The sequence below is a fragment of the Pan paniscus genome, chromosome 4 (assembly GCF_029289425.2).
Source record: "Pan paniscus chromosome 4, NHGRI_mPanPan1-v2.0_pri, whole genome shotgun sequence".
Lineage (NCBI taxonomy): Eukaryota > Metazoa > Chordata > Mammalia > Primates > Hominidae > Pan > Pan paniscus.
The window spans coordinates 104,490,781-104,634,959 of NC_073253.2; the positions used below are offsets into that span (position 1 = coordinate 104,490,781).

Sequence of the window (144,179 nt, forward strand, 5' to 3'; positions counted from 1 at the left end):
GTGTACACTGCTTGGGTGATGGGTGCACCAAAATCTCAGAAATCACCACTAAAGAGCTTATTTCATGTAAGCAAACACTACCTGTTGCCCAAAAAACTATTGAAATAAACATTTGTTTAAAAAGCATGTGGCACCTCTCTCTCCCAACTCTCTCTTGCTCCTGCTTTCACCATGATCACCATGACCATGCCTGCTCCCACTTTGTCTTCCGCCATGAGTAAAAGCTCCCTGAGGCTTCCCCAGAAGCCGAACGGGGTCAGTGCCATGCTTGTACTGCCTGCATAACCATGAACCAATCAAACCTCTTTTATTTATAAATTACCCAGTCTCAGGTATTTCTTTATAGCAATGCAAAAACAGCCTAACATACTGGCCGTGGCCTGGAATGATCTTATTCCTTTGTATGCTTGTTTATAGTCTGTCTCCACAGTTGGAATGCAAAACCCACCTCATCTGCTTTGTTCACCATTGTCCTCTAAAATAGCGTGGTAGACAGAATTCTAAAGTGGTCCTCCCAGATACCCAGCACCCGATGCACACATACCACCTCCCAGTTATTCAAGAAAACACCCATCTGGGTGCTGCTGTGAAGGAATTTTGCAGATTTAATTAAGGTCCCAAACTAATTGACCCTAAAACAGGGGCCTGACCTAATTGCAGGAGCCCTTTAGGACAGACAGCTTTCTCCAGATGGTTGCAGATGAGGAAGAAGAGGGTCAAAGCTTGAAAATGAAGGCAGCCACAGGGCAAGGCATGGGAGCAGCTTCTAGGCTCTGAGAGTGACTTCTGGATGGTGGCCAGCAAGGAAATGGGGACCTCAGTCCTACAACCACAAGGATCTGAATTGTGCCAATGAGTGTGGAAGCATATTCTTTCCCAGAGCCTCCAGACAAAAGACTCGTCCCAGTTGCTCAACACCTTGATTTAAGCCTTGTGACACCCTGAGCAGAGAACCCAGCCACACCGTGCTAGACATCAGACCAACAGAACTGTGAACTGGCAAAAGAGTGTTGTTTTCAGCTGTTAAAGTGTGGTCAACCTTATGTGGCAATAGAAAACTATTACAACTGGTCATTCCAGTATCCGGCATTTACAAGGGACTCATTATATATTGCTTGAATTACAGGAATTATCAAATGACTTGGAATGTTTGTGTCTTGTTTGATATTGTCTGTAAATAGGAACAATAACCCTTTCTGAATGACAATGTTAGGATTAAATGAGATAATATATTGTAGCATGTATAAAATTTAGTCCACAGACAATTTTTATTTCAAGCCCTCATTTTGCCAGTTTGCAGAAACTTAAACTCAGCCAATTTTGGGGGAGGCGGGTAAGAGTGGTTATGGAGAAGCACCTTTGTGTTGGGGTAGACACAGGAGCACTTGGCCCTCCCCTGCCACATTGGTGCCCGCTGCGCCATACATTGCCTGGCTGTGCCTGCTGGCCAGGCCACACTGGAATGTTACCACATTCCTCTTGTTCCTGTCTGAAAGGCACCTGCAGGCCTAGAGATGTGGGTACTACATGTCCTTCACAGCCTACTCCCCCTGTGCACCCCTAGCTCATCCTCTGATATGGTTTGGCTGTGTCCCCACCCCAAATCTTATATTGAATTATAGTTCCTATAATCCCTACATGTGGTGGGAAGGAGCTGGTGGGAGGTAATGTAATCATGGGAGCATTTACCCTCATGCTGTTCTCGTGATAGTGAGTTCTCATGAGATCTGATGGTTTTATAAGGGGCTTTTCCTCCTTTTGCTTGGCACTTCTTGCTGCCACCGTGTGAAGAAAGACCTGTTTGCTTCCACTTCCACCATGATGTAACTTTCCTGAGGCCTCCCAAGCCATTCTGAACTGTGAGTCAATTCAACTTCTTTCCTTTATAAATTACCCAGTCTCAGGTATGTCTTAATAGTGTGAGAACAGACTAATACATGTGGGCCATACAAGTCTGTTACTGCTGCCTCGGGGGCAAGAGGCCTTCGTTCTCAAATACCTCTAGTTTATGTAGGTATCTGTTCTGGTGGATCTTGGAGAGGATGGGGGTATAGTTGTGGGGCTCCCCCCAGCACCCACAAACCCCTTTTCTTCTTGCTTCCTTTCACCACTCAGGCTCAAAGTTGGGAAGCTCTGCCCTTGTTCTTCACACTTTTTCCCGATTGCCTTCAGGGACTGGATTTTTGAAACAGAAGTTTTGTTTTTGGTGTGTCAACTCTCCTCTGGGGCAGACTTCTGAGTGGAGAGAGAGGAAAAACATCGGCAATGTCTTGAAGATATTTATCCCACTACAATTGCCAACCTGTAGGGCACAACGCTAGCATCCAGCTGGTGCTGGTGACTTGAGGCTCCTGCTTCTCCCCGGTCCCCTTCCCATCTGAATTTCTTTCTAGATCTAACATTGTTTGTTTCTCCCCATCAGTTTGTCTTTCCCTCCTAGGTTCCTCTTCCGGCGGGCTTCCCCTCCCTCCTTCCTGTCCTGCCTGGTGGCTCCCACATGAACTCTGCACAGGATTCACACAAGAATACAGGTCAGCTGGGAAATTCTTCTCTCCACTGGGACCCAGTGCCATTGCCATCTTTTTTGACTTAACCATCCATCTTGTATAATTACTGCTGAACCCTGGGCTCAAGTTCTCTTGTGGGTCCCTGAATAAATCTGAACAAAGCCCCAAGGAAGAATACTAATCTCAAGATGAGTCGAACCCAATTGCCTTTGCAGAGGGCATCAGCCTGTTAATGTCATTTGGCTTCTCTTAGAATGAATGATCCCAGTTACAATCCAATTGTTCAGCTGAGAACAAAACTGTTCTCAGCCCTTGCAGTTTTGTTCTGTGGGAAGCCATGGGCTTCCCTGGCTGGGTACCACTTCTTCAAGACTTCATTTGTGACTCTAATCTTTCCTCTTCAGAATTCTGAAATACTGAGACCTGAATTTTATACATAGCACAGGTTAAATTTGAAAGACTAAATTAATTTCTTTGAAGATTATTCTTCAAGGATTGCTCTATACTCAGCAAACCTTCCAACTTGGTCTTCAAGCCTAGTATGGGTTTCCTAGCTAATGAAGTGGACAGGCACCCAAGCAGCAGCATTTCAAGCAGCAGGAGTGGGAGGGTAGCACAAGTAATGGGTCTGAACACTTATCTCCACAGAAGAAAGCCCATGTCACCACCATGAGACACTGAAGTGGATTAGAAACAAGTATACAAAGAGCTTTATTGTTTATAAGGGGGTGGTCCCTATATGCTGTTTTGCGTGTTTACTCTGGCATTTGTACAGTTTCTACAAAGCTCTAGAAAGAATTATGAGACAGGGCCAGGGCCTGAGCTCTTAGCTCTGCCACTGTTAAGTTCCTAATGGGAGTTGAGAGCTTGGGTCTTGATCCCAAGATAATGACGAACCTGTCCTTCTCCTGTCAGGACGCACCTGGGAGAAGGTGGTAGTTGCTGGGTCATGCCCCTCTGTACAGCCTTGAAATCTTTTGATGTTCCTTTCAGGCCCCCTTATGTTCTCCAGAGATGACCAGTCATCTGGCAAAAGCATGAGGGCCAGGAGCCTGGCCTGAGTGACCCCCCTGACCCGCCTGCCCTCAGGAAACCACCATTGACGATGTCATATCTCCCTCCGCACAGTTCACCCTGGCCACATGCTATGAGTCAGCAATGGAAGAAACAGGATAAAGAAGCCAGGATTCTTTCTAACAGCTGTAGGATGGTCTCACCCAGCAGCAGGTCTGACCCTCCTGCTTCGGCTCCTGCAGCCAAGGGACACATTCCAGGAACACAATGGGGTGGAGATAAATGTGCTCAAAGGCTCCTGAGGCTACGGAGGGAGCTGGCCAAGCTCACCAGAGTGCATTCATCACAATCCTCTTCTGCCTGCCCTCACTCCCAGCAGAATCTCCTCAGCGGCCACCTCTTCCACGGCAGCTTTCAGGAATGGTGGCTGGAGCCGTGGGCCTCCAACCAAGGGTGTAAGTGAATCCTGGCCCAGACAGATTTGGAAACCCTAATTGCACCCCTACCATACCATGACTGAGTAGCTCCATTGGCTGAGGCCTTGCACAGATGCTGGTATTGGCATTCCAGCACCCCAAAATGATTTGTTCAGGAGGCACCCTGAGTCAGCTGGTGTCAGCCAGAAACTGAAGTCCTCTTCAGTCTGCTTGACCCAGAGGGGAAAAACAACTCAGCTCAACCTGGCCATTTTCTTTCTTATTCAAACCTTTCTCCTTCCTCTCAGATGCCTCTACAGGTATAGAAACCCAAGTGTTACTACAGCTTTTTGGTTTATTAGCTTTGAGTTTGATGCTTCTACCTCCCAATTAGACGTTAACATCTTCCTTGACAATTTGATTTTTCCTTGCTGGTTATATTGTTCTAAGGTGCTTTACTTACCCCTAGAACAGTGTATTCATATCTAGTTTTCTGTGTAAAACTTCTCCAACAGCATGAGGCTTCACACTTACGCTGCCCTCAAATGTTCCTGCCCATTCCCGTTGTTTTGGGGGTGGATGGCTGCTGTTAAAGAGTCTTTTGGAATTGTTGAGCTGCCTTAATGTTACCACTGCCTTCTTACCCAAAGTGATCTCAAAACATTCATGGGAGATTGTTGATTCTCCTCCTTTTGGTTCTCTGAGAAATGGCAATGTGACAGTCTCAGCCCATAAAGGCATCAGGTATTTGTGTGGCTGCAGACCCCTGCCTCACCCAAGCAGACAGTGATTCCAGGAAAGGGAGACTCACTTGCATTACTTCCCAGGGGTGTGAAAGCCATGGGAACAGCCTGCCATGAGAAGGGGCCTGCAGCAGAGCTGGAAACAGGCGTTAGATCCAAGGGGGAACATAGACACTCAAGTTGCTCTGCCAGGACCCTGGATGGTCCCATTCATCACAGGAGATAGATTTTTAATATCTATTGCTCAGCTCCCACAAGAACCTTGTCTGAGACAGTGCACTCACTATTAGCAGAAAATAAAGCAGCAGCGAATGGAAAAACGTTTTGCTCCGTAAGAGCCACTGTTCAGGATATGCACAAATAATCCAAGCTTGTTTGAAGCAATAATTTCAAGGGCTTCTCCTACTTTTGACTGTACAAACAGATGAGGGAAAGGACAGAGGTCATAAAAACCAAGAGCACTGAGAATATTAGGTCTTAGTCATCCATTTGGGAGAGACTAGGAGTCAGGAAGTGATCTGCAAAATGCCTGGAAATGGCTGCAGACAGTTAAGCAGTAAGATGGCATATGAACTCCTGGAGGAGTGGAGGGAATGAAACTTTGGGCTTGCAGAACACCTGGCCTTCTTTGAACACCTCCCGGCTCTGAAACTCAGGATGTACCACTGATTCTACTCTGGTCCCCAAAATAACTACAACCTGAGCCAATGAGATTATCCCCCAGGCATGCTATAAAGAGTCTGTGGGTAAACACTGAAGACATGAGAGCCAACCAGTACCTCTTGACTTTTGCAGGGTGAATGACCCCACACATAGCTTAGTTTCCCTTCATTTCTCCTTCTCCTCCCCTCTACTCCTCCATTTCCCTTGCAGTGCTGCTATTGATGGTACAGTTCGCCATCAGTTGGTAAGGTTGATTTGCAAACTCAGCCCTCAGGAGATTCATCTCCTCACACCCATGGCCTGTCTCCCCCCGATGCTCTGTTTCAGCATAGAATGCCTTGGGATGATGTGTTTTTGCTTCAGGTGCCCACGAATGCAGAATGCATCCTAACTCAAAATGCATTGAGTGTCTTAAGCACTAACTTCAGTGGAGACTCTCTTCCCCACCCCCCACCCCCGTATCCCCTGCCAGGGACTGACACTAGTCCCCAAACCACATAGTCTCAGTGTCATTTTTCTGTCTGTGGTCTTGGGAAAAAGTCTATGCTGCTATTTCTCATTTGTTTTGTAAAGCAACCTTTCTTGGGGGTTCTAAGAGTGAATTTGACATTGGGCAGACCATCATCACTCTGAAGCAGTACAGTGAAACCACCTTGCACTGCCGCCTCCCTGGTGTGACTAGGACGTGGTTTCAGAAACTGCAAATGTGGTGGCATAAACAAGGTAGAAGTTTACTTTCTCACATACAAGTCTGGAATTAGGTAAGCCAGAGTTTGTGTGGGGGTCTCAGCCAAGTAGGGCCCAAGGCTCATTCTGTTTTGCCACTCTGCTACGTGTGGCTTCCATCCCCAAGGCCACCAATCAAGCTGTCATGTTCACATTTCAGTCCCAAGGAAGAAACGTGGGGATCGGGAATGCCCTCTCCTGTGAAGATGCTTCTCAGAAATGATGTGCACCTCATGCCTCTGCCCACATCTCTGTGGGGGAACTTTGTCACAAGGCCACAGCAGCTTCAAGAGGGTGGGAAATACAGTCTTTTCTTCTGGGGAATCCTCTGCCTAGCTTAAAAAAAGTATGGAGGGAATTCTATTATAGAATAAGGATGAGTGGATATTTTTTAGAACATTCAGTAGTGTCTGCAACACACCATTTCTTCCATTCCCCACAACATAGATGTTTTTATATTATCACATTAAATTATCTTTAATCATTATTGTGCGCAAATCCAATCCATCCCAGAGGCTGCATACAGACTCCAAAACTTCTAAATTGGATCAGAATCTCTTGAAATTTCCCCCAGTGTCTAGCATTGTGTTTCCCACTGAAACCCACTAGCTTTTCTTAATCAGATAACAGTACTAGCAGTCTAGTTCATAATATCTTGACTCAGATAGCAGATACACACACACAGCCTTCTGAATTTCTTTTCATTCATCCAAGAAAAAAGAAAGATATAACCAAAGATGTGGTTTGTTGCTAGAATGCCTGTGGTTTTCTTTTTTAACCAGAAGGTAGTCATTTTCCAATCTCCTGTTTAAGAAGAGACAGAGGGCCTTCCTCTAAACAAGAATTACCAGAGCTGTGTGCCTTGTGACACATTTGGGCTGTCTAAAAACAGTACTGACTTATTCTTTTTAAGGGAAACTGCTTTTTAATCATAAAAGTAACAGTATAGATAGAACATGGGGAAAATGGTTAAAAGAAAAATATGAACTACGTATTATCTATAAGCCCATTAGTCTGATACAGGTACTCATGTCACTAGGAAAATCTTTTCAAATGGGAATAATTTTATAAAACATACATATATCTTTGACATTATTTCTTAACATTTTTTATATTTCTACATTAGTTTTCAGTGAGGCCATTATTTAATAACACCATAATGGAGCCAGTATATCATAATTGATGTAACTGTTCTCTGTTACTGGATGCAACGTAGGTTGCATCCAGTTCTCTTCCTTTGAGATAACAATAGGCATCTTTATAAAGATTCATTGTATATTTTGAATTATAGGGATTCAGAGTTTTGTTTTTTAAACAGGTATTTTTAAACTAATCTGTTTTTATTATATAATACATTGACAAGTTTAAAAACCACTAATTATAGAGTAGGGCATAAGATGATCTCTTCCCAGTGTTATCTTTCTGTTCTTATTCCTCTATTGACCTTTCATCATAACTTTAAACAATGTTTATATGACTTTAAATACCTACAGCTGATGGCTCCTGAATTTACATCATCCTCTTGAAGATTCTGTGTGCATAAGGCCCAGTGGATTTGTTTTGATTTCCTGCTCTAGTTTTCTTCACGTGCCTTGCCTCATATTCCACTCTCTCCATCTAGTTTCCAATGCCATTAATCTTCTAGACTCCTTGTGTTTTTTGTGAGGGAGGGATACCACCTCAAATAGTTTTTTCAAATTACTGCATGGGGGAAGGGGTAGACTTCACAAGTGCTTTCATGTTAAAACATGCACACCTTCCCATCCAGCTCATATACACACACTCTTGATTGATACTTTGGCTGGGCATAAAACTCTAGGACTAAATTCATTTTTCCTCAGGACTCTAAAGACAGTCTTGTAAAGACACATCTAACATTGGTGCTGAAAACTGACCTAACACTCTGACTCTTTTTTCTTAAGATCCAAGAGACTCACTTGACAGCAGAGTTTCTTATGCTTAGCATTATTGACATTTTGGGCCCAATGGTTCTTTGTTGTGGGGGTCTGTCCCACACATTGTGGGATGTTTACCACCACCCTGTCCTCAGCCCACTAGAGGCCAGGAGCACCTCTTCCACTGTGACAACCAAAATGTCTCCAGACATTGTCAGATGATCCCTGGGGGGTAAAATTGCCCTCAGTTGAGAACCACTGCTGTATAGCAAAGGGAAACCAGCTGGGGCTATGGTAGGCTCAATAATGGTCCCCCAAACATGGCCACACCCTAATCCCTGGGGCCTGTAATATGTTACCTTAAGTTAAGGATTATGAGATGGGAAGATTATTCTGGATTATGCAGTGGGCCCAGTGTAACTACAGGGCTCCTTATAAGAGGGATGGCAATGGGATGATGAAAGCAGAGGACAGAGAGAAACAGTCCTGCAGATGCTATGTTGCCAGCTTTGGAGAGGGAGGAACAGCACAAGCCAAGTAAGGCAGGCAGCTCCTGCAGGCTGGAAAGAGCAAGGATTCTCCCCTGGAACCTCCAGAAGGGACAATAGCCATGAGGAGTCATTGTAGACTTCTGACTTCCAGAACTGTAAGGTAATAAATTCGTGTTGTTTTAAGCCATTGTGTTTGTGTTAATTCATTATGATGGCAATAGAAAAATTCACATAGGGTCTACAACCAAAACAGCTACTGGTTGTATCAACATGCTACCTGCCCAAGATACCTGCTTAAAGGCAATATTCTGCAGAATGCAGTACTATCCAGCCAGCATGAAGTATGTGAATTGAACCAAAGATTTTATATGGTTCTCTGCCCCCAACAGGAAGACTATATAGGTTGAGGAACCAAGAGGTAGAAATAGGAATGTTCCCACCAACCATCATCCCTCATAACTTGGAAATTTGTACTTCTCCTTCCTGCAACTCTGGGTTCTGCAGGGTAGTAATTTCTAGTCCCCAAAGGGGCATGCTTTGTCTGAAGAGCATGAAAAGAGTCCCATCAGAATATTAACTACAGCTGCCACTTGGGTATTTTGTATTCCTTGTATGCAGGGGCCAGCAAGCACACACACACAAAAAAGAGTCACTGTCTAGGCAGGGATAATTGACCCTATTATCAGTGGAGAGCAGGGTTCCTGTAATATATGGCAGGAGAGAGAAATTCCTGTGGATCCCACGTGATTCTCTCAGGCACCTCTTTGTACTGTATTCAATTGTGAGTTCAAATGGACAAGTAGAGCAGCCCTCCCCTGAGAAGAGCAGGGTTTCCAGCATGAAGATTGGAATTGTCCCAACTGTAAGCCCTGAGGCCAGTGGAGGTGGTGTATACATCTGAGATTGTGAAGAACTCTGAACAGAAGAGGGTATTGGTGAGTATACATTGTGTCCCCAAGACCAACTGCAGCAGTGAGGGTACATCTGTTCAGCTAACCTGTTTTCCCTCAGGAAAAGAGGCCCACTAGGGTCCTGCTGTCTGGATTTATATAGAGTGAACCCAGGTGGCCCAAGGAGTAGCCTGTGGCAGACACTGAGATGAGCCAACCAGAGTTCCCATCAGGAAAGGACCTGCTGCCAAGCTGTGGGGGCTGTAGTAGGCAGACAGCTCCAGCTGTCTGTGTCTTCCAGATCTACTGCAGCTACAGAGGGGGCCACCTCTCCAGAGGTTACATCCTCCTCCTCCTGTGTAGCTCTTAGCCAGTAACTGAATGAGGCAAGGGTACTGAGGCCTGCCTACAGCCCAGCATGGATAGTCTGATAGATGACACAGTGGGGCCAGGGAGTAGGATGAGAGGCCCAAGTGCATCACGTGGGTTCTACATGCATTCCTTCCTAATCCACTGGGAGTTCAACTTCTTCCTCAGCCCAATCGTGCTCCTGATCCCTTTCCTTTTCTTCAGATATTGATGCTTAATAAACATCTCGTATCTCAAACTCCAATTGCATCTGCTTCCAGAGAACCCAGCCTGTAACAAAAACATGGGTCCACAACAAGAAAGTTCATGGCAACCTATTCTTAACATTCAAAATCTGAAAACAACTCCAATATCCATGAACAAGTCATGATAAACCAATTGTGGCATATTCATAAAACTGAATACTACTCAGCAATAAAGTGAAACAACTGCTGATATGTGCAGCAGCATGGATGAATTTCAAAAACATTTTCAACATGAAAATGAGCAAAACGTGCAAGATACAAAAAGTACATACTGCATAAATTCATTTATATGAAGTCAGATGACAGGAAAAATTAATCTATGGGGATAGAAGCTATAAAGTGGTTGCCTGTGTATGTGCCAGAGGGGGTGGGGTAGGAACTGACTAGAACAAGAGGCCCCAGAAAACTTTCTAATGGGTTCTAGATCTCATTTTACATGGTGGTTACATGGCTATATACTGTTTCCAAAACTCATTGAAAAGTTAGTATCTGTGGATCTTACTGTATGTAATTTGTGCCTCAAGTATAAGTACATTAAGTAGACCTGGGAATAATGAATTACAAATATACACTTAACATATGGCTGTAAAAGAAACAGATCAATGGAATTTAAGAAATTATGATTTAATAACAGAGATAGTCATGATGGTGTTATAGCACAGATGAGGGTCTTTATTTAATCCGTGGTGATAGCAGAGAGTTACGGAGCTGCAAGGTGACATTTGAGCTGGGTATGAAAGGAGAAGAAGGAGATAGCCAGGCAGAAACTGGGAGACCATGTTTCTGAGAGGAGGAACACAGCAAAAAACACAGAGTGCTGAAATCAAATATCACACCCAGGAGACTGAGCAGAGTGTGTGATGGGGGCCTGATGGGGCGGAGGCCATGAAATGAGATGGACAAGGAGAAAGGGCCAAATCTCAGAGAGGGTCCTGCAATCTAGGACAAGGAAACTTAGAATTTGTCCTATCAGTTCTAGGGAATATGTTCATTAGCACTTTGTGGTTGCAGATAACAGCAAAATCATCACCCGCTTTCTCTCCTTCTTTCTTCTCCCTCAGCCCACATTTCCTTGGTCTTGGGGTCTTTCTCAGATAGTTGATCCTCAAGGGAGGGATCACTCGTAGCTCCAGTGAAAATCCCAGAAGAAAAACTGGATTCACCCTGGTGGGGTTGGCAGGGCATCCCTGACCCAGCCAGTGGGGATGGAGTAAACTGGGACAGGCCTGGTCACGATGCCCACCCCTTGAGTTGGGAAGAGGGTGGCAGATAATTCCTCAAAGTGAAACTGAGGGGCAAAAAACATATTTACTCTATAGGGAACTACTGAAGGGATGTATTACTGATGGTTTTAGAAGGATGGTCACTGTCAAGAGTGTAGAAAGTGGATGGGATGGGGGAAATGGCAGCTAGAAAGATGGGTTTGAGTCTTGTGAAGTCCAGGTATGAACTGGAGAGGGCTGTGAGGCTAGAGGAGAGATGTCACACTGAAGAGGTGTGTAGGAAGAAGAACAAGCATGCTGCAAAAGCTACTTGTGCATGGGGAGGAGGAGAGGGACATCTAAGTGGACTGGCTGATTCTAGATTTGGGGAGGGTGGCCCGTTGCCACGGTACTGCAGCCAGAATGTCACCCAGCTTTCTGCAGCATTTTAAAGTAATAAAACACAAGGAGCAGAGAGAAAACACATCTGATAGAACAAAGAGAAGAGGATCAGAAGAGCCTGAGTTTTATTCCCTTCTCACATTCTTGTCAATGTTATAATATAAATGTAAATTTTTTTAGCAAGAATAGTAGGGGGGACTCTAATTGAATCAGCATGTATTAATTATGCATTAGTGAAGATTATTCCACAATTCGTTGCAGTCCCCACAATCAGTTTTCAAGCAGGAGGCAAGTGTGGAATATGATGTTTCATGATAATATCTATTAAAGAAAGAGTCCTCAGCACCACTCTTATTAGAAATCTAATCAGGAGTAAAGTACTTGACAAACTGTTAGGGGGCTGACAAACAGCCAGTTGCTGTGGCCAAACAGCATCATGGGCAGAGACTGACTCCAGGCCACAGTGGGCCATACAGCACCTGCAGCCTTGCCAAGGTCTGGAATGGAAAACTGGACATTTTTCCAGAAACACCTTCAACTTCTCTGTAACTCAGGTTTCTTATCTACAAGATGAGGTTAGTGATACCAGCCTTGCATGGTGGCCATATGCATTAAATAAGAGGGTGCATGTAAATAGCTGGCCCTTGGGGATTCCCAGAAATGGGGTATTGCTTTTGGTTTTCTATTTTGGTGAAAGAGGGACTATTCCAAGGGCTTCCATTCTCCTTACCTAAAAATAAATCCTGCTGCACAGGACAGACAGCCAATAGAGAGATTCTGCCTGCTGCTGATTGTGTCTTTTCTTACTACACACTCAAGAGCCTTGATCAAAACAAGAACTTGGACCAAAACATCATTGTTTGTTGATCCCCACCTTTTGACTGGTAGACCACAGTGACCTTCTAAGAGTCAAAGACCAGTAATTCACTGAATGGCTGTGCATTTCCTTCTTCCAGTGCATGGTTCTCTTGGTGAGTGGCTACAGGCCCTTGAGGAAAAGGCTGGGGGTGGGAAGGAAACCTACAGGATCCTTTTGTCATTGGGTCCTTGCTCAGGAGTATGTCACACCTCTCTGCTCAGGAAGCTCTGGATCTGTGACCCATCTGAGCCCTGGGCACTGGTGGGGGACCTTGATCTATAAGCTTGGCTACTGTTTGTGAGGCACAGAGCTTTTCCAGCTTCACAACCCACGCAGCACCTCCACGGGCTTCCCATCCATCTTAGTCCTAGGGATACTGGGACCTATCAGCTGCCAACAAAGGTCCCTGAAGGTCAAACATTCTATATGCCACCTGGCCACATACTCATGAGAGACCTCACCAGCTTTGCATCTAGCAGATAATTGCTGCTCCTTGGCCTCTACCACTCAGGAATCTAAATATCCACATTGAAACCATTAAATAGGCTCTTTCAATGGCAGCATCTCCCTTCTTTGTCCTGGCCCTCAGAGGACAGCCATCTCTATGCTTTTCCAAGATGTGGGCTATCAGAGTTCAGGTTCCCTGGAAATGGAGCCAGAACAGGGTTTATCTGTGAAAATCACTTACTGGGACCTGCTCATGGGAGAAGGGGAGTGAGGGTAGCAGGACAGTGCAGGGGGGAGCTGGACACTCATTCCTGCCTGGTCCCCAGAGTGCTGGAATGTGAATTGTGCCACAGAGCTGGTACCACTTTGAGGCGAGGGGGCCAGGTTAGAGACCTTGGGACAGTCTTTGGCCTCTGGTTGCCTAGGAACATGATTGGAGTGGCATGATCTCTGGTGAATGGCTCCTGTTTGGTAGAAGGGGATTCTATGGAGAAGGCAATAGCACTCAAAACAGCTGGGCAATAGAAGCTCCCGCCTCATGAGGGGAATCTTGGCACAGCACCAGCAGTATCCACCATGGGAACATTCCCTTACCCATGCTGCATGCTGTGGAAAAAAAAGCTGCATCCCTTACTCATGCTCCATGCTGTGGTGAAGGAGTGGACTCTGGTTCCTTCAAGGGACACAGAAGCACGTGAGCTGGGAGCATGTGATAATGTGACTCCAATATTCTTTCCCATATCCTAAGTCTTTGGAGTCTCCCCCTGCATTACACCAAGGCATATGTATCATCTCATTGTTGCTTACCGTAGACCACTATGCCCAAAGAAGAGGAGAGGAGGAAGTGTTCCAGAAAGAGGAAACCAGGACTGTACAAAGACTCACATCCAACACCGCATGGCAAGTTCAAGGACCTGGAAGACATTCGGCATGACCAGCTTGAAGAGAGGGACAGGGGAATGGGCAAAGATAAGGCTCGAGAAGTGGAGGCCATATCATACAGGGGCTGGAGGATAGTAAGGGGGTCAGACTTTATACAGAAGCACAGGGAGCCAGTCAAGGGTTCCAACCATGGAAACAGCATGATTATACCTCATCTTCAGTAGTTTCATTCACTGCGAGTCAAGATTGGGAGTGAATTGAAGGAGAGCAAGAATGATCAAGGGGAAAGCAGTCTGGAGGCTGTCAGGGTCACCCAGACAGGAGATGATGGGTATTGACACAGGGAGCTGTCAGTGGAGATGGAGAGAAGGCATTAGATCCAAGAGACTGAAAGGATGATCTTTTTCAAACTGTGAGTCTTGCCACATTAGTAGGCATGAAGTTTACTCAGTTGTGACTAGAATTTTAGTGAAATAGAATGAAATAAAACCTGAGAAGGCACCACAAGTGGGAAGGGTAAGTATTGCTCCATACAGTATTTGTTTCAGGTATGTGTGTATCTGCACGTGTTTTATGGTATAAAGGGTCACAACATCAAACTTCTCCCTGTGGGTCACGGAAGGATTTCAAAGCTGCTGATGCGGAGGGAGCTCTATTGCACCTGATGGCTGATGGGATGTGAGGACTGAAGGAAGTCCAGGAGTGGCTCCCAGATCTCAGGGTCCCCCAACGTGGTGGCTGCATTCACTGAGGTAGGCACAGAAACTACTGGATAGGGAGGGGGGGATTAAGATCCCTTTATAATTGTGGATAGGCTAATAGGCAGAGGTTATATGTGGTATGGGGATAGAGGGTCCTTGGGAAACATGGTGCTTCCCCAAGGGGTCTCTCTGCAGCCTGGCTCCTCTGTGGTATCTCCTGTCTTTCAAAAACAGGGTTGACTGCTTCTAGGCATTGAGCAAGGCCTCGGGACTGGCCTTTGACCCAGTTCCCTCCTGGGTCGTCCCCTAGTCTGGGGTGCTGACTGGCCCACACATGCATCACCCACTCTGCAAAGGTGGCTGTCGGCAGGATCAGTGCTGGAATTTCAGCCTCATATCTCATAGCCTGCTCCCGGGGTGATGGATGGCTTCTGCGCGGCTGGCCATTGATCCCAGTCATAGCCGAAGAGTAAAACAACCCTTGCCGCCGCATTTACATTGCGGGCTGACATGTGTCTGCAATGCGGCGCCGAGGCCCCCAGGGACTGTGCCTAGCCACCGTCTGCCGTGTCAGCGCACGGCTCAATTCCTCCTCCTCTAGCCTCTTTGTAAATGGCCTTTGTCAGCGTCGCCTAAAAGAAGCTACTCTCTTCATCAATCAGAATAATGGTCTGTTGGAATGAAAGATTCCCCTTCCCAGCCAGCTGAAGAAAAAGGTTTCAGGCCTGAGCACTCCCTATTCATTCTGGGGCAGCCACCAGCATGCTCCCAGGCCCGGCGCTGGGCTGTCTGCCCTTCAGAGCCCCACCCTTTCCCCTCCCACACACCAACCTGTTCCTGGTCTGGTGCCGCCTGCGGCCAAGGACTCATCTCCACCAGATGGCATTTGGTCACTGAGCAGAATTCACATTTGGGTTTATTGTAGAGGGGTCACAACTGCCCAATTTCTAGTCATAATAAAAATGAAATCTCCATATGTGTTTAGTACTTTATGTATTCATTTAGTCTTCGATTCTTTATGCAATGTGCTGAACACCTCCTTTCTGGAGGCAGGAGATTTCCAAGACAGTTTCATATCTATTGTGTTGGAGAAGATGCAGTGTGAGGCGGGGAGCATAGCCCTGGGGCCAGGCTGCCCAGGATTCAGTTTTGCCTCTGTCACCGCTGGCCAGCTGTTCAGCCTCAGGCAAGTAAGTTGCTATCCTCAGTTTTTTCTTCTATAAAACAAGGATTGTATGGGTAACTATCTCATAGAATTGGTAAGAGGATTAAATGAATAGATATGGTGTACCTGAAACATGGGAGCACTGTGTAAGTGATACAAATCATCAGCATCAACAACAGCATCATTATCATTATTTGATTAAACCTGTTAAGAGAGGAAGATTAGGCCTGATTATGCCCATCTTATAGATGGAAGGACTGAGGCCCAAAGGCTTAAAGATGTGAAGTCTTTAACTCAGGGACCCAAAGTCGGCAATTAACACAGCCAGAAGTTAAACACAGGTGTCCTGACTCCAAGCCTAAGGCGTTTTCCACCCCAGTTATATTTCTATAGAAGGAAGAAGGTTCTTTTATCTGCATTATTTAAATTATAAAAAATCATACAGAATGTGCCGCCTCCCAGATAATTTAACCAGCCTCCTCTATGGACCATCTCCTCCTCATGGGCAGGATAAGTCATCCCCATCCCGAAATGAAAATTCCCTAGGGATCATTTCCAATGAAATTGCTTTCAAAGTCAGGGGAATGAGGGGCAGAGGATGGGTCACTGGCCTGAGGGCCACCACCCAGCCATTCCTGCAGCTCTGCTAGGCCACCTGAACAAGCATGCCCTGGAGAAGATAGGCTCCTAAAGTTGAGAATAGGTTCCCAGGTTGCTGGTGATACACAGCAAAGCACCGGTCCTTGTTTTCCTGCAACTTGTGCTGGTGCTGACTTCTAGCACTTCCATAAAGCAGGCTGCACTGCTCCACAGCCAGGGATACAAGTGGCTTGGATTCTGCCTTCTGTTCTGCTGGGGGTGGGAGGGCAGTGTGGAGCCAGGCGACTCATTTGAATAGAGGGAACAGTTGAGCCAGGTTCACATAGGCATGAGGCGCCCATGCCCTCCCCACAAGGGATCTTCTCCCAGGTCTCATCATCCTGAACTTGGCCATTGTCACAGCCAGCCCAGCTCTGCCTTGCTGCACACCCTCACCCAGGCACCTGTGGCTGCCTCCCTTCCTCGCTAGACTCTGACACAGTTCCCCATATCCCAGCAGCCAGACCCAGCTCTCCAAGGGCTCTCGTTGGTTAGTACTTTTTGTTCTAAGCCTTGACCTGATGGCCCACCAGAGACAAGGAGACTGAGCCTCCCTTCACCCCACAGCCCTGGGCCAAATGGGCTTCCTCAACCCTCCAAGAAGAACAAGCCCCCTTCCTCAGGCCAGTTCCTATCCACATATGTGGCTCACAGAGCCAGTTTCTGCCTAAGGCCTTCCCCTGCTACCATCGGCCATCCAATTCCCTTCCTGCCGCCCCAAGTGACAGAGCTGACCAGTCTCTCCTAGCCCACCTCAGAGCATAATGTAGTTGATTGCCTTCTGAGATAGCTAGCAGAAATTCCTGGGCCTCTTTTTCTGGGGAGAGGGGAATGTCTGTGCAAACAGGGGAATGTTTGTGCCAAAATGTTAGCCTAAGGAGAGGAACGGCAGGAAGTATTGGGAGCTGGGGTGAAAGTGCTTGTGCATACCAGTCATCATCCTCCTGCCTTCCAAACCATTTTCACATAGCATTTCCTGAAAACATTTTCCTAGGAAATTTTATGTGCCATGCTTCTAGAATACTGAATACATAAAAAGCAAAACCACCACCACCAAAGAAAGGAAAAAGTCATTTGCTTCCATTTATTGTCAATGCTGGGACATTCTTATTAAATACCTTATGGTGTGAAGGCCAGACCCATAGAGAGCAAGGGTTCCTTCCTGAGGCACTAAACACCCCAACATATCTCAGGAGCTAATGTCCAAGCTGTTCAAGGTGAAAGGTGATGACCGTGAAGAGTACCACTGCAGTTTTGGAGGTGGCGTCGGTGGTGGCTGTGATAAGCAGAAGTAGGGGCATGGCTGCTGTCACAGAATTGTGCAACCACACACTCTGGAGAGGGCTGGATACTGAGAACATCTCCCTAAGTGCTGGCAAAATCACCACGTTGTGAGATTAAAAAAAAAAAAAATTGGACAAATGATGGTGTGGGGAAGGAAAACAGTAAGTACTGACTCAAGATTCATGAGCACCCAGAACGTTTTGGTCTAGGAATTTTATAGGTTCTCTCCCCTCTCCTGCCTTCTCTCCCAGCTGCATTCAAATAAGAAAGTCCTTTGTGGAGCCAATTATTATCCTTGCAATATGTTTTGTTGTGGTTGGCAACAAAACAACTTAGTCATGTTCCCCCAGATTTACCTTCTTTTTATTACTTTTCTTCCACTTTCTCCATCTCAACTCTCCCATTAGAATAAAATGTTATTGTTTTGGGTTTTATCAGACTCAGAGCCTCTGCTCTCAGTCAAACCAATTCTGTTTTCATGCGATGAGATAGAAGTCACAAAGACAGATGTGGGCAGAGAGCTCACCACGCTCTTCATTCGCTGTCAAATACAATTTAATGCCCAGGGAGCACCCACACTGCTCTTGCTCCCTGCCAAGAGGGGGGTTCTTTACTCATCGAATCAGCACTGGCCCTGATGGTGTTGCTTCTACAGCAGTGGGTGGTGGGAGGGAGAGACCAGAGGCTCACGGGGCCCAGACACCTCCTCCTAGTTTCCTCAAGTCCCAAGCTGCAGGCTGGGTTCCATATCCAGTTTCAAAACTCTAACTTCTTTGGGACATCTAAGGGCAGGTTTTTCCTATTGTTTACTAGAAACCTAAGAAGTCAGTACTTGTAATTTCCAACCCGGAGGCACTGAGTGGGGAATCTGCAGAGCCTATCTGTTCTTCTCCCATTCTGCAGACAGGGAGCCTCATCTGGGAAGAGGGCTCACGGACCTGGGTGTGTTTTGCTTCAGGACGAGAGAGAATTCCCAGTACATACATCAATCCCATTTGCTTTCCAGAGAAGGAAAAGCCATGACTTGGTGTCTCAGGTCCCCATGCAGGGATTGTTCTGAGAGTCCCTGGAGGGATACAGTTGTGTAAGAGGTTTTTTGTGAGAGAAATATTTCTCTTTCTTGACACATTTGCCTCCAGCAAAAATCACTTTAGAGCTGAATGTGGAGCCACAAGTCTAATGCTGTAGCCTTCAGTGTAAAACTTGGTTGAATTCTGTTTTATGCCATTGAAGGGATTGAAAAGCCTCTTCCTGAGACAGATACTCTATCTGTTCCTTTTCCATTACCAGTTTTCTCCAAACATCAGTGGAAGCTCCTTATTTAGAAACACTTTAACTTTCTCCACAGCCCCTCCCTGGGCTATTTTTGGCCCCTTACTGAAGAATGGAAGCAAAATTACATTTTAAAACCAACCATTAGTTTATTGACACAGAGAAGGTTTATTAATCAAGTCAGACTTTTTCCTTTCTTGATCAATATATATCTGGCTTGTCCTGCTAACAGACACTTACCCAATTACCTGCTTTCTAATCGCAGTCTCCACAACCTTTAAAAATTCAGCTTGTTTCATTGATTCAGGTAACAGCTAAATTGGCATCCAGTCTCTTGCAGAATACATTTAATCTGGCCTGCGTTTGCTTAAAATGCCTCACCAAAACCAATGCCAGATGTAATTTTCTCACTCTTCACATTGCCCTCGGAAGTTACACAGAGCCCAACATGTGCCAAGGCCCAGCATGGGAGATATTTAAGTCGGATCTCCATTCATCAGTTCTCAGAGACTTCTAAGTGGACAGTGGGATACACTTGCCCCATAAACGTCTAATTCCAGGTTCCTACCTCCTTGAGATGAATTCTTAGAAATGGAAATCCTGGAGCAAAGGGGCAGTTCCTTAACACGTATAACAATTCCATTTGTTGCAGAACAAAATAGATGAGAACATAAATATCACCAAAATATAACTATGGGAAATAATGCTCCCGTTGTAAATTTAATAAATTTCCTGAGAATCAGTGTGATAGGGTAATAATCTTATAGAAATCTTAAAAACAATTTGTCCTCAAGCACTCATGTTGTTGATATTTGACAAACCATATTGAGAAAAAAAATTTAATTGAAATGGAACTGTAGACTGCAACTCATTCATACAGCGGAATCACTTACCCTGTCCTTGGGGATTAAATAATGAAGCTAAAACCTTTCTAATCACCAAGGGAAAAAAAATCTATTATCTACGTCATTAGTTTTCACCTGAGCCTTGCAAAAGGAGAAAATGCAAGTTAATTCATTTACAATAACAATTCTGAAATTGTAAGTAGAAAACTTAGAGGGTCTGATATTTTATAATGTAGAAGTGTGACATAAATATAAACTATAAATAAGTTACATTATATATGCAACAGAGGACCAAACTCCTTGTCCAGTGTAATGCAAACAAGGAACAAGGTAACTCACTGTAAGATGCCTCAGAGGCCATGGGAGTCGGGGTTCCTGCCTGGACTCCACATAAATCATCCAAGGCAGCTGTACAAAGGGAGCCCAAGCCCAAAATCTGTGCTTGAAAGTATGGAAGAGGAGAGAATAAAGCCCATATGGAAACCATGCTTTATAGTCTTGTTTAAACCTTGCTTATAATCTTTATACTATTGTTTAATATAGCGATATTAGAGTTATAGTTAGATGAAATGCCTTAGCTTCCCCATCTGAAAGTGGAAACAATAACTATAAGATAAATGCAACCATAATAAAGGGCTATTTACAAAAAAAAAAATCAGATGGCTATTTCCTTGCTGTAAAAGTCTGCATTATACCACAAAATAGAGGCAAATATGAGGACAACAGATAAAAGAACTGTATGTCGTGGAATTTTCAGATTTTACCTTTTTAAATCAGTCCTACTGACCTGAGAAGATGACCCTAAAAAACAGCTGACATTGGTGCCTGGAGTTTCATGAAACTGGAAGAGAAGTAGGAAATTCTGGCTAAATCCCAGATACCAAAACCCAACTCCATCCTGCTGGGTTCAGTGGGATCCAGAGGGCTTGTAATTTTGTAGGTCACAGCGTGAAGTTCCTTATTGGGTGGAACTGCCCAACTGAAGCACTGGATACCACTTCAGGGTCCCAGAGGGAGCTCTAGAAATATATTCTTCTTAAGAAAAAAGACTGCAGTGATAGCTAATGCAGAGCATGTGTTTATTGCCTCATTTGATCCTCCCAGCAACCCAGTGAGGTTAGTAATACTGTCTTTATCTTATGGGTGAGATAAAGCACAGGAAGTGTAGGAAACTAGAAACTGCCTGAGCTAGGAATCAGACCCTGGGAATCCAGAGTCAAGTTGATGTTCTTTTGACTCCATGGAAAAAGTAGCAGGATCTTTTTTTGGGGGTGGGGTGCAGGGATAATGTGTATTTTTTAAGGTGGAAATTTATAAAGACTATTTACATATAAAATTCACCTATTTGAGTGTACAGTCTGATGAATTTTGGTCATTGTATACAATCATGTAGCCAGACAATCAAGATATAGGACAGTTCACTCCTGAAAAGTTGCCTTTGGACCCAAACCCCCATCCTCTACCCCAGGCAAACACTGATCTGATTCTGTCATAATAGTAATGCCTTATCTAAAATTCCACATAAGTGGACTCATAAGTATGTAGCTGTGTTTGACTTCTTTCACTTAGCATGTTTGAGATGCATTCATGTTGTTACATGTATTAATATTTTGCACCTTTTTATGGCTGTGTAGGGTTTCATAGTATCAGTATGTCACACAGTGTCTCTATTTACCATTTGATGGTATCTAGATTCCTTCCAGTTTGGAATATTGTGAATGATGCTTTTATGAATATGCTCTTGTCTTTGTACGGATATATGTTGTTTCTCTTAAAAAATTACCCAGAGTGGACTTGCTGAGTTGTATGTTAAGTGTATGTCTAACTTTATAAATATACTGCCATCCTGTTTTCCAAAGTGGTTTACCATCATACATTCATACCAGCAGGGGGTAAGAGTTCTAGTCGTTTACATCCCTGTCAACATTTTGTGTTGTCAGTCTTTTTAACCTTAGCCATTCTAGTAGGTATATAAAACCATCTCATTACGGTTTTAATTTCTATTTATTAGCGATGATTTTACTAGTGATATGTTTACTAATTTTGACTAGAGATATGGAATACTTTCATGTATGTATTGGCCATTTGTGTATTTTCTTTAGTGAGGTACCTGTTCAAATCTTTGGTTCATTTTTAAACAATGAGTTGTCTTCTTACAATTGAGTTTTCTAATTGAGTGTATAAGTCTGGATATGTGACTCTGTCCTCTACACTTTGTCTGCTTCTGTTCACCCTGCATGACCTTTACATGCTTGCTTAATATGTCCAGGTTTTATTGCTGTTTTCTGTAGCATGTTTTGTTTAGTAATATCTTTTCTATCATACCTGGAAGCAAAAGCCATTTCTGTTTTAATACAACAAAACAGAGAATAAATATAAGTCAGTCCACACCGAGGCACATCCTCAAACTGTTGAAAGCCAAAGATGAAGAGCAAATCTCAAAGGGGCAAGAAAAAAATGATAACTATATGTGGAGGAACAATGAACAGATGAATGGCTGACTTCTTGTAGGAAAATATAGAGGCCAGAAGGAAGTAGAAAAACACGTTTAAATGATAAAAGAAATTTAAAAATCATATGGTCAGCCTATAATTCTATGTCCAGTGGATTTTAAAACACATGCTACCCATACACTTGGAGTAAGGTCAATATGTCAACACAGACAATGTGGAGGTTTTCCAAGTTTCTGATGAGGTGAGTCGAGGTGGAGAATTGGAATCTATGGTCCCTGAATCTGCAGGAATTAAGCAGCAGCAGATAGTGACACTGCCTGTCATGGCTTTACCCTCCAATCCCTTGTGGTGTTGGCTGTGCTAGAGCCAGGCCAGCTGGTCACTGTGTTTTGAAAACATCTCCTACAGCAGCTGCCAATCCTACTGCCTCTGTGTGCTCAGACATGGGAGGACCTGTGTTTCCTGTTGAACATATGACTTCTTTGGTGACTTAAAAATGATTGGTCTTGCTGTGCTGCTGACAATTTTTTACCCAATAGATTAAGTTTCAGAGGTCATGAGGCAAACACCACGATTCTGATTTCAACTGTAAAAATGTCTTAAGCATCATCTTTCCGTCTTCTAAATCACTTTTACCAAACAGTTCAATAGGACCTGCAGTGTCTTCATGGCATAACAGAGGCTTTAGCCTAAGGCTCAAACTGAAATTCAGACACATCTGGTATATTGCACGGAGACCCAGAAGAAATGGATGGCATGCTCATATGGGATGCTTTGAGAAGAGTTTAATAAGGAACTATTTACAAATGTGTGGGCTGAGTGTAGAAAACTCTTAAGGATGGTGTGGTTCCCCAGAGATTATAAGAGCAGAAGCTATTACCGCCTTTTGGCATGAAGGAAAATGGGGAGGGAGCGGTTTGTGGAACCTGGAGATCAAGACCAGAGCTGTGGGAGCTGGCATTCAGCATCTGTTAGAGGATGGTCACAGAGTTCTTGGAAAAAAACCTCACTGAATGGAAAGCCAAAGGAAACTCAAAAGGCTTGTTGATCTTGTCATAAGCACATGACTGATTCCCTTAGGAGTCTCCCAGAAATAACTAGAGGAGTGAGAAGGAACAGGGATCATGCCCATGTGTGAAGGTGAAGCCACGGCCTATGAAATGTGAGTTTTTGTTAATATGACCTAAGCTGAGACTGGGCAACCTAGAGAGCTGGGGTCCCATTTTCCTGAAATCCTTGAGCCATGAGCAGTGGAGGCTTACATAAGAGCATCTGCCAGAACGTCAGCCAGCCCAGGGTAGTTCATGTTTTTGTAATTTGAGTTTTAATTCCACAAGTAAAATATTTCTCTTTAAGAAATAAGAATGGTGTCTCATTTTATTTTTGAGTAGTGACTTTCCAAACAATCAGATATCTAAGCAGCTCCTTTTCCTTCTTCCTCCAGGCTGTCCACCATCGCCTTTCCCTTAGCTTCCATCTTTCCTTGTGACATGAGGAATTGCTGAGGATTTAGATCACTACAAACCCAGCACTCCAACTTTCCTCATGGGACAATTTGGCAGGTTGAGCCCTTTTTGACTCATTTTTAGCCACTGATTTCTGATGCATCTTTTCTTCTTGTCATAACTGGGGAAATGTCAGAACCTTTGTTTTGAAATCTAAATGGCACTATCTTTCAAGGTTGATAATATCTTCAAGGTGGAATTGGGAACATTGCGTGCTTGCCTTAATTGTACCCAGACTCCCAGGTTGGCATATAACCTGGAGGCTCTTTCTTGGAAAGAACACTTTTTGTGGAAATGATGCCAAGGAAGAATAAAAGTAGTTTATCAGAGGGAAGTGTTTCATGCTAATGAAGAATTAGAATCAACTTCTCCCAAGTTTATCACAGCAGCATCAACCCAGGCTGACACAGAGTAGGTGCTGGCTGAGTGTTACCTGAACAAGTCTAACCCGCAGGAAAGTTGGGCTCTTATTACCACTGACACGAATTGTCCAGTGCTGGACCAGAGCACCCAGGAGTCAGGACCATAGACATAGGCTATTCTATTTGAAGACATCTGGAACAATCTATGCATTCACAAGGTGTTTTGTGGAGTTTAGAAGTTTCTTTGTTGTCATTCTTCCACCTATGCCATGACCGCTTCCTTTTTTTCTATCTCTGTGTCACTCCAGTTCACTTCTCTTCCCAATTTTGGCTTGTTTAGCCTTCATTCCTCAAACATGGCCAAAAAAACCACAGACTTTAAGAGAATGAAGATGTACTAGCAACTTTGTATTCCAATGCCCTCATTTTACAGATGAGGAAATTGAAGATTAATCATGTTACATGATTGGCTTAAGGTCATATAACTGGTAATATTTATAATTAAATGAGTGTAATTACAATTATGATTCTGTAAATAAGTGAAAAATTATTTATTATGTGCCAGACACTGCTAAAGTGATTTACAAATATTAAAATCCTTTCAGTGACTAAAAAGGTAGGTATATGTGATGGTTGTTTTGATATGTCAACTTGGCCAGTCCAGTCTCCAATTATTCAATCAAGTTGCTATTCTGGGAGGACTGGCATCAGGAAGATGGCAGAATAGGACTCTTTCGTGCTTGTCCCCCACAATTCGAACAACTACTCATGCACAAACATGCCTTCACAAGAACTAAGGAATCAGGAGAGAGATTACAGCATCTGGGGGTAACACAGAAATAAGAGAAGATGCATTAAAGAGTGCAGGAAGAACAGTTTTACATTACCCTCACCACGTTCCTCCCAACCCCAGGCAGCACAACATGTAGACAGAAACCTCCTGTGTTGGGGAAGAAGAGGGAGGTAAGCACTGGACTTTGCCATTGACTCCAACACCAGGCCCACCCCAGTAAAAACCAACATGGGGACATGGCAGGTCCCCACGGCCCCAGGCTTCAGACTGGCACCCATGGACTGAGCTTCCAAGTTCACCCCAGTTGCCATGGGGGATCCCACAGTTTCAGGCCTGCCCTGTGATTTTCATCTCCAGGCCTTTCCCACCTTCAGGCTGACCTTGGCAGCCTCAGGTTCCAAACCAACCTCAGCATTGGGTCAACCTCAGCATCCCTGAACTTCAAAAGCCTACCCTAGTTCCAGGCCAAGCCCCACAAACTCAGGCTCCAGGCCACCCTAAAAGCCACAGGCTGACCCCCACAGCCCCAGACTCTCGGCCAGTATCTGTGGACTGAGCCTCCAGGATTACCCTGGTGCCAGATCTGATCCTGCATCGCCAGGCCTGCCTGGTAGATGCAGTCTCTGGGCCTGTCCCACTGCCAGGCTGACCCCAGTGACCCTAGGCCCCAGCACCAGGCCAGTCCCAGCAGTTCCAGACTTTAGGCCTTCCCTAGTGCCAAGCCAGCCCCCCATGGACTCAGACTGTAGGGCCACCTCAGGGCCAAGCTGGCCCCAGTGACCCCAGACTTTGGACTACCACCAGAACCAGGCTGGCCCACCTCAGCACCAAGCCAGCCCCTGAAGTCCTAGTCATCAGACCACCACCTGCAGACCCAGCCTCTAGGTTGGCTCCCTGTGGATACAGGTTCCAGGCTTACCTAGCACCAGGCCAACCCCTAGAGCCCCAGGCTCCAGCCCAGCTCATTTCCAGACTATCCTTGAGTCAAGTTAGCCACTAGAGCCCCCATACCAAGTCTGTGCTCCTGGTCTTAGGCATCAGGCTGGCACCCATGGACACAGACTCCAGGCCTGCCCAATGCCAGGCCAGTCCCTGGAGCCTCAAACTCTAGCAGCCCAGGGTCCAGGTCTCCAGCGGACTGAGTTTAGGTCCACCACAGTAGACCATAGTCCCAGGCCAGCCACCACAGACTAAGGCTCCAGGCCCATTCCTACAGAGCCAGCACCTATACCCACCCCCTCAAACTCAGGCCTGTCCCAGTGCCAGGATAGCCCCCATGGGCTCAGGCTCCAGGCCCAATCCAGTGAGCCCAGGTGTGAGGTCCGTCCCAGTACCTGGCTGGCTCCTATAGACTTAGGTTCAAGGCCCACCCCAGCACTAGGTCAGATATTATGGACCCAGGATCCAGGTCAGCTCCCCCAGACATAGGATACAGGCTCATACTTGTTGACCCAGCCTCAAGGCCTACTCCTTTAAACCCAATTAGCAGATATACCCCCATGGTTCTAGGCTTCAGGCCCACCCACCTGCTGACCAAGGACCAGGACAGCTGACCTAAGGACTCCAACAGCATGGTGGGACTGTAAACTAGTTCAACCATTGCAGAAGACAGTGTTGCGATTCCTCAAGGATCTAGAACTAGAAATACCATTTGACCCAGCAATCCCATTACTGGGTATATACCCAAAGGATTATAAATCACGCTGCTATAAAGACACATGCACACGTTATGTTTATTGCGGCACTATTCACAATAGCAAAGACTTGGAACAACCCAAATGTCCATCAATGATAGACTGGATTAAGAAAATGTGGCACATATACACCATGGAATACTATGTAGCCATAAAAAAGGATGAGTTCATGTCCTCTGTAGGCACATGGATGAAGCTGGAAACCATCATTCTCAGCAAACTATTGCAAGAATAAAAAACCAAACACCACATGTTCTCACCCATAGGTGGGAATTGAACAATGAGAACACTTGGACACAGGAAGGGGAACATCACACACCGGGGACTGTTGTGGGATGGGGGGAGTGGGGAGGGATAGCATTAGGAGATATACCTAATGTAAATGATGAGTTAATGGGTACAGCACACCAACATGGCACATGTATACATACGTAACAAACCTGCACATTGTGCACATGTACCCTACAACTTAAAATTAAAAAAAAAAAAAAAAAAGGACTCCAACAGCAAACCAGCCTGTGGACCATGCCACATAGCCTACCTAGAATCTCTGCATGGGCTGAGTGGTAAAGAGCTTTCTTAAACAAAGCCATTCTGCAAAGACTGCAGTAAGTTCTTATTTCTTCAATTGTGTGGACACCAATTTAGGCAACAAGAAACATGAAAAACCAAGAAAATATACCACCACCAAAAGAGTAGAACAATCTCCCAATGGCTGACCCAAAAGAAATGGAGATTTATAAGTTGCCTGGCAACTAATTCAAAATAATTTTAAGAAAGTTAGCGAATAGGGGAGGAGCCAAGATGGCCGAATAGGAACAGCTCCGGTCTACAGCTCCCAGCCTGAGCGACGCAGAAGATGGATGATTTCTGCATTTCCATCTGAGCTTTGAAGAGAGCAGTGGTTCTCCCAGTACGCAGCTGGAGATCTGAGAACGGGCAGACTGCCTCCTCAAGTGGGTCCCTGACCCCTGACCCCCGAGCAGCCTAACTGGGAGGCACCCTCCAGCAGGGGCACACTGACACCTCACATTGCAGCGTACTCCAACACACCTGCAGCTGAGGGTCCTGTCTGTTAGAAGGAAAATTAACAAACAGAAAGGACATCCACACCAAAAACCCATCTGTACATCACCATCATCAAACACCAAAAGTAGATAAAACCACAAAGATGGGGAAAAAACAGAACAGAAAAACTGGAAACTCTAAAAATCAGAGCGCCTCTCCTCCTCCAAAGGAACGCAGCTCCTCACCAGCAATGGAACAAAGCTGGACGGAGAATGACTTTGATGAGCTGAGAGAAGAAGGCTTCAGATGATCAAATTACTCTGAGCTATGGGAGGACATTCAAACCAAAGTCAAAGAAGTTGAAAACTTTGAAAAAAATTTAGAAGAATGTATAACTAGAATAACCAATACAGAGAAGTGCTTAAAGGAGGTGATGGAGCTGAAAATCAAGGCTCGAGAACTACATGAAGAATGCAGAAGCCTCAGGAGCTGATGCGATCAACTGGAAGAAAGGGTATCAGCGATGGAAGATGAAATGAATGAAATGAAGTGAGAAGGGAAGTTTAGAGAAAAAAGAATAAAAAGAAATGAGCAAAACCTCCAAGAAACATGGGACTATGTGAAAAGACCAAATCTACGTCTGATTGGTGTACCAGAAAGTGATGGGGAGAATGGAACCAAGTTGGAAAACACTCTGCAGGATATTATCCAGGAGAATTTCCCCAATCTAGCAAGGCAGGCCAACGTTCAGATTCAGGAAATACAGAGAACAGCACAAAGATACTCCTCGAGAAGAGCAACTCCAAGACACATAATTGTCAGATTCACCAAAGTTGAAATGAAGGAAAAAATGTTAAGGGCAGCCAGAGAGAAAGGTTGGGTTACCCTCAAAGGGAAGCCCATCAGACTAACAGCGGATCTCTCGGCAGAAACCCTACAAGCCAGAAGAGAGTGGGGGCCAATATTCAACATTCTTAAAGAAAAGTATTTTCAACCCAGAATTTCATATCCAGCCAAACTAAGCTTCTTCATAAGTGAAGGAGAAATAAAATACTTTACAGACAAGCAAATGCTGAGAGATTTTGTCACCACCAGGCCTGCCCTAAAAGACCTCCTGAAGGAAGTGCTAAATATGGAAAGGAACAACCGGTACCAGCCGCTGCAAAATCATGCCAAAATGTAAAGACCATCGAGACTAGGAAGAAACTGCATCAAATAACGAGCAAAATAACCAGCTAACATCATAATGACAGGGCCAAATTCACACATAACACTATTAACTTTAAATGTAAATGGACTAAATGCTCCAATTAAAAGACACAGACTGGCAAACTGGATAAAGAGTCAAGACCCATCAGTGTGCTGTATTCAGGAAACCCATCTCACATGCAGAGACACACATAGGCTCAAAATAAAAGGATGGAGGAAGATCTACCAAGCAAATGGAAAACAAAAAAAGGCAGGGGTTGCAATCCTAGTCTCTGATAAAACAGACTTTAAACCAACAAAGATCAAAAGAGACAAAGAAGGCCATTACATAATGGTAAAGGGATCAATTCAACAAGAACAGCTAACTATCCTAAATATATATGCACCCAATACAGGAGCACCCAGATTCATAAAGCAAGTCCTGAGTGACCTAAAAAGAGACTTAGACTCCCACACATTAATAATGGGAGACTTTAACACCCCACTGTCAACATTAGACAGATCAATGAGACAGAAAGTCAACAAGGATACCCAGGAATTGAACTCAGCTCTGCACCAAGTGGACCTAATAGACATCTACAGAACTCTCCACCCCAAACCAACAGAATATACATTTTTTTCAGCACCGCACCACACCTATTCCAAAATTGACCACATACTTGGAAGTAAAGCTCTCCTCAGCAAATGTAAAAGAACAGAAATTATAACAAACTATCTCTCAGACCACAGTGCAATCAAACTAGAACTCAGGATTAAGAATCTCACTCAAAACCACTCAACTACATGGAAACTGAACAACCTGCTCCTGAATGACTACTGGGTACATAACGAAATGAAGGCAGAAATAAAGATGTTCTTTGAAACCAACGAGAACAAAGACACAACATACCAGAATCTCTGGGACGCATTCAAAGCAGTGTGTAGAGGGAAATTTATAGCACTAAATGCCCACAAGAGAAAGCAGGAAAGATCCAAAATTGACACCCTGACATCACAATTAAAAGAACTAGAAAAGCAAGAGCAAACATATTCAAAAGCTAGCAGAAGGCAAGAAATAACTAAAATCAGAGCAGAACTGAAGGAAATAGAGACCAAAAAAACCCTTCAAAAAATTAATGAATCCAGGAGCTGGTTTTTTGAAAGGATCAACAAAATTGATAGACCGCTAGCAAGATTAATAAAGAAAAAAAGAGAGAAGAATCAAATAGACGCAATAAAAAATGATAAAGGGGATATCACCACCAATCCCACAGAAATACAAACTACCATCAGAGAATACTACAAACACCTCTACGCAAATAAACTAGAAAATCTAGAAGAAATGGATATATTCCTTGACACATACACTCTCCCAAGACTAAACCAGGAAGAAGTTGAATCTCTGAATAGACCAATAACAGGATCTGAAATTGTGGCAAAAATCAATAGCTTACCAACCAAAAAGAGTCCAGGACCAGATGGATTCACAGCCGAATTCTACCAGAGGTACAAGGAGGAACTGGTACCATTCCTTCTGAAACTATTCCAATCAATAGAAAAAGAGGGAATCCTCCCTAACTCATTTTATGAGGCCAGCATCATTCTGATACCAAAGCCGGGCAGAGACACAACCAAAAAAGAGAATTTTAGAGCAATATCCTTGATGAACATTGATGCAAAAATCCTCAATAAAATACTGGCAAACCGAATCCAGCAGCACATCAAAAAGATTATCCATCATGATCAAGTGGGCTTCGTCCCTGGGATGCAAGGCTGGTTCAATATATGCAAATCAATAAATGTAATCCAGCATATAAACAGAGCCAAAGACAAAAACCACATGATTATCTCAATAGATGCAGAAAAGGCCTTTGACAAAATTCAACAACCGCTCATGCTAAAAACTCTCAATAAATTAGGTATTGATGGGACATATTTCAAAATGATAAGAGCTATCTATGACAAACCCACAGCCAATATCATACTGAATGGACAAAAACTGGAAGCATTCCCTTTGAAAACTGGCACAAGACAGGGATGCCCTCTCTCACCACTCCTATTCAACATAGTGTTGGAAGTTCTGGCCAGGGCAATCAGGCAGGAGAAGGAAATAAAGGGTATTCAATTAGGAAAGGAGGAAGTCAAATTGTCCCTGTTTGCAGATGACATGATTGTATATCTAGAAAACCCCATTGTCTCAGCCCCAAATCTCCTTAAGCTGATAAGCAACTTCAGCAAAGTCTCAGGATACAAAATCAATGTGCAAAAATCACAAGCATTCCTATACACCAACAACAGACAGACAGCCAAATCATGAGTGAACTCCCATTCACAATTGCTTCAAAGAGAATAAAATACCTAGGAATCCAACTTACAAGGGATGTGAAGGACCTCTTCAAGGAGAACTACAAACCACTGCTCAAGGAAATAAAAGAGGATACAAACAAATGGAAGAACATTCCATGCTCATGGGTAGGAAGAATCAATATCATGAAAATGGCCATACTGCCCAAGGTAATTTACAGATTCAATGCCATCCCCATCAAGCTACCAATGCCTTTCTTCACAGAATTGGAAAAAACTACTTTAAAGTTCATATGGAACCAAAAAAGAGCCCGCATTGCCAAGTCAATCCTAAGCCAAAAGAACAAAGCTGGAGGCATCACACTACCTGACTTCAAACTATACTACAAGGCTACAGTAATCAAAACAGCATGGTACTGGTACCAAAACAGAGATATAGATCAATGGAACAGCACAGAGCCCTCAGAAATAACGCCGCATATTTACAACTATCTGATCTTTGACAAACCTGAGAAAAACAAGCAATGGGGAAAGGATTCCCTATTTCATAAATGGTGCTGGGAAAACTGGCTAGCCATATGTAGAAAGCTGAAACTGGATCCCTTCCTTACACCTTATACAAAAATCAATTCAAGATGGATTAAAGACTTAAACGTTAGACCTAAAACCATAAAAACCCTAGAAGAAAACCTAGGCATTACCATTCAGGACATAGGCATGGGCAAGGACTTCATGTCTAAAACACCAAAAGCAATGGCAACAAAAGCCAAAATTGACAAATGGGATCTAATTAAACTAAAGAGCTTCTGCACAGCAAAAGAAACTACCATCAGAGTGAACAGGCAACCTACAAAATGGGAGAAAATTTTCACAACCTACTCATCTGACAAAGGGCTAATATCCAGAATCTACAATGAACTCAAACAAATTTACAAGAAAAAAACAAACAACCCCATCAAAAAGTGGGCGAAGGATATGAACAGACACTTCTCAAAAGAAGACATTTATGCAGCCAAAAGACACATGAAAAAATGCTCACCATCACTGGCCATCAGAGAAATGCAAGTCAAAACCACAATGAGATACCATCTCACACCAGTTAGAATGGCAATCATTAAAAAGTCAGGAAACAACAGGTGCTGGAGAGGATGTGGAGAAATAGGAACACTTTTACACTGTTGATGGGACTGTAAACTAGTTCAACCATTGTGGAAGTCAGTGTGGCGATTCCTCAGGGATCTAGAACTAGAAATACCATTTGACCCAGCCATCCCATTACTGGGTATATACCCAAAGGACTATAAATCATGCTGCTATAAAGACACATGCACACGTATGTTTATTGCGGCACTATTCACAATAGCAAAGACTTGGAACCAACCCAAATGTCCAACATTGATAGACTGGATTAAGAAAATGTGGCACATATACACCATGGAATACTATGCAGCCATAAAAAATGATGAGTTCATGTCCTTTGTAGGCACATGGATGAAATTGGAAACCATCATTCTCAGTAAACTATTGCAAGAACAAAAAACCAAACACCGCATATTCTCACTCATAGGTGGGAATTGAACAATGAGATCACATGGACACAGGAAGGGGAACATCACACTCTGGGGACTGTTGTGGGGTGGGGGGAGGGGGGAGGGATAGCATTGGGAGATATACCTAATGCTAGATGATGAGTTAATGGGTGCAGCACACCAGCATGGCACATGTATATGTATGTAACTAACCTGCACAATGTGCACATGTACCCTAAAACTTAAAGTATAATAAAAAAAAATAAATTAAAAAAAAAAAGAAAGCACACTTGAAAATATACAGAAACAATTCAATGAAATAAAATAAACCAAAATTATCTATTTAACTGTAAGATTATGTTTTAAAAAAACACACTCTAGAACTGAAAAATATAGTGAATGAAATTTAAAATCAAATAGAGAGCATCAACCACAGAATTGATCAACGTAAGAAAGAATCTGAACTCTAAGACAGCCTATTTGAAAATATACAGCCAGAGAAGAAAGAAAATGAAAAGGAATGAAGAAAGTTTAAGGAATTTATGAACACCATCAAAAAAGCTAATATTCAACTTGTAGGTGGTCAAAAAGAAGAAGAAAGAGGTTGAAAGATTTAAAAAAAAAAAAGCAGAAAATGTAAATATCCAGGTACAGGGAGGCCAAAGATCTCTAAGAAGATTCAATCCAAACAAGATTACACTAAGACATATTATAAAACACAAAAGTGCAACAAAGTTGTCCTTCAGAAATGAAAGAGAGATAAGGACTTTCCCAGATGAACAAGGTGAAGGAATTTATCATCACCAGACATGTCTTACAAGAAATGCTAAAAGGAATTCAAGCTAAAAGGACACTAGTAACATGAAAATGTGTTAAAGTATTAAACTTACTGGTAAAAGTACATAGTCAAATTCTTGGTACTCTAATACTGTAATGATAATGTGTAAATCAATAATATCTTTAGTATGAAGATGAAAAGAAAACCATTAAAAATAATAGATACAATAATTTGGTATGGGATGCACAATACAAGATGTAAATTGTGACAGCAAAATGTGGAGCGAGAGGAAGTAAAAGTGTAGAGTTTTTTTATGCAATCAAAGTTAAGTTGTTATCAGCTTAAAATAGCCTGTTATAACCATAAGATGTTTTATGTAAGCCTCATGGTAACTAGAAAGCAACAATCTATAGTGGATACACAAAAGGTAAAAAGTAAGGAATCAAAGCATACTGCTAGAGAAAAATCACCTGAACACAAAAGAAGACAGCAAAAGACGCAGTTAAAAAAAAAAAAAATATATATATATATATATATATATATATAAAACAACCAGTAGTAAGTTCTTACCTATCAATTACCTTGACTGTAAATGGATTACATTCTCCAATTGAAAGAGTGGATGAATGGAATAAAAAACAAGACCCAACTATATGCTGCCTACAAGTATATGTATGTCACACTTAAGGATATACATATACTAAAAGTGAAGGGATGAAAAAAGATGTTCCATGCAAATAGAAACCAAGAGATCAAGGGTAGACATAGTTACATCAGATTAAATAGACTAAAGTTAAAAGCTATAAAGCAATACAAAGAAGGTCATTCTATGGTGATTAGGAGTCAATTCAGAGGATATAACAATTTTAAATATATATGCATCTAACATTAGAGTACCTATATATAAAACAAATATTAATAGCTATTAAGGGAAACAGACTATAATCCAACTGTAGGGGACTTCAGTACTCCACTTTCAGCAATGGACAGGTTATCCAAATGAAATAAAAAAATCAAACTTTAGAAAAAATGGAACTAACAGACATGAACTAGATCATTCCATCCAACACATTCTTCTCAGGTGCAAATGATACATTCTCTAGGATAGATCGTGTTAGGCCACAAAACAAGTCTTAAAGAAGATTGAAATATCAAGTATTTTTCCAATCACAATGGTATAAAACTAGAAATCAATATCAGGAAAATTTTTGGAAAACTCACAAATACATGGAAATTAAACTCCAACCAACCAATGTGTCAATGAAGAAATTAAAATATCTTGAGACAAACAAAAATGGAAACACAATATACCAAAACTTATAGGATGCAGCAATAGAAATTTCAAGAGGAAAGTTTATAGCAATAAACATCTACATCAAAAAAGATTTTATGTGAACAATCTAAAGTTGCACCTCAAGAAATTAGACAAAGAACAAGCTAAGCCCAAAGTTGGTATAAGGAAATGAAGATCAGAGAAGAAATAAATAGATCCTAGAAAAACAATAAAAAGACTAGTGAAACTAAGTTGGTTTTATGAAAACAAAATTAACAAACTAGAAATGAAAGGAGAAATTACAATACTACAGAAATAGGAATAAGGGAATACTAACACACATCAGTAAATTAAATAATCTAATTTACACTCCCACCAACTGTGTAAAAGCGTTCGTATTTCTGCACATCCTCTCCAGCATCTGTTGTTTCCTGACTTTTTAATGATCGCCATTCTAACTGGTGTGAGATGGCATCTCATTGTGGTTTTGATGTGCATTTCTCTAACGACGAGTGATGGCTTTTTTTCATGTTTTTTGGCCACATAAAGGTCTTCTTTGGAGAAGTGTCTGTTTATATCTTTCACCCACTTTTTGATGGGGTTGTTTTTTTCTTGTAAATTTGTTTAAGTTCCTTTAGATTCTGGATATTAGCCCTTTGTCAGATGGATAGATTGCAAAAGTTTTCTCCCTTTCTGTAGAGATTGCCTGTTCACTCTGATGATAGTTTCTTTTGCTGTAAAGAAGCTCTTTAATTAGATCCCATTTGCCAATTTTGGCTTCTGTTGCCATTGCTTTTGGTGTTTTAGTCATGAAGTCTTTGCCGATGCCTATGTCCTGAATGGTACTGCCTATGTTTTCTTCTAGGGTTTTTATGGTTTTAGGTCTTATGTTTAAGTCTTGAATCCATCTTGAGTTAATTTTTGTATAAGGTGTAAGGAAGGGGTCCAGTTTCAGTTTTCTGCATATGGCTAGCCAGTTGTCCCAACACCATTTATTAAATAGGGAATCCTTTCCCCATTTCTTGTTTTTGTCAGGTTTGGCAAAGATCAGATGGTTGTAGATGTGTGGCATTATTTCTGAGTCCTCTGTTCTGTTTCATTGGTCTATATAACTGTTTTGGTACCAGTACCATGCTGTTTTGGTTACTGTAGCCTTGTAGTATAGTTTGAAGTCAGGCAGTGTGATGCCTCCAGCTTTGTTCTTTCTGCTTAGGATTGTCTTGGCTATATGGGCTCTTTTTTCGTTCCATATGAAATTTAAAGGAGTTTTTTTCTAATTCTGTGAAGCAAGTCATTGGTAGCTTGATGGGGATAGCATTGAATCTATAAATTGCCTTGGGCAGTATGGCCATTTTCACAATATTGATTCTTCTTATCCATGAGCATGGAATATTTTTCCAACTGTCTGTGTCCTTATTCCCTTGAGCAGTGGTTTGCAGTTCTCCTTGAAGAGGTCCTTCACATCCCTTGTAAGTTGGATTCCTAGGTATTTTATTATTTTTGTAGCAATTGTGAATGGGAGTTCACTCACGACTTGGCTGTTTGTCTATTATTGGTGTATAGGAATGCTTGTGATTTTTGCGCATTGATTTTGTATCCTGAGACTTTGCCGAAGTTGCTTTTCAGGTTAAGGAGATTTTAGGCTGAGACGATGGGGTTTTCTAAATATACAATCATGTCATCTGCAAACAGAGACAATTTGACTTCCTCTCTTCCTATTTGAATACCCTTTATTTATTTCTCCTGCCTGATTGCCCTGGCCAGAACTTCCAACACTATGTTGAATAGGAGTGGTGAGAGAGGGCATCCTTGTCTTGTGCCGGTTTTCAAAGGGAATGCTTCCAGTTTTTGCCCATTTAGTATGATATTGGCTGTAGGTTTGTCACAAATAGCTGTTATTTTGAGACATGTTCTATCAATACCTAGTTTACTGAGAGTTTTTAGCATGAAGGAAGACAGTGTGGATTCCTCAAGGATCTAGATCCAGAAATATCATTTGACCCAGCAAGCCCATTACTGGGTATATACCCAAAGGATTATAAATCATTCTACTATAAAGACACACGCACATATGTGTTTATTGCAGCAGTATTCACAATAGCAAAGACTTGAAACCAACCAAAATGCCCATCAATGATAGACTGCATAAAGAAAATGTGGCACATATACACCATGGAATACTATGCAGCCATAAAAAAGAATGAGTTCATGTCCTTTGCAGAGACATAGATGAAGCTGGAAATCCTCATTCTCAGAAAACTAACACAGGAACAGAAAACCAAACACCGCATGTTCTCACTCATAAGTGGGACTTGAACAATGAGAACACATGGACACAGGGAGAGAAACATCACACACTGGGGCCTTTCGGGGTGTAGCGGGCTAGGGGAGGGATAGCATGAGGAGAAATACCTAATGTAGATGACGGGTTGATGGGTGCAGCAAACCACATGGCATGTGTATACCTATGTAACAAACCTGTACGTTCTGCACATGTATCCCAGAACTTAAAATTAAATAATCTAGAAGAAACGTGTACATTCCTAGACACATAAAACCTTACAGGACTGAATTATAAAGAAACAGAACATGTGAACAGATCAATAATAAGAAGACTGAATCAGTAATGAAAAGTATCCCATCAAAGAAAAGCTCAGAATCTGATGGCTTCACTTTTCATTTCCAAACATTTAAAGAACAAAAACAAATCCTCCTCTAACTCTTCCAAAGAATCAAAGGAAATACTTCTGTATTTTATGAGGGCAGCATTATGTGGGTACCAAAACCAGACAAGAACATTACAAAAAAAACTTAAGAAAAAACAAGTTAGACTGTCCCTGTTTATAGATGACATCATCTTACATATAGAAAACCCTAACTCCACCAAAAAACTTTTAGAACAAATTCAGTGAAGTTTCAGGATACAAAGTCAACATATAAAAATCAGTAGCTTTTTTATACAGTAACAACTATTCAAAAATTAAATCAAGAAACTAACCCAATATACAACATCTACAAAAAAAAAAAAAACACTTAGGAATAAATTTAGTCGAGAAAGTAAAACATCTCTCATTGAACACTATAAAATGTTGATGAAAGAAATTGAAAAAGAAATAGATATGTGTTCATGGGTTGGAAGATTATTAAAATGTCCATACTACCTAAAGTGAAATACAGGTTCAATACCATCGCTATCAGAATTCCAATGACATTTCTCACAGAAGTAGAAAAAAATACCCTAAAATTTGTATGGAACCACAAAAGACCCTGAATAGCCAGCCAAGGCAATCTTGAGCAAAAAGAACAAAGCTGGAGGCATCACACTCTCCAACTTCAAAATATTCTGTAGACATACAGTGATCAAAACAGCATGATACTGGCATAAAAATAGGTACATACACCAACAGAACAGAATAGAGAACCCAGAAATAAACCCACACATTTATAGTCAATTTTTTAAAACAAAGTTGCCAAGAACAGATAATAGGGAAAGGACAGTCTCTGCAATAAATAGTGTTGGGAAAACTAGATGTCCATGTGCAGAAGAAAACTAGACCTCATCTCATAGCATATAAAAAAATCTGCAAATGAATTAAAGACTTAAACATAAGGCCTAGAAACTATAGAAAACTATGAGAAAACAGAGGAAAAGCTCTATGAGATTGGCCTGGGCATTGAGTCTTTTGGATACAACCCCAAAATCATAGGCAATTAAAGCAAAAGTAGACAAATGGGATTATGCCAAACTAAAAACCTCCTGTAGATCAAAGGAAATAAAAGTGAAGAGACAAGCTAAAGAATGGAAGAAAATATTCACAAACTACACATCTGATAAGGAGTAAATATCCAAAATATATCAGGAATAAAAAATACCCTCAATTGTAAGAGAATAACCCTATTAAAAATGTACAAAGGACCTAAATAGACGTTTGTCAAAGACAGACATACAAATGACCAATGGTTATGTGAGAAATCACTCAGCATCACTAATCATCAGAAAATGCATTTTAAAACCACAAAGATTACCTCACACCTGTTAGAACTGCTATTATCAAGAAAACAAAAGTGCTGGTGAGGCTGTGAAGAAAAGCGAACTCGTGTATACTGTTGGTGGGAATGTAAATTAGCACAGCCATTATGGAAAACAGTATGGAGGTTTCTCCAAATATTAAAACAAGAACTGCTCTATGAAGTAGCAATCCCACTGCTGGGTATATATCTAAAGGGAATAAAATCAGTATGTCAAAGAAATATCTGCACTCCCATGTTTATTGCACCATGATTCACAATAGCCAAGATATAGACCCAACCTAAGTGCCCATCGACAGATGAAAGGATAAAGAAAATATGGTATATATACAAGATAGAACACTATTCCACCTTTAAAAAGAAAAAAATCCTTTAATTTGCAACAATATGAATGAAACTAGAAGACAAACTAAAATAATCCAGGCACAGAAAGACAAATATCACATGATCTCACATGTGGATTCTAAAAACATTGAACTCATCTATGTAGAAGAATAAAGTGGTGGTCATCAGAGGCTGGGGACAGGGAGAGAGTTTGCGAGTGTTGGTCAAAGGATAGTTTCAAAAGAAAAGTAAGTTAAAGAGATCTATTGTACAGCATGGTGACTACAGTTAATAGCAATGCATTCTTTAAAAATCGATCAGAGTAGATTTTAAGTGTTCTCACCACAAAAACAATAAATAATGTGAGGTAATACATATGTCAATTAGCTCAGCTGAGCCATCCCACAATGTGTACATATTTCAGAACATGTTGTTCCTAATATATTTGTATTGGTAAATTTTAAAAAGAAAAAGGAATATAATAGTAATCTGTTGCCTTGAAAGTATTTTTTTAAGATGTAATTAAAGTTCATAGTTAGTTGACCTTAAGTAATGGAAATATCCTAGATTATCTGGATAGATCTTAAGGGCAAGGCTCAGGCTTCAGAGAGAGACATGGGGGTTAGGGGCAGAATTCCAACCACGGACAGGACAGCAACTATGGATTTTGCACTTTCTTGGCCAGCCACAATGGCATAAGCCAGTTCTGATTAATACATGTTTTAAAAACTATATTTGCTACTGGTTCTGCTTTTCTAGTGGGACCCAATGGCTATAGTACTATTGTTATTAGGCCCATTCCACAGATGGGAAAACTGAGGATGTGGAGAAATTAGTTAATATGTCCAAGATCACATAGCTAAATTGTAGTCAGGATTCAAAGCTAAGCACCCTAATTCCAAAATCTTGGGTCTTATCCACCACTGCCTCTCCAGGCTACAAAGTGACATAAATCATTGTCTTGCTCCTAGTTTGTTTGTTTGTTTGTTTGTTTTTCATTAAAAAGTGCTTAATTACTTATACATTAGCAACAGCAAGCCAGGAAGCTATGATGAACTGAGCTTGGCAGCTGAGGTGAGATGAGTAGAATAGCTCTAGGAGGGGAGACAGAAACCAACCATTATCCCCTCTGCTTTCTACTTGGAGCTGACCCAAGCTTGGCACTGGGGGATGCCTCAATTTTAAATGAAGTTCATAGTTTTGATTACAGGGTACTGGGCTTATAATTTATAAATAAAGACTGTGCTGAAACTTAGAATAACTGCAAGATTTGTCACATAAGTGTAACCAGGAAATTTATGGGATACTCAGCTTCTTCTCCAAGGAAGGATCTCTACCAAATACACACAAATGGAATGTGGAAACAAAAATAGACTATTACAGTCTATCGTTGTTGGACATTTGGGTTGGTTCCAAGTCTTTGCTATTGTGAATAGTGCCACAATAAACATACATGTGCATGTGTCTTTATAGCAGTGTGATTTATAATCCTTTGGGTATATACCAGGTAATGGGATTGCTGGATCAAATGGTATTTCTAGTTCCAGATCCCTGAGGAATCGCCACACTGACTTCCACAATGGTTGAATTAGTTTACAGTCCCACCAACACTGTAAAAGTGTTCCTATTTCTCCGCATCCAAAAATGTGGCACATATATACCATGGAATACTATGCAGTCATAAAAAAGGATGAGTTCATGTCCTTTGTAGGGACATGGATGAAGCTGGAAACCATCATTCTCAGCAAACTATTGCAAGGACAAAAAACCAAACACCACATGTTCTCACTCAGAGGTGGGAACTGAACAATGAGAACACATGGACACAGGAAGGGGAACATCACACACTGGGGCCTGTTGTGGGGTGGCGGGAGAGGGGAGGGATACCATTTGGAGATATACCTAATGTTAAATGACAAGTTACTGGGTGCAGCACACCAACATGGCACATGTATACATATGTAACAAACCTGCACATTGTGCACATGTACCCTAAAGCTTAAAATATAATTTAAAAAATGACAATTACAAAGAAAAAAGATGCAATGACACAATTGTATGAGACAAGCCTGTTGTATATAAAACTTAGCACCCTCAATGCCCTAGAAGTTGGAAGCTTTGTTCGGAGAACATAGAACTGTTTTATCTTCTTCAAGGATTCTTTACAGTTTTAGGTGCTTGGAGCTGTAGGCTCAGAGATACCTGTTTCTTTGAAGTTACTCATGGAGTGAGTGACTATTGATTGTCAATATGAGAAGAACAAAATGCAAGCAAACAATTTCTTTTTTCCTCAACTTCTAGAAATAAAAACTTCACAAAACGTATAACATAAAATTTACTATCTTAATCATTTTAAAGTGTATGGTTCAGCAGCATTAAGTATATTCACATTATTGTTAAAATAGATCTCCAGAACTTTTTAATCTTGCAAATAAACTCTCTACTCATTACAAAACAAGTCTCCAGCAGTCACCATTCTACTTCTTGTCTCTATGAATTCAACTAATTTATATACCTCTTATAAATGGAATAATACAGTATTTGCCTTTTTGTAACTGGCTTATTGCACTTAGCATATGTCCTCAAGATTTATCCATGTTGTAGCATGTATCAAAACTTAATTCCTTTTTAAGGCTGAATAATATTCAGTTGTGTGTGTACACTACATTTTGTTTATCTGTTCATCTGTCGATAAACATGGGATTGTTTCCACCTCTTGGCTATTATGAATAATGCCACAATAAACATGGAGGATATGTATATTTCTTCTTTTAGTTCTTTTGGATATATACTAGAAGTGGGATTGCTGGGTCACATGGTAGTTCTATTTTTTATTTTTTGAGAGACTGCCATACTCTTTTCCATAGTGGCTGCACCATTTTACGTTCCTAACAGCTCAGAAGGGTTCCAATTTCTCTACATCCTCTTCTTTCCTTACCATTTAAAGCAAGCCTCTGTTTTAATATGAGAAGTTATGCATCTTTTCCTTTCCACTATGGCAAGAACACTTCTGCTTCTGTGACAAAGTGCCTCTTTCACTAATGGAAGTTTCACTGAACCACTTGCTGAGAAGGATGTGCTTTCTCTAATCCATAAAGGGAGATAACTGTCAAATGTGTAAAACGCAGAGAATCAGGCAGAGCTGCTGCTAGACTGGTAATCTTGGGTCTTGAATGTGCACCATTTAAAATTTCTTGGCTTCCTTCATGAAAGACAAAGTAAAAGAAAGCAAAATCAACCCCAAGTTCCATAGAAAGCAAAATAAGTTTCCATTAACCTGAGTGGTAAAAGAAAGCAATTGCATAGGGTTATATTTGGAAAAGCCTCTTTGCATTTCAGTAGTGTGCTACCTACAAATATAACCAGCAAATGGAATTCAGGTTGAACAGATAAGATGCAGCATCTAACTGAAGGATTGCAGTACATGAAAAACATGTATTTATTAGGAGATTACAGTTATGCTCCCTGTTTCTGGGAGATGGCACAAAGGTGCAAATGAGAAATGCAACATTGGAGCCATATGTGCATTTACACCCAATCATTCTGTCAGAATTCCACTAAGTTCCCCCAAATTGCCTTCTTTGAGAAAATCGTGTCACTATTTACATGGGTTCTTTTCTCTTGACATTTCCCTGTTGGTGCTCACTGTCACAGAATGTTATATTTTCCTCCCTTGATTCAAGACCAGGTCAGAGGCAGGTTAGAAATGAGTGACATATCCATGCAAAACTGACATTTCTAGCTGAGTTTTCTAGATGACAGCAACCTGAAAATCATCGTGATCCTCTACTCTTGACCAGAGACCCCTTCTCTCCATTCATTTTAAGTTTTCCAGGTTTTCCTGAGACATAAACAACCATGAGTAGATAGAAATCACTACAAAGAAACCAAAGCAAGCTAATCCTCACTGTGTCCACAGCCAGCCTAGGATCACCTTTGAAGAGCCTAACCTCACGCCATCTGGTCCAAGCGATGAGCACATTGTCATAGGACACAGGCTATGGGGATAAAGGGACTGGCAACTGTGTGGCAGCACTGCCTCCCCAGCCGGCTCAGCCTGACCATCAGAGCCTTGTGAATGCACCTCAGCCTCAGGAGTGTTGTGAGCACTTGCCACTGTCGAAGTCTCTGGTAAGGTGGGGAAATAGCTGGAAGTATGAGAGGGGAATATTTGAGTGTCCTAGTCAGTTTTCCCATATCTTTTCATGTGCTCATTTGCCACCCATAAATCTTTTTTTGTGAAGTATCTGTTCAAATCTTTTGTGCCTTTGTTACCAAAGGAAACAAAGAGGTAACCCACAGAATGGGAGAAAATATTTGCAAACTATTCACCTCACAAGGGATTAATAACCAGAATGTATAAGGAGAGCTCAAACAATGCTATAGGAAAAAGTCTAAATATCCAATTTAAAAATGGGCAAAAAATCTGAATAAACATTTACTCAAAAGAAGACATAAATGACAAACAGGTGTGTAAAAAGGTTCTCAACATCACTGAACATCAGAGAAATGCAAATCAAAACTACAATGAGATATCATCTCACTTCAGTTAAAATGGCTTTCATCCAAAAGACAGGCAATAAGAAACGCTGGTGAAGTTGTGGAGAAAAGAGAACCCTTCTACCCTGTTGGTGGGAACATAAAGTAGTACAATTACCATGGGGAACAGTTTGGATATTCTTAAAAAAACTAAAAACACATTGCTACCATATGATCCAGCAGTCCCACAGCTGGGTAAATACTGAAAAGAAGAGAAATTAGTGTATCAATACAATATCTGCACCCCTATGTTTGTTGCAGCACTGTTCACAATAGCCAAGATTTGGAAGCAACCTAAGTATCCATCAACAGATGAATAACGTGGGATTCATTTACTAAAACAATTTTAAAGATGGCAGATTAGAGGTAGTGTTAGCATGCCTTTCCCATTTGGAAAGATAAAATAGTGAGCAGAGATTCACACTCTGAACTTTTTTCCAAGAAGAAATGCAGAAACTTAGGAAAAATAAATGAAACCAGAATCTTTGAAAGCAGCAGCAAGCTGCAGCCTACACCATGAGCCAAGTGAAAAACTAAGTTCCTAGAGTGTGAGAGGGAGAGAGACTGCCTCCAGGTTATACACCCCCACCAGGGAACCTGGAAATCCAGTCCATGGGGGAAGCCTTAACCCTATCCAGTGCTGGAATTGATACAGGGAACAGTCAGGAATACAAAAGTAGGAGCAATGAGAATGGTCTTGTGCACATTCCCAGTCTCCAGGATGGACCAAGGGAAGCCATTCCTGATTCTGCATCACAGGGGACCTCACAGAAGTCTGCCAACTAACGCAGGCAGCGGTTGCAGGTTGAAAGAAGCTCCCAACTGAAATTCACAATATAATCTCAAGTGGGGATGAACTCCCTTGGCCAGAACTGGCAAGTGAGTGGGAAGTAGTGTGCTGTAACCATGGGCACAGGAGCTGGGCACCCCAGCTCTGTAGGCAGCTGAGGAGGGGCATGGCCTGAAAGCCACAGTTGCTGTCTCTAATGGGAAGGCTTACGTTACGGCCTTGTCCATTTCAGTTCTGAGCATAGATGGCCTGGAAATTTAGCAAGCTGCTGCTAGCAAACACTGTTGGTGAGAGACCTGCCTTGTCAAGTGTGTGGGAGCTGGGTGAGGCTTGCTGCCACCTGCTATACCCCACTCCCTGCGTGAACTCTTCTGTCCAGCAGAAGCAGCTACACTCCTTCCTGGAACATTACCCCAGTGGCCAGAGAACCTCCTGCCTTCTCAACCCCCACAGGGGCCTCTGCTTGCCCTGCATGTGGAGAGCCAGCAGACCTGCCTGACCCAGCCCCCACCTGGCTATGCCCCTTTACCCACCCTGGTAGCTTAACACAAAGAACAGAAACTTTTGGGAGCCCTGTAGCCCCACCCATCACCTGAGAAACCAGGATACCTCCCCTGGGTAACATAAGGCAAGCACAAATCCTACCACTTCTACCACAGCTGGTGCTCTTTTGCAAACACCACCTCCTGGCTGGAGGCCGAGTGACAGATCCATTACAGCCTCTACAGGTAGCGCAACACTGCACCCAAGAACGGGAAAACTTGTACATGACCTCAGCTATCACCATTGTCTGCACCACCCTGGCTAACTAGGAGGTCTGAGTCTGTCCATGTAACCAGTTTATTACCAATACAACCAGCATTTGAGAAAGCCAACACACTAAGGCTATTTACAACCAAGGAATCTCATCGAGTCTACATCACTCCCCTACTGCCCCTATCAGAGAAGGTGCTGGTACCCACTGCTGGGAGAGTTAAGGACTGGTCACGTCACTGGTTCCTTTTCAGATACACCCCAGCCTGGAGTGTGGCAGCCCTACTGGGTGGCTAGACCCAGAGGAACAGCAGCATTCATATTGTCTGGCCTTCAGGGACTCCTACTCCTGGAGGAAGAGAGGGAAACATATCGAGGGAATACCCTTTGAGACAAAGGAATCTGGATGGCAGGTTTTGAGTCCCAGATCTTTCCACTGGTGAAAAGTTTCTTTCAGTAGAGGCACAGGTGCAGTGCTGGGCTCAGCAGGGAAAGTCTGCAGCTCTCTGCTAATGGCAGCCCTGCTGCTCAAGAAGCATCTTGAGGAGACTTATTTTCCACCTCAACCACTACAGCAGAAACAAATGGGGCTTCTCTCATGGGAGCTCAGCATGGGCACACCTATAGACAACCCTTTTGGAACACTTCAGGGTGACTGCATTCTCCACAGGTGGAGTGCCCTCCAGGTTCAGGCTTGAATAAGATGTACAGTCACAGTTTCTCTCTACTTGGAATATCAACATTTCTGCATATGAAAAGAGGTGCCTGTCTGATCTGAATAGCTGGAACACTGGGTCAGGAGTGTGTCTGAGAGGTAGATTGCTTTTCTGCTGGCCTGGCAGGGGAACTTAGGTGGCTCCCACCCTTCCCTCTGAAAAGGCCCCAGTGTGTTTCACTGAGAGCTCCTCCAGCCACTAGTGACCTCGACCCACCATTGGGTATTGCATTTGCCAAACTGCTTTAGCCACAACTAACTGGTTTCTACCCAGGGACACCTCCTCTTACTGGGAGGTGAATTATTCAAGCCTGGACTATTCAGCCCAGTAAATTAAATACTGGAGAAAAAATTAAAAGTTCACACCATGGGGGAATGAGGTAAGCTTCAAGAGACCTCTGTCATTCTGATCCCATAGGAAACAGTGAGCCTGCTCACACAGTGAGCCTGCTCACACAGTGAGCACATTGCTACTGCAACAATTACCTGAGAAAGCCATCATACAGAGACTCTCTATAACCAAGGAACTCATAAAATACAGAGTCTTCATCCTTCTCCCCTGAAAGCACCAAGAGCTGAATTCAGTGACAAAAAAACTATAAACATTAAAGCCATATATTTAAGGGGGGGAAAGGAATATTTTTTAAAAAATCAAAAACAAATTCAAGAATCATTAGGAGAAATAGTTTACCCAAATAAAGAACCAGAAAAATAATTCTGGAAATATGACAAAACAGGATTCTATAACATCCCTAAGAGATCGCAGTAACTCTCTAGCAATGAATCCAAACCAAGATGCAATCCTTGAAATACCAGATAAATTCAAAAGGTTTATTATAAAGCTACTCAAGGAGATACCAGAGAAAAGTGAAAACCAACATAAAGAAATTTAAAAACAATTCAGGATCTGAATGAAAAATTTTCTAAAGAGATAGATATTTTAAAGAAAAACCAATCAGAACTTCTGGAAATGAAAGGCACATTTAAGGAATTACAAAATGCAGTGGAAAGTTAACAACAGACTAGAATAAGTATTCAGAAAGAATTTCAGAGTTTGAAGACAAGGCTTTCAAATTTACCCAAGCAGACAAAAATAAATAATCAAAAGAAATAAAATATCTAAGAAATATGGGATTATGTAAAGTGACCAAATCTAAGAATAACTGGTGTTCCTGAGAGAGAAGTCTAAAGGTTTGAAAAACTTATTTGAGGGAATAATTGAGAAAAACTTCCCTGGCCTTGCTAGAGATTTAGATATCCAAATACGAGAAGCTCATCTCTGTATTAGGGCTCTCTAGAGGGACAGAGCTAATAGGATATATGTACATATGAAAGGGAGTTTATTAAGGAGAATTGACTCACATGGTCACAAGGTCAAGTCCCATGATAGGCCATCTGCAAGTTGAGGAGCAAGGAAGCCAGTAGTGGATCAGTCCAAGTCCCAAAACCTCAGAAGTAGGGAAGCCAACAGTGCAGCCTCAGTGCAGCCTACACCAGTCCAAAAGCTGAGGAACTTGGAGTCTGATATTTGAGGGCAGGAAGCATCCAGCACAAGAGAAAGATGAAGGCCAGAAGACTCAGCAAGTCTGCTCTTCCATCTTCTCCTGCCTGCTTTATTCTAGCCATGCTGGCAGCTGATTAGATGGTGCCCACCCAGATTGAGGGTGGGTTTTCCTCTCCCAGTTCACTGACTCAAATGTTAATCCTCTATGGCAACACCCAGGAACAATACTTTGCATCCTTCAATCCAATCAAGTTGACACTCAATATTAACCATCACACTGGCCTTGCTAGAGATTTAGATATCCAAATACAAGACACTCAAAGAATTCCTGGGAGATTCATTACAAAAAGGACTTCACTAAGGCATATAGTCATCAAGCCATTTAAGTCAACATGAAGGAAAGAATTCTGAGAGCAGTAAGATAAAAGCACCAGGTAACCTAAAATGGAAAACTTATCAGACTTACAGCAGACTTTTCACTAGAAACCTTAAAAGCCAGAAGAGATTGGGGTCCCATCATTAGCCCCCTAAAACAGAATAACTGTCAGCCAAGAATTTTTTAAATCAAGTAAATATAAGTTTCATAAATGAAAGAGAAATAAAGACATTTTCAGACAAACAAATGCTGAGGGAATTGTCACTACCAGGCCAGCCCTAAAAGAAATGCTAAAAGGAGTTCTAAACCCTGAAACAGAAGGTCAATACACACCAGAATAACATCTCATGAAAGCATAAAACTCACAGGGCCTATAAAACAACACAATGAAGAAAACAAAGTATCTAGCTAACAACTAACATGATGACTAGAACAGTATCTCACAGCAATATTAACACTGAATGTAAATGGCCCAAATTCTCCACTTACAAGACACACATTAGCAGAATTAAAAAAAAAATCACAAACCAAATATCTGTGGGCTTCCAGAGACTTACCTAACATGTAAGAATTCATATAAACTCAAGGTAAAGGGGTAGAAAAACATTTCATGCAAATGGAAACCAAAAGCAAATGAGAGTAGTTATTTTTTATCAGATAAAACAGACTTCAACAGTTTAAAAAAAAGACAAAGATGGTAATTATAATAAAATCAATCCAACAAGAAGATATTACAATCCTAAATTTATATGCACCTAACACTGGATCTCCTAGATTCATAAAACATTTACTACTAGAAATGAGATACATAGCAACACAATAGTGGAGGACTTTAACACTCCACTGACATCACTAGATGATCAGAGACAGAAAGTCAAAGAAACAATGGAATTAAACTACACTCTAGAACAAATGGACCTAACAGTTATTACAGAACATTCTACCCAACAACTTCAGAATATACAGTCTTCTCAACAGCACATCTATCTCCAAGACAGACCATAGGACAGGCCACAAAACAAGTCTCAATAAATTTAAAAAATAATTGTATCAAGTATCTTCTCAGACCACAGTGGAATAAATGAAATCAACTAGAAAAGGCATCATCAAAATGATACAAATATATGGAAATTAAACAATCTGCTCCTGCATGATTTTTGGGTTAACAATGATAAAGGTGGAAATTTAAAAACTCCTTGAAATGAATGATACTAGTGACACAAGTTATCAAAACCCCTGAGATACAGCAAAAAGCAGTGCTAGAAGGAAAGTTTACACCACTAAATGCCTACATCAAAAAGTCTGAAAGATCACAAGTTGAAAATCTAATGTCACACACCTCAAGGAACTAGAGCAACAAGACCTAAATCCAAAGCTAGTGGAAGGAAAGAAATAAAGATCAGAGTAGAACTGAGTAAAATTAAAACAAAAAAATACAAAGGATCAATGAAACAAAAAGTTGGTTCTTTGGTTGAGAAGATAAATTTAATAGATCATTAGCTAGATTAACCAATAAAAGAAGGGAGAAGATTCAAATAAACTCAATGAGAAATAAAACTGGAGACATTACAACTGACACCACAGAAGTACAAAAGATGATTTGAGACTAGTATGAACACCTCTATGCACATAAACTCAAAAATCTATAAAAAAAAATGGATAAACTCCTGGAAACATACAACCCTCCTAGATTAAACCAGGAAGAAATAGAAACCCTGAACAGACAAATAGCAAGGAGTGAGACTGAGTCAGTAATTTTTTTAAAGTGCCAACAAAAAAAAAAGCCAAGAGCCATATGGATTAACAGCTGACTTCTACCGGACATTTGAAGAATTAGTGCCAATCCTATCAAAACTATAACAAAAGATTGCAAAAGAGGGCATTCTCCCTAACTCATTGTATGAAGCCAGTATCATCCTGATACTGAAAACAGGAAAGGACACATCAAAAAAGAAAATTACAAATATCCCTGATGAGCATAGATGCAAAAATCCTCAACAAAATAACTGAATCCAACAGCATATCAAGAAGACAATACACCATGATCAAGTGGGTTTCATCCCAGGAATGCAGAGACGGTTTAACATGCGAGTCAAAAATAATTGTGATACATCACAAACAGGATTAAAAACAAAAACTGTAAACCCATTTCAATATATGCAGAAAAAGGATTGATAAAATCCAGCATCCATTTTTGATAAAAACACTCAACAAACTAGACATAGAAGGGACTTACCTCAAAATAAGAAAAGTCATATGACAAACCCACAGCTAACATCATACTGAATGGGAAAGAGTTGAAACCATTCCCCAAGAAGTGGAACAAGACAAGGATGCCTACTTTCACTACTTTCCTTCAATATAGTACTAAAAGTCCTACCCAGAGCAATAGAGCAAGAGAAAGATATAAAGGGCATCCAAATTGGCAAAGAGGAAGTCAAACTATTGCTGTTCACCAGTGATATAACACTATACCTAGAAAACCCTAAAGACTCCTCTCAAAAGACTCCTAGATTTGACAAATGAATTCTATCGAAGGAACCCACCCCCAATATTTCAATGTAAGTTCTTTCTATTTTCCATAAGTGTCAGCCGGCTGAGAAATAAAGAGAGTACAAAGAGAGGAATTTTACAGCTGGGCCTCCAGGGGTGACATCACGTATCAGTAGGACTGTGATGCCCACCTGAGCTGCAAAACCAGTAGGTTTTTATTAAGGATTTCAAAAGGGGAGGGGGTGTAAGAACAGGGAGTAGGTCACAAAGATCACATGCTTCAAAGGGCAAAAAGGAGAACAAAGATCACGTGTTTCTGAGGAAACAGGACCAGGGCAAAATCAGAAACTCCTGACGGGGTCTATGTTCAGCAGTGCATGTATTGTCTTGATTAACATCTTAACAGAAAACAGGGTTTGAAAGCAGAGAACTGGTCTGACTTCAAATTTACCAGGGTAGAGTTTCCCAATCCTAGTAAGCCTGAGGGTACTGCAGGAGACCAGGGTGTATTTCAGTCCTTATCTCAACCACATAAGACAGACACTCCCAGAGCAGCTGTTTATAGACCTCCCCCTAGGAATGCATTCCTTCCCCAGGGTATTAATTATTAAATTCCTTGCTAGGAAAAGAATTTAGCGATATCTTCCCTACTTGTACGTCCATTTATAGGCTCTCTGCAAGAAGAAAAATATGGCTCTTTTTGCCTGACCCCGCAGGCAGTCAGACCTTATGGTTGTCTTCCCTTGTTCCCTAAAATCACTGTTATTCTGTTCTTTTTCAAGGTGCACTGATTTCATATTGTTCAAACACACATGTTTTACAATCAATTTGTACAGTTAACACGATTATCATAGTGGCCCTGAGGTGACATACATCCTCAGCTTATGAGGATAACAGGATTAAGAGATTAAAGTAAGACAGGCATAAGAAATTATGAAAGTATTTGGGAACTGGTAAATGTCCATGAAATCTTCACAATTTATGTTCCTCTGCTGTGGCTCCAGCTGGTCCCTCTGTTTGGGATCCCTGACTTCCCACAACAGAATTCAGGTTATGAAGTCAATCTACACAAATCAGTAGCACTGCTATACACCAACAACCAAGCTGAGAATCAAATTAGGAATGCAATCCCAGCCAGGTGTGATGGCTCACACCTGTAATCCTAGCACTTTGGGAGGCCGAGGTGGGCGGATCAGAAGGTCAGGAGTTCAAGACCAGCATGACCAACATGGCAAAACCCCGTCTCTACTAAAATATAAAAAATTAGCTGGGCGTGGTGGTGTATACCTGTAATCCCAGCTACTCAGGAGCCTGAGGCAGAAGAATCGCTTGAACCCAGGAGGAAGAGGTTGCAGTGAGCCAATATCGCGCCATTGCCCTCCCACCTGGGTGACAGAGCAAGACTCTATCTCAAAAATTTAAAAAAAAAAAATGCAATCCCTTTAACAGCTGCAAAAAATTAAAAATACCTAGAGATATATTTAACCAAGGAGGTGAAAGATCTATACAAGAAGAATTACAAAACATTGCTGAAAGAAATCCTAGGTGACACAAACAAATGGAAATACATCCCATGCTCATGAATTGGGGAAAAAAATCAATATCTTTAAAGTGACCATACTGCCTAAAGCAATCTACAGATTTAATGCAATTCCTATTAAAATACCAACATTTTTCACAGAATTAGAAAAAACAATTGTAACATTCATATGGAACCTAAAAACACAAACAGCCAAAGCCAATTATAAGCATAAAGAACAAATCTGGAGGCAACACATCACTGGACTTCAAATTATACTACAAGGCTATAGTTACCAAAACAGCATGGTACTGGTATAAAAGCAGACACATAGACCAATGCAACAGAATACAGAATCTAAAAATAAAGCCAAATATCTACAGCCTTCTGACCTTTGACAAAGCATAACCAAAATATAAATTGAGGAAAGGACACCCTATTTCATAAATACTGGGAAAACTGGCTAGCCATATTTAGAAAAATAAAATTGGATCCCCATCTTTCATATTATTAAAAAAATCAACTCAAGATGGATCCAAGATTTAAATCTAAGACCTGAAGCCATAGAAATTTTAGAAGATAACCTAGGAAAAATTCTTCTGCACCTTGGCCTAGGCAAAGAATTTGTAAGACCCGAAAAGCAAATGCAACAAAAACAAAAAATGGGACCCAATTAAAGTAAAAAGCTTCTGTACAGCAGAAGAAATAATCAGAGTAAACAGAAACCCACAGATTGGGAAAAAATATTTGCAAATTATCCATCTGACAAAGGACTAATATTCAGAATCTACAAGGAACTCAAACCAGCAAGAAAATAATCCCATCAAAAAGTGGGCAAATGACAAACAGACATTTCTCAAAAGTAGATATACAAATGACCAAACATATGAAAAGGTGTTCAATGTCACTAATCATCAGGGAAATGCAAATTAAAACCACAATGAGATACCACCTTACTCCTACAAGAATGGCCATTACTAAAAGTCAAAAAAACAATAGATGTTGGCATGGAAGTGGTGAAAACAGAATACTTATACACTGCTGGTGAGAATGTAAATTAGTTCAACGTCTTATGGAAGACAATATGGAGATTTCTTAAAGAACTAAAAGATCTGCCATTCAATCGAGCAATCCCACTACTGGCTATCTACCAAAGGAAAATAAGTCAGTATATCAAAAAAACACCTGCACACATGTTTATTGCAGCACAATTCAAAATTGCAAAGATATGAAACCAAGTGCCTGGCGACCAGCGAGTGGATAAAGAAAATGCAGTCGCTCTTGCTGTTCTGTCAGAGAGGCCCAGTAGCAGTATCTCACTTCAGCCTTAATTTTTTTTCTAGTTTGCCAGAGCCAGCCTCATCATTCCACCTTATAGGTACCAGCAGCAGCTAGGCAGTGCCCACACATCAGAGCTACTCACATTGGGAATAACGAAGGAAACAACTCGACCCACAGAGAATGGAGAAAAGCAAGGCTAGACAACAGCCTATCCAGGAGCAACAGAGCCAAGGGTACCTCCCCCACCCAGGAAAGTGATGATTGAATGGGCGACTCTGAGAACCCAGGCTTCTCCCACGGATCTTTGCAACCTTCTGGTCAGGAGATACCTTCGTGAATCCATTCCACAGGGCCTTCTGTCTGACACACAGTGATGTGGAGTCTTGGTAGAGCAGCTGCTCGGGCACACCTGGAGATGTAGGAGCCTTAGATACTCAGGTTCAGGGCTTCCCAGCAAAAGTAACCACAAGGGTCTAGCAAAGCAGGAGGTTAGACCCCTGTACATACCACTAGGAAAGAGGCTGAATACAGGGGGCCAAGCAGTGACAGTCTGCAGGGCCCCACTTTCATGGCATCTTACAGGATAATACCACTAGCTTGGAATTCCAGTCAGCTACTGGTGGCAGCCTTGTGCTTTCTTGGGTGGGAGTTTCTGGGGAGAGGGGCAGGCTACCATCTTTGCTGTTTGGGCAAATTGGCATTCCAGCCTTCTGGCTTTACAGAGTCCAAGCCAACCAGGGGCAGAAGGGATCCCCCAGCACAGCACAGCAGAGCAGCACAGCTATCCATTCCTCTTCACTGGGCAAGACCTCCTAACTGGGGTCTCCAGTGACTTCCTACAGCTGCGTTCGGGCTAGCAACAGGTCTGTATCTCCCTGGGAGGGAGCTCTCAGAGGTCAAGGCAGGCTGCCATCTTTACTGTTTCACCGCCTTCACTGGTGATACCTCCAGGTACTGGAAAATCCAAGGCAACTATAGTGGGACTGGAGTGGATGTTCAGCATATCACAGCAGCCCTATGGAAAAGTGTCCAGGCTCTTACATGGGTACCTGTTCCCATATCTCCTCACTGGGGAGGTCCTCCAGGCCTGAGCCTCCAGGCACCCTCTGCCAGAGCTACTAGGCCAGTAGCAACTTGGAAATTCCCTGGACAGAGCCTCCAGGGGCAACCGAAAGCCTCTCTGCCACTGCCTCTGCAGTGGAACCATCCTTGCAACCCTTGGACTAATAAGGAGCAAATACCTTAAGTGCCTTATCCACACCTTCAACAAGCTGCAGTTGGCCCAAGCAGAGGGGGCCAGTCCATCTCCTATGGGTCCCACACACCCCCTACTGCTTGTCATCAGATAGGGAACCCCTGGCTTGGGCCCACAGCACAGACCCTCCATCCCGGGTCGATAGTCCCGAGTGGTTGCTGACCCACATCTCTCTGGGGTAGAGCCCCCAGGAGGCAAGCAAAGTGGTAAAGCAGCAAGCCAGCTGATGTGGAGCCCAAAGGGTTTGGTGCAGGAGCATCTGTAGTGGAGCATGGCCAGGGACAGTCATCAATTTAGGCTCAACTTGCTCTCATAAGAAACTTTGACCCTAGGGGAATGGTTGAGCCTGATCTCTGCAGGGCGGTCTTGGTCATCAGTCTGGGCTGGTATGACCTGAGCACTCCTTGGTCTGCTGGCCTCTCCTGGGGCCCCAGCCTGACCATGCCTGCTTACAGGGTAGTCTTGGGTGTCCAGGGGGCCCACACTGAGGTTTCTGTGTCAGTGGACCATGCCTGACCAGTGGAGAGCTCCAGTGAGGTGGTTCCTGTTGCCATGCAGCAGCCCTCACATTCCCTCCCCATACTCTAGCTTCCCACAAGCCCACAGTAAGTCCCCACATCACTTTGCTGGTGTGTGTCTGCATAGGTGGATTTTGCTTCACTTGCCCTGCCAGCATGTAAGAGTGCTGTATGTCGCTACCCCCAGCAACCACCATTGCAGATGAAGCCTTGGTGGGCACAGTCAGCAAGCCCCACCTCTGCCAGCACCCTGCCCTTGTGCTGATGTTGCACAGAAAATGGGATCCTCCCACACCCTGAGTGATCACTCCTGCTTGAGGGGCATAGATAAGGCAGCCAGACCTATGCTGGCCAGTCCCATGCCCGAAGCCAACACCACCTCCAGTGCAACAGTAAACAGTCTCCAGCAGGGGCCCCCTGCTCCCTGCCTCTGCCACCACTATGGTGAATGCCTGCAGGGAGGCAAGCACCCTCGCATGTGCTAGCACTCTGCTAAAGCCGCCACACTTCGCACCCCCTGCCCAGTGCAGTGGACTCCAAACCTTGAGCCAGAGAACAAAGTTGGGGCCCAACACTAGTCCGCCAAAGTTAGAGCATGCTGTCCAGAGTTGGGAGCTGAGCATTGGCCTCCTAAAATCTCCCAGAAACAAAGCCAGTTGGCTGAATCCACCCTATACCACAATCAAACCCTCAAGGTCAAATAGGATAAAAGATAAACCCATCCAAATGTCAGCAACCTCAAAGACTGAAGGTAGATAGCCCACAAAGATGAGAAAGAGTCAGCATAAGAACACAGAAAACTCAAAAAGCCAGAGTACCTTCTTTTCTTTAAATGACTGTATCACCTCTCTGGCAAGTGTTCAGAACCAGGCTGAGGCTGAGATGGCTGAAATGACAGAAGTAGAATTCAGAATATGGATAGGTACAAAGTTCATTGAGCAAGAGGAGTATGTTATAACCCAATCCAAGGAAGCTAAAAATCACGATAAAACATTGCAGAAGCTGGCAGACGAAATAGCCAGTATAGAGAAGAACATACCTGACCTGATAGAGCTGAAAAACACATAAGGATTTCATAATGCAATCACAAGTATTAATAGCAGAATAGACCAAGTGGAGGAAAGAATCTCAGAGCCTGGAGAATGGCTTTCTGAAATAAGACAGGCAGACAAGAATAAATAAAAAAAGAATGAAAAGGAACAAAACTTCTGGGAAATATGGGATTATGTAAAGAGACCAAGCCTACAACTGATTGGTGTACCTGAAAGAGATGGGGAGAATGATAACCACTTGGAAAACATTTCAGGATATCATCCATGAGAACTTCCCCAACCTAGATAGAGAGGCCAACATTCAAATTCAGGAAATGCAGAGAACCCCAGTAAGATACTTCACAAGAAGATCACCCCCACGACACATAATCAAATTATCCAAGGTTGAAATGAAAGAAATTCTGTTAAAGGTAGTTAGAGAGAAAGGTCAGGTCACATACAAAGGGCAGCCCATCAGACTAATGCAGACCTCTCAGATGAAACTCTATAAGCCAGAAGAGATTGGCGGCCAACATTCAAAGAAATTCCAACCCAGAATTTCATATCCAGCCAAACAAAGCTTCACAAGCAAAGGAGAAATAGGATCCTTTTCAGACAACCAAATGCTGAGGGAATTTGTAAGGCACCAGACTTGCCTTATTAGAGCTCTTTTTTTCTATTAGAAGGAAGCACTAAATATGGAAAGACTTTTACCAGCCACTACAAAAACACACTGAAGTACACAGACCAGTGACACTGTGAAGAAACCACATAAACAAGTCTGCAAAATAACCAGCGAACATGATGACAGGATCAAATCCACACATATTAATACTAATCTTAAATGTAAATGGGCTAAATGCCCTGATTGAAAGACACAGAGCGGCAGGCTTGGTAAAGAAACAACACCCATTGCTATGCTGGCTTCAAGTGACCCATCTCACATGCAATGACATACATAGGCTCAAAATAAAGGGATGAAGGAAAATCTACCAAGAAAATGGAAAACAAAAGAGCGTGGGTTACAATCCTAGTTTCTGACAAAATAGACTTTATACCAACAAAGATCAAAAAAAGACAAAGAAGGGCATTATATAGTGATAAAGGGTTTTACGTACCCAACACAGGAGCACCCAGATTCATAAAGCAAGTTCTTAGAGACCTTCAAAGAGACTTAAAGTCTCCCACTATTACCATGTGGGAGTCTAACACTTCACTGACAATATTAGACAGATCAACACAGAAAATTAACAAAGATATTCAGGACCTGAACTCAGCACTAGATCAAATGGACCTGATAGAAGATATCTACAGAATTCTTCACCCCAAAACAACAGAATATGCATTCTTCTCATTGCCACATGGCACATACCCTAAAGGTGATTACATAATCAGAAGTAAAACACTCCTCACCAAATGCAAAAGGACTGAAATCCTAAGTCTCTCAGATCACAGCACACTCAAATTAGAAATCAGGACTAAGAAATTTACTGAAAACCATACGATTACATGAAAAGTGAATAACTTGCTCCCAAATGACTTTTAGGTAAATAATGAAATTAAGGCAGAAGTCAAGAAGTTCTTTGAAACTAATAAGAATAAAAATACAACATACCGGAATCTCTGGGACACAGCTAAAGCAATACTAAGAGGGAAACTTATAGCACTAAGTGCCCACATCAAAAAGTAGAAAGATCAAGTTAACAACCTAACATCACATCTAAAAGAACTAGAGAACCAAGAGCAATCAAATCCCAAAGCTAGCAGAGGACAAGAAATAACCAAAATCAGAGCTGAACTGAATAAGAGATAGGAAAAGCCATTCAAAAAAGAAAAATCAGTGAATCCAGGAGCTGGTTTTTGGAAAAAAATAAAATAGACCACTAGCTAGACTAATAAAGGAGCAAAGCAAAAAGATTCAAATAAACATGATCAGAAATGACAAGCAGGATGTGTCCACTGACCCCACAGAAATACAACCATCAGAGAATAATATAAACACCTCTACACACATAAACTAGAAAAACTAGAAGAAATACATAAATTCCTGGACGTATACATCCTCCCAAAACCAAACCAGGAAGAAGCTGAATCCATGAACAGATCAGTAATGAGCTCTGAAATTGAGGCAGTAATAAATAGCCTACCAAAAAAAAAAAAAAAAAAAAAAAAGCCTGGGACCAGGCAGATTCACAGCTGAATTCTACCAGAGGTACAAAGAGCTGGTACCATTCCTAAAGAAAGTTTTGCAAAAAATTGAGGAAGAAGGACTCCTCCTGAACTCATCCTATGAGGCCAGCATCATCCTGTTACCAAAACCTGGCAAAGATACAACAAAAAAAGCTTCAGGCCAATATTCATGATGAACATTGATGCAAAAATCCTCAACAAAATACTGGCAAGCCAAATCCAGCAGCACATCAAAAAGCTTATCCACCATGATCAAGTAGGCTTTATCCCTGGAATGCAAGGTGATTCAACATTCACAATTCAATAAATGTGACATCATGTAAAGACAGGACAAAAAACACATGATTATCTCAATAGATGCAGAAAAGGCTTTCAATAAAATTCAACATCCCTACATGTTAAAAATTCTCAATAAACTAGGTACTAAAGGAACGTGCCTCAAAATAATAACAGCCATATATGACAAACCCACAGTGAACATCTTACTGAATGGACAAAAGCTGGAAGCATTCCCCTTAAAAACTGGCACAAGACAGGAATGCCCTCTCTCACCACTCCTATTCAACACAGTATTAGAAGTCAACATAGTATTGGAAGTCCCGGCCAGGGCAATCAGGCAAGAGAAAAAGACACAGGGCATCCAAATAGGAAGAGAGGAAGTCAAACTATCCCTGTTTGCAAATGACATGATCCGGTATCTAGAAAACCCCATAGGCTCAGCCCTCAAAACCTAAAGCTGATAACTTCAACCAAGTCTCAGGATACAAAAGTCAATGTGCAAAAGTCACTAGCATTCCTATACACCAACAACAGGCAAGCCAAGAGCCAAGTCAGGAACAAACTCCTATTCACAACTGCCACAAAAGAATAAATTACCTAGGAATATAGCTAACTAGGGAGGTGAAAAGATAACTACAAAGAGAACTACAAACCACTGCTCAAAAAAGCAGTGACACAAACAAATGGAAAAACATTCCATGCTCATGAATAGGAAGAATCAATGTCGTAAAAATGGTCATACTGACCAAAGTAATTTATAGAGTCAATGCTATTCCCATTAAACTACCATTGACATTCTTCACAGAATTAGAAAAAACTATTTTAAAATTCATATGGAGCCAAAAAGGAACCCCAATAGTCAAGGAAATCCTAAGCAAAAAGAACAAAGCTGGAGGCATCAAACTACCTGACTTCAAACTATACCACAGAGCTACCATAACCAAAATAGTATGGTACTGGTACAAAAACAGACACATAGGCCAATGGAATAAAGAATCCAGAAATAAGACCACACACCTACAACCATCTGATCTTTGATAAGCCTGACAAAAACAAGCAATGGGAAAAGGATTGCCTATTCAATAAGTGGTGCTGAGATAACTGGCTAGTCATATGAAGATTGAAACTAGACCCAATCCTTATACCATACACAAAAATTAACTCAAGATAGATTGAAAACTTAAATGTAAAACCCAGAACTATAAAAACCCTGGAAGACAACCTAGGCAATACCACTCAGGACACAAGTACAGTCAAATATTTCATGATGAAGATGCCGAGGTCAGGAAATCGAGACCATCCTGGCTAACACAGTGAAACCCTGTCTCTACTAAAAGTACAAAAAATTAGCTGGGCAATGTGGCACATGCCTGTAGTCCCAGCTACTTGGGAGGCTGAGGCAGGAGAATCGCTTGAACCTGGGAGGCGGAGGTTGCAGTGAGCCAAGATCACGCCACTGCACTCCAGCTTCGGTGACACAGCGAGACTCTCCGTCTAAAATAAATAAAATAAAATAAAAAATAAAAAAATGCAATTGCAACAAAAGCAAAAACTGACAAATGGGATCTAATTAAACTAAAGGATTTCTAGCACAGCAAAATAAACTATGAGAGGAAATACACAACATACAGAGTGGGAGAAAATTTTTGCACACTATGCATCTGACAAAGGTCTAATATCCAGCATCTAAAAGGAACTTAAATTGACAAGAAAAAAAAAAAAACCCTAACAATCCCATTAAAAAGTGGGCAAAGAGCATGAACAGACATTTTCCAAAACATGACATACATGCAACCAACAATCCTTTTAAAAAGCTCAATATTTCTGATCATTAGGGAAATGCAAATCAAAACCACAATGAGGTACCATCTCATATCAGTCAGAATGATTATTAAAAAGTCAAAAATAACAGATGCTGGTAAGATGGTGGAGAAAAAGGAATGCTCATACACTACTGGTGAAAGTGTAAGTTAGTTCAACCATTGTGGAAGACAGCATGGCAATTCTTCAAAGACCTAAAGATAGAACTACCATTCAACCCAGCAATCCCATTGCTAGGTATATGCCCAAAAGAATATAAATAATATTATAAAAACACATGCACATGTATGTTCATTGCAGCATTATTCAGAGTAGCAAATATGTGGAACAAACCTAAATGCCCATCAATGATAGACTGGATAATGTGTTACATATACATCCTGGAATACTACACAGCCATAAAAAATCAATGAGATCATGTCCTTTGCAGGGACATGGATGGAGCTGGAGGCCCTCATCCTTAGCAAATACAGAACAGAAAACCAAATACTGCATGTTCTCACTTGTAAGTGGGAGCTAAATGATGAGAACACAGAGACACACAGAGGAGAACAGACACTGGGGATCCTTGGAGGGTGGGAGGAGGGAGAGGATCAGGAAAAACAACTAATGAATACTATGCTTAATACCTGGATGATGAAATAATCTGTAAACAAACCGCAAAGACACAAATGTACCTATGTAACAAACCTGCACATGTACCACTGAACTTAAAAAAGAAAATGTATATATACACTATGTAACACTACTCAGTCATAAAAAAGAATGGAATAATGTCTTTTGCAGGAACTTGGTTGGAGCTGGAAGCCATTATTCTAAGTGAAGTAACTAAGGAATGGAACATCAAATACTGCACATTCTCACTTACAAGGGGGAGGTAAGCTATGGGTACACAAAGCCTAGAGTGATATAATGAAATATGGAGACTCAGAAGGGGGAGATAGGAGGGGGAGTAAGGAATAAAAACCTACATATTGGGTGCAACATACACCACTCGAGTGATGGATGCACTAAAATGTTGAACTTCACCACTATACAATTCATCTATGTAACCAAAAACCACTTGTACCCCCAAAGCACTGAAATTTTAAAAAATTAAGGAAAAAGAAAATGTGGTACATATACACAATGGAGTACTATTCAGCATAAAGAATGAGATCCTGTCATTTGCAACAATGGATGGAACTGGAGATCATTATGTTAAGTGAAATAAGCCAGGCACAGAAAGACAAGCATCACATGGTCTCACTTATTTGTGAGATGCAAAAATCAAAATGATTGAACACATCGAGATATAGAGTAGAAGGATGGTTACCAGAGGCTGGAAAGGGTAGTGGCGGGGCGGGGGTGGGGGTGGGGGTGAGGGGGATGCTAATGGGTAAAAAAAAAATAGTAAGAATGAATAATACCTAATAATACCTAGTATTTGATAGCACAACGGCGTAGCTATAGTCAAAATATTTTAATTGTACATTTCAAAATAACTAAAAGAGCATAACTGGTTTGTAACACAAAGGATAAACTCTTGAGGGGATAAATACCCCATTTTTCATCATGTGATTACTACGAATCAAATGCCTATATCAAATTCTCTCATGTACCCCACAAATATATACACCTATGTACCCACAAAAATTAAAACAAAAACAAATCTTTTGTGCCTTTTCTCTCTCTCTCTCTTTTGTGCCTTTTTACTGGGTGGCTAATTTTGTTATTGAGTTGCCACAGTTTTCTCTTGAAGCACCCTGGGACTCAAGGTCTGCTGGAGGCAAGAGGCAGAGTGTGAAACCACTGGTTCCGGAGAGTAGCGTCGCAGCTCCGTGCAGGGTTCATGATGCTTCTGACACTTTCTGGTCCATGAAGCCCTGGCCCCGGTTTGAGCTTTCCGTCCTTTGCCCTCTTCCTCAGAGCACAGTCTGTAGGACCGGCTGGCAGCCTCCCTGATGGCAATCCCCTGCCCCCTGCACCTGGGCAGTAGCCTGGACGGTTTTCACATGGCCCTTACCCTCACTGACATGGATGGGCCAGTGCATTTACTTTGGGGTTTTGACTTAGTTCTGAATGTGTATCTTGGCTGCCCATTCTATGTCTCACCCTGTCGCAGCCAGCACCTCAGTTTTGATACAGCCACACACATCAGCAACAAGACCAAAGGATGTCAGGAGAATATTGAACGTTGTCTGGAGGCAGAGATCCCACTATTTCATTTGTTTCATGGTATGTCTTTTTTGGTGGTTAATCCTCCAAAAAATGTCAATTTATTTCTTATATCGGAAAAACTCATCCCCCCCGCCCCACCACCACCACCACTCTGCTGTGATGCCCCTCTCCCTCATCTAAATCCCACTGTCACTTCAGGCCCAAATTTAAACCTCATTTTCTCTGTGAAGCCCACCCTTACCTCCCTCCATCCCCTGACCCATTCCAAAGGCCACTGGGCACACTTTCTAGAGCTTGTGCTCACTCTCTCTCACTGGCTGTCTTTTCTCTGCAATCTTTAGAAAACACTGATTTCTTAACATGCACCACTACCTCTAATAGAGAACTTGGGCATCTTGAAAAGTTGTTTTTAATGTTTTATCTCTCCTGCTTAATGTCCAGCTCCTTGAGAGAAGGGGAAAATGTTTTCTTATTGTAACAGTGCCCTGCATATAAGTGCTCAATAATTGTTTATATTTTGTCTAATCAAATTTTGTGTTTAAAGATTTTCCCCTTCATTGTGCTGGTGCCATGGAGAATGCGCCAGCAACTATGCATATGTGTGTGAGTTAGGTGGGAGGGGAAGAGGGAGAGGGGGAGAGAGAGAAAGAGAGAGAGAAGGAAAAGAGATTACCATTTCCTTAGCTTTTTCCAGGTGAGGCAGGTTCCCCCCAGCACCATCTCTGCACATCAAGGCTGCTTACTGCCAATGCCTGCCACTCTGCCTAAACATTTTCCTTGCTGCAAGAGCCTGTGCACCAACTAAGTGGCAAGTGCCAATGAGTTAATGCTCATGGAGGCAGCCCATCGTTTGTTGACAAACGATGGATGGGGAGTTGGTGGATCAGTATCTCTGCCTTTTAGACAACTCCCTCTCAAGGGTGTGCTAACTCTGAGGTGCGTTCTACATCATCTCCCAGAGATCTCTGGCGGTACTGAGCCCCAATTTCTCACAGCAGTAACAGGCTGTACAGGCCCCTTATTGTCTTCCTTCTCCCTTTCTTACTCTTCTGCTTCCTTATCAGGGCTTTCTGGGATCAGCCTCCAAATAAACTACTTGTACTTAAATACTTATCTCAGGGTTGGTTCCTGGAAGAACCCACATCAAGACAATTTGCTTTGCATTCTTTTGGATGGTCTTTCCCTGTGTCTAAAACAAAAGCCAAATCCTGAACACTTTTCTGAGAAAGCTCTGGTCGGTGCCAACAGAGGCAGGAGGACTTGTTGTGGCACCTGGTGTCAGGCTTTGTTGGAATCATGTCAGCCATCCTCTCAGGGCACTCTGGGCTGCTCTCCACAGGGCGCTTCCACAGTCGGTTCCAAGTCTGGTTGTTTCTAAAATTCAAAGCCAAATGTAGCAGCACCCAAGGGAATTCACTGGGTCTGGCACGACAGCTTCGCACAAAGCCAAGCAGCATCTGAGTCTGCCGTGAGTGGCTATAGCACACTACACGTTGGACAAAATTTTCAGGGACCTTCACCAAAGTGCAAACCAAAGCAATTGTTCACATATGCAACATTCACCCAGGTACTCTCCCAAGTAAAATAGACAAGAATATTTATCTAACAGACTGGCAGAATGCCTTGAGAAAGTCAGACAAGATTCTCACAGCAAGGGTCAGTCTAGTATCAAACAAATTCTGACATATACACTTCATGAGTCTCAGTCCACTTTTAATACAGTAAAATTTCCTTCTTTACTGGCCTGTATCAAGTTGAATCCATAATGCAACATGACCCAGCTTTGACATTATTTGTAGATATAAAAACATGGTGCTCTGGAAAGAATTATAAATGCTTCACTGAGCTTTAGTAGGAAAGTCTTCTCTTGAAAAACGGAAATCAATGTCTAGCATAGCATGTAGCACTCTTAGAAATAAGGCAAATTCTATACAAAACAGAGTCTTGCCTGAAACAAGCTTGAGTACATTCAATCCAGCAATTGCTATTACTAATAGCTGAAGAAGATTCTTACTAGAAGAAAGAAACAGGAATGCTGGATCCACATTGAAATGAGAACCATATGTGACATGCATTAGCATCAATAACTGTCCTCGCCATTCATATATTAGCATCTCATACATTATCACTGAGGAATTATTGAGAACATTGGGTCCACTGTGACTGGGGACTCACACCTCTTCCGGGTGGGACCAGGAGTCTCTTGTTGTCAAGCTCTGTGGATGTCCCACAGCTGTCAAATGTGCTCATTATCCCTGTTCATTCTGAGGCTCCTCATTCACTTGCAGAAAATTCTCAGCTTCTTCAGTTCAGTGTTCATGATGACAGAATCTCTGCTAGACTGTGAAGAGTACTCTGCTTTCCATCACTGTGCCCTACAACTCACTGGCTGCTGGTTACAGCCGGGAACAGCGTATCTACTGCACTGTGGGACAGATTGGCCCTACGTCTGTGTCCTCATGAAGCCACCCATGCTGCCATCATGAGACAGTTTTATTTTAAAATTATCCATACTCGCTTTCAGGTGAGAGGTGAGTAGTATTCAAAGCTCACAAATTAAAAACAAAAAGCTACTGGAATATGAAATCTGGGACTAATTACAGTCTCAATTTTGGATGGCTCAGTGATTCTTTTCTATCGCACTATCTGCGGGATTCTCGTTGGCAATGAAATCATTAATGTTGAGATAACTAAATAACAGTGCTGACCAGTGTCTCTTTGGCCCAGGTCTTTGTCAGGGCTGAGCCCTCTTGAAATCTTGAGTTCTGAGTTTGGGTCAAACTAATTTGTGCCTCTGTAAAGACCTTGCTTTGAGATGATGCTTGTTTTTAAAACAATTAAAGGCAGAGCTAATGTAATAGATCTTCAAAAAAAAAATTTCCCAGGGTAATGAAAATCAATTGGATAATATTAGCATGTGGAAATGGCTTTCAGAAATGGTTTGAGTGGTTTATCATGATACAAATCAGACCTCAGAGGACATTAAGCAAATGTTACACATGTATTAGAGTACAGGGAGTCTTTTCTTGACCATATAACTTTAGATGCAGATGACCTGTCATTTCCCTTAGACTTATTAAGTGGCTCCAATACTCAGGATCCTATTTAATGGTGGTGCTTGAGCTTCTTAAATGTAATGGAATAGCTAGAAATGATTCCCTGGACTTCTTTGCTGGATCTCAGCAACAGGTCAAAAGGCCAGGCCAAAATCACTTCTCATCGTGTACTAAAATCCCAGCCATGCCAAGGACCTCATGCTGTTTATTGCCACCTGCCCCACATCATCAACCTGCTCCTTGCAAATAGCTCATTTCCATTAACTTTAAACATTTAAACATGCCATGCTCAAGGCTCTTCTGTCTTTTCACAGTTGGATTCAACAATCGCTGGCTTTAATTCCTCACTTCTCATTCATTCTTTAACCCAGATGCAGCCTGACCTGCCACTCCATGAAAACCGCTCTTGCGCAGATCACAAACAGTCTCTTTGTTTTTGAATCCAACAGACACCTTTCAGTCTGAATCTCACTCGACCTCTTGGCAACTCTGGGTGTTTTTGATCAACCTGGGATTTCACTAGGATGAGGCAGAAGCTGGCAGGTCAAGGCAGCAGCTCCCTCTGACTGAGGGAGATTATACAAGGTGGGTCCTAGGAGGCTATAAGGATTTAGAGTCATGAAATACACATCACCCTCTCACAATTCTGCCCATGCTGGTGCTAGAAATCCCATTGGGACACCCTATGCTGTGTGTTGAGGGAAGGAAAAACCAAAACTAGCTTTGCAGCATGTATTTTTTATCCCCTTTCTCCTTTTTAAAATTCTCCCGTTGGAGTAAGGATAGGACAACAGTTTCCAGGCAACAGGCAAAAATAAGGGCATCATCCTTCCAGATGAGTTTATGGTAAGTGTATCAAACATAACATGCTAAATTGTTAGCAAACATTTTAGCTGATGGAACTAGGCAGGATTAGCTATCATTTGTTTCCCCCTCTTTATCTTCAGTCAAATATCCTTCCTCCACATCATACCCCTGGCCAGCCTAATGCATATCTTTAATTAGCCATAACTTCTGATTTATAGACTTTGCCTTTACCCTTGCCAACGTATTTGTCTGCACCATGCTATAGCCATGGCCTCTAATCCAGCTAGCATTCTGTGGCACCTATAGAATTGCAGTCATCAATTTGCTCGCTTTACAGTGTGCTTTGTTTCCCTAGACAGCTTCTGGCATGTAGTTATATGAGACCATGAGCATCATTCTGTGTGACCTTCTCATTTTCTCCTAAGCACCTAGGTAGTCATTTTTGCAATTTGCCTTCTTTCCTAATGCCTATTCTCCTTCTGCTGTGTAGCCCACTGTTATCGAACAGTCTTCTCTGCTAGAAAGCCCTTCTTGTACACTGTGGTGCTTAGTAAATATTTTAGTTGTATCCCAAACCTGTCCCCACTCCAATAACTTGCATTTTTTCCCCCGAGTCTGCTTTCTAGGATTACCAAAAAAATACCTGTGCATTCTGTGAGAGCATGGTATGTTTTACATGGCACTCTCTAGAGTGAGTGAAGACTGATTCCATGTCTCCATTTAGGGCAGCCACCTCAAAACACCCCTTTCTTTCTCCTTTCCATTGTTCTTATTTTAAAAAGACAAACCCTGGAGTCTTTACGACTGCTTATAAGGCCCTATTCCTGTTATTGTTCTGCACAAACCTCCTATACTGTTCTCCCGCTCTTAGGCTAGGGAGCCACCCCAGCCTGCCTACTGTTCTCAGACACGCCAAAATCCCTGTCCCTCTGCCTGCACTGCTCTTCCTCTCCCTTCCCCCGGGCTCATTCTGCACCTCCGTCAAGTTGGCTTAAACTTCCCCTCTGCCCCAGCAACCTGTACATTCTGCCCCAGAATTCCCCATGGCCCAGATTCTGACTCTATCCTTTCGCCCATAGCAAATTATATAACTTATTTACTAAGTTTATTTGCTTAGTGTCTATCTCCAATGCCTCACCATGAGGACGGGAATCTGCATCTCTCCAATATTTATCCCAAGTGCTGAGCAAATGTCAGGTACACGGCAGGTATTCAATTTATTCATTATTGCATGCATAAATGAATAAAAGGGAGGTAGATATAAGGAAGTAAAAATGCATTAAAAAGTAAATTTTGACAGGTTGTCTTTTCCTAATAAAACACCTCCAGCTCTACCTACACTCTTCGTGTGTTTTCGCATCTCAGCGAAAAATTGACCCTTGCACGAAGTGACCAAAGAGGTTCAATTTCCAGAAACCATAATTTTGACAGATCACATGATGGAGTAGGGTGGGTTTGGAAAGGAGGAGTTGGAAGCCCAGCTGGAAAAATCAGTTGGATGGGGATAGATTCAGGAGATAATGGTGAAGGGGAAGAAGCAGAATTGCACACAGATCTACTGAACAGCTGGACACAAGGCAGTAACTAATTCAGAATGCTTGACAGAGTTCCAAGCAGGGAAGGTGGTTGTTGCTGCGGATGCATTTAGTTTGAGTTGTGTTGGACTTCAATTGTGCTGAGAGAGCCAGAGCAAGAAGACCAGGATACCTTGTAAACTGTCTAGGTCCAGAGACCAGATGACCTTAGGGAAGATGAAACTAAGAAAAATGGCAGGAACCTGTGATTGCATCAAGGTTGCGTGACTGGCGACACTGTGGTGCCTGCAGGAGATGAGCTTACATTATAGTATTGACAATGGATGTATCCAAGGTTGTCCTTTCCCCTTAGCATTCTCTGGGTTAGAACTCCTCACTCTCAACTTTCTAAAATAGGTATCAGGGGCAGCAGATTGAGCCAAGCTTCTTGGAGCAGCTTCTCTGTGTTACAGGATGTGAGATGTCAGAACAGTTGACATGGTGATCCATCCACAAGGAGCTTCTGGTTTAGGGAGAAGACAGGTGTGTATGCAGACAGCCAATACAACTTCCAGTAAAGACAGTAATTCTATTTGGAGGTGGTGGAGGTTAAGCCAATATAGGAGACTAGGCAGGATCTTAGTGGGATGTGGGAAATTAATTCCTGGCAGGGGGCAGCAGGGGCAAAGACTTAGAGATACTGGGAAAGAAAAATATGGTGGATTTTCCATTCAGTAAAACACATGACACACTTCAGGAGCAGCAGAGGGAGATAAAGACAAAGGAAAGTCAGGTTCAGTAGGGGAGAACCCTGAAGGCCAGTCTCAGGGCTCTGGGCAGCTTTTCTCTAGCAGCTATGGTAAGTCATTGGATGTTTATGAGCAAGCATATAAATGGCTCAGTACAGTTGTCCCTTAGATATTGAGAACTGAGGAGTAAGAGGAGCCCATTTATGGAAGGAGGGTGCACAGATCTGAATGCCCCTCAGGTCCAGCTACCATGAGAGACTGAAAACAGAAGGTGAAGTTGACTGTTTACCAAAGCCCAGGAGGCTGCTCCCTCAGCTCCAAGTTCCGGGTCATGCCTGGCCTCTCTGGACTTCTGAGGCTGGTGGCTACAGGCCATAGAGATGAAGAAAGTACATCACAGCCCAGGAGAAATAGCAGTCGTGTATCTGAAATTTATGTTCCTTCATGAGATTTTCTACCTCATATTTTTTCTGCCAGCTTCCAAAATATTTTTTCTGGTTTTGTGTTTAGTCAAATTAAAAAAAAATCTTTAAAAGGAAAGCTAATAGACACAATGAGTGAAAAATAAGCAGAAGGGAGCTGTAAATCATAAATCAAAGTGTTGAGATGAAACACGTCTACTTGAGAATTGTGGTCATAAAGGCATTATCTAATATCTGATTGGATGGTCCACTTCAAAAAATAAATATAGATGATGACAACTTCTTTGCTGTCTGTGTATGTCCTCATAAGCCTGACTTCTTCAGAAGTTACAGGGCATGAATAGAGAAATTGCTTTAAAAATAATCCTCTGTCATTTTTCAATTTCCAAATAAAATTGGTTATTTGGCTCAGAAAGTACTTCGTGAAAGATAAATCATTTTTAAGAAACACTGAACTGCTATTAAGTTTTTTTCCTTATGTGGTAGACATCCCTGCCTTTAAAACAAATACGTACTTTACAAAATGAAGTACAGCAAGAGCATTTGTTCTATCAAAGTTGACAAGAAAACATGTTTGAATGAAGATGCCATCTGTTTCCTGGCCTTAACACCAACATTTCCCTGTTCCTTCCATGCACCTACATACCTCAATGTACATCATGTATTAATAACAGACAGGGTGGCAGATGCTCCCATTTCTGCTGCCTTTGGAAACATGTAGCAGATTGTATTTAGATATTCCATGATTATATTGCCTCATATTGAACAACTATTGGAGACTTATGCTCCTCTAAGTAGCCAAAGCCTAGTACCAGCCCACGGCTTTTTATGTTACCTGAAGGGACTGGCTGTGGAGCTGTATTTAAAACCAAGAGGGTATAGCAGCCCTGCCTGGCTTCCTCAGACTTCTTTGTTCTCTCTTCTGTAATAGGCAACTCTGGCCTTAAACATTCTATTTTTGAGACACCCTCTGTCACCCACACCGGAGTGAGTGGTGCAATCATAGCACATTGCAGCCTCAAACTCTTGGGCTCAAGCCATCCTCCCACCTCAGCCTCCTGAGGAGCCGGGACTACAGGCATGTGCCACCATGCCCAGCTAATTTTTACTTTTATAGAGACAGGGTCTTGCTATGTTGCCCAGGCTGATCTCAAATGCCCAGGGGCTCAAGTGATCCCCCTGCCTTGGCCTCCCAAAGTGCTGGGATTACAAGCATGAGCCACTGTACTCAGCCTTAACAGACATTTTATGTGTTTTTAAAATGTATGTTTTGGTAAACTGCCATGTATCCAGAAATACTTCATTCTTAACTCAAAATATCATGTGTAGATGTGCACATGTGTGCACACACACAACCAACAGGATGTTGAAATTGTATTTTTCCTTAAAGATTTTTAACTAAAGTACAGAACCATCCCAGTACTTGAAGTAAATCCAATTTGAGTTTGACAGCAATCAATCTCTACATTTGTTTCAGTAACTCCACTTAATCCACTCACACACATCTCTGTCTTTTTGTACTCTTTGGAGTGTTTATACTTCAAAAGCAATGCTAATAAGCTTTATCATTTCAATACAGTTAGCAGCACAGTATGTGTCTATTGGTGAGAATATTGGTGTCTGTTTATAGACCTGTTTTGACAACTCTGCTCTTCCACAATGTATAGCATATATTTTCTATCACATTATTGGATTCGGGTTTAAAATGCAGCATTAGTGTATTTATTAGCTTACATTGAAGGCCCTCTGTTTACGTGTAATCATACTTTTTAGCATAAACACCTTTGGTGACCGTAATGTGTCCTGCAGTTACATGTGACAGTTCTCCTGCTTCTCCTTCACGTTGTCCGATCTTTTATACATTTGCTGAATACCTTTCTGCAACAGGACTTGAATGGCCACTCCTGTGGCACAATAACTCTAATCAAAGGTGTGCTCTGGAGAAGATGGAAATATTAATGTTGATATTCAAGGAGAAACAGGGGCTTGGGGCACTGGAGAAGAGGACCTAAGGAGCATGGGCTGTTCTGAATTGTGGGTGTTACTAGGAATACTATCCAAATAGTATCTAAGTTACCCCACAAACATGGCTTCATAGAGCATATTTCAAACACTCATTACCATTCTGGACAATGTCCAGAAACACTGCCAATGAGGAAAGAGCTGAGGGGCCTTTCCTCCTGCCCACCCTAGCTGCAAAACAAAAACGATTTTTAAAAAGAGGGGGAAAAAACTGATCCCATATTGTTCCTGGGCACAGAGTTAGTATTAAAGTGGAGAGGTACAAAGGGATTGATTTTAGCATTATAATAGGATGCAATTTGTACCTGGAGTTGCCCACTAGTGGGACGAATGACCTTGGGAACTCCATGGCACTGATGTTTCCGTGGGGTGTCGCAGATGTTCTTCTGTATTGGAGGATGAAATTGGCCCAGAGCAATGGTTCTTGAAGCTGGCTGTACTTCGGAATCACTTGAATTTCTATGAACTGAAGATTTCTGGGCCCCACATCAGACTTCATAATCAGAATATCCAAGATGGGAGCTCTAAATATATGTCATTTATAAACTCCCCAGGCAATTCAGATGGGCAACCAGCATTGGGAACCACCCATAGCACTGAACTCTAAGCTCTCATTCCAGACAGAATTTCTGCTCCAGATGCCTACGACAGTAACAGTAATACCTTCATCGTCAGATCTGTTTCTTTTTCCGTGCCTGAGCTTTGCTTTCCTTGGTCTTGGCTTTACTTTCAGCCAGACTCTCTCCAAGGGGTGGTAAACTGACAACTAACAGCTCCAGGCTAGTCCCTTCCAAGTAATACTCATTTGCCAAAATCTTATGTTTTGCATAATATAGATGCATGAAACTAGGAAGAAATTTAGGGGATTATGTGCTATTAACCCACAATTATATGAAAGTTTGCTTCCTTATAGAAAGGGAGCAGCTGGTCTCATTTCCTCCTGAGAACAGCACAAGATAAAATGAGTTGGGTTTAGACACAAAGACAAGTACCTCGTCACTGAAGGTCATCTAACTTCAACTATGTTACTGAGGACAGACACAAATATTCCCTTCCAGGAATCTCTGGAAACTATATGGGTTTCTCCATGCTGAAGAGGGCTAATTCCTGCCTACAGGTCAGATGCTCCGACGGCACTAGATTCTATATTAACTTTCGGCCCCCAAATGCATCTGCAATTTAGACTGCTTCCTCAGGTCTGACTTCAGTGTCTCTCTAGGATAGGGTGTGGCTGTGTCTGGCAGCAGAGATTGTTGTAGTGGTGGCCAAGGGCCTGGCTTTAATTTTCACATATAAAAAATTGTTTTTGTCTTTCTTTGAAATCAGGGAACAGGGAGGTGATTGGACTTCATAGTTGTTCTGTTCATTTATTACCTAACTCCCCTGCCTGGAATGAGACAGAACTAATTTGATTGGGTCAAGGATATATTCCCCAATGCCTAGAACTTTCATCAAATAAATAGAAAATAACTGGCTTTAAAGCTGGGAAGAGAAGGGAAATATGTGACTAGCCTGTGGCTGCTTCTCACAAGACTTGGAATGTGGAGTGAATGCAGCACCTGACCCAGCATAAGGTCCCCTCCCCTCCCCACCAGAGCAATGAGCACCAAGAAGAGTTGGTGGTCTGTGAGCTGTGCTCGCCTTGTGGAGAGGTCACTTGGGTCAGCCTCAAACTGAGTCACAGGCAACTGCGTATCATCCATATGAGGAAGCTGGGAAGGTGGTAGGGAAGAGCGGATGGTGGGCCAGTGCCAGGTGGGGTAGGGCTCTTCACTACACAGCAAGTAGGTACTCCATGCAGTGTCCAGAGCTCCGTGCTGTCAAGTCAGGGAACCAAAGAGAGATATTTATTAAGCCGGTGTCAGTGCAATGTGACTTCCTGGGCTAATTGATCAAAAGCCTGCTTGTCTTCTCTTCCTCCTTTTGCTTCTCATTGATCTCTAATAACACTCTCATCTTCTGACAGATCAATGTTACAAATGAAAAGCAGCTATTTTCCCTGTAGAAATCCAAATTCACTGGACCTTCCTTGGCCCTTTCTAAGACTGTATTTGACAGAGAATGCCCTGTCTTCATGGCAATCAGTTGCAAGAGTGATCGAGGTAGAGACTTGAGTGCCAGGATGGGGATGGTTTGAAGATCTATTCCACAGGTAACCTGTCCTCCCTTGGGAGTGGTCAGCTAGTCTCGACCATGCCCAGCAAAAAAGTTTTTGTAAACAATCTTTTACAATTTACACTTAGGAGACAATGGAGTGGGTATCTTGGTTTTTTTTTTTTTAACTTAGAATTTTTTGCCACCCACTGTCTAAACATGACAGACCAAATCTTCTAAAGTGTTTAACACCCACAGCCTGGCAACTTGGAGTAGAAAAACTCACGCACAATATACGCTTTCAAGAGTATTTTTAGTTTATTCCATGAAGTGACTTATTTTATTCTTGTAAAAACCATTTAACTGTCAGCAATGGTTCATGTCTGCTAAGTTCTGCAATTCCCACGAACAACTCAGTTCAAGACAATGAACAGCTTCATCTGAATTTGTTTGTCTCAGTCATAGCAGGCTCACAGACACCTGGTGGGTGTCCCTTGGTTTACCAAGGGAAGCAGTGGCATCTGTTCTCCTAGAATAAAAGTCCAAATCCTCCTCTAGACTAGAATACATTTAGTTCTACCTGGTGTGGTATATTTGCCTGACATAATGTGTGGGATGTATCATTTTCTTTGTGGGGGGGAAAAGATGGCAGAGCTAAGCTGGGTAATTTGAAGAGTTTTAAAAACTACTCACAGTGATGTGGGCATGGTGTTAGGAACTAGAAGGAAATTCCCAGGGCTAGCAACAGCAGGGAGTCACTACTCTTGGTCAGAGGGGGGATGGAACAGTTACAGCACCCCAGGAAGAACGGCTGCAAGTGGAGCTGGCCTAGCCCAGAGCTCGCCCTCTGCCCACTCTCCAGTCTCCTGCCAGCAGCTCCTGTCAGCCAAACCCCATCAGAAGCCAGAAGGCAAGGGAGCCCGCTGAGGTAGCCTCCAGGGGCACAGAGCAGGTTGGCCACAGGATCCCAAGGCAAGTGGAAGATATGCAGCAAGTGACAAGGATGGAGGGAGACAGGGGTGATCCACTGAATGCTCCCATTCATCTGTGTTCATTCCTTCATTCAGACATGTTACTTGCTAAACACCTTCTATAAGTGAAAGCACCTTGGAAGACACAGGTGAAGCATGGTAAATGGTCCCTTCTTTCAGGGTGCCCTTAATTGAATGGGAAGACTAGGGATCACCACACAGAATGCCAAAATAAGCGCTAAGCTGCCAGGCAGAGCACTGCAGAGCTCATCGGTGGGACAGGAGTTCACAGGCGGGAGAAGGCAGCGTGGGCTCTGGAGGAAGGTGGGTGCAGGTGGGAGCGTAAGAGGATTTTAACAGGTCCCAGGCGGGGTGGCAGGAGAGTCCTGAACTCTTCAGTTCCTGCCTCAGCACCTCTGTGGAGTGAGGGACTGGCCTCATGATTTTTTAATGAGTTCTAAGACTGTAGAAAAACTTTAACTACATATACCTTTTTACTGAGTATTTACAATGTGCCAGGCGATTTACTATAATCTTTTGTCAAGGCCTTACAGCACTGCCTTGATGGATGTTATTTCCCACATTTTATGGATGAGGACAAGTGAAACTCTCAGAGGCAGGGTGTTTTATCTAAGGTCACATCTAGTGGTACAGCAGCTTGGATTCAAAGCCAGTTGAATCTGACATCAAATTCCAAGCTACTAACCTCCTTAAGGATAAAGGACAATTAGCAACAGTATCAGCCCTGGGTTGAAACATTTTTCTGATATCCTCATGTGCTCTCAGATGCCTGGCACCTAGAACCTGGTCCCCATTTTAAGAAGCTGTCCGACTTGTAAAATTGGTTTCCACATGAGCTGCCTGCACTTAGGTGTATGTAGTATTCACATCTGAGGAAGTCTGCATGGGCTGCTGTCTCTGTATTATCTCTGTTTAAAGTCCCCTAATGATTTCTCATTTGCCTGGAATCCATGAACTGTGTAGACAGACAATGGCCCCCTTCTTCCTCTGATAAGATTTTCTACTATCCACCATGTTCTCACTCAGCCCCAGCCACACTGGCTTTTTCTTTGACAAGTTACATTCTTTCCCCCATAGGTTCTTTGCCCTAGGTCTTCCATCTGGAATCTTCTCCCTGTAGATCTTTACGGATTGGTTCCTGTTATTCACTCAACAGAAATGTCTGAGTCCTTTTTCTGATTATGCCCCATCATGGTTCCCCATTCAATCTCTGAATCACCACCTTGTCTTATTGTCACTGTAAGATTCATCACTGTCTGATATTTGTTATTGGTTTACTCTGTCCACATGAGGGCTGGAAACTTTTGCTATCTTAGGCAATGCTAGATAACTGTGCCTCAAGTAGTATCTGGATCCTTAAATGTTTTCCAAATGAATGAATTCATGGAGATGAAACCTGGCTCTGAAAAGTAGTAACAGTAGGGTATATTCATTATTTTATACTTGCCCATGTGTCAAGTGTTATTTGTACTTATATTTGAAGATGAGCAAAGTGAAGTTTAAAGATGTCCAAGGATGGGCATTTGTGTTGGCTCCAAGTCTTTGCTATTGTAAATAGTGCTGCAATAAACCTATGTGTGGATGTGTCTTTATAGAAAGATTTATAATTCTTTCGTATATACCCAGTAATGGGATTGCTGGGTCAAATGGTACTTCTAGTTCTGGATCCTTGAGGAATCACCACAAAGCTGCAAACCATCATTCTCAGCAAACTAACACAGGAACATAAAACCAAACACCACATGTTCTCACTCATAAGTGGGATTTGAACAATGAGAATATGTGGACACAGGGAGGGGAACATCACACACCAGGGCCTGGCGGGGGGCGTGGGGGGGTAGGGCAAGGGGCAAGGGGAGGGAGAGCATTAGGACAAGTATCTAATGCATGCGGGGCTTAAAACCTACGTGATGGATTGATAGGTGCAGCAAACCACCATGGCATATGTATACCTACGTAACAAACCTGCACGTTCTGCATATGTATCCCAGAACTTAAAGATGTCCAAGCATATGCAAGCAACAGGACTATAACATACACCTCTTGAAGCTAAGTCATTGGCTTTACAAATCCACTATTGCTGCTTATATGTTTTATGGCTGTGATTGGGAAGCTCCCAACCCCCACAAGTACAGTAGCTTAAATAAACATTTTTCTCTCACATGTTATTACAGAATTCAGTGTCTGTCAGTCAGAAAGTGATGTCTATCCCTGGATCCAAGTTGGCTGTCCCAGTTGTTGGCATTTCCTAGCCAGTTGAAAGGGGGAAAGAGGGAGTGGAGAGCCCAAAGCTTCCTTAGGAAGACATGATGGGGAAGTTGCACACACCGCCTTCACAAGAGATATAGGAGAAGCTAGTTTGGGGAATGTGTGCCCAATTAAAACTTGGCGAGTTTTGTTATGAGAAGGAAGAGGAGAGTAGATGTAGGGGGCAATGAGCAGTCTGAGACCTTGTCACAAGCCATCAGATACAGGTTATCACCATATCCATTTTACATAGGAGAAACAGGGGCTCAAAGAAGTTCACCATTGGCCAGCCTTAATGAAATGGTTTTCACCATTAGTGAAAGAGCAGAAATCATAATATTCCACTTTAGTTCCCCATTTCATCATTTCACACACAGACACCACTTCATGTTCTGTGCTCAGATGATATTTAGCCAATTTTAATCCTGCTACATCATTCAGCCTTGATCTCTTAGAAGTTTAAGAGTGATTAAAACAGTCTTAGAAGTGTTTCAATCAAAATGGACAAGGAAGTAAGCAGAGGTGAGAGCCCAGAGGGCTGGGACGCTGTCTGACCCTTTGGCAGCATAGCTTGCCTCCTTCTGTATACTGGGCTCCTGGGGGGACTGCCTTCAAAGGCTGTATACCCAAATAAGGTAGGACCCGGGTCTCAAGCAGATGGTGTTGAGTGTACATTGGGGGCTTTGTAAATAATGAGAGTCAGGTTCTCTGGTTGCTGAGCAACAAACAGGTCATCAGTAGGTAGAGTAGTCACAAGTTCTTGTTTGCTGGGACAGTCCTTGTTTACAGCTGTTGTCACAGTGTAATTAAGAGTGCCCCTCTCCAAACTGCACCAGTTTAAATAAGTTATAATGTACCCTACCGATAGGCCTATGTTACCGCTGACACTCAGGCTTAAATGTTTTGGGGCAAAAACACTTTGGAAATGTTAAACAGCTAAGCAAGAGAGATGCCTGACATGCCTTAATTCAAGTCTGTGGATTTGATTGCCATTGTGAAGTCCCAGTGAGAAATTGCTAGTTATTTCCTGGTTCAAATTAGTGGAAATTCCATTCTGCTGAGTAAACCCAAACAATCTAGTTATAAAGGTAATTTTGTTATCTGTTCTTAGATTATCAAACAGCATGTCTTTGTTTTATACTGTCAATTAATGATTAAATGTCAAGAAACAGAAGCATGCATAGTCACAAATTATCCAAACTACATAAGACTTTATAAAAATCTGTAAGACACATTCAATAAGTAACCTAGAATTCATCTATTTCCCGTCTATGCCCTTTGGTTTCAATGACACTTTTCAGAATACTGAGTGACACTGCACATGGAATTTCAGAAATGTTCTGAGTTAATCAAAATGTACTCAATTTGTAGCACAACAATTTTATTTCCCAGGGGTCATCACCACCACTCCATATCTAAGAACCTGATAAAAAATCCTGGAGATTTGTAAAATGAGTTCTCAAGGAACTTTGATTTGGAGTAAGAAAGATGTAGCTAAAGATCAACACATAAAAAGGTCTGCTTCTTGAAGTTGGAATGAAACACAGGAAATATTCATTATCTAAGAATGGGTAAAAGAATAAAAGCTACTTAAGGTGAATTCACTCACAATAGCAACCAGAATTTCATAGTACGTGATGAAAACAAAGGTTTGATAGAACTAAAAAACTAGATTTTTGTATAACTTTCCAACAAAATTGTAGTTCAGCATATACCGTATTTTACTTAATGCTTGATTTTTTACAACATGACCACAAAGAGGATGACTTAGCCTCACTTTTCAAAGCCTCAGCACGTGCAATTTTGAGCAGTTCCATTCACTTCCATCAGACATTAATTCTATGAAATCCTGAATATTTCACAAGATTTACATTTTTATTTTGCAGATCAATTGACATTGTGTTAACAGTGCATTGTTGAATATTCCAGACCAGCAATCATACTGGAACCTAAATAAAGACACTGATATGATTGGTGGTAATCAACACGAAATGGAGAATATTTGAACAGGGAATAATTTCATGACTGTTCAGTCTATTAGATAATATCTTTCAAGTCCCTCATGTCAACGAGCAACAGCAGCAAGGCTGTAAGTAATGAACTCTGGACTTATCGAGGACACCCTATACTTTAAGCTTGAGTCCTAACTCCAGCTTGCACTCTGGTCTTGAACAAGTCACTTTGTCCTCCAAGCCCAAGAAAACCAGATTTTTGTGGGATCCAAGGGGTTCTGTATAAACGCTTTAATGGACATGTTCTGAGGACGTGTGCTCATACATTTCCTTCAATTCAAGAGTCCAAACCTCGAATCTAAGGTCTTTCACATGGTTCCTAAAGTTGCTCCCAGCACTCACATTCTCTGGTTTCTGACTGAATTCTCAGTGGGGAATAAAAGTAGAAGATTAGATTAAATGCGGGGTGCAGCGGGGGGTGGGCGGTGCAGGGGGAAGTCTTTGAACTGTTACCTGTCGTCAGTGTTGAAACGTAGGTAGGTAATCCATCTATTCTAACACACAATCTACTCTCCAGAAACTCCTTGAAACTTATTTTACGGAAATACAGAGGCTGGGTGCAGTGGCTCCCAAAGTCCCAGCACTTTGGGAGGCTGAGGCAGGTGGATCACCTGAGGTTGGGAGTTTGAGAGCAGCCCGACCAACAGGGAGAAATCCTGTCTCTACTAAAAATACAAAATTAGCTGGGTGTGGTGGCACATGCCTGTAATCCCAGCTACTTGGGAGGCTGAGGCAGGAGAATCGCTTGAACCCGGGAGGTGGAGGTTGCTGTGAGCTGAGATGGTGCCATTGTACTACAGCCTGGGCAACAAGAGCAATACTCTGTATCAAAAAGAAAAAAAGAAAAGAAAAAAATGGAAAAGGAAAAAACGGAAGAGGAAAAAATGGAAGAGGAAAAAATGGAAGAGGAAAAAATGGAAGAGGAAAAATGGAAGAGGAAAAATGGAAGAGGAAAAAAATGGAAGAGGAAAAAATGGAAAAGGAAAAAATAGAAAAGGAAAAATAGAAAAGGAAAAAATAGAAAAAAAAACAGAAAAAAACAGAAAGAAAAAATAGAAAAGAAAAAAGAAAAAAGATTTTTTGAGTTTATGGTTTCAGGGGAGTCAGGATGCTGTATGGAATACTTAATGATGTATATACAATTGCTAATCATTAGAAATACTGGGCACTCAGCTGAATCTATTTTTAAGGACTTAAAACATCACTAACTACTATCCTATATAAGTAATTATGACTAAAATATCATTGTACTCATCAGGCTAGGAAGACAAAAATAGCATGTACTATTTAATATGGGTAGAGTGAGTCGGCTTTCTGAGAACAGTAACTTGGCCTCTTATACAATTATTCCAAACCTTGGCATCATCATAGCTGTAACTTTATTAAAGACTAAACAGTAAACTAAGAAAACCTCAATGTGATATTCTTGTAATAGCAAATAGAAGAAATAAATTGTTTTGATGGACCAGCTCCACTTTCAAGGCTCTTTAGAATCTCCTTTGATAGACTTAGAAGATTTGAGTTGCATTTATTCATCATCTGCTTATCAGGAATGGAAGGACTCAGGGAAATCTGGCATGATAGTTCTACATTAGTGTATGGCTGAACTCATGAAAGCTTGAGTGACAAGGTTCAGTGGTGGATGGGCTAAAGCCAAGGGTTTTAGGAAGTTGTTATTTTTTATTTAGCACTCTTAGCCAAATAGAACCTGTCTGTCAGTGTGAGGTTTGAGAACTTTATGTAAAAACTTGAAGCAGGTTATGGAGACTGTTAATTCAAATAGAATCAGAGGCTAGGACATGGAAACTTGTTAAAGCAATTTACTGAGCTGATTTCTCAGAAATTTTTGGAATTTTAAAGGACTCCAGGAGATCAAGTTTGTTGGGCTCCTGAGCAGACCATACTTCGTAACAGATGGTAAGAGACATGTGAATGATTGAAGCTGTATAGAACAATGAGCAGGCTGGGCACGGTGGCTCACGCCTGTAATCCCAGCACTTTGGGAGGCGGAGGAGGGCAGATCACTTGAAGTCAGGAGTTCTAGACCAGCCTGGCCAACATGGTAAAACCCTGTCTCTACTAAAACTACAAAAATTAGCTAGGCATGGTGGCACACACCTGTAAGCCCAGCTACTCAGGAGACTGAGGCATGAGAATTGCTTTTACCTGGGAGATAGTGGGTGCAGTGAGCCGAGATCATGCCAGTGCACTCCAGCTTGGGCAACAAAGTGAGACTGTCTCAAAAAAAAAAAAAAAAAAAAAGGGGGGGGGGGGTGGGGGGTATCATTTACCAATTCAAGTATGTGCCAGTATTTAGATTAAAACTGAACATAAAGTAACTGACAATAGGAATTACTTTCTATTGAACTGCCATGAGATTAAAATCAGATTTTCAAAAATTACACTGAAGTGAAAGTAAATTAACAGTCTCAGAAGACATCTGCAGGTTCTAATGGCTATGTAAGGATGGACATTTCTGTTACTTGCTTCCCCAGCATTTATTTCTCCCTTTTTAGTAGTAGCTCCCATTTTTCACTGGGATCCATCCCTTCTCCATTATCAGCCTGTGGGACGCCATCCAAGGCTCCATGGGGTGGACTCTGCTCAAACACGTGACTCTGTATTTAATCACGCCAATCATGACACCATCTCCTTTTGGTTACAGTGACTCAAAGACTAATGGGTGTGACCAGAGTGGATGGTGAGTCACTGGACTTTCTGGGAGGCTACTGAAGAGACTTTCTAGAGCCAAACCTAGGAGGGTGTGAGGATGTAGCTGCTTTACTACCTTGAAAGCAGAACAGGGAGATTTCAGGCATCATCTGGAGAAGACTGAGGATGAAGACAGTCAGACATTGAAGAGAAACTGAATCCTAGAGGCCCCATTTAAGCCCCGAACCCAGCCATGCTGAATGCCAGGTGACCCCTGACTCTTCAGCTCTGTGAGGCAATAAATTGCCTGCTTAGTTCCAGCTTAGACTCAGTTTCTATCACTTAGAACAAAATAATCCCGATTAAATGTACTTGCCCTTGAGTTTTGAATATATTTCAGGATGAGCATATCAGGCAGCTGTTTCTTAGTTGACCAAATTTCAAGAACTGCTGAGAATAACTACAACTGGTGCTTGTGTTGCATGACTCCAGGGGTGCTGTTCAGAGACTACCCAACAAAGAGATTCCTCAAATCCTAAGGAAGGTGCAAGAAGGCATGAACCCCAGTTCTCTGGAATCTGGAATCTGGAATTCTGGTCAATGAGGCTCTGAGAAATCTATCTTCCAAAAAAGCCACTAAAGTAAAATGGGAGAACAACCAATGAACTAAACCTGGGATTAGAATTGAGGTGTATCCTGCCTGAAAAAGATCTTACAGTTCAAGAATATTTTGTAAGCTAAGTATTACTATTTTCACTTAATCAAAACTAAACAACCAGCATGAAACCTGTAAGTGTATTTTTATGAAACTGTGAGACTTGTCTTATTATACGTAGTAAAAATATGAACTTTAGGTCATTGGCCCACTACTTTAATATGGATAGTTTTGCCTCACAAAATGCTGAAGGTAGACAATAGTAATGACAGATTTTTTTTTTTTTTTTGAGACAGGGTCTTGCTCTGTCACCCAGGCTGGAGTGCAGTGGCATGATCTCAGCTCACTGCACCCTCTGCCCGGCCAGGTTCAAGTGATTCTCATGCCTCAGCCTCTGGAGTAGCTGGGTTTATAGGTGCGTGCCACCATGACCGGTTTTTTTTTTTTTTTTTTTTTTTTTTTTTTTTGGGGGTAGAGATGGAGTTTCACCATGTTGGCCAGGCTGGTATTAAACTCCTGACCTCAAGTGATCTGCCCCCTCGGCCTCACAAAGTGCTGGGATTACAGGTGTGAGCCACCGCACCTGGCTGAATTTCTAAGAGATATGTCCTCCCCATAAAAATCTCACAGATTTAATCCTAACTGGTAAGTTGAGAAAACTCATTGGAAGCGCAGGCTTCTTCAGGAGAGTTTACAAAGCTGGGTGGCAAGGTCTTCCTCATCATCATGCCAGTTACAGGATGACTGGTGGCTCAAATGGATGGCTGAGGACTCCTAGAACCTTCAACAGCTTTCTCCGAGTCCCCAACTACTACCACAAAATGTCCTCCTCATAATCCCCTAAAATGACATCACTTAGAGTTCCCTTTGTGTTGTTGAACACCTGCAGGTTCCTAGCCAGCCAAACTTGAATGTGGTTACTTTAGCCAGCTTGCTGAATCAAGCATGGAACTGGGGAAAGTGGAAATAGGATATCAACAGAAAGCATGTCCCTCTTTGGACAGGATTAAATTGGTTGAGGGAAGGAATCGAGACAGCAGCATGTATCCAACTTTCTCTTCTACCACTTAGAGGCACTTACATGTTATTTGATCTAACCTTTCATTCAGCCCTTTGAGGTAGGCATCATTAACCGCCCCCACTTTTTTTTTTTGAGACGGAGTTTTGCTCTTGTTGCCCAGGCTGAAGTGCAGTGGCGCAATCTCGGCTCACAGCAACCTCCGCCTCCCGCATTAACCCCATTTTTATAGATAACTCATCAGTTATGCAACCCATCAGTTATGTTTGTGTTTCACAGTGAGATATAACTACAGTGGCTTTCTACAAGAAAAGTGTTTATTTTCTCATGTAACCAGCACAGAGGCAGAAAGGCTAGATATAGCATCACCTGAACAAGACTGAAGAAAGAAAGAAGTGGTGAATGGAGAGTGGAGGTACTAGCAGTACCTAGCACAGCTGATGAAAGATTAAGTAGGATACTAAATGCAGACAGTCAGCAAAATAAATAAAGCCAGAATTTGAACCTTGGACTGAACCCAAAGTCAGTGTACCCCCGCCCATATTATAATGACTCTGGATGAGATCCTAAAACTGGAAGGCACAGATTACCTTAGGTTAAGCCATCAGCATGTAGGAGCAGTTACCAAAATAAGCTCTTCATTTCCACCTTCCTCCTCAGAGCTAATTACCACCGCCATCGCTTTCAGCACCTTATCTACCCTTATGTTGTGATTTTCCTCTGATTTGGTCTTGAGGCTGCTCTGGAGAGTGTCTGTAAACTCTAGCCCTGTCCTGAGGAGGCTCCAGGGGAAGTGGTCGTGCAGTGGCATGATCTTGGCTCACTGAAACCTCCCCCTCCTGGGCTCAAGCAATCCCCACCTCAGCCTTCCGAGTAGCTGGGACTACAGGCATGCGCCACCATTCCTGGCTAATTTTTTGTAGTGGGGAAGTTTTGTCACGCTGTCCAGGCTGGTCTCGAATTCCTGGGCTCAGGCAATCCACCTGCCTCAGCCTCCCAAAGTACTGGATTACAGGCACGAGCCACTGCACCCAGCCAGGATACTTCTTTATCCTCGTAGACGGCCTAATGCCTAAGTGTGACCCATGACCAGGTGTCCCTCTCACAGGAAACACTGGCAGAAGCCCTTGTGGCTCTTTTCTGGCCTGGGTCCAGTTTATTCCTACCAGGATAGTCACTCTCTGGGAAAACCCTGAGCGGGAGAATTAGATTCAGGTATGTTGGTCAGGTGAGACACAGAGGGGGCCACAAAACAAAATATATGAAATGAGAGAAGCGTTTTATTACTTACACGTCCCTGAGGGCCAATGGGAAGTCCAGAGACAGCAGGGCACTCGATCGGCAGGTGGGAAGGGAGAGTGAGGGCTTGAGACTAGGCCTCCATGGAGGCCCACGGGCTTTCCTCTGGGAGTTGTGGATTGGCCAGTTTAAATAAAACAAGTGTGTATGGGGGTGGGGGTGGGGGGGTGGCTTATTTGCCTGACTCCGGTGTTGACCTTAGGTTTCCTCATGGTCAGCAGCTGTGGAGTGAGTTGGGCTTTGGGTTGGTGAGATGAGAAACACATGGGCTCCTCCAGGCATGGTGGTTCATGCCTGTAATCCTAGCACTTTGGGAGGCTGAGGCAAGTGGATCACATGAGGTCAGGAGTTTGAGACCAGCCTGGCCAACATTGTAAAACCCCATCTCTGCTAAAAATATAAAAATTAGCTAGGCGTGGTGGTTCATGCCTGTAGTCCCAGCTACTTGGGAGGCTGAGGCAGGAGAATTGCTTGAACTGGGAGGCAGAGGTTACAGTGAGCCAAGATGGTGCCACTGCACTCCAGCCTGGGTGACAGAACAAGACTCCATCTCAAAAACAAAAAGAAAAAAAAGAAAAGAAACACACGGGCTCTATCATGCCCCTCTAAGGAAGAGAAGTCACACCTAGACCAAAGGTGGCAGGGTGCGACTGGGTTTCACACAGCTGATGCTGGGTCTAAAAGTGGACGCTGAGGCAGCAGCTGTAGTAGACAAGTGATTGACACCTTGAAGATGACGTTTCTAAAGTTTCTTCCTTCAAGAGAACACATGTACATTGTCTTGTGCCCAGCACCAGCAGGTGTGGACACCAATCGCTCTTCTCACAAAAGCCATCTTTTTAGTTGCCATTGCCAGGGTTTTGAGGGAACTAGAAAGAAGGTCAGGAAGCTAATTAGGGGAGGGATGCACGCTTATGGAAGATAATCTCATGCTGAACATCGTGGTGAAAATTTATCCCTTGAGTTCTTCTTTGAAGGGGGTTTTGCTTTTCTAAGTTGTATTAACTTCATTGCATTTAGCCAACACTCAGGAAAGCATTACAAGAAAAGGTGGCTGTGATGTTTTTTCCCAGATTAAGTTGTCAACCTAATTTTACATAAGTCAATAATAAGAAAATTCTGGCAGATGACTTCTATGAGCAGGTAACATTTCCTCTCCTAGTTATCAACATGGCCCAGGTTCAAAATGGCTCAGTGTAGGATGGGAACAAGTGTAATGTGCTTCTAAGTTAATTGTTTTATTTTGAAATAATCACAAACTTACAGAAACATTATAAGTATGTGACAAATAACTCCTTTTTTCTGGATCTATTTGTAGTTCACCAACCTGATTCCCATCACCTCTAAATACTTTAGTATGTATTTCCTACAAACAAGGACATTCTCCTGTAGAAACATGATGTAACTATCAAAATCAGAAAAGTAACCCTTACATAATGTTGCCATCTAAACCTCAGCCTTCCTTCCATTTTAGCCAATTGTCTCCTACGTGTCTTTTATGGCAAAAGGCTCCAGTTCTGAATCATGCACTGCATTTGTCACGTCCCTTAGGTCAACTTTAGTCTGAAACAGTTTCTCATTTTTGTCTTTTCTGACCTTGAATCTGTGAGGATTACAGGCTAGTTACCTTGCAGAGTGTTCCTCAATTTGAGTTTTTCTGATGTTTCTTCATAGTCAGATTCAGGTGATGCTTCTTTAGAGGTAATATCACAGAAGTCCTAAATGCCTCTTGTCAGGTGGCACAGGATTTCCATTTAATGGAAACATCATTGATGATGTTTCTTCACTTTGACACTTGAGTCAGGTGATGTCTGCCAGACATTCCCATTGTAAAGTTACTTTTCTCCTCTGTAATTAACAGGTGTTGGTCGAGAAATCGTTTGAAATTATGTAAGTATCCCATTTATCAAACTTTATTTTATTCACTTCTTTCTTTATATCTGAGTGGATTTACATTTCCTATTTTGTTCAACGGGTTATAACCTTTCATTATTATTTAGTTTGTTGCACAAATTGTCCCGTTTGGCCAGTAAGGGCCCTTTCTAGCCAGCTTCTAGTCTTTGTGATATGTTTCCATCATTCTTTGATCACTTCCTTTTCTGGCTCAAGATGTCCTAGGCTCATCTTTTCTTTTCCCAACCCTGAAATCAGCTATTTCTCCAATAAGCCCTGGTTTCTTTTAGTGGAAGGTGATTTTTAGAGATCGAGATCTGGGTATTAGGATTATCACTACTCCTAGGCATTTCAGCCGACAGAGGTAGGCACTGGATCTGTGTTACAGTAGGTAGCTAGGCAGGCATGAGCAGGGCGGCGGAGGGCTCCCCCTCAACACACACCAGGAGTGTCAGGCAACCAGCAGGTGATTGTCAGGCAGTTGTTAACTGTTTCTCTGAATAATTGGTCACAGCCAGCGCCAGGGAGAGGTAGTCTCCTAATAGATAGAAAACATCTGAAACTGGTCAGCAGCTTCCCAATAAGATCTCAGGAGTGGGGTGAAGTAAAGCAAGATGCCGGAAGTATGCCAACATATAAAACCCTAGGTCAACAGGTCAGGCTGCACATTTGGTTTCTCAAGTTGCTCGCTTGGCCCTCTTCCAAGCTGTACTTTCCTTTCCTCCCTGTTCTAAAGCTTTTTAATAAAGTTTTACTCCTGCTTTGAAACTTGCCTTGGTCTCTCCTTCTACCTTATGCCCCTCAGTCAAATTCTTTTTTCTGAGGAGGCAAGAATTGAGATTTGCCGCTGGTAACTTGGGGGTAACTTGGATACCTGCCACCCCTAACATCTGTGTACACACACACATTTAGAGCTACATTTATACATCTATGGATATGGAAAACCATGGATTCACACTGATACATTAAATTCCCATTCAACACCGTGGCTTCCATCTCATTTTCTCCCTCTCCACATTTGTAACTCCCTTCACTAATGGTGAAAAATCTCCATTCCATATGATTAATATATTTTGTATTTTATCAAATCCCCTGGATGTAACCAACCTCCCACTGACCCATCGCCACGTGCTCCCCTGTACTCACCTCTTGTGGGTCCTAGCTCTCTATAACTGAGCTGCCCCTACAGGGATGCCTTCCTCACCCAGCGTGGCTCTGACACCCTGCAGCAGCCCCCCCGACTTCCACCCTCTCCCTCCCACTGCCTGGCATCCTCAGCTTGGGGTTCGATTCTCTGTGCTGGGCCATTCTCTTCAGGGACACTGTCCATACTTACTTGGGCTCCAATACTCTGTAGGACTTGAACACACCATGCTGAGCTGCCCCTCTGCAGGACTGCCTCCTGACCCTGTCCTGATGCAGGCACTGCACTCTGTGCCACTGTGGTTTCCTTCACCCTGGCGCCCATACAGTCTTCGCTCTGCCCTACCTAATGGTTTTAGCACTGAATTGTTCAGGAAGGAAAGAGAATGAGAAAGAAGTCATGAGATCTGGATTAAAACAAAATTTAGAAAATAGCATTGGAACTCGAAATGAACCATGACCTTTGATTTGAAAGAAAGAAAAAGAGAAGGAATTTTGGAGGCCTCCAGGCCAGTGGTCATTTCCTCTGTTGAGGGCAGTGGATTAAGTGGTATTTATGTGTTTAAAGGGGCAGATCCCTGCACAGTAGAAGTGGTTTTCCCCCTAATAGGTAAAGGAGACAATAGGTCTAGAGAATGCCCACTGTTGGTCTAGCCTTGGAACAACAGAGGTGGTGCATCAGCTTAGTTTTTCAACACCAGCTGCACCCATAGTGGATGATCACGCACATCCTTCAGAGAGGCCTCAGGACCTCCTGGCCCATGGCTCTGGCTTCTGTGACTGCCCTAGCAACTTGACCCTCAAGGATTCTTTTCTTCCGCTACATAAAAGATAATCTCATAGGAGGCTTCATCATTTATCTTCAAAGCTTTAAAAATAAATTTGGACATTGTGTTTAGTGCACGACTTACTTGAAACTGCTGCTGTTTAGGAGAGTGGATTTCAGTATTATTCATGAATTCTGTGAGAATCTAGACGGTTGTTTCACACTAGGCAGAAATTTCAAATGATTACAAAGGAAAACATGAGTCTTTTAAAATAACTTGGTATGTTTATTTAGAAACACAGGAGGTAATGGAAGTTTGTATTAGTATGTTTTAGCAAAGCCTTATCAAGATGGACACTGGGAACTCCTGACAACACCATGGCACAATGACTGGCCGGCCTCTCAGGCTGTGTACCTGGCCTCTCGTCCTTAAGCAGAGCACAGCACAGCCTAACAGCCCCTCTCAAGAAATAGCAGTGAGGAAGGAGTTCGTGCTATGTCTGCAAATTCCCCAGGAGAAAAGCCTTGGTTTGTTTAAGAAAACATATTTGCTTGTTTTTATATTTCTAGAAAAGATTAGCAAAATTCTTGCCCTTTAGAGTTTTTAAAAAGGTAAAATAGAATTGTGATTGGGGGAAATGTTAGCACTTAGTTTCCGTCTTGAGTAAAATCATAAAGCAAGATTCTCCAACCCATGGCCCACCGGCTGCATGCAGCCCAGGATAGCTTTGAATGTGGCCCAACACAAATTCATAAATTTTCTTGAAACATTATGAAATTTCTGTTTGCATTTTTTTTAAAGCTCATCAGCTATCATTAGTGTATTTTATGTGTGGCCTAAGACAATTTTCCTCCTTCCAATGTTGCCCAGGGAAGCCAAAAGATTGGACAGCCTTGTAGGTCAGAACACTCCTCGCCTCAGAGGGGCCTCCTTCCTGCAGTGCCAGCGAGGACCTGTGAGGCTCTGCTGGGGCGCAGACGCAGACAGGCCGCCCCACCTCAGCCTCACTGCCTTGTGAGCCCTGAGGCCCAGGAATGTGCACGACTAGAGACTCCATTCTTAGTTTGAGGGCTGGAAGCAGTGGGATCATGAGTGGGTATTTCCAGGTCCTATAATGATAGAGAATTAAGGAAAACTGAAACCCTTCAGCCAGCCTCAGGACCCGAGAGTCCTGTGTTCTCTGTTGTGATCAAAGAAACAAAGTAAAGTGTATCCCGAAAAGTCACTCAGCCCTAATTACGGCAGGACTCAAAACAGAGGGAAAGAAAGTAGTGATCCTATGACAGGATACCTTGCTTATAAGGTGGCTTTCTAAGCAAAAACCATGAATAAATTATAATCGAAAATTTCTACACAAAAATCTTTGAGGATAAATGGAACTGTGTTCACTGGGCACTTAAAACACATACACACAAGGCATAATATCGGTGGATTAACTTTGCTTCAAGAAATAACATAGATCGTGCAAGTCCCTGTGTGGTTAAGACTTTTGGCAGAAAAATTAAGCAATCTTTGTCCAAACTTTAGTGTGTGTAAGAATCTCCCAGGAAACTGTTAATAATGCAGATTCCTCAGCTCCACCCCCAGAGATTGCTTCACATGTCCACGGAGCAAACTGTAATAGACAACAAATTAGGGAGAAAAGAGGAAGGGTATCATAGTCGGCCAGGACTGTTTAGTGTGATGGAGGCCTGGGGAGCCCAAGTCCCTCATTGTTGAGCTGCAGATAGCCAGGAGAAAGGCATGGGTGTACCTCCTTTGAAAAGAACAAATTTACTAAATTATAAAAGTAATATATTATATTCAGTTAAAGAAACAACTAATACTATTATCCAATTACTCTAACATGTTAACTCTATTATTACATCATTCCCGTCTTTTTAACAGATGCCTAATTTTACACAATCAGAGGACATGCATTTATAAATTGCCTCCTCCTTTCCTCTCTGTTTTATTGCACATAAGCCCTATTCCATGTCTCCTCCTGGTCTCCCTAAACATAATCGTAATGAGCTCCATGTTGTCCTATTGGTTTCAAGGTCACTTACTTTATCATCATCCAGCTGTTGAACGTTTACTTTGCTTCCAGCGTTGCCATGTTGAATACCTTCATTCCTAGAACCTTTGACCTTCGGTTCCAATCTGAAGGTAGATTCCCTTCATCCTTCGGATCTGTTTTTTTTAACCCACTGAATGCTCTTCTCTTGTGATCTTCCTCTCAAGTCAGGGCCCAGGTACAGCCTACTGGCCTTGAGAGCAGTGCTGCAAAGGGCTGGGGGCAGTGGAATTTTCACCGAGTCCAACTACTGAAGGATGCTAAGAAGGAAGGGAATTTTTTTTTTCTGTGCTAGAGATTGTCCAGATCTCTGGAATAATTGCAAAAAACAAACAAACAAAAATAAACAAACAAGAATCTCTCAGGGACCAAAGAAGAGCTTATAGAATTAAAGAAAAGAGGCTTTTTGGAATGAAAGGAAAGGAGAAAAACAGAAAATAAAACACAACCTGAAAGCTTGAAAAATGATAACAGCTAATGCTTATTGAGTTCTTTTTTTGGGACTTTGAGGGATCCGAGGAAATGGTGTCCCTCTTTCCTGATCCGCTTCTAAACAAACAGAGGAATAAGAGAAAGGAGTGGCAGATAGTGGCCAAAGCTGCACCTTTGTTACTGATATAGGCTGAGGAAGGAAATGGTTTATTTCTGTAGGCAAATGCTTTTCTCCAGAGCCACTTCTAGGGTGCGCAAGGTCCTGGGGAAATATTTTTGTTGGGTTCCTGTCTACATAAACAATTTGACTTAAAAATATATTACAAAATTCATGAGCCCATGTGTGATACTGTGATTTGTCAATGAAGATTTAGATCAAATAATGAATGAAGAAGTCCTTCCATGTGGAAGGAAACATCAGGAATGGGGAAAACGTGTTCCTACCCAACACTGACTATGTGCCAGATCCTAAGTACTTTACATATGTGAACTCACTCATAATAACCCTAGATAGAAAACCATCTGTCCATGTTTTATAGATGAGGCAACAGGTACATGGAGGTTGAGTAAGCTGCTCAAGACTTCACAGCTAGAACGTGGTAGGACTAGGATTTAAGCTCAGTCAGCCTGGCTGATGAAGGAAAGAAGGAATGAAGGAGAGACAGGAGAGAGGGAAGAAGGGAAAAAGAAAAGTGAGAAAAGGCAAGTGCCTGTCACCTCTAGAGCAACTGGCAGGATTGTTTAGTTCCTTCCAACTTGGAGTCTGTAAATAAATATTGCCTCAGCTTCCCTCTTTTTAAACTCAAGGAAGTTTGCCCAGAACAACCTAAATTGGTATTCCCATTTGATAGGAAAAAATATTCGTTTTAGGTGCAATCAAGCTTATCTTCACTTTTGTAGAGATCATCTCTGACATTAACAAGTTGCCAGAGAACGCTGTTACTCAATTTATAAGACAAAATGTTCCCTTCATTGTCTTTAGTTTTTTACCCAGCAGGTTTCCTACTTTAAGACCAGGAGGCAATTACCGGCTCCTAGTGATCATCAATCAGTGTTGTCATCCTTAAAGAGCTCAAAATTTCATCCTGTATTTCTATTTTCATAAAGTGCTGGCTGCAGAGCAAGCTCTCAGAAATGTCCCTGCTTCCCCACGCCAAGTTTTAGGTCTTAAAACTGACCCAAAACCGAAGCAGAGAAACAGAAACTCACAAACAGAAGGCTTGCTCTGCTTATTTAAGTCATTATTTTCCCACTTTGCTGGTGGAAGAGTATCTGGGACAAAGTAGGTTGTAGGCAAATGCTACCTATTCAATGAAGGCCATTTTTTCTGACCTCACCGTAGCTGCTGCCTTGACTCACCAGAGAATTACAGTGAGTACAGGTGAAAGGAAAGCAGGAACAGTATTTGGCATAGTAAAGAAAACTGTTAGTAGTCAGAAGAACTAAATTCAAGTCCTAGCTCCAACACTGGTTGGCTGTGTATGATCTTGGGCAAGCCACTGTTTCTTCCTTAAGGGAGCTAATATAGTGGTTATTTAGATCATTAATTTTTTATTGATTCTCAGCACAAAGCAGTCAATGAACAGACAAGCATCTTTCACCAAGTTGCTTTGGCAACATTCTCTCAGACTCCTGTTAGGTGCCTGTTCCTAGAGATGATGAGGCTATGGGTATTCATTAACCAAAGGGATTAATCATCTGGGATAGAGACCAATTAGGACAGAACAAGATCATGTAGAGTGGATTTAGTGTGAGACACAGCAGGGACCCGATGTTTATCCCTGGTCAATCACAACTTGCTTTCTACCCAGGCCTTACCAGTCTTTAGAAATACAACAGGCTTCCTTTGACCACATCATTGTTCTTACCTATTTACAGGTGCGGACAGTGGTCACTGACACTGTGGACACCATAGGGGCTGGCAAGAAAAAAAATGATGGAGGCAGAATTCTGTCTACAGTGGATATAAAAGTAACATAAATTGCATCTGCTGAGATCAGGTTTTTTTTTCCAGGTAAGAGAGTAAATCAATTTAATGTTCAGGCTCCTCTCCTTAACCTCTTCAGGATTATTCTCTGTGATTGTTAATACAGATAATTACCAACTTCTAAGTTTTTTGATCTAAATGTTTAGTGTTTTCATCTCCGATGTAATAATGTTTAAAGGGTTATTGAGTTTACAAGGTTAGTCTGCAAGAACTATTAGTCATGTCACTAAAATTTATTTTGTTTGTACTTACCTTGAGTTATTAACTCACTCACCTATGCAGTAAGCAATATAACAAAGCAGTTAAGGGCATTGGGTTGGAATCCTGACTCCCTTACTTAACTCGCTATGTGAGCCTTGGCAGCTACTTAATCTTTTGATGTCTTTGGGGAATTATAATAGTGTTTACTTCTAAGTTTTATTAGGATTATATAAGGATTAACTAAGATGTTGCATGTAAAATGACCCAAAAATATTCCCAGCACATAGTATGCACTCAATAAACGTTAACTAGTTTACTGTCACTGTGCGTCAACATTATTTTGTATCTCTTCCGTTCTTTATAAACAAAGAGCTTACTTAACTAAAACAGAGGCTCACTCAAATTCTCTCCAGTACTGGCTTGTGTGTGTTGTTATAAGGATATCCATGTTTGATGTGGGTGGCAGATTGGGATAGGAAGTAAAAAGATGCCTGAGGAAAGGAAGGAGCTATGACTACTTCATTCTGGTGTTCCACTGGTCATGAGGCTCAGCTTCCTTCTCTCCCACTGCAGTTGGCTTCCTCTTCAATCCACTCTTAAGTATTTTCTCCCATTCAGTTTTTAACTGTTCTTAGTTTCTGCTTCCTCATCACTTCAGCATGTCATGACTCCTTACGACTTTAATATCCCTCCTCTTGCAACCCTTTTGCTTCACCTCCCCATTTCCTGTTAAGAATTCCCTATTTCCCAACATAAATTAGTGAGAGAAGCTGATAGACCTGCCTTATCTCCAGCACCGGGTCGCTGGTCAACCTCTGAGTGCAGGAGCCTTGAGTCAGGTGCCCAACAGTCCAATCACCTGTGGCTGGGAGGAGTGGGGTTTTGAGGCCTATGTTGTCCCATCCCTTTAGCAGGGGCTATGGTGTTGAGAGACAATTCTTCCTCGATTTCTCGTATTTCTGCACATCTTCTGAGCAAGAAGCATGAACAGCTTTGTTCTGTCCTGCCTTTTCAAAGATGTTTGTATAGCAAATAGTCTTAAGAGACAGATATATTGTCCCCTACTCTCCTCCCAGGTCAGAGGACAGATTTGTTTCCTGAGCAAAATGAGGATAATGTCTTGTCCTGGGGCAGATTTCTAGCAGTTCCCTAAGATTGGGGTTTCCTAAGCTCAAATTTCCTCAGCTGTGGCACTAAACTCACACTGTGTGTGTGCAGCACTCCTGAGGGACATTGGGGGGAAGGCAAACTGATGTAATTATGAAACTCATGCTGTCCACTGTGCTATGAGAAATGAAGTCCTTTGTCTCTGATCCAGGGGTCTTGTATATACTCCTGGGACCTAGGAAATTTGTTAGCTTGCAAGCAGGGGAAAACCCTGAATCCGTTGCAGTCCTTGACAATGAGAAGGGATATTCTCCTTCAGGTAGAATGGTCCTTGCAGGCACTGTGGTAAATTCATCCAATGCAGCATTCTGTTCTGCTTCCCCTTCTACTGAGTTTCACCTACATATAAATTAAGCTTTAGGCAGTTCTTCAGGGCCTTAGTTTTGGGAGAAAATGCATTATACAGTAATGGGGGTTGGGGAAAGAAGAACCCAAAGGATTGTGCAACATTTCTGTCCTCCCTGAGTGAAACTCGGTTATGCTCAGATTTGGCACCTCTGCTACATCATAGTGCTGCTGCTAAGTTGAGAGGGGGGACTGTCTTAACATGGCTGTGCATCTGCATAGCATTTATTTCCCTTAATGTCCAGTGCACTTTAACTTGGCCCATTCAGCTTCTGTGAGTCATAATACAGCAAGTCTGACAATTTTACAATGATGCTTACTCATTATTAAGCCCTTAGTAAGACAGTTTGCAGGGTTCATTGTGTTAGTGCTGGTACGCCAGCATAGTTACAAAAAAAAATTATACAATATTTTGTATCAGAGCCTACATGACCAGCAGAAAAGCCGTGCTTCAGAATTGCCTGCTTTATGTTCTATTTTCTGGATAAAACCACACTGGATGCATATGTGTGAATGCTGTAGCACAGGGAGAAAACAAGCAAAAATAAAGCACAGGATATAAGGTCAAACACTGGAGTTTTGGTTCTTCTATTCAACTCACCCCCATCTCCAGAAAATAAACTCTTGGCTGGCGCTGGTGGCTCATGCCTGTAATCCCAGCACTTTGGGAGGCTTGAGGCAGGTGGATCACCTGAGGTCAGGGGTTTGAGACCAGCCTGACCAACATGGTGAAACCCCATCTCTACTAAAAATACAAAAATTAGGGGGGGCATGGTGGCACATGTCTGTAATCCCATCTACTCAGGAGGCTGAGGCAGGAGAATCACTTGATCTGGGGAGGCAGAGGTTGCAGTGAGTCGAGATCGCACCATGGCACTCCAGCCTGGGTGAGACTGCATCTCAAAAGAAAAAAAAGAAAAATTCTTTTCAAATTTCCCTGGTTGTAAGTCATCATGGCCTGCTGTGGTCCATAGGGCATACAACCTCTTAGGAGATGGGTTCAACCCTTCAACCTATAACTATCTCAATATAGCTATAGATCCTTTGGGCTTGAGAGTAGGTGCTGGTAGCTAAAGTCACCTTAGGGGGCTCATTCTTTCCTTGCTTTTGTTTCTAGCTTGGGTAATCACAGAAGAGACACTAAGGCCCTGTGTGTCAGGCATTCCCCAAGCTAAGATGAAATCCTCTCTACTGAGTGAATCCAGCTGTGCTGGGGGTGGGCACGTGTAACAGTCTCTTCATTACAATGGACACTTCAGGAGGCCAGGGATCTTGTCTATTTTGTTCACAGGTTTGTGAGTAGGCACTTTGTAAATATTAAATGGACAGCAGCTCAGGTTATACAAATATTTAATTTGTTGGGTTTAATGAAGGTGTTTTTCAGTGGATTGAGAAAGTATTCCCATTTTATATGTCCTAATATACTATTTTCATAAACTCCCTAATTTGAAAATTTTTAAACATTTTCTTTCAGGTAGTATTTACTCATTTAGATGTGGGTTGTAACCAAGGTGCTCACTTGTAAATAGCTTCGTCATCCAATTGAGGCTGAGCTTGCTTCCCAGACAAGGCTGATCTTGTAAGCTCCTCATCCCTATCTTCATCTGCTTTAAAGGTCAATTTAAACGGAAATAAAAAGTCTAACATTCTACAATGGCACCAAACCTAGAATACTGCAATACCAGGGTTGGGGGATCCTTGGTCCAGGTAAAGAGGAAGAATTATTTGTTGGGGCCAAAAGCCAGTTGGTATGATGGCATGTAGAGAAGCCCCTTTTAACAGCTGTCTGTAACAGTTGGGTTCTCTTCACAAGTCATTGGGACTAGACTAATAGAACTAGGGCACAATGTAAACGGCTGGATTTTTTAAAGAATTCTTTAAAAAAGAATTTAAAATGGCATTTATTAAGGATTGAAATCAAAAGGAAAGCCCCTGTCAAGTGTCTCTTCCTACAAATAAAACAACTTGGGAGTAGGTTCTGTACTCTTTGGAGTATTTGCAGTTGTGGAGGGCAGATGTCCATGGCTTCTAGAGGAACTGAAATCCAGACCTTTGGAAAGGGTAGCACAAATTGCTTGTAGAAAGATGTCTGCATAGTTAGCTCTTGATGGCTAAGAGACAACAGGATGCTATACACCTTTCAGGCCTGGGACAGTCTCTGCAGAACAGTTTAAGAATCCCAGATTACCAGGCAAAGGTAGGAAGTTCTCATTAGATCTTACTGGTGACTAAGAAACTTCACTAATCAGGGCCACATTAGAATCTTGGTCATCAGTACACAAATATCTTAACATGTTAGCAAAATAATATAGCAAGGAAAAAATATTTCTCAAAATTCTGAACAGATCCTAATTTTTTCTGATAAAACAAAACAAAAAAACAAAACAGACTGCATCTCAAGCAATGTACTTAAATAATAACACTGATAACACTGATCAGGTAAGCTGTTCCTACTCAGGAAGGCAGCATGAAGTAGACAGAATCGACAGCATCTCCTTTAAGAACCAGGGCTCTTTGACCATGTCTGGGGCTCAATTTTTTTTTTAATTTGTAAAGTTGAGACAATAAATCAACCCTGCAGACTTATTATGAAGATGAGATAAGATAGAAAGCCTACACTATGCCTAATATTTAGTGTTTCATAAATAGAAACTATTATTATAATGTAAAAATGCATTTAAAAATGAATCTTCGTAAGAAGAAACATTGTTATAATCTAAGGAAATTACTGACAGTAAGAAGTAGTATCTTTCTAAAAAGATAAAGACCTCCTCCCTGTCAATGTTCACTATAAAAACTGTATATTGATTATATACTAATAAGATGCAATAAATTACCAACTATCTTTATTAGTGTTAGGTTTCATAATTAATATTATGAAAATTACATTTTATTTTGACTTAATAAAGTTCCCCTGTCAAATTCGCAACTCTTGAAAGGTAATTAATATGTTTTTAAGAGTGTTTTATCTGAAATGTTCATCATTCTCCAAAAAGTGGTGCTATAAACAATGATGGAAACCAAGTATAACATATTTCCCTATGACTTTGCACATCAATGAAAAACATTTTTTTCAAACCCTTATTCATGCACAAATAGTGGTAGTACTGAACCTATAATTTAGATTCATTATAGAGAAGACAGAAGCAGGGTGATTACGTGACTTTGTCAAGGTCATGTTATTTCAAACACCACAATTTTGAGATGGGAAAAGGCGGACTCCAAAAATTATTAAAATGAGCTTGACATTGATCACTTAACAAATTCTAAGGCAGATTATTAAACAGATGGCACGTAAGGAGTTAGAAAAAGAGGCAGTATGGTTTCACTAAGAATGAGGCGTTACCAGCTGACTTAATTTCCATTCTTTAATATACTAGCACATTAGGCTACTTCCAAAGACAGTGCATAGTGCATCTGTCTGCCAAACACAACAAAATTTTTAGTGTCCTTTTTAGGAAAGATGAAGAAACGGGCATATGAAGTGACTGGTAGTTACTGCAACAACTGTAACCAAATTACTAATTAACGGATCACTCACCTTAAGTGCAGTGTATAGCGGCATTCTAAAGAGGGTCTGTACTGCATCCCATTCAATTCAACATGTATCAACAACTTAGACAAAGCCACTACATACCAAACGTATGCTTTATCAAAATTGGAACGGATGCAAGGCTAAGACGAAAAACCTGAATTCACAAGAACCTTCACAAATCAAATTCAGTAAGGATGAATGCTGTCCTTCAATTAGGTTAATAAGAGATTGTTTAAGTAAAGATAAGGTGGGGACTTGGCTTACCAGCAATACCTGGGAAGCTCAGCAAGAGACAGCAAACATGACAGCCTGGCTAATAATGATGGTGGTAATAATAACATATACCAACCGTAACAGCCACAGGAGAATCACTCTGAAGGTGGCAACAGTGCTCCTGAACCCTGCCCTAGTTCGACCACAGAACTGTGTTTAATTCTGAGCAACATACTTTAAGAGAAGGAGTGAAAGAGCCAACTCTAGGCTGGTCTGGAATAGATACCATGTTAGATTTCCGAAAGCGTGAAGCCTGAAGAAGGATATGAAGAGGGGACCACACAGGAGAAACAGGACTTTCTAATTTCATGTGTGCTGTTTATAGAGAAATTTGGTGACAATCTTCCAACAATGAAATTCATCCCTTGCAGGGGTGCTGAATGGCTCCATCCGGCAGTGGCTGAATGAAAATGATGATGAAATTATAAAAACATCAACAGTAGAGGTATACCACTGATGTTTCCAGCTCTGAGACTATTTTTCTAGTACATATTTAATCTATTAGAGGAGAATCAGAATTCTAAACTTTCTAAGCATCTAAACAAAATGATTAGTTTTTATCCAACTTTGTAAATTTTTTTGAGACAGGGTCTCACTATGTTGCCCAGGTTGCTCTTCAACTCCTGGTCTCAACCAATCCTCCTGCCTCAAGCCTCCTGAATAGCTGGGATTATAGGTGCGCACCACCATGCCTGGCTAGTCTTTGTCTAATTGAATTGCGTAATTTATCAGCACCCAACTGACCCTTCTGAAATGACTGAGTTCTCTGAACTGTTTGAGAACCACAAGGAATCTTGCTAAACAGTTAGATTTAATAATATTTCCATGCCTGATTTGGAGAAAACCACTGACGTGAGGTGGGCTCCCTTCCTTATTAAGGGTTTCTGCAGTCCGGAGTCAGTGTGGAAATCAGGTTCTGCTGAAACCTACGGGATAGCTAAGGATGTCAGGGAGGAGAGGGCAAGGACTCAGAGACCCTCCAGCAGTAGGAAGTCCATCAACTACTTCTGTCTGGCTCTTTCTAGGGCTTTCTTAGATTATAGTTCAAGGACTTTTAACATCACATGCTCAGTAGTGTTATCTGTCATTAACTCTAAATTGCGTAAGAAGTGATACAATTACACAATTAAATATTAGAAATGACCACCGAGTATATTCTGTTTATTGTTTATGATTTACACAGAAAATGATGGGCTGGGGTTATAGAACAATAAACCAACCATTACATTTAGACCTGGGCTTTTGAAAAACTTGCATTCCATTTTAACAATTCGTATGTATCTAACAAATACATAAATCCAGATCACAAATAATCTTAAGAGTTAAACAATTAAGAAACACAAAGAATACCACATAGATCTACCTTTAAATATCAGCATTCATATTATAAGAAATAAGAAAATGTTAAAAAAATAAAATTAGGTTAAGTCACAACATAAAATAGAGAAATAAGATAAATGCTATTTTATTAATATTCATACTTATTTCTAATTTACCTTCATATAGTCTTAACTTTTTCAAAAGGATCCGAGATATGATCAAATAATATTTTAGTATCTGAACTTGCCAGCCTTAGCTTATACCAGAGCTTGTTACCATGAAAATCCTAAAACCTCAATTTTCTTTTTCCTTTTTAAAATTTAAGCCAACTCCTATTCAACTTTTCTCCTTCACAGCAGCTGTTTATAGATAGTAGGGAGCCAAGAATGAAGGACAGTAACAGATGGAAAGCAAAAAGTACAACAGCTATCTTAAGTTCAGCTCTCAACATTGCTGGTTGAGTTTGGAACCAAAACCTCTTAACAACTGGCAGATAATAGCTAAATCTTAACATACAAAGAAGAAATATTTTCTTTGGGACAGCTGCTATCTAGAAGAAAACCAAGGTCCCTTAATATAGTCTAAATATAATGTGTGGCTTATTATAGAGAAATCTTTAGCAACGTAAGTTTAACCAGTAAGTGTCACAACTGATCAACAGTACTTAAAAGGAAACAAACAAAAATCACACTAGCCACAAATTTCCACCATATACACACGAAATTAATTTTAATCTGTTTTGACTCCTTGACACTAACTGATCATTAATGAAATATGATATGGAAAGATCACAGAGTAGAAAACAAGCAAAGATTAGTTTATACAACAGTGACTATATACATCAGAGGGAAAACATGCTAGCTAATGCAACATTAAGGCCTGAATGTAAGCATTTCCAAAGTCACAGAAGCCCCAAAGAACTCCTAAATTACAAATTCATCACATTACATGCATGCAATGTTCACTTTTGTTTTACCCATAAAAGGATACACAGTATTTTGCTGTAAATACCAGACACATTTACAATATATGCAAAAATTAGAATGCAAGTGTTATGTTCCTTATATTTAAGCCTCATATGTGCCAACAGTGAAAATTCATTTATTTTTAAGAATGAAAAAAGGAGACGGGATATAAATACTCAGAGAAATACACAAATAAGATGTAACTCTGCATTTGGGAAGCCATATAAATATTCCTTTTATGTGCCCAAACTAAATTATCAATGTACCAGTTAGATGGACGTACACTCACTATGTGCTTTACTATTTTACTTGCTCAAATGTTCTACAGTCATCATTCTCTAGTGTTAACATCAAATCACATTTGTAAGTGAACTATTATGTCCATGTTTGCACATACTCGTTTACTGTGTGTAATCACCTGAAGGAGACATTGTGCATCTTAGTTTGGGGTTATATAATTACAAAGATGACCCTGTGCAAGTTTTCAGACCTTCCAAAATACTGTAGAAGCAAAATTACCTTAAACTAACTATAACCAATATTAAACAAATGTGCCATGAGTGTTCTGGGCCTTCAAGTATAATTTTAACCAAGGAGAAACAGGTTGGGTAAGAGGTTAGAAAGAGTTTCATAAGGCCATCTAATTCAGCTCATTGTACCAAGCCCTGAGCACACTAGATTCTTTGTATGCTTTACTAACCTTACGTTAAGCACATCCACTGGTTTCATTAAGGATTTTACTACCTAACTTTATTTCAGGGGGAGTTACGTCTACGATTTAAAACTTTTGTAATGTTCTGGCCAAAATTTTAGCCTTCATTTGGCATTCTGAAAAGTCCTAATTTTAAACAAAAATGGACTTTCTGAAAAATTTCTCAGCATATGAACCAAGAGGTTATGATATAGCAAAATCAAAGGGACTAGTGAAAAAGCATACTTTAGAATTTGTTTCATTTCCAATGAAACCAAATTTTACTACTGTTGTGAACACAGTCTTTACATTTGATGCAAACAGGACAGCTTAATTATAATCACTTAGTGGCAGTATTACAGACAAAGCCAATAACATATGCCACACAGATGATTATTTATTCTGGAGAGAGTCAACTGATAAGCCTGGCTTTACAATTAATACAAACATATTCAACTAAAGAAAATGGATGCACTGTCTCAACATTCAGCTTGAAAATGTTTAATACTTTCTGCAAACCTAAATTTAGTTTAGAAAGGTTAATATTCTTTCTAAACTATGGCATATACTATATATAGCATTTTTAAATATATTTATATATAATTATTTGCACATGAAATTTAGAAGGAATTTGCAGATTTACTTTGATACACTGATCTCATTTCAACTGTCAAGGTTTAGGGTGCTTCTGCAATACTGTCATTTGAAGGTGGGGCATCAGGATCAGGCTCAGAGGAAGGAGCTGCAGATGCTTCAATAACCGCAGGTGGGAAATGACGGCGGCACACAGGGCATGTTCCCGACTGGAGAAAAAAAAAATGTTAAGAGCCACCAGAATCATCTTAACTGCCACACAAGTAACTTAATAAAGAAAAAACAGTATCATTATCCTAATAATAAGACTCTTAACAACAAAAAACAAATGTCAAATCCACACAATGCAGAAAGACATAATTTTAATATCTTTTCCTCTGTGCCCAATCAGACTCTAGTTTCTTTGAGGGTAAATGATGTCTCTTATTCATGTTCATATCTTTAAGGTCATTCATCCTCCTTAATTTAGTGAGTTTTAATTAAGAGCTGCTAAACTCAGCAGTGATGCAATCGCAGAGGGTGAGCAAAGAATCATGGCACATGTCCACATGGAGGTCAGAGTTTAGCTCAACAATAATCTGAATTATCATTATTTAGTCTATTATGCATTTACTAGAGAAACCACAGACCTACTTTAATTCACACCAAATCATTTATGATTGGTGTGAATTAAAGAAGGTCTACGATGAATTAACGTAGGTCGATGGCAAATTAAAGCCTCATTTTAGGGTAGCACAGATATGTCAAAGCAGATGGACTTCAGACTTTCTTTCTAAGCCATGACATTTCTTTCCAAAAAGAGATAAGAGTGTTAGGTGCCTTCTAAATGACAAAACAATCAACCACAGACCTTGGAGAGAAGGTGGGAAGGGGAAAGCAGTTATACTAGGAGCACAACATTCTAGGACCAATGGACGATTATAGAGCTACGTTATCTGATAACAGATTATCCCCTTGCAAATCTGGTCTTTTTCCCAAAGAGAACTCCCTGCTGGAAGGGAGGCTGAAGAGATCATGCTGTTGAAGGCAACAAAGAACTGTATCTTGGGAACATTCTCCCCAGAAAAAAAGCAGGAAAGGCTTCACACTAAGGTATTTCCTGACAGGAGAAAGACTGAAGAGACTGTTACTTTGTGTTACAGCAAAGTCTCAAGTATAATTCAAGGCTGTACAACATATATTACGTTTACCGTTTAAGAATCCATTTCACGCCAGGCACGGTGGCTCATGCCTGTAATCCCAGCACTTTGGGAGGCCGAGGTGGACAGATTGCCTGAGCTCAGGAGTTCGCAACCAGCCTGGGCAACATGGTGAAACCCCGTCTGTACTAAAATACAAAAAATTAGCTGAGCGTGGCAGCGTGCGCCTTTAGTCCCAGCTACTCGGGAGGCTGAGGCAGGAGAATTGCTTGAACTCGGGAGGCGGAGGTTGCAGTGAGCTGAGACAGCACCATTGCACTCCAGCCTGGGTGACAGAGTGAGACTCCGTCTCAAAAAAAAAAAAAAAAAAAATTTCATTTCAGCAAACATTTATTGTGTACTTGCCATACAGATTGGGCCCCAACAATAACATTTTAGAGTCAAATAGATGAGTGTGGTCTTGATGAACTACATACTAGCTATTTAAACTTAGACAAGTAACAATCATTAGAAAACAGGAATAAAGATAACAATAAGTCCTAAAGTACTGTGAGGATTAAAGGAGAAATCATGAATCTTTAAAGAGGAATCATCTAACAGTGACTGACACACAGCAGGCACACAAAACACTGCTTCTTAAGTCTCTGCAGCTATCATGGGAATTTAAAGACAGTATTTATTAAGGACAGAAAAGGTGGAATTTAAACTGCACCTACCTATATCATCTAATCTTACAGATGGTATAGGGAAAAATCATGCCAGAGTTCAGGAGCAAATGCATAGAAACATGAGCAAGTGTACAGAAAAGTAAATCTGAAGAAACAGGTTGGGGTCTAAATCACAGAAGGCCTTGAATGTCAAGATTAAAACTTCAGATTATTCCACAGGTGACTGGAGGTCCCTCTCTTTCTTTTATGAGAAGGGAAGTACATTATCAGAACTACATTTCAGAAAATGCCTTTAATGATGGCATGATAGATAATGAAGATTTGGAAGAGTGAGGGGATAGGAAGAGGGGAAGATGATGAGAAATTAGTTAATGGGTATAATGTATGTTATCCAGGTGATGGGATATCCTAAAAGCCCTGACTTGACCACTACATAACCTATGCATGTAACAAAGTTGCACATGTACCCCACAGATTTATGCAAATAAAAAAGAAATGAAAAGAAAGTACCTCTAAAGGAAGTAAGGAAATAAAGTAGGTCACTACAATAGTAGTTAAGACAACAAGGGTTGAAGGTCTAATGTATGGGAGTAGAAATGAAATGAGGGAATGGACCTCACAGACTCAGCCATGCTCAAAAATTTTAAGAGTTGGTGGCTCTGCATTTTCTGCTTCCCCAATAATTTTAATAACACCTACTTCCACTACTACCACCATCATGTACAGACACTGAAAAAGTCATTTTCTACTGAATTCTAACTTTCATTAGTAATAAGTTTACCATTACTTTTCCTATACTATATGTTTACTATGTGCCAAACACTACATTAAATTCATCACGGATTACCTACTTCAACTCTTATAAAAACACTAGAGGTTGGTATATTGTACAGCACAGCCATCTAGGCTGTATTAACAAAATGCCAGATAAACAGGTTAAGAAAAATCACCTAAAATATTATTTCCCAAATTATGTTCTGGGAGAAGGGAGAGAGCAAGGAAAGCAGTATTTTAAAACTAATTCAGAATCCAGCATTATACCTCAATCCAGAATACCAGGAAGTCTCATGAGACTTGAGACACACATTATCTCTATGCAGACAATACTCCTCAAATAATACACATTAGCACGTGCTGTTTACTGAAGACTGCTAGCTGGTCTTTGTAACTTGCACCATAAGTTTTTATTTGTGATTTTGTTGTTAATAAAATAAAAACACCTCTAATTTCTAATAATAGCTTTCATCTGATATGATTTGTAAAATATTTACTGGGCACTTACTACCTGAAAGGCACTATGGGTTATCTCATACAGAGAGATTTTATAAAAGAACAGTGAACATTTCTAAACTGGATTTCAGAGATTTTAAGTGGAATTTTGAGAAGAACAAAGTGGCAAATAGAAATAGAGGAACAGCAAAGAAAGGAAAAGGAAAGACAGGGAAGGAAGGAAAGGAATGGGAAAAGGGAAGGAGAAAAAAAGCACTGGTTATAGGGAAGAAAGGGAGTTGTATTCCTAAGTAGATAATTTGGAAAAGTGACTTGGGAATTCCTAGTGAACTGGATGGTAAATATCCTTTATGCAAAAATAGAGTTCACAGAGAAGACTGAAATAAAACACTTCCTTTATTTAAATAATTCAAATATGCTTACGATTTATTGGGTAAATATTTGAAGACAATATATAAAAACTGGAATAGGAGCTACTTGGTAGGTTATTAAGTATCTCTCATATACATTTCAGAAACACCAACCTGTATTAGCAGAATAGCTGTATATTGTTATAGTACTTTGAGTAGTGCCAAAGGCTTCTCTGCTTTAGATACTTTTGAAAACACCAAATTTCAGGGTTATGATTAAAATTCTAATCAGCTTTATTCTAAAATGAGTTTTCAGATATTTAATCACTTCCTAAAATGATTAAAAACATGTTGTTATTATTGTCTATATTTTTAGACAATGTTAGTAAAATAAAATATTTCCATATTATCCCTGAGCTGTAATCATTAAATGCAATCAGGTTTTTAACAATGAATTAAAAAGTACTACAAATTTGTGGCTAAATAAAACAGGTTTAAAAGATACTACCATTGGCTGGGCATGGTGGCTCATGCCTGAAATCCCAGCACTTTGGGAAGCTGAGGCAGGCGGATCACCTGAGGTCAGGAGTTTGAGACCAGCCTGACCAACATGGCGAAACTCTGTCTCTACTAAAAATACAAAAAATTAGCTGGGCTTGGTGGTGGGTGCCTGTAATCCCAGCTACTTGGGAGGCTGAGGCAGGAGAATCGCTTGAACCCTGGAGGCAGAGGTTGCAGTGAGCCGAGATCGAACCACTGCACTCCAGCCTAGGTGACAAGAGCGAAACTCTGTCTCACAAAAAAAAAAAAAAAAAAAAAAAAAAAAAAAAAGATACTATTATTCACTTGCAGAAGACACTATTAAAGTATTAATTTTTAAATTTTTAATTAATTATTCTATCACTCACCTTTTGTAGCCAAATTGAGACACAAGGTTTGTGAAAGAAATGGTGACAGGGCAACTCTGTTGCTATATCATCCTTAATATACTCACTGCAACAGATTGGACAGCACTGTTCCTGACCAATAGCTGAAAACAACAAATAATTCAGGTCAATCACATGTAGTTCAATTTTAATAAAACTGAAAAGCAACATATTATACTCATAGAAGATACCTCTGAAAGACGAAAGAGCCAGTCTTTGACCAGTTAATTGGCAGGCATTTCTGTCTAATACTTGGCAATTTGGAATCTAATAAATACTGCTTTGTAAAAAAGCTGACAGAGGAACATTTGTCTCAGCCTATCACTTGAAAATTAAAAATATTCTTGTACTAGGTGAAAGTTTGTGAGCATCTGGTTTCTATAAAAAAAACTAGTGAAAGTTTCTAATAATCAAGTATTTAATTATCTAGGTATATTGATAATATACTTAAATGTACAATGTGTTCTTCAACATTTGAGATCAACTTTGCCCTTACCAGTGTGATCTTCAAGAACAAGGGTCTCTGGAAGACCATCAATGCTTTCCTTACTGGCTGGTGGATTGGCCACCTCAACATCTACTGCAAGAGACTCTAAATGGGCCAGAGCAGTCTGAAAAACAAAAGGTACAGTTCTTTGTTAGAAATACTTTAAAACAGTAACAGAAAACTATTTTTAGGGTATCTCCAAAATTATATCACCATTATTGTCTTTTTGTTAGTTTCTTTTGCTTTAGTCCTTTGCTCCTTTTGCCTCTTCAGAAGGAACTACCACCATCACCAACAAACCAAAACATTAAATATACACGCAGAGCCCAACTTTCTACATGTGAAATAAAAATATACCTTGTCTTGGCCAGGCGCGATGGCTCATGCCTGTAATCCCAGCACTTTGGGAGGCCGAGGCGGGGTGGGTCACTTGAGGTCAGGAGTTCAAGACAGCCTGACCAACATGGTGAAATCCCATCTCTAGTAAAAAAAAAAAAAAAAAACAAAATTAGCAGGGTGTGGTGGCACATGCCTGTAATCCCAGCTACTTGGGAGGCTGAGGCAGGAGAATTGCTTGAACCCAGGAGGTAGAGGTTGTAATGAGCCAAGATCATGCCATCGCACTCCAGCCTGAGCAACAAGAACGAAACTCCATCTCAAAAAAAAAAAAAAAAAAGCGGGTCGTGGTAGTGTGTGCCTATAATCCCAGCTACTGGGGAGACTGAGGCAGGAGAATCGCTTGATCCTGGGAGGCAGAGGTTGCAGTGAGCTGAGATCACCATGCACTCCAGCCTGGGTGACAGAGCGAGACTCTGTCTCAAAAAAAAAAAAAAAAATCTACCTTGTCTCAATAATCATCTACTTCTCCGTATTTATATTTTGAAGGAGTGGTTACTTTTTCCAACTATTGGTTCCTATGTGAGATCACTAACATGAAAGAAAATAATAAACATTTTGGAAAGGTTCACTTCATGAAAGATAAAATGTGGCTGAGGCTACTAGAAGCTCCAGGTATGGAAGCAAATAATGCACTCCTGAATGGCTACATCTACCACTGGCATGGATTTGGCGCACCCACATTACCAGCTCACAAGTATTACTAGGTTATCTGGGTTGTGAATTTCATTTACAGGTTCAAATATCTGTGTCAAATTACTGTTCTAAGAAGGATGGAAAGAACATCAGATCATGTGATCATCTGGGATGCGTCATCCTCATCCTTTCTGGCTCTAATTAGACTAGAACGGCAGTTGAGACTTTTGTCTTTTTGTCTGCAACCCATACAATTACTTGCTCTTGGTGCACATGCTGCTTCCCCTGCCTGGTGCTTTCTGTCCATCCTTTAAGTCCTATCACTCCCTCTGGGACTGCATAAGTCCTGTCTCTTCCATGAGGCCTATGTCAGTGGTCCTAGACTGCACTAGTATCCTTCTGAACTGCTACTGTATTCAAAGAATTGGTATTACACAGTTTAATTATTACTTGTTAGTATTATATCCTAATTACAGCATCATAAGATCATGGAGCTATGAAAGACCTTGGCTTCTTTTTAGGGATGAAAAACCTGAAGGAAATTTGACAACTATCAAAACTGGGCCTTCCCTCCTGGTTGGAGTGCAGAATATTACAGCTGCTACAGAAAACAGCCCAACAATTCCTCAAAATTAAAAACAGAATTATCACATAATCCAGCAATTCTAGTTCTGGGTATACACCCAAAAAGAACTGAAAACAGGGACTAAAACAAGTATCTGTACACCCATGTTCACTGCAGCATTATTCACAAGAGCCAAAAGGTGGAAGCAAATCAACTGTTCATTGATGGATGGATGAATATGCAAAATGTGATGTACACATACAGTGAAATATTACTCCGCCTTGAAAAGGAAGGAAATTCTAACACATGCCACGACATGGATGAACCTTGAAGACATTATGCTAAATGAAATAAGCCAGTCACAGAAGGATAAGTACTGTATGATTCTTACATGAGATACCTAAAGTAGTCAAATTCATTGAGACAGAAAACAGAATGGTGGTTGCCAGGGGCTGGAGAGATGGGAAAATGGGGAGTTACTGTTTACAGCAATGTGAATACACTTGATTACACTGAACTGTACACTTTAAAAAACTGTAGCAATAGTAAATTTTATGTTATGTTTATTTTACCATAATAAAAGAAAATGAACAAGCCAGGTTTCCCATATAGAAGAAGAATTCTGCCTGATAGCTTAGCTAACACTCTATTCTTCTGGATGGCAAACCTAATATTTATACATGCCTAAGGTCCTACCATAGATATTCCCAAAAAGAATTTGAGATGACTTATAATAGGGATTACAACTTGCCTTGGGCCAAGCCCAAAGCAAAATCAGGACTGAAAAAGGAAAAAGCAAAACGGTTCACAAAGAGTTAATCAACATAGTTAATATTATTGAACACCAAATTTGACTCTGGATATGCAGAGAAACACTGCAAAAAGAAAGAAACACTGTTCCAGTAATTGAATTATTGCTTCTCAGCTCCAAATACACCTTTCATTTCTGCCCTTTGAAAACAGATTTGGGCCTTTTAAATATTTTTCCTTTTGTTAGCTGACATGATTTTAAGTTTTGTCAGTAGAAGGTGCTGGAGAGACACAAGGAAAGGACTTTGCTTCATGGTTCCCTTGGGCTTGCCCCTGCAGTGTGCCAGGCTTCCCTGTGCACAGATGGCTTCTCCAGCATCAGACTCCTCCAGTGTGGGTGGCTTCTCCAGTGCCTGGCTCTTGAAGCACATGCCGCTTATCCAGTAACTGGTAATTACAGGACAAGGTTGCCAGCAGCTTCTCCTTGTACTCATCTTAGGTGGTTCTGCAGCAGAGTACCTAGGGGCTTGGTCACATCACTGTGAAGTTTCTCTTGCCCCAGAGGGCAGATTTTTGCCATGTTCCAGAAGGCAAATTTCCAGCAAGTTCTGCCAGCACAGTACCATAAATACTCCTCCATAAGCCATGGCTGTGTCCTTCCCAATAAGGTCTGGCTCTCAGCCTTAGACAGGAGGGAAGAAGAGTGCTCTATCTCAGCCCTAAAGCTGTTTATTAAATCTGCTAATCCTATATTCTTTAGAGTTTGCTTTACTTCCTATTAGCCAATCCCTTGGTATTCTAAACTTCCGTTGCAGTTAATATTTACAGTAAATTTTCCCTGTTCAAATTACTGTATTTCTCTCTCTTGGGACTGAACTCAGACTGGTATAGAATTCATACTAAGAGTGGTCCCGGGACACAGAACTGGCAAGAAAAGGATTTGGGGGTTGGTTTGGTTACACCTGTTGAGCTTGAGCTCAGTGCTGAGCTCCTTGCCAATGAGAATGGGATGCTATTAATCCATAGTCTGTAGTGGCATCACAATTAATCAAGATATCACTGTGGTTGACAGTGATGAAGGTCCAACTGAAGCATGTGTCTTGAAAGCCCAGATAGCTGCTATACTTGATCTTACGGCAACAGTGATCTAACTGTAAAAATCGTGATGTGAGATGGATTATTAAGAGTGCCCTTGTGCACTTACAGAAAAAAATTACAAACTCAGGTCTCTTAAACCTCACAATAGGGTATGAGAGCCAGAAAGCATCCACGACAGCCCTAAAAGATGCTCTTGCTCCTAAAAATCAAACACAGAATGTAATTGTGTGGATTGCTAAATGAAAATTAGAGTTGACTTCTTAGTCTCATCAAATTTCTCAAAAGTTTTACCATTGATTGGTTAAGGAATAAGATTCTGAAACCTGGAATGAAGACATCTGGCTGAACTCTGAGGAAACTGATAACTTTGAATCCCCAAGTCACTCTGAGCCTCCTGTTACCAGTAGAAATAGTGTGCCCTCCACAGACTAGGCTTCCTCTGCTTGAAAACCCTGTGATAATCTCACCTGGAGTGTGAATCTCTTACTGCTTTCATGCCCAACAGTAAAGTTACCAGAACTACAGCAGACAAAAAAAGAAAGAATTGAAGATATAAACAGTATAGGTCTGGGTTACTCTACTAAGTAAAGAATCCTAACCAGCTGAGTGAGCTTCTGGCTGAGGGCAGGGAAAATATGACTGGGTCATGGAAGAAGGAAGTTATAGCTATCATTCACAGTCTCATGAGCAAATACAGAACAAGGATTAGTAATTTTGCATATTTTATGTGCTTGTTTTATGTATGTGCTTATTTATATATGTTAACAGTTTACTTTTCCTCTTTCCCATTTCTATTTCAATATGCCAGTTGTTGGAAGTTAAATTTGCAATTTAGTCTTTATATAAGAGAATATTCAGTGTTACTATGAATGTGTGGAGTAATGCATAACTAGTGATGGATACAATGCCTCTTGGAACTAGCCATCTGCTCATTCTGGGGAATGGGTGAAACTTCATTTGTAGTAAGTAATAGCTGTATTTTGTTGGGTGGAAATACAATTCTATTGATGGATGGAAATTTAAATGTGCATTGAAAGGTATATATGGAAGCCAAGTTATCAAAGTGCTGGAATGTTCCATTTATGGAATTATTGCTCCACAAATCCAAATTCACTATTGTGTCGGCTCTGTGAAAATCTGGGCTGTTTAAATACTTTCCCTCCTAACAGCTGGCATGATGCTAAGCTTTGTTCACAGAGGATGTTGAAGAACACTGCTGGAGGAAAGGGCCTTCCTTCTGTCCCAGTGTGCTTGCTTGACAGAGCACACTGGGACTAGAGTGATATTCGTGGCTTTCTCTAGCACTAGACTCAGTGCACACAGCTTCTCTAGCAGCCAGTTCCTGTAATGCACTTAGTAGGCGGCAGCCTCCCCCAGCATCCATGCTGGACAGTTCTGCAGCACAGCGCTTCCAGTTAGACACCTTCCTATGAATAGCTTTCCTCAGCACCCTAAGAGAGCTGACTTCCAGCAAGTTTCACCAGCACATACCCAAGTGACTTCTCTCTCATACAGCAAGCCACAGCTGTGCCATTTCCATCAAGGTGACCTCAGCCCTGAGATGGACTAGGGACTCTTCCTTGGGTTGTCCTAGCTTTGCCTGACAGGTGGTGGCTGCTCCTTATATGCGCTTTCCCCATATTCTTTGTAATTATCTTTATTTCCTCCTAGCCAATCCCTTGTTACTCTACTTCTTTGTTCTAGTTTAGAATTCTTTATATTGAACTTTCCCACTGCAAGATAGGAAATGCAAGGTAAGATCCTGTTATCAGTCCCTTTCCTTCTCACATAGCTATAATTATGAATCTCCTCCAATTCCCCATATGTACTACTCAAGATAGAACCTGCTTGAAAGAACTCATTTGTGCTACACATAAACAGAAATAAAGGATGTTATTTATAGTAACTTTCATTTGGGGAGGTTATTCCAGGCTAATTATGCTTTGATGTATGTTTGTCTCAATGGGTTCATTATCTCTTTCTAATGATTATCTACATATTTGCAGTGCTAGTAACACCTGAAATTTCATATATGTAAAAATAATTTATTGCCTTGGTACTGTCATATATTCAAGATGATCCAGGATCACTTATAAGCAACACAAGCAAAAGATAGCCTTTTAAGCCACTAGTATGAAAACCTATAAAAATTAAAAAAAAAAAACTATCTATACCTTTAGGCAGTACAATGTATTTACAATAGTTAGTCGAAGAGGCAGAAAGACAACTAGCCTAAATCACCCTATCTAGAATACATGTAGGTTTAAAGTAGCATAATCCTTTATCAGCATAAAATTTTGTTCTAAAGAATAAAATACAATTCAGTTTTTAAAGAATGAAGATAGTAATACCGATTCTGAATGATCACCACTGAATCCAGATTTGTTCACTGATTACACCAGTTAGTTGACTATTGATTTGAATAAACCTATATGAATATACTATTTACTGAGAGCTTCCCAATACAACCAAGTATTTTGCTAAAGGCTTTAACACAATCTCACAATAACCCATCAGGTAGATTTTATTATTCCCATTTTGTAAATGAAGATGCTAAAGCTCAGAGAGGTTAAGTGAATTGTCCAAGGTCACACAGCCTAACTCTTTAACACAAAAGCCCACCTTCTAAACCTCCACATTATAGCCTTCCTAGTGCCTACACCTGGGTGTATACAGGTGCTATTGTGAGTATGTAAAGACTTTACAGGGGCCTGTGGGTATGGACAGCCTTAAGATAATCAGTTTCAATAAGCTTTCATAGGTAAAATCTTTCTTCGAACTGATCCACATAAGAATGCACCTGCAGTATAACATGCTGGTTCTCTGTTCTAACATTCTGTTTATACTTGCCATTCTTCCACTTTATAAATAAAAGCATACTTCTTACCCACTCACAGGGACAATCTGAAGTACTGAGGTAGAACTGAACTCTAATGACTAAGTAACAAATCTTTTGGGTGGCTTCCAATCCTTTGCTTAAAAAAAAAAAAAAAAACGGAAGGAATCTAAAGAATATCTAGACAAGTTGATGTGATTCTGGGCAAATATCTCAAAAGAATTCAGTGACAATGCCATAATAAACTCCTTCCATTCCTATTAATTTATTTAGGCGAACAACGTTTTTCAACCTTACATTCATAAGATGAAAATCAGAAGTAAATTTATGCTGAAATATGTCTCATTCCGGTAATAAATAAAATTCACTCATAACTGGGAAAGGAAAATGCCTCCATCTCATTAGATTCACTTCCTACAAAACACTTACCAAAATTCATAATTTATTTTTGATTATTTGGATACTATTAATTGTAACTCAATTTAACCACTTTTTATATTAAAAATTTTAAACATTTTTCTAGCGAAGAAGTATGATAAAGTAACTAATACTACCTAGATTTATGCTGAAAAATTTTAGATGTCAACATAAATGTGCAAGGGGATTTTTTCAAAATCCATTTTGAAAAGTAGAAAAGTTTCAAAAGGTTAAAGACGTTTAAGGTTTTACCCTCTCCTCACTCAAATTAGAGACACAGATATAAGGAGACAAATACATACTGCCAGTATTTTCACCAAAAGCCACTACCTGAAAACAATGACCAATCTAGTATTGGAAAAATAACAGAAATGAAAGCAACTACTTCCAAAAAGTTACAGGGCTGCTTGAGAAACAAAGTTTTTGTTTCATTTAAAGAGTGTTAGTGTTAAATATAAAAGAAATAATCATAAATTATTTTTGTTTCATTTTAAAAAATGATTAAATAAATGCATACTGAACACAGAAAAACAGATTTCTGGAGAGTGACAGGAAGACAACTGTATTGATTTTCTAGGAGTGAAACATCTCAATCAAATTCAAATAAATTGAATCAGAGCACTAAAATGTGAAGAAGCTGATAAGCTTTAGAGGAGAGAGATACTTAAAGCCATTAAACACCGGCAGAAGTATAGACTGGTAGGAATAATGCCACTGAGTTCACTATTGGTAAAAGCCAACAATGTTTGAGACTGTAAGCTCTTGCTTGCCTTTTGTCTTAGTTCACTGCTAGTGCCTTTACCTAGCATGACCTCTCAAGACCAGTCTCTCTGGCTCTTCTTTCAAGATGCCAAATGTCACATTCCCCACTAGTAATAAATACTAAAACATTTTATTCTCAACACTTCTTTTTAAAGTTATCTCCATATTGTAGGAAATCATAAACCACTAGCATAAAATGAAAGACTAAATGTTGTGAAATCAGACCCTAGAACAGATCACTCAAAGAGTTATTTAGCACAAGGAAATGAGTGATCCTTAATCTTTATGTATTTCTGATGCAAGTTACCATGCTACACCATTATTTCTTATGTGTCAGAATTTGCCAAGGCAGGTTAAATAATTTGGCAAAAATCCTAATTGTATCCTATCTCATGATGTTCTTTCTGACTTTTTTCCTAGTATAGAGTATTTCTGCTATGGTTACTTTGAGAAAAACACTCACCACAAAGCGTAATTGAAAGCAATCTCCACGGACAGTTACATATGTAAAAAAAGTGGTGACAAAGCAGAGCTAGCATAAATGTACGTGAACATGTATATGCATGCATGTGTGTGCACAGATGGACAGATATCTAATATCTATAGATATCTATATTAGATATCTATATATTAGATACCTATATCTATAGATATCTATATATTGATATCTGTATCTATAGATATCTATATATTGATATCTGTATCTATAGATATCAATATATTGATATCTATAATATCTATAGATATCTATATATTGATATCTATAATATCTATAGATATCTAATATATAGATATCTATAATATCTATAGATATCTATATATTAGATATCTATATATTAGATATCTATATATTAGATATCTATATATTAGATATCTATATAGATATCTATATATTAGATATCTATATAGATATCTATATATTAGATATCTATATAGATATCTATATATTAGATATCTATATAGATATCTATATATTAGATATCTATATAGATATCTATATATTAGATATCTATATAGATATCTATATATTAGATATCTATAATATCTATAGATATCTATATATTAGATATCTATAATATCTATAGATATCTATATATTAGATATCTATAATATCTATAGATATCTATATATTAGATATCTATAATATCTATAGATATCTATATATTAGATATCTATAATATCTATAGATATCTATATATTAGATATCTATAATATCTATAGATATCTATATATTAGATATCTATAATATCTATAGATATCTATATATTAGATATCTATAATATCTATAGATATCTATATATTAGATATAGATATCTATATCGATATTAGATATATTAGATATGTTATATATCTAATATATAATATACAATATATTAGAGATCATTTAAAGACAAATTTAATAGATATATCTAATATATATTATATATTAGAGAGGTAATATATTAGATATATAAATATATTATTAAATATATCGATATTAGATAGGTACCTGCTATCTAACTTGTCAATCTAAACTAGACTTTCTGGCTGGGCATGGTGACTCATGTCTATAATCCCAGTGCCATGGGAGGCCAAAGTGGGAGGATTGCTTCAGGGCAAGAGTTTGAGACCAGCCTGGGTAACATAATTGGACCCTATCTCTACCAAAAAACCCCACAAAAAACCGAAACCAGGTCTGATGGCCCATATCTGTAGTCCCCGCTACCTGGGACAGGCTAAGGTGGGCTGATTGCTTGAGCCCAGGAGTTCAGGGCTGTAGTAAGCTATGACTGCACCACTGCACTCCAGCTTGGGTGACAGAGTGAGATCTCGTCTCAAAAATAAATAAATACACAAACTGGACTTTCTAATCTCAGAAAATTTAAAGACAAAATATATTATAATGCTCCTAAAAGTTCTTGCCAATTTTTTGTTCTCTCATCTGTGGCTCATTCACCAGTCATTTCTGTACCTATATTTTGGAAATCACTTTGGAAATAGTGATTTAAAAGGACTTCTTTTAATGAAATCCACTGGTACAGTAGTAGTTCCCAAACATGAAAATACTTGGGCTTTGAACTTAGGCAAATACATTTAAGAACAGGTTTTTCTGTTTTAGTTAAATAATGAAAAGAAGGCAAGAGAAACTTAGGCAGCAAATATGCCCCACTTATTAAAGTGTGTATATGTTTGCTGGGATAAGGAGGAGCAAATTTCCTAACTGCATTAGGCAGCCGGATAGTATTTGGAAGCCATGAGAAAAAAAGAGATTTGTAATATATCCTTAGCTTCAACTGCATTTCACAAATACACCTGTGCGTGTGTATATAAGATATTCACTCTCATACTTGTATAATTCAATAGAGAAAAAAGTATATTTTCTAAATGTAAGCAAAACATTTTCCATTCTACAGTAAAAACTGAGAAATACTGAAATTTAAGGCAAACTAGCAGGACATCAAGTATAATTTGTATGCACATACTGGTGACAATTATTATTCAATAACTGTTACTAAACTGATGGGAAAAAGATTCACCTTTTCTTAAGAGTAGTCTAAAAATCACTTTAAACCTTTATCATTTTGTATCCCATCAACTTATATATGGAGATCAGAGTTATGAACATACCTCCATAGCCTGGGCTAAGCGTTCTTCTAGTGCCATGTAGGTAAGGAACTGAGGATCCACATATGAAATAGCTTCAGCAACTCCTAGTCCATCTGCAAAGCCATCAAATAGGCTGAAAAAAATAAAAAATAAAAAACAGAAAAAACTCACCACTATGATTTGGGAAATCTTATGCTGAGGACATAATTATATTAGCATACTGACAAGCCGACAAACATGCTGTGAACAGAAGACCTTAAAATATTTTAATACCAACTTGAAGGGTTAGGGGCAGGAGGGACCCAACAGAAAAGTGAAGTGCTAAAGATGAGTAGTTAAGATACAACTACCTCATCCAACAGGCTGCCAAACTCAATGCACAAAGTTTGTAGAAAAATTCTCTTTTGTGTTTCTAGCTCTAACTCTAGAGACTGCTTAAAGGTACAGGTTGAGCATCCCAAATCTGAAAATCTGAAATCCAAAATGTGCCAATGAGTATTTCCTTTGTACATCATACTGGCACTCAAAAAGTTTCAGATTTTGAACCATTTTAGATTTTGAATTTTCAAATTTGGGATGCTCAACTGGAAGTATATGTAAATATTCCAAAATCTAGGAAAAGAATCCCAAATCCCAAACACTTCTGGTACCAAACATTTCAGGTGAGGGATATAGTACATTTCCCCACCCGATTATTTCCCACATATTTCTCCTTCTGTTTTTCAGTTTCCAATCTGCATGTAGGTGAGAATATGATAAAGAAAATAACTATATTTATTTTAATTCTATCATTACTCACGGCTTTTTTCTTTTTCCATTTTGTAATGCTTAATAACCCTGGATTTTAAAATATTTTATTATTTCAAGCCTTTCTCATTAATCTGTCTTCTTCTAAGATTAGGCCACCTCCATTATTATACAGCTTGAAAAATATCTAGCTCCTAACTGCTCATTTTTAATTATAATTTTCTCTAAAAAACCATTAAGCTCCTAGAAGAAAAACATGTCTCACTTTGGTCCTACTCTCCTTCCTCCACCCCTGAACATATCGAGATTCCTCCTTTTCCTCTAGTCTTAGAAATACTACGTATTTCAAAATTTGAAAACCGTTAAGTATGTCCTTGGTCCTCTTTTCTCTAATCTTGCTCCCTTGGAAATTGTTAATATATTCAAGCCCATTTTCTTCAATTATCCTCTCTGCAGGTAATTCCTAAATCTCTACCTAATTCCTAAACTTCCCCTGAAGCTCTTGACCTACATTTCTAGTTGTCTGGGGGCACCCTGAGTAGATGTACTCCTACCACCTCTTAAGTCCAAGATATCCAAAACTGAGCTTTTGTCTAAAGACAAACTAAACTTGTTGACTTCCATATCCTATTTGAATATCACAGTCCTAAACATCCACAAACAACCTAGCTCAAAAACAGTTTTGATGTCAACCCATGTGCCGTAATTAAAATTACCCATCTGTTGCCAAGAGACACAGAAATGGTTCTTGAAAAGAGTAATGTTACAGTTTAGCAGTATCTGGAAATCAAGTATCACATGATACAAAGCAACAGACATGCACATATAATCACAGATTTTGGAATTAATATTAAGAATTACTGAATCCATCCACCCTTGAAATACTGAAACTCCCTCATCTAGCAGTAAGATGTAGTACAAAGAGAAAGAGCCTGTAACTGACTCTTCCTTCATCTATAAAACAAATTAAATGAGTAGGTGTGCAAAGGTGCCTGGCACAGAGATGGCACTACAGTAGACATTCAAGTAACAGAAGAAACATTCCTTCCATGCAGAAAATACACTGCTTTCTAAGGTGGTATGTACCAGTGCGGGAGAGCACTACTAGAAGTTTAAAACATATGAAGTATTCCTACTTGTAACTTCTGCTCTGTTGCTGTAATTCTGCCTGCTGAAACAACATAAATTGTGTCTTCCTTCTCTTTGCAAAAAAACTCTTCAAACGATTGAAGACAACTATCTCCCAATGATTCTTTTCTTCTCCAGGCTAAGCAAATCTAGACACTCAAAGCATAATATCAGGTTGTAATTTGGCCCCTACAAATAATCAGTTAAAAATTCTAAGATCATGTACTTGGCAGTCACCATGGTAATAACTGTTTCAGGCTGGGTGTGGTGGCTGTAATCCCTGTTGGGAACAGGCCCTCCCAAAATCTGGCCATAAACTGGCCCCAAAACTGGCCATAAACAAAATCTCTGCAGCACTATGACATGTTCATGATGGCCATGATGGCCATAATGCCCATGCTAGAAGGTTGTGGGTTTACCGTTTACAGGAATGAGGGCAAGGAACACCTGGCCCGCCCAGGGAGGGAAACCGCTTAAAGGCGTTCTTAAACCACAAACAACAGCACGTGCCTTAAGGACATGCTTCTGCTGCAGATAACTAGCCCAACCCATCCCTTTATTTTGGCCCATCCCTTCGTTTCCCATAAGGGATACTTTTAGTTAATCTATTATTTACAGAAACAATGCTAATGACTGGCTTGCTGTTAATAAATATGTGGGTAAATCTTTGTTTGGGGCTCTCAGCTCTGAAGGCTGTGAGACCCCTGATTTCCCATTTCACACCTCTATATTTCTGTGTGTGTGTCTTTAATTGCTCTAGCGCCGCTGGGTTAGGGTCTCCCCAGCCAAGCGGGTCTCAGCAAATCCCAGCACTTTGGGAGGCCGAGGTGGGCGGATCACTTTGAGCTCAGGAGTTCAAGACCAGCCTGGGCAACACGGTGAAAGCCCGTATCTACAAAAAATACAAATATTAGCCAGGCATTGGTAGCTCATGCTTGTAGTCTCAGCTACTTGGGAGGCTGAGGCTGGAGAATCACTTGAGCCTGGGAAGCAGAGGTTGCAGTGAGTCAAGTTTGCGCCACTGCACTCCAGCCGGGGTGACAGAATGAGACTCTGTCTCAAAAAAAACATAAAACAAAAAACAAAAAATTGTTTCAGACAAGAACCACTAATAGATGCTAAAACTAGTGGATGGAAGTTTGATAGTTTAAAAAGAAACAGGTTATTTACAGTCTCAAAGTATCTTCACGCTAGAAGCCTATTGACTATAGCTGACCCTTGAACAGGGGCTTGAGCTGGGTAGGTGGGTACCCTTAAACTCAGTTTTTTTTTCCACCTCTGCCACCTCTGAGATAGCAAGACCAATCCCTCCTCTTCCTCCTCAGCTTACTACTCAATATGAAGACAGCAAGGATGAAGACCTTTATGATGATCTACTTCCACTTAATGAAGAATAAATATATTTTCTCTTTTTATGATTTTCTTAACATTTTCTTTTCTCCAGCTTGCTTTGTTGTAAGAATACAGTATATAATACATATCACATACAAAATATGTGGCAATCAACTGTTTATTTTATTACAAGGCTTCTAGTCAACAATGGGCTATCAGTAGTTAACCTTCTGAAGAGTCAAAAGTTACGCTTGGATTTTCTAGTGCACAGGGATCAGCACCCCTAACCCCTGTGTTGTTCAAGGGTCAGCTGTATTAAAGGATAAATGACAACTGTAAAGAAATCTGAAAGATAACACCATAACCAAATCAAATTTTATATCACCAGTAACGGGTTGGTTTGACACCATGTGTTTTCTGATATGTACTGCAAAGGACAAAACACCACTTCCAGGGTGTTTCTGCTAAAAATTCACAACTCAAATCTATTCATGACAGACAAATACAACCTAAGGGACATTCTAAAAAATAAATGACCTGTACTTTTTAAAAATGTCAGGGTTATGAAAAACAAAGACTGAGGAAATGTCCACATTAAAAGAGACTAAAGAAACTTGTTAACTAAATACAATGAAAGATCTAATACAAAGATTAGACCAGAAAAAAATTTCTCTAACAGCACTGGTGGAACAACTACGAACATTTAAATAAGGTTTGTAGATTATATAATATTGTATCAGCATTAATTTGCTGACTTTGACAATTTTACTGTGTTATATAACAAAATGGTCTTGGATGTCAGAAATTCATTCTAGAATAATTACAAGTAAAGAAAGGGACATCATGCCTGCAACTTACTCATAAGTGGGTCAGAAAAAAACCTTACTATAAGTATAAAGAAAGGAAAGAGAATGGTAACACAAACGTGGTTTTAAAATGTTAACATTTAGGAAATCTTAGTAAAGGATATATGAGGATTTTTGTACTATTTTTGCCATTTTTCTGTAAGTATAAAATTATATCAAAATTATTTTTAAATTCTATTAAGCCACAGTTATATCCACACAGAATTAACTTCTCACAATCTTATTAGATTAATAAAAACTCAATTTCTTACAGGAAGACAGAGGAGTTAAGGAGTTATCAAAGAATAAACAAATGGTAGAGTTGGGATTTGTCTGTATCTAAAACGATGATCTCTCTGTGTCACTTCCTACCACACCAAGCTATCAGGTACTCTTGAGTATTTTGAACTCTAATGCAACTTCAATGAAAACAAGTAAACAAACTTGATAGAGGACTTTTTCCATTTTCCTTTAAACTAAATTAAGGAACCAAAAGGCTTCACTTTTTTCTAAGCAGTGGCAAAACAAAAAAAAAATGTGCCAAAGTTTGACTTTAGAGACAAGAACTGCTGCTCTTTGCCATAGCTTTCCCCACAGCATGCTATTTTAATATGGAAATGAAACCACATTTTCACCTTATCAACCTTTAGACGCTGCCACATAAATTAATATAGTACCACATAAGCAAATAATGAGGTGTTGACATAGAGCAACCTTCAAAATTTGTGTCTTAAAATTAATGCTAAAATGTTTTCTATAATTAAAAAAAAACTACTTTGAAGCTCTGGACATTTCGGGGCCACTAGTAAGGTTTCTAAAACCTTAACACAACAGCCATATCTAGAAAGATCATCAGTGAATTCGAACCTAAAGTAACAGTTTCTCAAATTTAAGTTCAAATTATATTCAGAGGCTGGGCATGGTGGCTCACACCTGTAATCCCAGCACTTTGGGAGGCCGAGGAGGGTGGATCACTTGAGGTCAGGAATTCGAGACCAGCCTGGGCAACATGGTGAAACCCTGTCTGTACTGAAAATACACAAATTAGCCGGGTGTGGTGGCAGGCGCCTGTAATCCCAGCTACTTGGGAGGCTGGGGCAGGAAAATCACTTGAACCCGGGAGGCAGAAGTTGCAGTGAGCCGAGATCACACCACTGCACTTCAGCCTGAGCAACAGAACGAGACTCCATCTCAAACAAACAAACAAATTATATTCAGTAAAGACTTCCATTATTCCTTCAAATATTTAGGTAAAACAACCCTTTTGGAAGTATTTGGAAATAGGTATCCATACCTTGAAAAATACTACATATCTCAGCAATGTCACCTCCAATTATTTGTCCTAAAGGAAAAACCAGAAGTATAGAACAAGTTTTATACTTGTTCTATATGGAGGATGGGGAAGAAAAGTTCACTGCACTATTTCAATGAGTCAATAATCTGTTAAATCTTAGTGCCCCTATAGGAAGGAGCATCTTCATAATGGAGCTGTAAAAAATTATTTTTAGAGTCTTGAAAATGTGTAACAGAAAACATTCCTTCATATGTAACCGTAATTGCCTCCCAACATGCATAGATGATGCTAAACAGATGATTCTTTCAACTGCTGAACACTTTGAGGAATTACTTTGCATAATGGAGACAGAAGACTTCTGAATTAATAAGGAGTGCAGTAAAAAGGTAATGGGGAGACATAGAGACGGAGGAAAAGAGAGACATATCAAGATCAGCAAGACTGGGACTAGGTAAAGCCACTTATTCTCCATAATGCATGGGAAACCAGAAAATGTGTTTTAGAGTATGAGAATGTTTAAGGTAGAATTACAAATTGCATGGCTGTAATGAAATCCCATTTCTACTTCCCCAAAATGGTGATAAAAGTCTGTTCTCCACACATTTTTTTCCCCCTTGGGGAGTAAGAATAGGAAAAGGCAAGGAAGATCTCAAGAAGATGTTCAGTTTCCCATCTGGAACAATCTGGAGAAGTACAGAGAAGTAGCTAGCACACACAGAAAGAGAAATTAAAGACACAAAAGAGGACTTAAAACATATGTTCTGGAAAACTGAAGAGATATCAGGAGATATAAATGAGTTTTTTCTTATTTATTTTTCTGAATTTTCTGTAAAGGAATTTTAACTGGAAAAACAACACAAATTCTTAAAAATATATTTGTACAGAGAAAGAAAAATGTAAATACACCAAGATATCTTTTTTGCCCCAAAAAAGTAAAAAAAGGGATCAGTTAGGACATCCTTTCTATATCTCAATAGTTACCTGCTTTCAGTGGGCTACTATACACTTTAAAGATACTATAAACCAAAACAGTTAAATTCTGAGCATTGTATCGTAAGAAGTAACAATTCCACAACACACTTCACTTACATGTTACTTTCATTTGAAGCTGACTATTCTTTGTCAAGCACAAAGTAAATTAAATGCTTTCAACATCTCCTGGAAAGTAAAATTTTATCTTCCATATTTTACATACAGAGAAGGAAAAGGAAGAAGAATAGGGAAGGAAAACTATTGTTATTGTTTTCTGATTCAACCATAGGTTTTAAAATTGAAGTGGTATTCATTAAGAAGCTATTTTTGAAAGAATTATGCTAAGTGATAGAGGGCATATAAAGCAAAATTTTAAACGTCAGAAATCCAAAACTCAAAAAAAGTATGTAAGTAACTAGGATGTAAGGTGAGCTTCAAGAGAGCTAAAGGCCAAAGGAAGAGGTCACTGACTGGAGGAAGTAGGAAAGGGTCCAAGTAGGAAGGAACATTTGAAATGAGCTTTGAAGAAGAGGAGGACTAACAGATGGGAAAATTATAATATTTCTCAGCTAGCAGAGATTTAATTTTCATAAATTAGAATCATGAACTCAAAGAGCCTAATTAAGCATCCTAATAAAATCGTGCTACATACCTCCAATCCACATCTAAGTCTTCACTCACACTGGAGTCATCCTCCAGGTTATTGTTACCATCCAACATGAAAGCTGGCTGTGCAAATTCATTGGCAGGTTCATTTCCCTCATCACTGCTGCTTTCATTGACTTCATTGTACTGTAACCAAGGAATTTCTCCCTCTTCCAAGGATGTCTGTTCCCTAGTACAAACATTTTAAAGGAAGAAAAAAATATTATTTTAAAACATACCATAACACTGTCTTTAATTCTATTCCATGCAAGTGGATTCTGTTGAGTTCTAAGCTCTTGGTACTTTTATAATTCTAAAAAACTGTCTTCCTTAACTGCAGAATTATGTAAAAAAGGAAAGAAATCAGTTATAGGGTCATATGTATACAGAAATAGTTCCTAATTACATAGGAACATATTTATTTGATTTACAAATTATCTATGCTGTTTTCTCCTTCTGTAGGAGAAACATAAGAAAAATCCAACCCTGACTACTTGAATTTTGAAACAATGCTCTTGAGTACTTTCCCTTCACAGTTTAAATCTGAATTCCTCAACCTGGCCTTCAAATCCCTACATAACACATGCTTTCTGCTCAGCCCACTTCTCCAATAGCATCTCTCATCACTCTTCCCCAGCTACTATGCTCCTACTGTTCTTTCTACTTTTGAAACACATGGAGATCATTTCTACCTTGGGGCCACTTCCTCTACCTAAAATGTTCTTGCACTGAATTTTTACTTTGCTACTTTCTTCTTGATGTTCATGTCAGATTCATAAGTCACCATCTCAGGGAGGCCTGTCTTGAACATTCAGTTTAAATAGCTCTCCAGTTACTGACTACCACATAACTCTGCTTATTTAAACTATAAAATTTATTTTTGTTTAACATTTTCTTATTTGTTTACTGTCAGTCTACTCCTACTAGAAACTAACTAAACAGGAACAGAGACACACAAATCAATGGTACAGATCAAGAAAATAAGGAGGAGATAAAGGAAGCATTTCAAAACAGGAAGAAAAAAAAGGACTCATTAGGCTAGGTGCAGTGGCTCACCCCTATAATCCCAGCACTTTGGGAATCCGAGTCAGGCAGATCACTTGAGGCCAGGAGTTTGAGACCAGCCTGGACAACATAGTGAAACGCTGTCTCTACTAAAAGTACAAAAAATTAGCTGGGTGCATGCCTAATTCCATCTACTCAGGAAGCTGAGGCATGAGAATCGCTTGAACTCAGGAGGCAGAGGTTGCAGTGAGCTGAGATCACACCACCGCACTCCAGCCTGGGCAACAAAGCTAGACTGTGTCTCAAAAAACAAAAACAAAAAAGGACTCATCAACAAAATGTACTGGGACAACTGGGTATTCGCCCGCAGGGAGGGAGGTTAAATCCCTTAAATAAACTTTAGCTATACTTTTTTGAAGTACATGTGTATATGCACTCCCCGCCTCACTTAAACAATGAGTACCAGAATAGTCATGAGGAAATTTTATAAAAATTTCAGTGTCATTCTAAGCATGATATAAAACCCTGAAGTCACAAACAGATTGATAAATTCTACAACACTCACATTAAAGAAAACACTCATGGAAAAGTCAAAACACCAAAAATTTGGACACAAAACTCAAACTGAGAAATGTGAACTACAATACAAGAGAGACAAAGGGCTTTTCCTTAATCAATAGAAGCTTAAAATGTAAAAAAAAACTGTAAGAAAAACATCAATATATATCAACAGAAAGGAGGCAAAGGATATAATTAGTTAGCAGAAAAGGAAATTCAAATAGCCCTTAAATATATAAAGAGATGCTCTGCCTCATTTATAATAAGCAAAATGCAAATTAAAACAACTGAAATATGTTTCAACTATTAGCAAAAATAAAAAATTCTGATAATACCCTGTGTGTTGGTGAAGCTTTGAAGAAAGCTTTGAAGAAAGGCAATTCATATAGTGTTGGTAAGAAAGTGACTAATTTAAGTTCTTTGTAGAGAAACCTGGCAATAGCTATAGATTAGGTTTATGCATACTCACTGACCTAGTGGTTCGGCTTCCAGTTATTTCTCCTAAACAAGTACGTACAATGTGTTTTTTATTTTTTCTTCAGCATTACTCACAATAGCCAAAACTGTCCACCAAATGAAACTGGTATACTCATGTAGTATTATACAGTAAGTTCTGACTTAACTTTATACGAGCTTCTTAGAATCTGTGACTTTAAGCAAAACAAGGTAGAACTATGCAGACTTAAAATGAATAAAGGAAATCTATGTGAATATGGAACAATCTAAAAAACAGATCTATAAACAAAACAAATAACGAAACCAAGGTGTACACATATGTCTACACAATTTGCTACCGGTTGCATAAAAAATGAAATGGAACGTGTACACATATATGCTTTTATGTGTACGGAAGATCTTTAGAAGTTCAAAAAGGAAGCTGGTTATAATGGTTTTTAATTGGTCTTTCCATACTGTCTAAACTCACTTTTTATTGTTGTATGAATCCTTTTTTTTAAAGCAACTGTAATTTCATCTGTTTATCAAGAGAAGTTCAACCAGAAATAGCTACCCAAGCAATAAACTGTTAGCAATTCATTAAATATTTCCAAAGCACTCAAACTTGTGTCATTAAATCTGTATTCACTCTTACTGGTATTTCAGAAACCATCCCTTTAATTATGCAAAGTACAATAGTGAAAAGAATTTTTTTAGTTTCATGAGTCATGTGACCAATTATTAAGGAGTCACACAGTTGTTTGTATATTTAGCCTAAAGATAGCTAAAACTAACAGATGATTAGCAGATGCTTAACAAATTTTAAAACCTTGAAGGTTTTCTTAATTTCAACCAAAGTACAGGTTATTTTCTCCCTTTGGTCAAAGCTCTATTGGTGTCTATCTAGACAACTCAAGCTTTTGAAAATGTACTAATTTATTCCCATTTTTTATTCTTTCTGTTCCATCCCAGATATTAGAAGTTTTTTTGGGCTAGATTTAATTAGGTTGTCATAATTATGCAATTGACATTTGGTGTACTACATCATTCTGAATGCAAAATATATTAATTGGAAAGAGACTTGTGATCTACACACATCATGGTAATACAAAAACTACCTTACTAAATAGTCTGAATCACTGTTAGAAAATAAAATCTAGGTTAGAGAAAATAAATATGTAATCATAGATTCATCAAAACAAGGCTGCTAGCTCTAAGAGCAAGTCTAAGGATGAAAAATGTGTGAGCAAAACCATAATTTGGCACTACAGTAATGTAAAAGACTAATTTTTGAAAAACTGGGCTTCTTAAATTACCAACATTCAATATCTCCGCTCTTGCTTTTTCTTTTGCTTAGAAAGTTCTTTCTGAACCCTAATTCTCATCTTTAAGAACTCAGCTCAAAAGTCAATTCTAAAGAGATGTCATCCCTGACCACTTTAATATCTTCATCATTTACCTTCTTTCACATTAGTGTTTTATTCCCTTCACAGTAATCATCACATGTGTAATGTACTGGGTTTGTATCTTGGTTATCATCTGCCTTTCCTACTACAATGTAAGCTTCATGAAGGAATGTTATTTGTCTTTGTTTACTGATATAACGCCAATATCCAACACAATGCCTGGCACAAAGTAAATGCTCAATAAATATTTGCTGAGTGAATAACTGCTAACACAAATGACATATGAATAATTTATACTTAGTAAACTAAACTAACAGTGATTAAAGGCAATCAAATATAAAATCATGAGGCCAGGCGCGCTGGCTCACGCCTGTAATCCCAGCACTTTGGGAGGCCAAGGCAGGCAGATCACCTGAGGTCAGGAGTTCAAGACCAACCTGGCTAACATGGTGAAACCCCGTCTCTACTAAATATACAAAAATTAGCCAGGCATGGTGGTGGGTACCTGTACTCCCCGCTACTCAGGAGGCTGAGGCAGGAGAATCACTTGAACCTGGGAGATGGAGGTTTCAGTGAGCCGAGATCGTACCACTGCACTCCAGCCTGGGCGACAGAGAGCAAGACTCCGTCTCAAAATATATATATATATATTTATGATGTATATTTATTATATATATATATATATCTCTCTCATGAAGAGGAAAAAAATGCCACCTCAACCTACCACTGTTGAAACCAATTATGTTTGTGAATTTCTTTCTTTATAGATTTTTCTATATATTTTATTCCTAGATTTTCTTATAGGATTAATCTCAAGCTGAAAATGTATATGCTTTGAGAAGTACAAGTTTTAATATTAGTCTACACTGAAAAAGTTCTTTTCCTAAAAAAAAATATAATTTACCAAAATAGTTCCCATGAGACTAAGAATTAGAACCAATTATCATAGAAAAAAATTAAATTATCAAAAAGATATTCTACAATAAAACAAGAGGCCTAGATGGTTTCACAAGGGAATACTAACAAACTTTAAAGGAATAAATAAGCTATTTAAGCAACAGATGCAAAGGACAAAAAAAGAAAAAGCATACACGTCCTTTTAGCAAAGCAAGTACCAAACTGATATTGAAACAAAAAACTAAAAGACAATTTGCATCTAGGAATCTCATTATAAAAATCCCATGTAAAATATTAGAATCCAGCAGCCCATTAAAATAACAATAAACCATGACTGTGATCAGATTTGGTTTATTTCAAGGAGCAAGGGAAGTTGAATATTAGCAAATCTAATTATAGAACAATTCTTCATGATCAGGGCAAAAGTAAAAAACCATCATGATCACTTCCATTGATGCTGAAAAGACTTTAATAAAATTCAACAAACATTTTTGCTAGAAACCCATAAAATAGTAAAAGGTTGGAAGACAGCTATACCCATTCATTTACATCTTGTCTATGGCTACTTTTATACTGCAACAGTAGAGGTGAGTAGCTGCAACAAAGACTGGACACAAAGCCATAAATATTTATTATCTAGCCCTTCATGGTATGTTTGACAACCCTTACAGTACTAGAGCTTTCCCATTAAAATGAGGAAAGAACAAAAATGTTTATCATCAATCACTGATATTTTGGAGATCTCATCCAATGCAATTAGACAAGAATATGAACACTAGCTTTTGCAACTAACTGTCTCCATTTCTGTGAATGAATCACTGATTTCCCTCTTGAGGCTGTCCTTTCTCCCTTGAGCAGTGACAGTGCTAATTCACCCATTCCTAACTTAACCAAAATGACATTTTAGGTGCCCAACTTTTCTTATTAAAGCAAAGTGGAGACATATATTGTATCTCCATAAACGATACTGAAATTATCAGCATTTTCAACTTAATTGTTCTTTTTAAAATACCAAAAGCATAATGAAAAAATCAGGGGGGCCTACTCGTTCTACATAAGGCTTATAAATACAATTAATGGCATACCCAACATTTGAATGTAATATATACCACTCTTGTACAATATACAGAAAAATAAATCTCACTGTTGAACATACCCTTCCTGAAGAGATAATTCTTGGTTTTCTTCTTCAGGGCCACTGCTATCACTTTGTAGCTCAGGTTCATTCTCATCTTTTCCTGGCAGAGTCTCCCAGCTTTCATCACTTGAGGATTGATCTTTTTCTGTACCAGAAAATCGATGAGGCAAAGAAGCAGACCATTCCCCATCACTGCATTCAGAACTGCAAATCAGAAGAGAAATAAACTATCATAATGTGTTCAGTTATTTTTATCATTTGGGGTGTTAACTAGATGATATGGTTTGGATCTGTGTCCCCACCAAATCTCATGTTGAACTGTAATCCAAAATGTTGGAGATGGGGCCTGGTGGGAGGTGACTGCATCATGGGGGTGTATCCTTCATGAAGAGTTTAGCATTATCCCCTTGGTACTGTTCTTGTGATACTGAGTTTTCACCAGATCTGGTTGTTTAAAAGTGTGTGGCACCTCCCCGCTCACTCTTTCTTACACCTGCTCCTGCCAAGTGAGAAGCCTTGTTCCCGCTCTGCGTTCCACCATGATTGGAAGCTTCCTGAGGCACCACCAAGAAGCAGAAGCCACTATGCTTCCTGTACAGCCTGCTGAACTATGAGCCAATTAAACCTCTTTTCTTTATAAATTACCCAGTCTCAGGTGTTTGTTTATAGCAATGCAAAGATGAACTAATACACCAGACATCATAGTATAGAGTGGAGTGTTGATGCCACATATGTTTTGTCAGGTGCTAATTCAATCTTCAGACTATTAAACAAATAAATGCATGCAGTAGAGTGTGACTCTCTGAAAAGAATATGGCATATGGCAAGTTATGGAATATATCACTTTACTTTTTCTTACACTACATCCATGGTACCTAGATAGGGGCTTGTCATATTTCAGACACATTTCTAAATAAATTTTTAAATACAATTTGGTAATCTTAAATGCTACCTGGAATAAATTAAGTAGACTTACTGCATATCTAACATGACTAAAACAACTTTCAAATTATATACTGACAACTAATGACATATTTTCTATGAATAAATTTCTACTATTACCATGTAATAAAAAGTTAACTGTCTTTTTCCTTCCTTTTTCCCAAAGAACTTTTCAAGAAGTGACATTCAAATGCATAAAAAGCAGTACTGGCAAAACTTTACTGTCCTTAGGTAGGACTGTGAATACAAAATAAATTTCAGTTCAGGCCGGGCATGGTGGCTCACACCTATAAATCCCAGCACTTTGGGAGGCTGAGGTGGGCAGATCACCTGAGGTCGGGAGTTCGAGAGCAGCCTGACTAACATAGAGAAACTCCATCTCTACTAAAAATACAAAATTAGCTGGGCGTGGTGCTGCACGCCTGTAATCCCAGCTACTTGGGAGGCTGAGGCAGGAGTTCAGCTTGAACTTGGGAGGTGGAGGTTGCAGTGAGCAGAGATTGCGCCATTGCACTCCAGCCTGGGCAACAGGAGTGAAACTCCCTCTCAAATAAAAAAAAAAAAAAAAAAAGAAGCACAGAAAATTACTTTTGATTACATTTAGCTTTAGCCAACTTGGTTACAATTAACTACTCTTAGTTTTTAAAGAATTAGCCCTCTTATACTACCAAAGGCTAAAATATTACTTATCAATGTTGAAAATAAGTCTTAAATGCCCCCTCCAACCGTATCAACCATTCTGGTTAAGAATCTCCTCAAAGATCTCTCTACGTTCACTAGACTTGGAAAATCAAAAATAACAATTTTAGTTTACGTTTTTGAAAGGAAGTGATAATTGGTAGGAAATTACATTTTTTAATGATGATTATTATGTCAATATGCAGTTAGTGATTTCCTTTATTAACAGATGCACTCAAAAGATCAAGATGCTATTAACAAACAGTAGCACTAATCTAAGCTCTGAGAAGTTTACTAGAAGCAAAAATATAAAATCAACTGCCAATTTCCAGTAAGCAATGGATGGCAGGGCACTAACATCCCGGAGAAGGAAAGCTATAAACCCTAGGCACAGCAACTAAAAGGTGTTCTTTCAGCTGGGTCTAAGCCAAAGTTCCTTGTATTCTGTACAATTTTCTGTGACCCAAAGAATAATCTAATATAAACAATTTCTAGACTTATATAAGTATTAAAATCCAACACAGAAAGTAGTTTTAAAGGAGCTTATTGACCTAAGTTTCCTTGAGTAAGAACCTTCTAAAATTCAAAGCTAAATTACCAACTCCTATTTTAATGTCTTTAACAATTAGGGTAAGATTTCTATATAAATTTGTGGCAATTCTTAACATATATAAAAGAGAAGCTCAGTTTTTAAAAAAAAATTTTCACTCAGAATATGATCCTGTCCAAAGAGATAACATTAAAAAGTCCTCACTTTTCCATATTAATCAAATAACTCATGGAATATCTCTAAACTTCAATACAAGAGGAATGTCTATGATCAATAATCAAGAAGCCTATGTTATGGATTGGCAAACTACTATAGGCTTGGGTTCAAACCTGACTCTGCTGCCTGTTTTTTAATGGTTAGTGAGCTAAAAATGGTTTTTACATGTTTATCTTTAATTCTGCCTCTTAGTCACCAAAGCCTAAAATATTTACCATCAGCTCCTTTAAGAAAAGGTTTGCAGACCCCAGGCCTATATCATTATTACTCATGATACCTAACCCTCAATGCTAAGGAGACAACTTTTAAATGTATATCCCCAGCCAGCCCCAACCATCACACTAAGCTTTCGCAATCACTAACTACCCTCTAAGCATTTTAAGATTTTTCACCTTCCTTGTCAAAAATTCTATTATAAAATTCATCTGTCAGATGAATCCCTCTCTTGATTTGTTATCTTTTAATGCTATCACGATGCTCTCATTCTGCAAACACTTATTTTTTGACTCTTCACAAACTCCCCACATTCAAATCCTTTCTTACTTTCCATTCTTTCTCTGCACAATGGCTCTTGTAGTCTTAGCTCCTTTTTCTCCGTTTCTCCTAAAATGTAAAACCCTAGTTCAAATGCTTTTCTCCAAATTAGACCTATATAGTCAATTATTAACTGGTGTTCCTAAATTTAATTCCACTCCCTCAAAATGCATTCTGAATACTACCATCACTTCAATTTACATATCAAACAGTATGTTTATAGTATTACTCCAAAAAACCTTCAACAGCTCTTTTTTCTAATGCTACTGCTTTAGTTTCACAAACAAGCCATTTGCCTATCACTATCACAATTTTTGCTGCAGTTGCACATTAACCCTCTGTCTTAAGGTACGATAGTTGAGAATACAGGTCCTGGTCAGCTTGCCTGGAGTTGAACCCACCACTTATTAGCTATGAAAACCTCTCTATGCCTTTTTAGCCTCACATATCAGGTGAATACAACAACAGTATTTAATAGTTCACTGGGTTCATGTAAAGGGTAAGTGAGTTAATATATATAAAACATTTTAACAATGCCTGATAAATAATGAGCCATCAATAACTGTTAGCGAGTCTTTTTTAAACATTTTTTTAAACTCAAATACATTTAGTTAGGATAAGCAATAGCCATTAAGTCCTGAATTTGATGTGCTACCTATATTTTCTTAATTTCCATTAACATGAATACATAATGATTAAATTAAAAACATTGTGTACCACTTAATATATTTTACCCACTTTGGAAATAGTGACCTATAGAATAAAAAGTTAAATGTCTTTGAATAACACTTATAATTTACTGCTATCTGATCCCAGTACTTTCTTGCATCCAACTCAAGAATGCTCTATTTCAAACAGTGTCCTCAAAGTGGGCATTCTTGCCATCAGGAATATCTTTATAATCACTTCACCTTTCCCCACTTCCAAACACAGATCAGACTCTATTTCTTTCAAGACCTTCCTGTATAAAATCGCTTCTTTTGTTTTTTCAATTATTTCATGAACTAGACGTCTTGTTTACTCAGTGCAGCTCACTACAACACAGCTGCTTCTTTAACATTGCAATTATTTTTCATAATAGTGCAGAGAAATCAAAGAAAATGGGTACTGAGAAAAGACAAATGGATGTGGAAATCAGGAGGTCACCACTGACATTAAAGAATATAGGGCCGGGTGCAGTGGCTCATGCCTGTAATCCCAGCACTTTGGGAGGTTGAGGCAGGTGAATCACCTGAGGTCGGGAGCTCGAGACCAGCCTAAGCAACATGGAGAAAACTGGTCTCTACTAAAAATACAAAATTAGCTGGGTGTGGTGGCGCATGCCTGTAATCCCAGCTACTCAGGAGGCTGAGGCAGGAGAATCGCTTGAACCTGGGAAGTGGAGGTTGCGGTGAGCCAAGATGGTACCATTGCACTCCAGCCTTGGCAAATAGAGCAACACTCCTTCTCAAAAAAAAAAAGAAAGAAAGAAAGAAAGAAAAAAAAAAAATTAGCCAGGCATGGTGGTGCACACCTGTAGTCCCAGCTACTCAGGAGGCTGAGGCAGGAGAATTGCTTGAACCCAGGAGGTGGAGGTGCAGTGAGCTGAGATTGCACCGCTGCACTCCAGCCTAGGTGACAAAGCGAGACTGTCTCAATAAAAAAGAATACAGAAATAATATTAGGAATTAGATTTCAAGGCAGTAAGAAGAGTGGATAGTGACAGAATAGAGACAGTGGGTATGGAAAACTTTTTCTTAAAATTCAGCAGTAGAAAAGAAAACACAAACAGGCAAATAACAGAGCAAGAAAAAGTAAAGGTTTTCTTCAAGATTGAGAAAAACTCAAGGTTGAGAGACAGAGGGAAGCAACCTATGAGTAAGGACAATTAGATGAAGTGTCAGAAATAACTAGAGGCACAGAATGAGAGGGGCTACCTCTCTTCATTGAAGAGGAAATTAAAAATACAAATAAATACTACTATCCCCTAATATGGAGAAGAGGAAAATAAGAAAATTCACATTTACATATTTTTAACTTCTACAGGAAAATAAGAAACGAAGCTAACCACTAGGAGTGACAGGAGTACATGGAAGGAAAAAAGGGAAAAGATTTAAAAATCACTTTTTAAGGAGTAAGCAACAGAACAAATAGGACACAAAAATGATCATGGAACAGTGAAGATCCATTTGTTCTAGATTTTAAAAGCGGGTGAATGACACATTTAAAAGTTCTCAAAGTAAAAACTAAATTAAGTACTACTTTGATCTTCATATGATCCTTCACTGGTACTGACTCCTTTTAGCACCTAAGAGTTGTATTTAAAAAGCAGACAACTATAATTTACTCTAATGTTACACTCTACACATTCATTGTGAACTAAAAAACTTGATATACAGAATGAAATTATAGACAAAATTTAGGTACAAATCCTAGGCAGAAATAAGCTATGGAAACATAAAACCAACCAAAAGTAATCTCTCGTTCCATAATTCCCCAAGGTACTTGTTACTTTGTTCTTCCTGGCATTTATCACAGCCACAAGAAACTCAACTACAGGAGCCTAGGAAAAAGTGAAATTTTAAATATTTTGTTATCTGACATAATCTAAACATTCTGGAACTTTTTACCACTATTAACACTGAACTGTAATGTAATACAGTGATATGAATGGATTATGTCCAAATATATAAGTCTGCTTAATTTCATTAAGATGGCTATGATTTTTGAATTGTGCCTGCTTTTTGTCACTTTCTGGTCTTTTTCCTTAGTATCAGGTTATTGTAATCCCATGAACTCCCTAGCATATCTGCAGAACAAACACATTTATACCTAATGTGCTCCTTCCAAACTTCTATGAACTTGAAAACAAGATAAAAAGGTTTGCTAAAATGTCAGCACATACGCTTTAAGATCTGTGCCTTGGCTGCATATAGATGTTTTATTTGTTGGGGGTAATACCAAGTTCTCAGAGAAAGTCTTTCTTTGTGGCTCTCAGGTAACCTACACGGAACAGGAAAGGCGCTTAATTCAGCCTCACAATAATAAATACGTATATTTTGTCTTCTTCATAAAGCTAGTGAACCTTGTGGGAACAGGGACCCTTATGATTTGTATTAACAGGGCACCTGGAACAAAGTCTGGCACTTAAGATTTCAACAAATCCTTTAATATATCATATTGAAGTCAACTAAATGGCTAACAATCATTTTATTTCCCAACAACATCAACAAAATAAGTTGTCCCAACATTTTACCTTAAGTAAGGTTTTTTAATTTTAAGCAAAGTTAAGTCCTAAGGCCACAAAAATTCTGCAAGAAACCTCAAATGCTACAAGGAACAGACAGTAGATGGCATGCCTCTCTTCAGAGCAGTTAGGCCCAAGGTTAAGATATGCTAGTATTGCTGAAAGGTTTTTTTTAAACTCAAGATCTTGTCCTCAAACAGTTACTAAACTTCTCAGGGTATATTTCAAAAGAGCAGGGTACTAACCTTAGCTCTTTGGTCTAATTCTAAGTCTGGTAATTATATGCTGCCTATTAAAATTCCCCTTGGAGTCCTAATTTAATAAGGTGGTGCTCAGTACCTGTCAAACAGCTCAGAGCAATGCTACTGGCTGCAATGTTTATCCCACAGAGTGTAACATTTCAGATGTGATTAAATGATCATTTAGAATTTTTCAGGGAAGAAGGCAATCATGAATTCATTAAAATACTTTTCTACTTAAAAAGAATATATAATTCATATTTTTAAAAAGTAGCCAAAGTTCCTACACCTAAAAATGCTGGCCGGGTGCAGCGGCTCACGCCTGTAATCTCGACACTCTGGGAGGCTGAGGCGGGTGGATCACTTGAGGTCACAGGTTCAAGACCAGCATGACCAACATGGTGAAACCCCGTCTCTACTAAAAATACAAAAATTAGCTGGGCATGATGGCATGCCTGTGGTCCCAGTTATTCAGAAGGCTGAAGCAGAAGAATCACTTGAACCTAGGAGGCAGAGGTTGCAGCGAGCCGAGATCACGCCACTGCACTCCAGCCTGGGCAACAGAGAGAAACTCTGTCTCGAAATAAATAAATAAATAATAAAAAAATAAAAATGCCACAATGAACTTTAGTTATATTCTTGATGAGTTCTACTTTGGCTATTATAAGCATGACAAAAAAACTTTTCAAGTATATCAACTTTTTAAGCTTTACAGAAAAACTCAAAGTTCACAGACCCAAGTTAAGCAGCAGCTCTTATACTTTCCATCCAAAACCTGAGAAGACTAGCATCACCATTTCTCCAATCTACAAATACAAGAACTAGGGAGGATGACAATGAAACATCAGGGAGATGAACAAGGGCAAAATGAAACTAAATAGGAGTGTACAGCTATTAAATTCCAACCTTTAGCTGGCACCATATTAAAAAGGCACCCTGGCAACTATAATCCTTTGCAGGGAATTAGGGTAGAGGAACAGGACACAGCAGCATAGAAACAGAGTTTCTGTTCAGAAATAGAATAATCTGTACAGAAAACTGTACAGACACTTTGAGATCCTAAAACATATCTTAAGGCTATGGATAAAAATATAAGTACAGTCCTAGGCAGAACCATTATCCTTTAGAATTTATTCCATGATTCTTTAAAACAAAACGAAACGAGAAACTTTTAAGTGTTTTCAGCATTTCAACGTGTCTTAAACAATGATCCTAAAGTAGTTCCATCATTTTGGCATACCCTAACCACAGGCTCTGTAGTCAATACATTACTAGCAATTTAAAAGGACAGTTTCTATTAACTGTAAATGTTTTTTCCCATCTATATATTGTTTGTTAAAAAAAAAAAAATCTATCATTGTTCAGAATATTGACATCATTTAAGAAAAAAATTAAAAATAAGAATAAGAATTACAAATAACTAAGAAAATACCTTATAACTATCAAAAGTCCAGGGTCCTTCAAGGCAAAGAATACACTTCCACCACTGACCACCCCCAAAACAAAGAAAATCAATTTAAAATCAAGGAGCCAGGAAGACTACCTTTCTCTAGGGGTTGGCAAACAATGTAACAATTTCATCAACTTCATCATAAGACATTATAACTGACTATAAAAAGCAAGCAGAAGAGAAGTATTTATTTTGCCCAAAATGACAAAGGTATAGCCAAATTAAATGATTCTCCTTAAAGAAGAAAAAGTGTAACTGGGGGAAAAAAAATACAAGCACCTTACACTTTCAAAAAAACAAATTATCGAAGACTGTAAGTTTTGTCTTTTTTTTAAAAATAGTAAACTAGAGGTATAATATTAGAGACTTGCAATCTATTTCAAAATCTTAGGGCTAAATGTGTTTTGGAATTTTGATATATATTTCCCAGATTTAGAACTACTACTTAACAAACCCCAACATGGTCCAGGCCAGCACACAGTAATCAAACATAACTGTATTTCTGCAGTAAAATATACAAATATTTGAAAAAATACCCTCATTTCAATTCAGATCCAGATCTGCTTATCCAGGAAGTTAACATCAGGTCAGGCTTTGTGGCCAATTTCTGTTTTTAGAAGTGTGGATACTGAATAAAAGACTGTGGGCTTGAACTGAAAAAAACTTTACCTTTAGCTTAAAAACAGTATATCATACAAAAATTACTTACTAACCCTTAAAGTTTACAGACTTTGACAGAGCAGCAGAAATTATATTTTAAATATTTTCTATAATAAATTACACAATCTGTATTATAGTAGCTTAATTCATATGTCCAAAGAAAACCAAATGAATTGTTTTATGACATGAATTAAAATGCATTCATATTCAAAATGGTAAATTTCTTCCTTTATAGTACTTTCTAGCTAAAAAAAACCACACAATTATTTCCACTAGCTAATAAAATCTTGCAATTGCACTGTAATTGAGCACTGTCAGGGATGCAACTAGCTTACAAGGACTCACGAAAATCTGGACACTGGAGTAATGGAAATTCAGCAACTGAACAAAGAAATTCTCCATTTTTTTCTTTTTCTGTTGTCTTATGGTTTGGAAAAAAAAGATACGGGTTTGTAAGAGCAATTAGAATGCTTATTATAAGTTTTATGTTCTGTTGAAAATAGCAAAGAATAGTGGTGAACAGTCTCTGGAATACCCAATTAGGTACTCAAAGTCCAGCTCTACCATTAAGTTGCTCTGTGACCTTAGGAAGTTATATAATGCTCTGTGCCTCAGTTTCTTTATTTACAAATGAGGGAAATAATGGAACCTACCACACAGAGTTGTTAATGAGAATTGAATGCTAAGAAAAAATAAGTAAAAAATAAACTTAGTGATAGGAAGAGCCACAGGAAGAACAGATAAAGAGGGAAACAAGTGATATTAGTCACTACTGGCAATGTTAATGAAGTATTACCAATCAATAATTTGTGATATTAATCACTTTTTAAACCCAGACTGGCTTAATGTAGGTTTTTAAAAAATACAACAAATGTTTATTTTACATTTTATTAATTGAAATACCATGAACTAACTAGCATCTCTATCCCTTTATAATAATAATCATTATCTGAACTTACTTCTGTAAACTACTAAAAACCTCAAAAACATTTTTTCGTGAAAAATTATAATGAGTAGTTTGCCTGTATGGTTAGCATTCAGTAAATAAAAATATTTGGTTAGTCAAAATGTCTAATTCCCTGATCATATCAAATAGCCCAGCCATCAAACATGGTTCTAGAAAGAAACCACTTCATTTACTACACAATCTGAAAAAGTACTGGATGTGACCTTACCTATCTTCATCTTTGTCATAGAGTTGGTAATAATCTCCACAGCCATTCCAAAAGGTGTTATCCACTTCTTGCCTTCCTGCTGTGGCTCCACTTTCTGATGTCATTTGGTTATTTTCTGTTTCCCTTTGTGTAATAACTCTTGAGTATGGTGGATCCAAGAACATACAGTCATGCTCTCCATCATATTCTTCACATTTTATTAAGAGGTCATCTGAGCCACTTTCCTCAACTTCCAAAGCCTCTCTCCATCTTTGAACACTTCTTTGTTTCGCCTCATGCCTATTAAAACCTGTTTCTTGGTCCACCTGGCTTGAACTTATCAGTTTTCTAACTTTTGGCCTCACTACCTGTTCAGGAGAACTTCCATGGTTCTTTTCCCTATCATTGATATTTTGTTCACTACAAATATGCCCTGGACCACAGGCTGCATCTTCAGGTGAATGTTCTGTCTGTCTTTCCTGGCTAGTATTATTTTGTTGTTTCGTACTAACCATTTCATCTTGAGAAGACCTCTGAATTTCCTGGCTATTCTGATGGACAAACTCAGTATCACCAGCAGAACTTTTCACTAATGGTACAGAATCTAACTCTTCAAACTCATCTCTTACTTCACAGTTAAATGAGGGAACTGGTGGTGAAAGACCAGTGTATGCCTCTGCCTCTCTGTTTTCCAACTCAAATACTGTATTGCCTAATGATTCCTGGTATCTACTACCTTCCACAACTTCTGCAGAAAGTTGAAGACGGTCATTATCTTCTCCATGTTTGCCATCTGGATCATAAGAGTCTGTATGAACCAATGCAATTCCATTTTGGACACTTGAAGCATTACAAGCTCCTGGAGTATACTCTCCCTCAGAGTGATTATGAAGATTTGTACTGCTTCCTAAGGTATCCCTGCCTTCCTCACTGTGATGTACTGCAACAAAGGATTGACTGCTCTCAGTGGTTTGATTCAATGCTGAACCACAAGTGGGAATTTCTGTTTCACTTTTTTCAAATATAGGTTCACTGGGTAAAGAAGAATCAACTTGATCCAAAGGACTGGAACCTTCATAAAAAACAAAAGAAAACATATTTTGAAGGATTAACTTAGATAAAATTTTATGTAATAACTATCACTTAAGTGGAAATCATACCAATTATTACTACTTGAATATATGAGTAAATTTATTTACCAAGCACTTCTATGCTCCTTAACTTAACTGAGAATGCAGACTGATTACTCTATGAGTTCATTTATGTCAATGTATAGCCTTTCACTATCATCTCCCTCACATGTCTTTGGCAGTTTTCTATCTAAATCCTAATATCTAATGCCTTCTGCAAGACATATAAAGGAGAAGCTCTTGAGAGGTTATACAATGGGAAGCCTCTCTTAAGTGGAGTCTAGGGTAACCAATCTGCTTCCCAGTGATTTCCAAACACACCTTCTTTATTATATGCAGGTAAAAACAACAACAAAACGAAAAACCTTCAAAAGTACTTATGACAGATATAATAACTATAGTTACAGATTTAAGAGAAATTAGACCCTATTGTGTTTTGTTGGCAATTCACAAAATTATATCTCAGTATCTAGACAGATTATAAATTGAATTGTTGTAATACATTTGTAATAAGTTTACTTTAGATGTGTTATAGTTATGACTGAAAAACAACAAAGATCAATATGTTGATTCTTGTCATAATTGTGAGAATTCTGAAACATGAGTAAAATCATATCTATAAATTACTTTAAGCATAACTATCTTGCATCACCACTAATAAAAAAATGAAGACATTTGAGATTTGCTGGAATAAAAATTCATGAATTGTAAAATAACTGAAGTTCGGCCATGATATATGGTACGAAGGGTTCTTTTTTTTTATTTTTATTTTTTTGAGACGGAGTCTTGCTCTGTGGCCCAGGCTGGAGTGCAGTGGCGTGATCTCGGCTCACTGCAAGCTCCGCCTCCCAGGTTCACGCCATTCTCCTGCCTCAGCCTCCCAAGTAGCTGGGAACAAAGGGTTCTTCAATGGGATGACCCTAGCTAGTAATTCAGATTCTTACATATGACAGCAAAAATAATCTAGAAATGTCTTGTCAAGTTTGCTTAGAACAAGAGGAAGAAGACAAATCCAGTCCAAAAATGTGCAATTATGGTACATGGATAGCTACAAAATACTTTTTCAAAACCACTGAATAACTAAGAAATTTTAATTGAATAAGCCTTCCTTGTTCTTTGGATTTTGTAAAATGATGAAAAAATAAACAAGCCAAGTAAAATTTAGGATAAAATTAAAAGAAGAAAAGTTGGCCGGGCACAATGGCCCATGTCTGTAATCCCAGCACTTTGGGAGGCTGAGTTGGACGGACCACTTCAGGTCAGGAGTTCGAGACCAGCCTGGGCAACATGGCAAAACCCCATCTCTACCAAAAAATACAAAAATTAGGCGTGGAGGCGCATGCCTGTAGTCCCAGCTACTTGAGAGGCTGAGGCAGGAGAACCACTTGAACCCAGGAGGTGGAGGCTGCAGGGAGCCCAGATCACGCCACTGCACAACAGCCTGGCTGACAAAGTAAGACTCCATCTCAAAAAAAAAAAAAAACAACAAGAATGCCAGGCATGGTGACTCACACCTGTAATCCCAGCACTTTGGGAAGCCAGCCAAGACAGGTGGATCACTTGAGAGGTCAGGAGTTTGAGATCAGCCTGGCCAATGTGGTGAAACCCTGTCTCTACTAAAAATACAAAAATTAGCTGGGTGCGGTGACAAACACCTGTAATCCCAGCTACTAAGGAGGCTGAGGCACAAGAATTGTTTGAACCTGGGAGATGGAGGTTGCAGTGAGCCAAGATGCACTACTGCACTCCATCCTGGGCAACAGAACGTGACTCCATCTCAAAAAAAGAAGAAGAAGAAGAAAAGTTATTTAAATATTATATGCAGGGAAAAAATATCTCTACTTGATCCACATTCTTAAAAATTTCAAAAAATTTCTTTTTGATTCAAAGATGATTTCCTTTGGCTGGAGGTTATGACAACGTAATCACTACTATGAGAGTGTGGTTATATTTTAATGATTGGCTGTATTCTATTTTCTTCTACGTTTAAATGTATACACCATTAATATTAAATTCAATAAGAATTTCAAAATAGAATTTCTTGATAGGAAGTGTGCTGCATTTACACTCACAGACATGCATAATACCCACCCAAAAATTTAATTATAAGATCAATTCCTATATAACTATTAATAACCTTTAAATAATTAAATGTTACACACCTGAGGAATTTTCCTTTGGAACATCATCTAGTTCCAACACTTCATAGTCATCACCAGCCCGACCTAAGCTTCTTTCATGTCTGGTCATACATGGTTTAAAACTGACATAAGCATGTCTTCTTCCATATCTCCTGCCTGTAATTGTCTGATACCCTCCTGCTGGTTTGGGCCAGACAGCCTTACCAGATTCTTGGTCCATTGCTGAAAAAAAAGTTAAAAAATTAAAACAGGAACAGCAATGAGCTTTATTCTTGCAACCTGTTGGGGAAAACTACTTCAGTTTATATTTTATTATTTATCAAATCATATGCTTCTGAACATGAAGTGTACCTTACTAGTACTATAAAACATTATTCTTCACACCCTAGAAAATTAAATATGAAGTACTATATAATAAGAGTTAGTGGCCTTTTCCCTTCAAAAAATATGTTTTAAAATTTGGTTTCTTTAAGGTATTTCAGATTTTTATAATGAAACCTATCAAAAAATATTTTTCATATGCCAAATTATTATACTGCCAAAGCTCTTTATGGATTGGAGATCTTCCAAATTAAGTACCTTATATATTATATTAATATAAGTGCTCAATACATATTTGATGAATCAATTACTAGCATTATGATATGATGGTTTCAATTACTTTAAGAATGAAAACATTTATGTCAAAGATAACAAGTAACCTCTTTAAATGGTATCTGTACCATGAAGAATCAACTAGATCACAATAAATATGTTCCAAAGATTAACGTCAGATAAAACTATCCAAAAGAAAACAGCAATGAGCCAGGTCAAACACATACTACCCTGCCTTCAAAACTACCAATAAATGGTATATGTTATGGTAAGAAAAGCCATCAACATTTACATGACTTGACAATTAAGTTTTGATGACTGAGGGGTATACAGTAGTAAACAGCAGCAACTTTCACTAAGTAGTACATTATTATACACACACACATATATATTAAGTGTAAGTCTGCTTAGTCAATTATACATTACATGTACTACACAGCAACTAAACAAAATATTTTCTCACAGCATATGGTATAGTCAATAAATGCAACAGTTGCTGGGCATGGTGGCTCATGCCTGTAATCCCGGGACTTTGGGAGGCTGAGGCAGTCGGATCACTTGAGGCCAGGAGTTCGAGATCAGCCTAGCCAACATGGCGAAACCCCGTCTCTACTAAAAATACAAAAATTAGCCAGACGTGGTGGCACATGCCCATAATTCCAGCTACTCAGGAAGCTGAGGCATGAGAATCACTTGAACCCAGGAGGCGGAGGTTGCAGTGAGCCAAGACTGTGCCACTGCACTCCAGCTTGGGTGACAGTTCGAGACTCCATCTCAAAAAAAAAAAAAAAATGAATAAATGAATGAATGAAACAGTTACATAATTTCTTAGTTGCATTAAAATAAGAAATATAATCACTTCCAAGAAGGAAACAGAAACAAACATGTATTTATAATACATGCACATATCCAGTATAAATAATATCAAGTGTTACACTTATTTAATCCCATCAGTAATCTTGAGGTGGATATTGTATTCTATTTTTAAAACTGAAAAATTAAAGTTAAAATTAAGTGTTGGATAACTTGTCTAATAATCCAAAAGTATGACTCCAGAACCAATGCCCTTAACAATTCTACCAAAAGAATAGTCTCCAAAGTGGAAAGCATAAAGCTTTCCAAGCTAAATGGGTATGGAAAGAAAATACCAGAATTTCTATTTTTACCTATCAAAAATTAGAAACTAAGCTTTACAAATATTCAATATATGGATCAAAACCAGCCTTTAGTAAGACCACAGGTCAGATGATCATATGTCACTTACTGGTACTCAAGGTACCCAGAGGAAAAAACAAGAAGTACTCAATGTAGAAGAACTGACTTTCCTTACCTGCCGGCTCCTTTTCAGTGTACTGTGACATATATGGCAGCGTCTGTGTGACCAGTTCAGTAGAATTATAGATGTGATTTAGTTTTTATTCACACTATGGACAAGCCGCAGAAGATTCCTACAAAGAAACAATGAATTGAACAATATATTAATAAAAGCACAAAAATAGCAAAACTGATCCTTCTGCTCCTCCTAGTGAAGTCTTACAATAAAACTTAGAAAAATACAATGTGATGTAGCCAGCACGGTGGCAAACGCCTGTGATCCACCTTAGATTACAGCACTTTGGCAGGCCAAGGCGAGCAAATCAGTTTGAGCTCAGGAATTCGAGACTAACCTGGCCAACATGGTGAAAGTCTGTCTCTGCAAGAAATACAAAAATTAACCAGGCGTGGTGGTGCACACCTCTAGTTCCTCAGGAGGCTGTGGTGGGAGGATTGCTTGAGCCCAGGAGGTGGAGGCTGCAGTGAGCCGAGATCATGCCACTGCACTCCAGGCCTGGGTGACAAAGTGAGATCCCGTCCCAAAAATAAATAAAAACAAGAAAAATACAACACAATTTGACAAGCCAATCAAAAACCCTCAGAAATACCAAAACGGCTATGTGAAATACAGATTTACATCTGCTCTTGATAAACCTTGCCTAAGTATATATCATCCTTAAGACTGTCAATGACAACAACACATACATAATTTATAAGTAAACAAACAAAAATATCAGAAGTACTGACTCAGGTATGTAACCAAACTATTTGGGAGTCTACTACACTGTGCTATCATTGCTTCTCTGTCAAGCAGTAAAGTTCCTTTAGCCCTGGAATTGCTAAAAGGTAACTGTAAGAATACAAACTTCATTTTTTAAAAATGTGTAATGGCTTATAACAATAATTAATGTGTGTAAATAATGATGTATTTATTCTTTGCAATAGTCAGTTGATCAGATAATTTAATCCCAAATAAGAACCTATTTTCAATCAGGAAAAACTACAATTTATCATGGAACAAATACAAATAGAACTTCTGTTTTGAAATTAATGCATTTATTTACTATTTGAAAA

General features: G+C 40.1%; 1 protein-coding gene and 1 long non-coding RNA gene across 2 annotated transcripts in view; both read right to left on the reverse strand.

Annotated features, from left to right (window-relative positions):
• Positions 1–1,249: 1,249 nt before the first annotated feature.
• Positions 1,250–91,816, reverse strand: LOC134730450 (uncharacterized). Its single transcript, XR_010112215.1, has 4 exons — positions 86,890–91,816; positions 85,288–85,508; positions 83,653–84,529; positions 1,250–2,235 (listed from the first exon to the last, which is right to left on the reverse strand). It is a non-coding gene; the product is annotated as an uncharacterized LOC134730450 (long non-coding RNA).
• Positions 91,817–98,590: 6,774 nt separating this feature from the next.
• Positions 98,591–144,179, reverse strand: part of PJA2 (praja ring finger ubiquitin ligase 2) — a 71,186-nt gene continuing 25,597 nt past the window's right edge. The window contains exons 2-10 of the mRNA XM_003826758.4: positions 143,122–143,239; positions 141,219–141,419; positions 137,948–138,998; positions 128,296–128,481; positions 122,846–123,028; positions 115,897–116,008; positions 105,839–105,953; positions 105,325–105,446; positions 98,591–101,238 (exon numbers count right to left, since the gene is read on the reverse strand). Of these exons, the coding sequence (XP_003826806.3) occupies positions 101,113–101,238; positions 105,325–105,446; positions 105,839–105,953; positions 115,897–116,008; positions 122,846–123,028; positions 128,296–128,481; positions 137,948–138,998; positions 141,219–141,419; positions 143,122–143,152 (2,127 nt within the window). The 5' untranslated portion in view covers positions 143,153–143,239 and the 3' untranslated portion in view covers positions 98,591–101,112. The remainder of the gene's footprint in view (positions 101,239–105,324; positions 105,447–105,838; positions 105,954–115,896; positions 116,009–122,845; positions 123,029–128,295; positions 128,482–137,947; positions 138,999–141,218; positions 141,420–143,121; positions 143,240–144,179) is intronic.